This window comes from Haliotis cracherodii, unplaced genomic scaffold (assembly GCF_022045235.1).
Source record: "Haliotis cracherodii isolate W230 unplaced genomic scaffold, xgHalCrac1.p SCAF_17, whole genome shotgun sequence".
NCBI lineage: Eukaryota > Metazoa > Mollusca > Gastropoda > Lepetellida > Haliotidae > Haliotis > Haliotis cracherodii.
The window spans coordinates 14,928,462-15,072,640 of record NW_027266272.1 but is presented as its reverse complement, the minus strand read 5'-3'; the positions used below and the strand labels follow the sequence as shown (position 1 = coordinate 15,072,640).

At 41.0% G+C, this 144,179-nt stretch overlaps 1 protein-coding gene across 1 annotated transcript; it reads right to left on the bottom strand.

The window, feature by feature from the left end:
• Positions 1-28,019: 28,019 nt before the first annotated feature.
• On the bottom strand, positions 28,020-104,228 carry LOC139464634 (corticotropin-releasing factor receptor 1-like). The gene is made up of 13 exons (XM_071246159.1): positions 104,168-104,228; positions 101,142-101,192; positions 98,633-98,752; positions 64,476-64,573; positions 60,414-60,517; positions 57,409-57,529; positions 52,339-52,492; positions 51,766-51,826; positions 43,963-44,029; positions 42,275-42,360; positions 41,012-41,147; positions 34,164-34,205; positions 28,020-29,632 (listed from the first exon to the last, which is right to left on the bottom strand). The coding sequence occupies exons 1-13, from the start codon at positions 104,226-104,228 to the stop codon at positions 29,405-29,407; spliced, it is 1,329 nt and encodes a 442-aa protein (XP_071102260.1). The 3' UTR covers positions 28,020-29,404.
• Positions 104,229-144,179: the final 39,951 nt, after the last annotated feature.

Genomic DNA, 144,179 nt, shown 5'->3' with positions numbered 1-144,179 from the left:
CTTTTAAACTGTACAAAGAATGATATAATGATCAGAATACCTGTAACGGGTAGTATTTAAGAAAGAAATATTTGTCGAGAAGTCCCATTTTTCAGATATGCCCTTCAGTAGTATTATTGCATATCTCCAGAGAGAGGTTTACATTGTAGTTCTCATTATTTGTGGATAATTCAAAAAGCAACATAGAAAATATATATGCTACCATGACGTAAGAATACAGAGTATACATAACTCGCAATTCTATATATTCAGCAAACAGCCCAAAACCGAAACTCCACAACATATCCGATTACACTGATTAAGGCTGCCCCAGTTCTCCATGCGATACTGATGCCCGTTCGTCTCCCAGACCATGCAGAATAAATTTAAAAGGAATCCAGCTCAAGTCTAGAACGATTTGGCAAGCTTAGATTGCCTTAATTCTATCCATGAAAGTAAGCATTAATAAAAAAAAAATATTGTTCTTGTCTGCTTCAGATTATATTTTGTAGATACTTATTTTAACTAGGAAAATTGTACTGACACCGGCGCTGTCCCTATTGAAGCTATCCATAAGAATTTCGAATTGCCGTCCATTGTTCGATGTCAATACATCGATGACAAGTGAGGAAATCATAAAGTAATCGTTGATGCCGCGCTACACTTTGATAAAAATTATAATCAAGTTGACTGGTGTGTACATTACTACAGTGAACATGTACATGATCATGCCCTAATAATCAAATGCCGTAATGTCAAATACTAATGTATTATTGTGTGATGAATTTAACTGGATCAGTGGTAACATGTGATATTAATATTCCATCAATTTCTTTCCTGGTTGGTCCATCCATGTCTACAAAATGAAAATAATACAATTAAAATGGAGCATAGAATAATTCTTAATTTCAGGCTGGAGCTGTGGAAATCTAGACTTTCCCAACCATTATAGACTTGAGTTGGTCTCATGTTTTACATTATTCTCTTGGGTCAACGTCACAGCTCATACCATACACTAACAAGACCAGCTTGCCCCACGCCGGAGCGCCTGGATTTTGGTTATATCATCTAACATGGCAAACTCTGCTCTTAAGTAAACAAGAACCTAATCAGCGAGGGGTCCTTTGTCATCCCTATGTGGCTGCTTATAAAAATTTGATATCTTTTCCCAAAGACCTGGTTAATAATATATTTTCTGCTGAATATTCGAAACAAATAGAGTGAGTTGGTACTACATGTACATATGTATACGGTTCTATTTTAAATGACTGCAGCGCTCCATTATGAAAACAATTTGTTTTAACGCCGCTCTCAGCAGTATTCCAGTGATATATGACGGCGGTCTGTTGTATATGAAATATATGCAAATTGAATCTTGAATCTTGAAAGTTGTAACATGTCCGCAAATAGGTATCACATGCAGTATACAGTATATCAACTGCAATATACTGTATACATCAGTATACAGTGAGTCGCGAGCTCTGCGCTGGGCTGGAGCACACATTTCCTACACCTCTCCCTTCGGCAAACACATCACGAGGGTTGCAACGAGGTCACAGGTCAGGCGTGCACTCGTCAGTTGTCTAATACGGTCAAGAGTAAGATCTTCCGGAAGACCACTGCACTGGAGGTATGTGGATTATTGAGGAGGTACTACGTGTTTGGAACTGGGAGTTGAACACTAAGCACTTTTAGAGAAGAGCTCACAATAAAACGTTATGGACTCGCGGACGGACTTGTGTTTTCATTTCAAGACGTACATTTATCAGGTTGAACTTCCTAACTGTAACAATAACTGAACTTTACGCCTTTTATACACATTTGTGATGGGGCGACAATGCGACAACGAGACATATTTTGACCTTGAAAATGTCGCGTTACGGCATCGTCGCCCTTTTGTAAAATAAAGAAAAGGATTATCAAAGAGCGACAATGCGAACACGCGAAAATGCGACAAATGGCCAATTGTCGCGCTTTTGTTAATTTTGACACGTTTTGCTTGTTTTTGTAAAGGCGTCAATGCGGCAATGCGACAACGAGACAATGTCCCTTCCATAGTAATCCGTGCAAATAAAACTGAGTAATGAAATAGAAGTCTGACATGCCAGTTAAAAGATAGAGTGTTGCAGCTTCTGATTTCATAGATCCTCAAGAAGGGTTATCAATAATGGGATGGGTGATGAGTTCAACTGCATACGCTTTGATTAACAATAATGCTCCGAGTCAATACATTTTGTCAATGAACATATTGTTTATACTCGTCCATGTTTTTGACGGACAAAATAATTTACATGCTCGGTAAAACTGAGGACGGGCATCATTGTGTGTTTCCGTGCTTTGTTCAGGTGAACAATTGACTTGTCCTTGCATGTTTTGTGACGGGTGCCACTTGTGTGGCAGGATAATGCGATTACCGTAGTGTGTTACTGCAACTGTTCATATTTTGTGCAGTGATGTTATGTAATATGTAAAATAAAGCATATTCAATTATCCAACTGATTTGAATAGAATATACTTGCGTCAGTGTATTTTATTAACGCCCCAAATCGTAATTTAAACACATAAAATAACAGATCACGCATGGTGCCTTGACTTACTACTAGATTTAATGGGCCACCCCGGAATAAAATAGTTCCCCCCAAAGCGAGGAACATATGTTTTAGTAGGTTTACAAGAAATATATTCCAAACAATATCCTCATTAGATGAGAAGATCTTTTGCAGAATTACCTCAGTAAGTCAATTACAATGACAGAGCGTCGTAATACATTTACATCAAGTACAATACGTCAAAATGGCCGACACGATAAACTGGACGGGAGATATTTTCGAAGTTGTTAATTAACCTGTGGCTATTTCAAGCCTTTGGCATCACTGATCAATTGGCCGATCATTGAAAGGTGATTGTGAAGATGTGTCAAATAGATACTAAGGTAAATTCATAGATTTCTGTAAATTGTCACTGCGACAATTTGGATTTATTTTCGTGTTTTTTCTCTCTGGGATGGGTTGCAGCGAGGGTATCCTTAAATGGGCTTGCAACCACGCTTCTGTTTGAATTCGTACCAGGGAATTCCAAGGATTTTCCCCAGGAATGTGGAAGTAGTCAGTGTTTACGCCTTTTCAAGAATACAGTCACGTGAAGAACGTCATGTGACCGACCTCGCGCCCAAGTCGTATATCTTGTAAACTTCACATTAAAAAATTAGTTATTGTTATAACCAAATGAACCAAATGAACCCATTATCCGATAGGGGTAACTGTACATAGCCGTTACCACAATAAACTTAGTAACATTGTTTGGTTTGACTTCTTGGCGCGTGTCTGAATTCCATTAACATGTAACATATCCTAAAACTAGCTTATCAGCAAATCTCGCTGCACTGCGCGCGACAGATACTAGAGCAAGGCATGCCAGAAATACGAAACCTAAAGCTTCGGAAAGGAAGCCTTGGACATCACGTGCGTCGGGGGACCAGCGCCATCTGATTGGCCGTTAACAGTTGTACAAGGCGGAGCAAAAAGCATCGTTTTTCCGTCCATTTTACGCTTGAAAAACTCGACCCTTTTCTGGACACTTTCTAGACGCTGACCAATTAATCAATTTTAATGAATTTTTAGTCGTTTTTCCGTCCAATGACCATATACGGAAAAAAACGACGTTTTCGTGTTTGCAGTGTAAGCTCACTGACAATGTGATATGTTGTGCTACAAGTACTGGCGCTGTTTGTTCTTGGTCCAGTAAACGTGTATCTCAGCCAGCCTAATTTGACAGCGAGTGTCAGAATATGAAATCTAGAAAGTACTTATGTCTCAACAACTTCATAAATCGTAAGTGTGGATTGAACTTGCACAAATATATAAGTGCAAAATCAGAATTTAAAAAAGATTTTTGAACGTAAGAAAAAACTGTATGACATAAAACTGAGTGAAGAAATTAAGTTAGTAGCGCATTATGGATATTGTGAAACGTTTTGGAAAATACTTAAGACATTACATAAACAAATCACCAGACAGTTCTTAAACTCCTAATGTATGGCTTTTTCAGATGTTTTTATTCCGATGTGCCTGGCAGCAAAAAAATAATTTTATCTATCAATATCTGATTTTTAAATACTAATATGTGTGATAAATGCACTGAACTTCCATTCACGGAAGAATTGTAATCTGGTGAGATCACAGAACAAGAAGTGAGAGAAGCATTACATTTTTTTATATATTTGTTGCTTTTATTCAATAAAATCCTTGATGCAGGTAGGGCGGTCGGGTAGCCTAGTGGTTAAAGCGTTCGCTCGTCACGCCGAAGACCCGGGTTCGATTCCCGACATGGGTACAATGTGTGAAGCCCATTTCTGGTGTCCCTCGCCGTGATATTGCTGGAATATTGCTAAAAGCGGCGTAAAATCATACTCACTCACTCACTTGATGCCGGTGTGTTCCCTGATGCATGGACTATTGGAATGACAATGCCTTTATACAAATTACAGAAGTCTATCTGTTTTAAATGTCATGGGAAAACCGTTTGCATTCATTGTTGAAAAACGACTTAGAATATGGCTTGAAGTAAATGATATGATATCTGAATCTCAAGCAGGGTTTCGCTCTGAGTACCGTTGACAATTTGATGTCCGCAAAGCTTTTGGTTACGTTGATGGAAAAAAAAATACTGCTGTACCTATTGATCACTAAAGGATGTCGTTGAACTGAGTTGGGTAAAACTCCTTGTTTTACTACTTCCAGTGGTGTTTGTCGAGGTTGCATCTTAAGCCCCGTCAAAGAATGTCATCATGGTGTGTTTGTGACACAAGACATTGTAGATGTTATGCTGTTGGTGTTCGCAGATGATGGTTGTGTGTGTCCTACTATGTGGTAGGCTTCCAGAAACAGCTTAATGTATTGCAGTCCTTTTGTATTAAGGCTTTAGAAGTTTAGGAAACCAATGTTATTGTTTTTAGAAATGGTGGAATTGTATCGAAGCATGGAAATGGATATGTGGTGATAAACATTTAAAGATTGCTAGTTATTTTAAGTATTTAGGACTATTAATGTCCCCAAGACTATATTCGTCAGTCTTGAAAGACCTTAGAGCTTGATGTTTCCTGTTTATACATTATTCAAGGAAAACAAATATATCTCATTTTCCACAGCAAATTCGATATTTCATGGTTAAATTCTACCCATTCTGATATACGACTCGGAAATATGGGGTATTTAATGTTTGAATCCAATGAAAAAGTTCACACTCTTTATTTTAAGCAATTTTTATGCATTGGTAAATATGTTTCAAATAAGGCAGCACTTGGTGAAACTGGTCGCTGTAGGATATATGTTCTTAGCCATCTGTGTGTAGTTAATTATTGATTTTGTAAATTGTATATGTACTAACTGTACCGACCAGGAGATTGAAAACGAGTTTCATGTTCTGTTTGTGTATGTGTGAAAAATATAAAACGTTGAGTTCAAAACTTCTATCTAATTCAGATATTACACACAAAGACAGTCAATTAATGATCGATTTGTTGAATTCGACCAATGAAGATGTTATCAAATCTTTAGCAATGTATCTATAACACGTATTTTGGTTAATATATATTATGCTATGTTCAAGATCACGTTGATTTTCGTGTATCTGTTAAAATTGAACTGTACTATGGGCCATATGGCCTCACATACTGAATAAACTGTCTGTCTGTCTGTCCGTCTGTCTGTCCGTCTGAACGGTGTACGGTGAACGGTGTACGTCTATGGAAAGTGAACATAGCTGTAAGCCTTTATAAAGACAAGGGATGATGGTGTATCTCTATGGTACAGAGAAATAGACGTAACCCTGAATTGGACGAGGGCTGACGACGTATCTTTATGGTAAGTGAACATAGCTGTAAGTCTGTATTAGACGAGGGATGATGGCGTGTCTCTATGGTAAATGAAGTAGACCATAAAATATATCGGACAGATGTATGTGCATACCAGCACCTGCCGAGGAAGTGACTCCCTTATTGCGGAGTTTTTCGTTGATGCCAAAGAATCGGAATTTCTGTTGTGATGAAAACATCAAAACAAGGAAATTTGGCCAAAAAGTTAAAAAACCCGGTCAAATAGCTTATCCCTTCATTGATTTGCCCACGTGAACTAGAAATAAGAGAGACTAATGAAACCGCATCCTCTTTTTCAGATTCAGATCTGTGCATAACGATTAAGAGTGACAAAGACTGTATGACAAAAGGGGTGAATTTAGCTTTCCAATAGTCAGATTGTCCTTAATGTCGAGCAATATTCCAGCAGCTCAAGCCTTTGGTGTCACATTTCACAACGTTTGAGGTACAATCGAGCATGCTTTTTGTACGATGATTTCAAAGAGCATTATTCAATTCTTGCTCAGAAGTTGTTTGATCAAGGTTACACCATTCAGTGCCTCAGTGAAGCTTTCACAAAGTTTTATGGTAGACATGTGGAGGACATTTCCAAATTTGACGCATCAGTGACAAAAATGATGTCCGATGTAATACCCTATTTGACTAGTATCATAGGTTCCCGTTTTCTTTCAGGTGAACAATTAACTTGCCTTTGCATGTGTTTGCGTTGAGTGCCACCGATGGGACAGGATACACTCACCTTCTCTGGAACACCTTTTATCATCACAATTTGATGGTGATTTATAAACACATGCGAACGATAGAGTCGTAAACGCACAATGAAATTTGCTTTGGCAGAGAGTTTTGTGTGAGTATGGAAATGTTGTTTATTGCAAATATTTACAGAACAGCTTGAGTATACAGGAAGATGGATGCACATATTGACCATCAAACAAACACCGGCTAATGCGATGATGAAGCAAAGATGCCTCGCCTGTTCCACTCACTGTAGTGGGATTGATTATTTCTAGTGGACAATTTCCCCTACACAAGGGACTGTAAGTGGATTTCTTAACACCTCATGCTACAAGATTTAGTTTCATGGCCCCCTCTGCGTGTAGCCGGGTTTGATTTTTGTCTGGCCAAACTCCCCGAGGAGCTGACAGGTCATAAACCTCGGTGACTCTTTAAGCTGAGATCCAGGGAGGCCATTTGCTCATTTTGGATGGGCGATCAGCGCCGTGACTTGCATTCACAGCTGTAACAAAACCACAATCCGTTTCCTTCGTAAAAGAGTGGATTTTTATATTTCTCCATTAACTGACTCAATATGGCTGATTGTGCGTCTGAACTGTGAGACTTGGAGACGCGCACGGCGGAAGACTCAACCTCTGTTCCTGTCGCCGGTGTTTCTATCAAAGTTGTCAAAGTTGCTCTGGTTATAGTAGCCGCAGATACAGAGGTAATGTTGGCTTGGCTGTGCTATTGATATCAAGACCACGGCTCATTTCTCGACACTTGCAGTTCTGAAGCCCAGTTTTGTGTTTCTTGAAATAAGTAAAACAATTGTACAAATTTTCCAATGTAATTACTCATGAAATTGTTGGAGGTGACCCGTGAAGATCCCGGGGTAGAATAGGTCTTCAGCAACCCATGCCTGCCGTAAAAGGTGACTATGCTTGTCGTAAAAGGCGACTAATGGGATCGGGTGGTCAGGCTCGCCGACTTGGTTGATGCATGTCATCGATCCCACTTGCGATCGATGCTCATGATATTAATCACTGGATTGTCTGGTTCAGACTCGATTATTTTCAGACCGCCGTCATATAGCTGGAATATTGCTGAGTGCGGCGTTAAACAACAAACCAACCAACAACCAAAAAGTTGTTGGAGGTCGACTGCTCTCCCAATAATATGTCTTAGGTAGGTGTTAAGTGAGTTTTATATGTACATATGGACATCTATGTAAGGGCGACCAAATAGATCGCCGGGTTAGGCACGACGACTTGGTCGTGGTACCTGGACGAATTTGATCTTTGCTCACAATATCTGCTTGGTCTAGAATTGATTATTTACAGACCGCAGTGATATAGTTTTAATACTGCCATTGTGGCGTAAAACATAACTCACTCGCATTATACGTAGCCAAGTTATTCTACATTGATTATTAAAATAATACGATGCGTGTTATACAGGACATGAATTCTATAAAGCATGAAGCTCACTTTTTCACAGTCTAAATTCGTTCCACGAAGTGAGACTCACCAATCAATGAATACTATCATGACACTGTTTGTAAAAGTGTTTTCGCTTCTTGTGACTTTAGTTCTGATTACATTTCTATTTTTGATGGCATTGTGGTGTACACAACTTGACTTTTAGTAAGAAACATCCATGCCTTTCGAACACAAAAACCTTCCACATTTTCACGAACAAAACGACATGACAACCACTCGTTTCGTTTAGGTAAAGAAATCGTCATAATGGAAAAGAAATACAAAGCTAACTTAGAAGAAAATACAAAGGGTTGGTACAATTTGCATCAGGTAGTGGACAGTAATAGTCTCTTAGTGATTCAAGGGAAGCCTTGACACACACACACACACACATGCACGCAGTCATGCACTCACGCACGCAAGCAGGCACTCATCCCAGTACCTCATGCTTGTCGCCAGTTATGGCTAACTAAAAGTGACAAAATCCTTTCGATAACTATAAGCCATACAAGGTGTTCGCGAAAAGGTGAGTGTGAGTGAATGTGGTTTTACGCCGCTTTTAGCATTATTCCAGCAATATCACCAGAAAGGGGCTTCACACATTATGCCCATGTGGAGAGTTGGACCGGTGTCTTCAGCGTGACGACCATTAGGCTACCTCACCGCCCCTCGCGAAATGATGAGCGTACCCTGCACCAACGGTATCACCTGTCACAGACACACGCAAAGGCAAGTTAACTGGTAACCCGAAACGTAACGGGAACACATGGCGCAAGCCAAAACGAGATCACAATGATCGTATCAGTGTGTCCCGACGGCGTGGATCTTTGCTCATAATATCAGTCACTAGTTTGCGTGGTCCAGAATTGGTTATTTACACGACGCTGTGATATACTGAAATAATGCTGATGTCAAACAACATTCGGCGCAAAACAACATTCACTTATTTACTGTTATTTTGCCTTCTAAGCCTAACGGGGGGTCGGTCGGGTAGCCTAGTGGTTGAAGCGTTCGCTCGTCACGCCGAACACCCGGGTTCGATTCCCGACATGAGTACAATGTGTGAAGACCATTTCTGGTGTCCCCCTCCGTGATATTGCTGGAATATTGCTAAAAAGCGTCGTAAAACCATACTAACTCTACGCCTAATGGAATCTGTTTCCGCAGATCGACTCTGGTTATGTCCTGGCGTTGGCGTTTCATATTTTCTCACCCACTTCTGAAGTGCATGCACGAGCTTATATATTCATTTGATTGATTATTCACTGTAATCAGAAACAATGAATCACAACATGGCAAGGGAAACGTAGATTAGATGAAAATCGAGCAGTCTTTGCACAAGTATGTATTGAACGATGGCACTTTTCTTCAGCTCATAACATGCCCACTCATGACGTCTTTTTTTGTCGATCACATGTATGACGTGTTTCTACGCAATGTTTGTATCCGATGGCTGTAGTTTATTAATGCTCAGCCATTGCCCACCTAATCTGTCTGGATCAAGGCCTGTGTTATACACACGTTTCGAGACTCCGCCAATGGAATGTCTCTGCTGACAAACGATCGCTAAATGCATCAACGGCTGTGTGCTTGATGTGCCTCGAGTATCCAGTATACCAACACCGATGCATATATCGTCCATATCTATTACGTGGTGGGCATGTTGATGACCTCGAGGTCTCATCCTGGAAAGAATTGAGAGCTGATCCGGTTTATTGAGGTGACATACATACACAGGGAAGCGGCCGGATGGGCAGAGGTGATGTGGTCAGAGACTGCACGCCAGAGCTGAGAGACATCGATGTGACAGTCATGCAACACTATATCACTTTCTACTTTCATCAGCGGGTTACTAGAAAAGCCCCATCATTTTCATATAGTTTGATTGTCACTGTTGTGAACTCACGAATTGGTACTGACACAAGTAGTTCATGCTCAATGATTTGAAGAAATATCTTTTGATTAAGGAGAGGGATTCGTCAGTTTTAATCATATGAGGTAGAGAACTGAGAGGGGTCATATAATATACTGTGAAAGAAACAGTTACTTGCAAAGTATGTCAACTGAAAGCGAGAAAAATAATTAACTCTAGACGTTGGAGCTGCTTACATCGCTCCCCTATAGGATTGTTTTTCTGTGAAAGAGCTGGACATAATTGAAATCCATTTTAATATTTGTAATTAAGTTGGTTGGTGTATAATAGTGTGTTGTATTGATGGCTGGCAGCTGTGATAGTCATGTAACACTACAGCACTAATTTTGCCAGAGGGTTACAAGAAGAACCCCGTGATTTACATCGACTCTTGTGAAATCACATAGTGTGTACCCTTGGAGGTTCTGAGACAAGTAGGGACACGGGTGGCTCAGCGGTCTAAGGCGCCGCAAATCGCTTTGCAGAGTTGCTTCCCTTGGGCACGCCAAAACCTTATTATGATCGTTGGTTCGAATCCCGGTCCCCCCGATTATGTTTCTAGGTTTGTCAGCACCATACCTGCATCACTTGGGTCTTCCCCTCACATGAAGCTGACATGCCGCGATATAACTGGAATAAACTGATGTCAAGTAGTGCATTTGATGGATCATACCCCTACACCCGTGTCATACTGTATGGAGCAAATATCATACACCAGTGTTGTATGGTGTATCTGGAAGAGGCAGAGTGATTCATTCGGGTGCAGGGACATATGCTCACACACACACACACACACACACACACACACACACACACACACACACACACACACACACACACACACACTCCATGTAATGTGTCTTCATGATCTAGAAACTATATCCATTTGTCCATGTATTAAGGCCATTTACCTTGCTTCCTTTTTGATATTTTAAGTGCTAAAGTGTAATGTTACCAGTGCCAAATATCGGTATTGTGTGATGCCATCATATAATCACGATCAATCGATTTATTAAAGAAGTTTGAGATGTTTAACGTTTCTTCGAAATAGATTGTCATTGATAAACCTCTACCACAGTGTTAAAATTCACTTGTGCATTGTCGACCACAGGTATGTGCTACATATGCAAATGTTCTCTGAAAAGAAATAGGATTGTCAGAAATCTACAAATATGAACACAAGTGTAGAATTTCCTGTCAACCTCTTCCTATTTATATAATTTCATCAATTTGCCTTTGAGAAGATTGATTTGGTCCCTGGCAAAAGCAGGTAGTGTCTAAAAAATTGATCCCGTGTTCTACATTGTGAAATTGTGTAAACAAATGTTTAGTGGCTATTCGTTGTCCTGTCAGATAATAAATAGAATTGTCAGAAAAACGCACATGGTAACAAGTGTAAATGGATTCAATTATATCTAATAACAAATGAGTCCTGTTCAGTCTGTAAATATACGTGGCTCTCCGCTGGTTCACTCCCATGAGGTTTCATGAAGCGATGGCCAATTCCAGGGTCACTGGAATAGGACAGATTCATAGAATCTACACACACGAACCTTTGTAGAATTGATGGAGTCATACATGAGATGTGTTTTTCTGATCACATGAGTAGTAGTCACCAAACGTTCTCGCTCCTCTGACCTCACATTGTTCTCATGGGTTTGACAATGGGCGTCATCAGATGTTGAGGAGTCCTCTTTTCAGAGACATATCAAAGGCAACACTGCCCTCATTTGTGGGTACTTTGCTGAATCAATAATTACAATCTTTGTAAATAGCACTGTGGCATTAACATTCAAAGGCCTTAAAGTGTTTCTTCCAGCACAGATATGACCATATTCAGATACCGAAGGGGATCATGAAAAGTAATATCACCATCTAATATCCTGTGTGACATATAGATTACGATCAGTACTCATTAGCAAGCAGACAGGTCACTTTGTAAATGCATTAACGATATCAAGTCGATGAATGATACTAATGAATAGACTGATGAGTTGATAAGTAGAGCCGTAACACCAGCGATATAAAATTGTCACTTATAGATTTAAGTGCTTTAAGTGGATGGGTGATTTAAAATATAAAGTCACATAGGCAGTATTTCAGCCTTATAGTGACTAGAACAAGTTATACATTTATAATAGCACGTTAAATGTGTCAAGACGGACAGTATAGCAACGGGTGTAGCACAGTTTTGTTTTAAACCTAGTATAAGGGGACTGAAAATATATTGACTATGATAGGACAATACAATATTTAAAAAAACAGCATCGATCGCCAGCAACCAACGTTATACCACCACACAAGGGACCATGGGGACTTACGGTTCCTCTGCGCTTGCATGAGGCTGATAGTTGGCAAATTTAGCCGAATACTTTAAGAACATATACGAGGGCTGGTCAAAAAGTTCTTTGCCTAACAAACAAAACCAACAATTGTGAAAGTTTTATTTTTCAGCATTATCTCCCTGCTTTTCAAAACACGTCTCATATCGATAGTGACGCTTTTCAGTTCCAGTCAGAAAGATGTTTTCTGAAGCCAACCTGAAAAATCCATTCACGGTAGCTTTGAGGTCATCGTTGTTGTCATTGCGCTTTCAACGAAGTGTTCTTTGAGTTTAAGAAACACTTGGTGCCGGGTCTGGCGAGCGTGGAGGATGAGGAAGCACTTCGAACCATCATTGTCGCACAGCAGCCATCGCAAGTCGAGAGGTGTGAGAAGAGGCATTGTCATGAAGTAGTAGAACTCCAGCAGTCAGCATTCCGCGCCGCTTTTCTTTGATAGAATCTCTCAGGCGATGAAGCAAATCAGCATAGTAGGCACCGGTAAACGTCTTTTGACTTTCAATGTAAACAACAAGGATCCCACCCTTTGCATTCCATAATATAGTGGTCATAACTTGAAGTTCGTTGGTGCCGGAGAAGTGGAATGGTGCCTTGGTTGATACATGTTATCGTATCCCAATTGTGCACATCGATGCTCATGATGTCAATCACTGGACTATCTGGTCCAGACTCGATTATTTGCAGACCGCGGTCATATAGCTGGAATATTGCTGAGTGCGGCGTTAAACAACAAACAAACAAACAAACAAAGGGACAAGTATCTGCTCATTTGCGGGTTTTATTTGTTCGCCGACCAGTGGATACATCAACCATATTACAAAAATCAAAATGGATTTAAATCATTTCCAGTTCTTTCAAAGAAAAACAACCCAATAGGCGTGCGATGTCAACTGCTCCAGCGAGCCAATCAGACCATATACCAGTATAACGTCTGTAGTTAATTAGTTTTCAGTTAACATACAATGTAAGTAACTGTTTCTTTCACAATATATTGTCTGACCTCTCTGAATTGTATACCTCACATGATTAAAAGTGACGAGTCCCGTTCCTTTATCATTAGTATCATAGGCAAGATTTGCAGGACGGGCTCTGTATTAAGAAACATCAATCAGTGACATTACTCACACCCTCCCCCTTCGTCTCACCTTGAACTACCGGTGACATGGCTAGAACACGCATGTTAGCCACGGAGGGACGTCTAAATAAGGGGTGAGAGAAGTCAGGTGTATTCCTAGAACTCAGGGATATTCTTAGAATACAAGCCCAAAAAGAAGATATCCTGATGGTCACTAGGAAATAGTCATCCCCAAATTTTCTCAAATCTTGCCTATGATATACGGCCCCTCTATGTCCGCCGTAGAAGATTGTGTTCTAGGGGATACTTCTTCTTGTCTCCTTCGATATACGGCACAAGTCCGTCTGAGGGTCCACAACAACTTTATTGAGACACAGTTACAACTTGTAGCTCTGACTCTCAGTCTCAACTGCCCAGCTCGGCTGGTTCACAATCATATATATCTTTCCTCAACATATCTCACATTCCTGACAATGTTCCTAATAAGGTTATACCTCCTAGCACCTCGTCTGCAATCCCCCATGTTGTCAATGCAGTGACCATCAGGATACCTTCTTTTTGGGCTTGTATTCTAAGAATATCCCTGAGTTCTAGGAATACACCTGACTTCTCGAGGTCAAGGGGGAGACCAAGGGGGAGACGAAGGGGGAGGGTGTGAGTAATGTCACTGATTGATGTTTCTTAATACAGAGCCCGTCCTGCAAATCTTGCCTATGATATAAGATATCTCTTCAAATCATTGAGCATGGACTACTTGTGTCAGTACCTGCCAATGTGCACAGTGTATGAGTTCATCTCATATTATGAGTGATATCAAGCTCAGTAAAAATGATAGGGCGCTTATTGTAACCCGCTGATGAAAATAGAAAGTGTTATAATGTTACATGGCTGTCACATCGACGTCTAAGCTCTGGCGTGCCGTCAGTGATTGTACAACCTCTGCCCTCCGGCCGCTTCCATGTGTATGTATGTCACCTCCATCTACCAGATCAGACCTCAACTCTTTCCGGGATTAAACCTCAAGGTCATAATCATGACCCCAGAGTAATAGACATAGTGTTTGTATATTGAGTACCCTTGGCACATCATGCAGACCGTCGCTGACGTATCAAGCGATCGTATGTCAACAATGATATGACATTGACGGAGTCTTGAAACGTGTATCATGAAACCGACAAAAGCCTAACCATACGACATCGCGATTTGACATGTTATAAACCATTACCAGATAGTAATGACAGCAGGTGTTCGCGGAAAGTTGACCCTATCCCTCCTCAACCTAAGGCACCCGTCACATGCAAAGGCAATTAACTGTTCACCTGGACAAATACAGGAGAATATGGTAAAAGTCAAACAAAGGCATCGGACATAATTTTTTTCACTGATGCGTCAAATGTGGAATGCATATGTCTTCCATGTGTTTACCAACTGAGGCCTTGATATTGTAACCCTGATCGAACAACGTTTGAGTACGAGCCGTATGATACTCTTCGAAATTATCGTAGAAAAAACATGCTTGATTTTACCTCAAATGTTGTAAAAAGTAGACACCAAAGACTCCAGAATATTGCTCGACATATAGGGAACGTTGACTTTTGGAAAATGGAAGTCCTCCCGCTTGCCAAACAGTGTGGAGAGTTTATTTTGTCACATTGACTTTTATGCATAGATGTAAATATGAAACAGATAATACGGATTCACTAGTCACTTTTATTCCTAGTTCAGGTGGGTAAATCAGCGGAACGGAAAGGGCCATTTGATCTCTGTTCAAAGATATGAGATCATTGAAGCTGAAACATGAAGCTTAAGTTAACCTTCTTAGCCAAATTACCTTGTTTTGATTTAGTCAATCCGAGAAAAAATGAGCATAAATAAACCGACCAGCAAGAAAGGGAGCACAATCGGTGCCCATGGGGATGCCGGCTTCTTGCCTAAATGTCTTATACCCAGATTTCAATAAAGAAGTCCACCATTTGTCCCAGTAAACTTCAGATAAAAATTAATTGTTGCTTTCATTTTTGACAAATTGTCCTGAACCCCTGAAGATAAAGATGTAACGTCATCTGTGGGTCACCACGTTCAGCCAAAGCGCCCCATGAATCAAGGAATGAAGTCTTTCCTTCGTTTGTCGTGTGGGATATTGGTGTTTGAAAATCCAAGGTTTGGGCAGAATTGAATGGAAATCCAAACAAATTGTTTGAGTTTTGGTTTATGGTATTAAACCACTTGTCTTAAATTATTTTTGGCGAATATTAAGAAAGCTCTTCCTTGGTTGTATTAAGGATTATGGTTAAGGACAAGGATTTGGTGGTACATTTGCTGGACGCAGTCAGGTCAAAAGATGATAGTACTATTGCGTTGTTTGGGCAGATGTTTTTCTCAGTTAGCATACTGGCCTTTATCAGGTATAATTTGATATGCCACTTATACAAAGTTCTTTGATTTTTTTTGTTTAACGCCGCACTCAGCAATGTTCCAGCTATGTGACGGAGGTCTGTAAATAATCGAGTCTGGACCAGACAGTCAAGTGATTGATATCATGAGCATCGATCGACGCGATAACGGGATCGGGTGGTCAGGCTCGCTGACTTGGTTGATGCATGTCATCCTATCCTAATTGCATGGATCGAAGCTCATGATGTCAATCACTGGATTGCGTGGTCCAGACTTGATTATTTTCAGACTACCGTCATGTAGCTCGAATATTGCCGAATGCGGCGTTAAACAACAAACCAAACTGAAATCAATAAAATGACATGCGGTATCGGCGAGTCTCTCAACTGCTCCCCGTGTCGCTCGTGCATAACTAGCACGTGCAACACAAGAACCAGTGGTGTCATGTTATGCAGTTGGTGGTGATATGACATTTGACATTTGATTGACAGTGCTATGTGTTATGTGTCAGTATTTAATCTAAGTTTATTCTGTCAGCATTCATTGAGTCCAAAATGGCAAATGTTCTGTTTGCCTTTGGTGACACTTCCACGGCACGTGATTATAGCGCGATCTCCCATGTATTTGTCTACAGTCCGAATTCCCTCCCAGCACTTGATACCTTCGTTACCCTCCTGGTATAGAGAGCTCCGCTGTGAGGAGCTTCACTTGTTTACAGTTGTCGTCACTTCTGAAAAATGGCTACATTATTCTGGTCTATTCTCGGCGCTTCCAGGCAGTATCTTCTGGAAGGCTAGCTGTATCTGTAAGTGTAGAATGAAGGCGATTGGAAGCCCTCCGACGGCAAAACAACCATTGTAGCAGAAAAGCAATTGCTTACGCCTTAAAAAAAACCATAATTTTTTACACCTTACAAGAGCACAAATATTTTATAAGTAAACCTCAATTTACCATCTATGCAGTAAATTATTATTTCAAACTCTACACGGTTGAAAATGATAACTTGAAAATCGGAATCTATATTTTATGCACTAAAGGATTTTAGTGGTAGATTTATTTTGTTCTGTAAAACAAACGAGGCTCTCACAATTAATTTCATTATAATGATAGGTCAGCTCGCGTTAAAATATGAAAATCTAAATAACCATCACATACTACTAACATGTAGAAATACATAAAAGTAATATAATCGACTCCTTTTAATGTTCAAGTTTCATTTGTCTTTATCGATGTTTCTTGAATGAAAGTCGTAAATGTGGTGGTGAAAGAGCATCTAATTTTTTACAAATTCTGAGGGGACTTAAAATTAGTCTAGTTGCGCCCCTGGACGACGAAGTGACTTGCGTCTGTCTTTTTGCGCTGTGCGGACGGGATACCTACTGAAAAACACCGACATTTCTGCCTGTTTCGAACACTGCTTCCTGGATTCAAGAAAGGAGCACGTGCCTCATTCAACACATTCAACCGTGTCAAATAGTGGACAGTCGTGAGTGCACTGACTTATGTAAAAGGGCATATTATGTATTGTTGCAGCCACATATTTTGACCTATTGCATCACATATTTTGACCTATTGCATCACATATTTTGACCCATTGTATCACATATTTTGACCTATTGTATCACATATTTTGACCTATTGCATCACATATTTTGACCCATTGTATCACATATTTTGACCTATTGCATCACATATTTTGACCTATTGCATCACATATTTTGACCCATTGTATCACATATTTTGACCTATTGTATCACATATTTTGACCTATTGCATCACATATTTTGACCCATTGTATCACATATTTGGACTCATTGTATCACATATTTTGACCTATTGCATCACATTTTTTTACCTTTTGCATCACATGTTTTGACCTATTGCATCACATATTTTGACCCATTGTATCACATATTTTGACCTATTGTATTACCTTTTATGATTGTTTACCATATCGTGTGTATTTAAATACAATTTTTGGAATCGTGCTGCACGAAAGCTAGAAAGTTCAAGTGGCTACTAGTAGGCATTAATGGAGATCGTATGAGCGAGTTAACCTTCCTTCAGTCAGTCGTCACGCCAAGGACACTTGCTGCACCACCGGCACTCAATCCATACGTGAAGATCCGGGGTAGAATAGGTCTTCAGCAACCCATGCTTGCCGTAAAAGGCGACTATGCTTGTCGTAAAGGCGACGAACGGGATCGGGTGGTCAGGCTCGCTGACTTGGTTGATGCATGTCATCGTATCACTGGATTGTCTGGTTCAGACTCTATTATTTACAGATCGCCGTCATATAGATGGAATATTGCTGAGTGCGGTGTTAAACAACAAACCAACCAACCATCCATGTAGAGGGCGATTGGTTTGGGTAGCCTAGTGGTTAAAGCGATCGCTCGTCACCCCCGGCTTTGAATCCCCACATCGGTACAATGTGTAAAATCTCTATATGGTGTCCCCGCCGTGATATTGCTGAAATAGTGTTAAAAGCGGCGTGAAAGCGTACTCACTCACTCACTCACTCTTTCAATCAGTGTTTGATTGAGTACAAGACAGTACACCCCGCTTGTCTCGAATCGTAGGTTACTCACACTCAACTAGGATAACGAAGTGTCATTCCAAATGACCAGGGTATCATGTTTACCAATTTGTTATATGCATGTTTGTCCCAAAAGACATAGGCCACATCGTGCCATCGCTACATGTCGTATGAGTTTCGTTATCTCATATGTCAAATATAATTGTCATTTCGAATCTTTTATTGTTGAATATTCCGAGAACTATCTTTTTCTCTGAGGTAATATGTTTTGTCCCAAGCCACCTGCAAAGCTTGTGTCATGTTTTGTTCATTTTACAGATTAGAGAAGTATTCTCGGTTTTTAAACTCAGGGCTAAAAGAAAGTATGCCGAGTTTGTTTTTTATGTAATTGAAAAAGGTAAGAACTGTTGTTAAATTTAGAAAGTAGTTTGTGGCTTGGTAATTTTGTGTAAAACTAATATAATTTGGTACAATGAAGACTGGGCTAAAAAATGAATTTGACCCCTGCCATTTCTTAAAAGTAATTTTGTGCAGAAACAAGCAAAGTTATTGATTTTCAAAGATAAGATGTGAAAAAGTTTGTTTTCAATTTTTTTCAAGTTTTGTAAACGTTATTAGTAAAAGTTAAACTTATTGAAGTATGCTTTGAGTGCTGACTCAGCGCCAGTACGGTTCATATTTTGGATATAATATCGCTAACTTAAGATAATTTCAATTGCAAATCAAACGTATGATAAATTCAACTGAGAGGTACAGTTCCTATGCATAGTCTCCAGTAATTTAACAGCTGTGTATATGGAAGTGTCGGAGTCATTCAACCATTAATTTTGTATAGGAACATATTGGAAACTTATTGAATTATTCAACAAAGCATAGAAAAGTATCCAAGTGTTTGTAGTATTTCTAACTTATTCATCAATTTTGTATAGGGGTTTATTGCACTGCTTTGAGTCATTCAGCAATATTGCATGGTGACAGATGCCACACTGTTGAATTATTCAACACATTTCCGCAGGACAGGTGAGATTGTATAATTTAAAATCGTTCAATTTGCAATTTTTTTCGCGCAGCTTGAGACATGGAACACTTTTGTATGGGAAAACTGTTGAATTACTAGTATTCAACACATTTAATCAGGAGAGGTGGGATGAAATGGTGTTTAACGTCACGACCAAGATTATTGCACTTATATAGCGACGTGCATGATGTGTGTGTGTGTGTGTGTGTGTGTGTGTGTGTGTGTGTGTGTGTGTGTGTTTGTACTGGTCCAGACTAATGCCGATTTTATAGTGATAGCCCACTGAGATAGCATGCCACAGTTTAACATGAAATCCCATCTCAGAAACGGTATACTCCGGGTCGACCAGTCCTTGTTTTAGCCACAATTATTAAACGATTTTCAGTATGTATTTTTAAACCAATGTTAACTCATTCAACAATTTTGTTTTGGAACAATTTGGTATGTGCACAATGTTGCCTCAAGAAACAGTTTCCAAAGGGACAGAAAGCTGTACTTATCAAGAGAAATGTTTTGGAACATTTTGCACCATGTTGAGTCATCCAACAAATGTGTTGTGTGTTGAATTGTGAATGAGTGAGTGAGTGAGTGAGTATGGTTTTACGCCGCTTTTAGCAATATTCCAGCAATATCACGGCGGGGGACACCAGAAACGGGCTTCACACATTGTACCCATGTCGGGAATCGAACCCAGGTCTTCGGCGTGACGAGCGAACGCTTTAACCACTAGGCTACCCGACCGCCCCGAATTGTGAATGAGCTTTAGAGGTGACATATTACACCGTTTTGAGCTAACAAACAGTTTTTAAGGGGCGTACTGTACATTTGTACAGGGACATGTATACATATATATTGTCTATCTATATATTCTCTCTCTCTCTCTCTCTCTCTCTCTCTCTATATATATATATATATATATGTGTGTGTGTGTGTACTTTTAGCATTATTCCTTCTTGTACAGGGTTACATAGGTTCTAGATAACCATTCAATAGAAAACACATGATGAACTTGTGGAGTGATTCCAGTGCAAGTATCAATTTACGTAGATTGATGTCAAATGGAGTATTTGAAAAAGACGCTGTCTTAAAGCATGGCTGAATGTTGAAGAACTCTCAGATATAACCTAAGTTCCTTCTGTAAGAAGTACCCACATGATCAAAGGACGTCAAGGGAGAGTGTCAACTCACACTCAACAGGCCAACAAGGGACTAAGTAAAGAAAAGTGAAACGGGCTCTGTCTCTCAAGATTCCCTTTGTCGATCCAGGATGAATGACAGGAATAGTGAAGAACATGTATGTGATTATTATAATATTTAGTAACTTTTTTATTTATCATTTTTACGTGAATGAAACAGGAACATCAAACACCTTATATATGCCACATGTAACATATTAATATTAAAAGAGACAGAAGTAAAACACAACCATTTACATCCGAGGATTTCCCAATGGGAGAAATGTCTCCGGTGCTGATTGTTTATCCAGGCTGAAGAATAATTTTAAAAAAAGGATAGGGTCTTTGAGCTTGTAGATACTCTTGAACAACTCAAGAAGATGAATAAAAAAGACCATTCTGTAAGAATAAGAAAAAAACGCCAGTCGTCTCGTCCTTATGGAAATGAACAAAAAGGTACAAAGCATCGAGCTCACCTGGTCAGAGTATCTGATTAGTTACTTTGTGGGAAGGTCCACAGAATGAATCTTGTTAATATTCTGGTGGACACACCATCCACATGAGTGAGTGAGGGATTGAGTGAGTGAGTGAGTGATGTTTTACTCCGTTTTTAGCAAATTTCCAGCAATATCATAGCTTTTACCACCATGCTATCCAACCGCCCTCAACAAAACTACAGTTTACAATAGCCTACTAGTCAAAGAAACATTCCCCATTAACATGTAAAGATTGAGTGCCGGTAGTGTAGCAGGTGTTAGACCCGGGGTCGATTCCCCAATTGGGCCGATATGTAAAGCCCATTCTTAGTAATACTATATAGTTTATAACGAACACGCTTATAACGAACTTCCGGATATAACGAACTGTTTCTTGGTCCCGTCCATAATGTGTATATATGTTGTACATATGCTCATAACGAACTACGGTTAAAACGATTTAAAATTAGTGGTCCCTTTCAGTTCGTCATAACCGTAGTTGACTATATCTTGAAGTCAGTTATGATATGATTGAACATTGCCACACTCACTTACAACCTAACGCACTCAAGTGCTATAATGATGGCAATATTCGAAGATATGTTTTGTCTCTTGAAGGAATATTTATTGTTCACATTTGACAATACCCCAATCTCTAAATCTAAATAACAAACTTAACGCCGGAGATTTATAATCAGTCTGCCGAAATAGATTCATTTGGACGTAAAAGGCAAAATGGCGGTGAAATTCATTTGAATGGATCACTGTTAAAATCACTGAAAAGCACGAAATACAAGCAAACTGGCGATATATTTCTGAATAAAAGAAAGACATAAAGAAGTTTCTCACATTTTAACATGAAGAATAAGGTTTTGTAAACAGAAGTAATTCATATTCTGTCATTCGTGGTCAGTTGAAGAAGTTGCTTAGCAGATTTTAGATGAAGAAATAATTTACAACTGGCATGTTTTCGACAGTTTCATATCTCAATGTTTTTGTTAAATTGTAACTGACAATCTTCAAGATATGATTTATTACAATGTATTGCTTGCATTGCTTTATACATTTGAATCGTGAATCGTGAATCGTGACAGTGCCAACGACTGGGAATATATGGTTGGAATACACACTATGTACTATATTAAAGAAGTTAAAGAACACCCAATGTCTCTATATGAACATAGCCTTCCAATTGTTGGTGTTCCTTAATATTGAGGGGGCGGTCGGGTAGCCTAATGGTTAAAGCGTTCGTTCGTCACGCCGAAGACCCGGGTTCGATTTCCGACATGGGTACACTGTGTGAAGCCCATTTCTGGTGTCCCCCCGCCGTGATATTGCTGGAATATTGCTAAAAGCGGCGTAAAACCATACTCACTCACTTAATATTGCCCTCCCCCCCCTCTCTCTCTGTGTCTCTCGTGTCTGTCTCTCGTGTATTGGCATTCCTCTCTCTCTCGTGTGTGACTCTCGTGTACTGGCATTCAATGCAAATTAAAGGAAGAATTAAACAACTTTGCATTCAATCATTTTATTAGCAATTGCGAAGAAGCCAGCGAAAAGTTGATCGTATATCGGTGTTAACAAATCCGAATTGAAAAGAAGTAAAACTATAACAAATGTAATATATCCATCAACTAAAAGCTGAAAATAGTATTAATGTAATCAGTACATGTCTATGTTGACCATAATATAATGACAGACATTCTATTCTGATAACGACACTGTTTGTCTTTGTTTGTTTGTTGTTTAACGTCGCACTCAGCAATATTCCAGCTATATGACGGCGGTCTGTAAGCAATCGAGTCCAGACGAGGTATTGCATTCATGCCTGACAATGCAGACATCATGAGCATCGATTTACGCAATTGGGATACGATGACATGCACAAGCGTCAACGAGCCTGAGCACCCGATCCCTTTAGTCGCCTCTTACGACAAGCATGACTAAGTCCACCAAGGATTTGCACAGTGACACGGTTTGTAGTGACATAACGCACTGTGTATCAGTGAGCACGTAACCCTGCATTTCGCAAATTAGCCGGTATTATTGAAGATTTGAAACCTCGGAGACCATTTGAAACCAGTTGTTTAAATATCAAATATGTGAGGTACATACTATTCACACGGAGTGGTTAGGTTAGACCAGAAACATGCGTGAATGTGTTGAATATAACATGAAAGACTCAATGTCAGGTTCAACAAACAAATAGAAGTGTCAGCTCAACTCAGCTAGTAGTATTCAGATGTCACGTGAAAACCTTACAGAAGAACCGAGTGTGGGTTTCAAAACGTGATTGCTACACTATCAACAAATTGATTACTTGGGTGAACTTAAGAAAACTTTTGTCCAAAGTGCTAATAATATTTGAGAAGGCTATTTCACTTAAAGTTTTAATAGAAGTGACAAAAAACATTTCTATAATTATGATAAATCTCTACATCATGATACATGATAAATTTCACAGTTCATTGTACTATTCCGACCATACCATAAGCATGTGTTTATCAATCACTACTAAATAGTAAACATATCGGGTATTTGCGAAAAGGTGAGCGTCTCCTGTCTCATCGTTGGCACCATCACTAACACATGAAATAAGTAAAAATTATGTCTGTATGTTCTTATGTTTTGAGAAAACTTCTTCTCACCAAGAATAGGCTTTTAGGGTCATTTTGGCAAGATTTGCTATATGTGTTCCTTAACCATCACCTTGGTAGACATCCCATCAACTCACACACATAACGGGAGAGTTTCTGTCTTGATATGGTCATTTCAGCTTCAAACATCGATACAATCATTAGCAGGGTTCCAAGAAAGAGCAAATGGATATTGTTCGACGCTTCAGAGAGCAGTATTCCAGCAATAATACAGCGACCTGTGAATGAATGAGTCCAGACCAGAGAAACCGATGGATGAAGGTATGAGCAACGATTCACGCCATCGAAGCACGACGAGAAGCAATAAGCTAAATCACCGAACCTGACAACGAGAATCTCACTTTTCGGTCTCTACTTTCATCTGTGACGCTAATAAATTAAATCTATAGACGTGAATGTATGTTAATATTCAACACCTTCAATTTGTGAACAAACGGCTGCACATAGGAACGAATTGTTTGTTCTGATATTCGTAAACCAGACTTTGGGATTCATTTAAAGGAGATGTGCCTTATTTTTGTGATTAAGGTTGCGATTCCAACTGTTGTATGTTGATTTAAAGTTGACAATTTACATATTATTATAACTTGTTTATAGTACGTCAAAAGACGCCGCGTATTTGTACATGTATGTTCTTGGTCACTGTTGCAGTAGTTTATGCAACAACAAATATACAAAATATATATTACATTAAATTGAAAATAGATCGAAAGTAGAAATTCCAACTAAGCTACAACTTTTAACGAAATTTGGGTGCCATTGATTGTGCTTCTGATTATCAGGCTGTGATGTGATGACAAACTGGAGTTCACCCCTACGCACTCACTCTCTCACTCATTATATGCACATATTTTGACGTGATTAGTCTTGCTATTAAAGATAATTATTCAATGGAAATATTACATCAGGCCTAAAACTTTTTGCTCATTTTACAGATCCGCCGACCTTAAAAATCAAAACATTCAGAAAGGAAATTCAATCAGAATGGTAAGGGTTTTTTAATACCGCCGACGGTCAACATCAGGAATTTAAATAACTAAAATAAAACAATATCCAAAGGATTTATCACCTTACCGATCTGAATTAAACTGTAAGGTAATACAATCAAGTTCAGAGCATTTTATTATATATATTTTCTGACGTTCCGACCAAAGCGATCACTCTTAAACGCCGCTAAGCCAAAACAAATAAATGAAATGTCTGGCCTTAAAACACATTGTGATGCACTCTTTAAAAAAGAAATGTGTTCTCAGGGAATCATTTAAAATGATATGGAATATATTAATATGTCTTGCGATATAAAGCCACAAAAGACATATCAATTATCATAGGAAACCTATATTAAAAGCAGTCTGTGGTACGATATCTACCGGTTCATAAACATGTGTTTATGAATCACTTTTATTCGCGAAACGGTGAGCGTAACACATCATCAATAGTACATAGTATGTAACAGGTGAAAATGCTATATATGAAATTCAGCTAAAAGCAAGTTGTGCCCTTATTGACCAGAATGTTAAGGAGAACACATTATCGCAATTAAGAAACAACGAAACTGGTCTCTAACTCATCCCTACTTCCTCAAACGTAAAATACATCCCCTACATTTAGATCTAGATTTTCTTTTATGGAAAATATTTGAAAAATATACCAGAACTCTTTCTTTACTGCATGTCGTTTTTTACGTGATGCACGTGAAATATGTTCTCTGGGGTTGTTGTTCATCAAATTCAGTTGCTAGGTAAATGTTACAATGCACGGTACCATTCGTCACCACTCGCCCCTTTCCGTAACCTACAAGAAGCCGCTATTCGGCTTGTCCCGGAATAACACGAGTTGGTCACGAATGTGCAAGGTACAAGGCTCTTTTCGTGGGGTTCTTTACGGAGTATTTTATCGCTTGCACGTTTCGAAATCATATTGAAGGGGAGTGCAGGAAATATAGAGCCCTGAACAAGTATAAGTTTATCTGTGTCTTAGTTTATCATCAAAGATGTTTTAACAAAAAAACTTTAACAAAAACAGTTATAACATTATTCAAAAACATTTTCTAAGCTATCAAGAAATATACATTTATTTCAAAATAATGTTCAATTCACTCCTTTTGAACAAGAACAACGCGCACAATCGCGGCTAATTTTTTTTACGATCATCCTAAAATGTCAGGTAAAATATTTTCTTTCCAAGACATTTTCAGTTGGATTTAGTTCTGTCTAACCATTCGAACCCACGATCATAGGTTTCTGGCGTGCCCAAGGGACGCAACTCTGTACAGCGAATCATGCACACGAAAGAAAATTATCAGACGTATACTATAAACAAACATATACAATCAGGCCAATTTGACAGTGGCAGCGATGATTATATCGTTATAACTTTGGGAAGAATTCTAGATAACGGTTCAAAATAGCCATGGTAATGCTATAACAGAAATTCTGCTGCGTTAGCAAATGATGTCGCAGCAAACTGACTTTTTTCCTTTGCAGTCTTTTGTTTGAAAACTATAATGATAAGACCCGATTGTGTTCGGAAAAAGTTTGAAAACTGTGTGAGCAATGTACAGTTTGAAATATCTAGATGTCATTAACGTACACAGGACTGTTAGCACAGAGACCGGATTTCCGGAATCCCCCAGTTGGGTCGCGATCGACAACTGTTGGTTTCCTGGGCAAGTGCCTATTTGTATAACCGACAGTTTGTTTGGGATCGAACAGACATTGGTCAGTAATAAGGTTTGTTCTGTAGTTACGGTCAATCACCGACACAACGTCAAGTGAGTGAATGGTTGAGTGAGTTGGGTATAACGCCGCTTTGAACAGTATTGCAGTAATGTCACGGCGTGTCAGATTACTGTCAGTGGAAAGCCCGAAGTGATGCAGGTTTTAGACGTTTACAACTTTGTCGAAATCCACATGCATGGTAATGGTGCTGACAAACCCAGAAACATAACCGACATTCGAAACCAACAATTATAGATTTTTGGCGTGTCCAAGGGACCCAACTCTACACACTCTGAATTGCGGCGCCATTCGTTACCACTCGCCTCTTTCCGTAACCTGCAAGAACACTCGTCCCCCTATCGATGGCATTCGTCACCACTCGCCCCTTTCCGTAACCTGCAAGAAGACTCGTCCTCCTATCGATGAATGTTATGTGAGAAAATACGACAAACCAATTAGAATGCGCGCATGATTTCAAGTTCTTCGTCAAAGAATCCCTCACAATTATTTTTTGATTTTACATATGTCTTGCATCTAAAAATATACCAACGACACAGTTAAATGTGTTAAATCATACTGTATAATTCCGCACGTCCCAATGTGGATTAAATTGCATCTGAAATATATATAATATATGGGGAAATGTAAGTGAACCATTACGCAACGAGTTGACAATTGTTTTAGTATCCCCTTTTGCGCTAAGACGAAACCCGGTCGCAAAAATGGCCTTGAGCGGGGCACGAGTCGCTATTCGGCTTGTCCCGGAATAACACGAGTTGGTCACGAATGTTGCGGCGCCTTAGACGAATTGGCCACCCATTCCCCAAGAGCATTGTTATATTCTATTCCATTCGGTTAGACCTCTAACAAAACATCGTGAAAACATTAATTCCTATGCAGTGTAGAAATATCCGTATCCAACGCGTGTAAGATCGAATTGCAGGTCTGTGATTGGCTACTCCATGGGTGTGACCTGAGGTCAGATTATGACGGACTACTTTCTGTTTGTAAGTCATTGATTAGTGGCTCCTGCTATAGACGAATTCACGTCTGTGGTGGAACTTTGTGGTTTAAGAGATCGCATCTAGTGTGCATTAACATCATCGCTTGTTAGTCCACGTGTATGGTTGACACCTTTTGGGGGAGGGTCACAATAGGTTTGAGTTGCAAGCAGTAAGTTGGATAACTCATGACCATTGCATAATGTGTTAATGCACCACTACGACCATAAGAATAGAGAAAAATGCATCGATTCGACACTAAAATGGTGCGATTTCACAGTGTGTAAGAAATAGATTACTGAACGCGCGACTATCGCCACATATCTTACAGTCTTATCCTGATTGTTTTCTGCAAATTTCCCATTTCACGACCTACGTATCTACCAGACAGCTCGGGTTGTATTCTCCCCAGGGAGTTCGGAATATAATTGGACTGCTTACTGACCCACTGATCTTGGAAATACTTGTCATGCGGTTTCATCACATAAACTTCAAAATGTCAACAGTTTCAGGGCGACATTGTTTTATTTGATCAGGCAGAAAGAAATCGGGCGGTAATTGAGAAACACTAAGAACAAATAGCTCTCTAAACCCACGTAATTGACGTGACGGACAAAATGATAATGCATCCATGCTAACGTTCCCTTTAAAGTATTTTAAAGTATTAAAAATATACTGTTAGTAATATATTATTATAATTTTTTTTCGAAGTGATCGTTCTGATGATATTATGCAGAAAATGTCATTACATCGGTATTCGTGTCATGCCCTACTCAACCCACGGAAAATACAAGGGCACACATTTTCTTCGATTAACTACACTTAGACACGAAATGTATTGGAAATAAAAAAATTCATTCCAACTGAATCGATTGACACATTTTTTCTAAAATTTTTGTATGCAACAATGGAGTCTGAAATAGAAATTTCATCACAGTAAAAAACTCTTTCCAAAGATGTCTAGAATATGGAAAAACGCTCATTTCAAAGATTCTTTATGTGGATTGACCCCTCAATTTCCAACATATCGAATGACGTCCTTCAAAAGACGTTTTTCCAAATGTTCCTTTCGTTAGATTGAATTTGAATACCAGTATATAGACTTATATATAATCTGGGATAAGATATGATGTCTGTATATAAAAATGAACCGCCGGTATTGTTGTTGTGAAATACGTAATCCCAGTTTGAAATATGAAAGTTTTGGAATGAAAACGTGTATAGCTATAGTTTATGAATTAATAATGTCTATTTACACGTTCTATTTACATATGAATACATACATGTGTCGATACGTTTATATGGCACATTCAAGAAGCACATGAGTAATCTTCAAATAATTCAACATAAGCACGAATCTTATGGAATATATAATCTATGGAATGGTTATTTCTGATTTTATGTAAACTTGTGTCTCCTCTCATGGTGGAACTTACATAAATACTCTTTCAATGAATTATTCATCCCCGATAAGCAAGTGTATTAGATATATCTTTATTCTATTATATATCATAAACCCACTCACCACTGTACTTCGTTTTGAGCCGGATTCGAACGAAACGACAAGAAAAAAAGCACTCCAATCAAAGTACGCCATAAGCGAGAGACAGAGAGAGTTGGAATGATTGAGGCAATGACGTCACTTCCGAACCGAAGTTATAGTTGTGAGTGGGTCATAAAGCGAATAGAGATATAACGCACAAGGTTATTGAGGATGTGAATTGGTCGCATTCATACAGGTCAATTACATGTTTGAAGAATCTTTGCTAGACAACATTTAAAAATAAACAGCAATAAATCTCTTAAAATTTAACGTTGTCCTGAACCTCACACAGGAGTCGCCATAACAAAGTGCCCTTACAGCTATGGTAAGGGAACGGTATTACTCAATGGCACCTACACTTTACAATGACAATCTTTCTCTTAAAATAATCACTCAGCACAATTGTCTTTAAGTGATAGAATGATTTCTACCAATTACAACATTACCTCGTCAATGTTCAGTCTGACACGTGATGTTCTCTTTGACTTTAACTTTCCTGTGAGAAGTCACAACATGTTCTCGGCTTCCTCTTCCATTCCACGCGAACTCTCGCTGGGTCTCTTTCCACGGCAGCCATTTTGTTTTCCGCCATTACACGTGCTCATTTGAAGGCTCTGGTTATAGTTGCTGGTGGAGCGAGCTGGTGAACCCACAAACGACGTCTTCGTGTACCTCGTAACGATACTTCGACTCTCCTGGTAGTTGCTGAGCTTCTTACGAATGGCTGCTCGCACCTGCGTGGAAAAAGAGATTTATTTGACCAGTGTGGACTTGTTTGAGTGAGTGGGTGAATGACCTTTGGTTTACGAAGCAGTCAGCAATATTGCAGCTGTATCACTGCAGATTGTCACATACATTTGAACTATCAAATTCGCATATTCGACGGGTTCTGAGAGAAGCAGGTGATGCCAAGACCTATTTTGATCAGGGGGTATTTGCTAGAGAAACTGGAACACAATTGTACGTTTTCTAACCTCCCTCGTGGTGTAGTGAATGGAGTTTAAGTCCAGAGGGATGGAGGTCGGTAGTTGGATCACCTGACCGCGTCATACCAAGAGCATGTTAAAAGTTTCTTTGAGTCGGATCTTCTACACCAAATTGTATGGTTTATGGTGAATGTGGTAGATACCCATTATATATTAACTCTCAGATTAGATATTTAAAATACTGGTTTAAAATCCTTCATATGCATGAACAACCTCTCCCTAAATTAGCTTATAACATGCTTCTACATTTAAATAGTATGCGAAAGAATACTTGGACATCGCATGTAAGAAATCTTTTATTTTCGCATGGTTTTGGTTTTATATGGCTATTTCAGTCAGTTGGAAATGTAAATATGTTTTTATATGAATTTTATTTTGTGTCTGTTTGTCCATTTTACAATGATCTTCGAAGAAATATTTAAAAGATTATTTAATAGCAATGTCACCGATAAGGCCTTTGTAGTTATTCTGACGACAAAGAACGAATCTAATATATTAAATTTGTTTCTATATATTAAGCATTCATTAGCCAAAAGAAGTGAATTAATCAAAGAACGTGGATATCCAAATGTGTAACATTTATGACTGTATCTACATGCGTAATTCTCTCTTGTATATGGGCCGGAGGCCTTTTGTACAATAAACTTCTTTTGACGTTGACGTTAAAAAATTCCTGACTACTCCTCTGTCTGGCGCTCGGTCTAAAGGATATAAAACAAGGATTGGACTCGGATCGGAGGCAATACACTATGTCTGAGTGGGGTATCCATGTTGTATTTAGGTATGGTATCTCAGTGGACTAGCACTATTAAACAATCAGTACACTTGCATTCATGCCGCTTTATGAGTGACATCTGACCCCACCTCTAACAATTTCTCGATGAAACTTGGCATAATTTCTACAAACAATGACACCAAGGTGTTGCATAACATGTATAAAAAGTGTATAGATATTTCAAAGAAAAGATGCCCTCAAATATAAACAATAATCAGCTGTATTTGAAGGATGCCCAGTTAGCTGTGCTCCTTTTTCGTGCCATAAGTTTATGATCGTGGTTCACACATGTTATGATCCTTGGTTTGACTGCATGATACCCATGTTCGTAGCTTCCATCAACCCACTCACTTACCAAAGTGGTAAACGTGCAAAAACTACATCATCTCTGGATTGTCTGCCACATGACACGCCGTAATATAAATAAAATACCGTTGAACCAAACTTCGGCATTAAACCAAATTCATTTTGACAAAACGCTCTGTACAAGACTGTATTAAAAGAGAGATGACTTTAACTTTCCAAAAGCCAACTTTTCCTTTATGTCGAGTAATACTCCAGCATCTCCAACCTTGGTATCTACATTTGAGGTTCACTCGAACAGGAATTGACTTGCCTTTGCATGTGTTTCAAAAACGTTTATAATGGAAATGTGGAGGACATTTCCAAATTTGACGCATCGGTGACAGGGGTGACGTCCGATGCAGTTCCCTATTTTGACTTCTGTCGAGTGTTCCCGTGTTTTTTCACGTGAACAATTGACTTGCCTTTGCATGTGTTTGTGACGGGTGCCGCCGGTGGGGTAGGATACGATCACCTTTTCGCGAACACCTGGTATCATTACTGTTTGAAAGTGATTCATAAACACATGCTCATGATATAGTCGGAATCGTACAATCGACTCGGCTTTGTGCAGGGATTTCTATTGCATATAGATATGGAAAGGGGTTTGTCGCTTTATTTGTGTCGGGTGCCACTGGCGGGGCAGGATACCTTACAATTCGCAAAATCTAGTATCATTACTAGGTGATAGTGCTTCATAGAAACATGCTCACAATACAGTCGGAATCGTAAATTGACTCTTGTGATTTCTTGTGGCTAAGTATGTAGACATGAACTCATGTGGCATAAAGATTTTTTATTTAACTTATTTAACAATCACAGCGCTCGTTTAACCAATACAAGATTAAAAGGGCTTCAAACCAGTACACCGATGACGTCAATAAAGTTAAGATACCAAACTGTCTCAGACTGGCAAGACATACGGTACATACATCAATATAATTTTACCAATATCAATATACATCATTCCAGTGACGGTGGGTTGAATTGTGGTTAAAGCGTTCGTACGTTACGCCTAAGACCCGAGTTCGATTCCCCACATGGGTACAACGCGTGAAGCCAATTCTGGTGTCCCCGCCATGATATTTCTGAAATATAGCTAAAGGCAGCGTTAAACCATACTCACACACAACACCAGTCCACGACTTTACCATAACGACGCAATGTAATTCACAACGTCATTGTTTCTTAATCACGTGATCACGTTTCTTTTTACCACGATTCATCATCCAACGCGGTACAAGCTAAGCCATCATACATCTACAAGCGATGTATCTGAGGCATAAACAATAAGAAAAACAAGCTAGGCATTCCGTTCTCCATATCAATGTTAACGCCTTGCTGAACCTGGTCTTATAGATTTACATGTGATTATCTTGGGCGCCTAGCGGAGAAGTCCAGATGACTTTGAAAGCGTTTCCTATCACATTGAGCAAGCCTGTCTTTCAAAGAGACGATACCCAGACAGTTAGACTGAAACGCCTAATAAAAAGCAAATCATCTCCTACTGTACATGCTTCGGTGCGTAAGTGTTGACATGTTTAAAGCAACCAAGATGATTGAAGATATCTACCAGTGCAATAGGGGCCATCGTAGATTAAAGAGCCAAGCTAATTTATACTCTAGTCACTTTCTTCTAATCTCATCTCAACCGTCTGTCTGTCTTTCTGTTGAGCAATTTATTTGTAGGTGATGCCGCTATAAAAAGATACGCTTACGTGTTTCAAAAGAACCAATCGAAAGATCTAAACCGATCTCGTTCCATATACTCCGCCGTATTTGCAGCCTTCAAGGATATTTGGTTGAGGTGGCAGCCTAAAGACGTTATCAGTTGCAATGATGTAAAGAATTGCATTGAAACTCGCGACGTAAATTATATTTCTAGCCCCATTTCTGGGCATAATTTGAAAGAAGATTTTATAAGGTTGTTCATGTTAAGAGCGCTTCAGGACACCGCAATGATAAGACTCGTCAAATCGTGATGTGGAAATATCACGCATTTAAAACGTTCGTCGTGAAAGACGCCAATCATTTAAAAGACATTATTCAGACTTGGGTAAAAGTGAAAAAATAAATCAAATTTGCAAAAAGATCGATATCTAATAAAGTTTGCGTTTGGGGGAATTATTTGGGCTTTACGCAACCACGGGCAAACCCTGTGCTCCTACAGCTGCCTATATACTGACATGTCATTTCAAGAACTTGCCTTTGGGAATTGTGGCGGTCGTAGCGCCATATGTATTGCAAGTCTCTGTTACCCAGTAAAGGGGATGTGTCAGTCATGGTCTAGGATCGACCTGTGTAACAGTACATGTGTGTTCAGTGACGTGTTATTTTATTTAAATTGACAAAACAATTTCAATAATCATAAGAAATCGCTACCAAAAGCAGAGTCCATTGTACGATTATGATTAAACCTCAAGCAGTATTTATGAATCGCTGTGAAAGAGTGATGTTACCAGGTGTTCGCGAAAAGTTGAGCGCAGACCACTTGGTTAGTTTGTTAGTTTTAATGCACTGTCAGAGTCTGGATCAGGCAACCTGAGGAGGCAACCCCGTGATTAATATTAAATCACAATGACAAATCCTTTTTTCATAATCCCAAGAAATGTCTGGTAACAGCGGAACATATTGTACGATTCCGACCAGGTGAATAAGCATGTATTCATGATTAATCATAATCACTATCAATTAGTGATGACACCAGGTGTTCGCGATAAAGTGAGCGTATCCCGACCCACCAGTGGCATCCGTCGCAAACACCTGCAAAGGCAAGGCAGTTGCTCACCTGGGAAAAAAACCACGGGAACGATGGCCAGACTAGGGAATTGCATCGGCCATAATTTTTGTCAGTGATGAGTAGTCAAATTTGGAAATGTCCTCTACATCTAACATATTATTTCGTCATAGTGAGGTCATCCGCTCTACAACATTACAATAGGAATGCCGTTACAAATAGTGACGTCATATGTATGACGTCACCATAGCTGACGTCACAGCCTGTCATGTTTACAAAAGATTTTCTGCACGACTAACTAAACAGAAAAGACTACTTCTCAGAACAAGATTTTTCACATTCGTCTGCACATCATACTGATACTTTTTTTCTAAAAGGTTTGACACGCTCACTCATGTCGCAATCTGTTTCAATATGATACTTACCTCGCCATTTAAAAAGCAATAGAACACCGCCACGAAGAGACCCTGAAAACAGCAAAGATATTAATCACCATGGCAGTGCTAGTAGGTGAGTCATACACCTAGCATCGCATACAACACTGTTGTCAATATAAAGAAGCATGCCATGGTAATCTTTTCTTAAAAATTCTGAGATGTAATGTGATCCAAAGCCTACGCACATAATGACATAACAGAGGATTTCAAGTGCGGTTATTTATGTCAACTGCATTGTTGTTGGCACAAACAAACGAACAATAAAAACAACAACTAAAATTGCCAGTAGAAAACACATAAAACTGTCTTGAAATGATATACAAAAGTACAGATCACAATTAGCTTAGTTCTGCAGTGTCCGTGTCAAAGGATCTTATTAAATAGTGATGTTAAACACATGATTTCTTTATGTAAAGTTGGTCGATTGAAAGTCACTCGGAGCAACCGTCGTCTCGGGGGGTGGGGTGGGGGGGGTGGGGGTGGGGCTGGGGGTTGTTAGGGTGGGGTGGTGTTGATTATCCCTTCCCACTTTGCAATCTCCTATTGGCAGCGATAGCTACAAGACGCCGATTAGCTTTTCTGTCCAATCATGCGCGCAGTATGGAGGTGAAACCCGACATGATTTAGATCATTGATGAAACCCACAACCACAAACATGGTGCTGACAAATCAAAGACTGTGTAAATAGTCGGGAAATCGGGATTCGAACCCTTGATGTTGGGATTCTACCACACCAAAGAGACACATGACCTATTGCGACGCCTCACACGACCAAGCCAAGCCACATATGTTCGTACATTCACAGATTACACGTTGGAAAAATGTCAAAGCGGTGCCTGTGTTTTTTTAAAAAAAAATTTATATGAGGACCGTGATCAGAGTAAATATATCAAAGTGTGTTTTATTTGCTAACATTCAAAACAAAGAATTTCCGTTACGCATACATCAAGCTGTGTAAATCATCGATTGACATCATATGTAAGCTGACTAATCCAGGATGCCCTACATCACCTAGGTAGCATAGTATCCATGCCGGGTGGGACGTGTTGTTGAATAGTGACAAAATGCGCAACTTTCTCTTGATATCGATTTCGCTCAGAATGTAATCGTGTTTAACATTTTGTAAGAAAAATAAATATAGACACTGTCAGGCTATATCACGGAAAGTTTCGATATCTACAAAGTGGAAAACGACGTCACTTTAGGAAGAAATATGTTAAAGATAAAACCATTTTCGCGAAGCAAATGGAGATGATTCCTTCGAGCGTTGAAAAGGGTATCACAACGGCGGTAGACCAGGCCACTTAGTCGCGTCAGTAAATAAATTAGTATTTTAACAAGATGAAGACCGTATCTCCCAACCCGTGGTCGAGTGGTAAGCGTCCGCCCGGAGAGCGGAAGGCCCAGGATTCGATCCCCGGTCGCGTCATATCAAAAGACGTTAAAAGATGGCACTTGTTGTTACCCTGTCTGGCGCTGTACAAATGCGTGTCTCCACATATAATCTACGAGCTGTCGCTTAAAGGTTAACCATATTAATAATTAACAGCACTGAGCTGAAGGAGGATACAAAATCTATCCTAAACACCCGCCTTTACCATCACAATTAACAGTTCTGATAGTCTGAAGAACACAGTCAGATAGACAAATATATTCAGTTCCTCCATAATGCCGATTAGGACCATTTTGAGGATTGTGATGAAGAAGGAGGAAAGTTTAGCCACCTGAGTACACATTCCTCCAGATAATCACGTCCCTGGGTGGTATTAGCGATGGTTCATTGGGCACCGAAGCCATTTATCAGGCTTGGGCCACTCTGAGATTGGGATAAGAAGACGGGATGATATAGAATTAGGGGCACTTAGGTATTTAGGCTAACAGTTCACAATTATGGTTTACGATGGTGGCGGAATTGATATATAAAGCGGTCGTGGGCGTCGTTTGATGTCGTGAATGTTTTCACCGATGATTGCTGTGTGTATGTTGTTATTCGTGATGATACGTATCCTCTATAGTTCGAGGGGGCGGTCGGGTAGCCTTGTGGTTAAAGCGTTCGCTCGTCACGCCGAAGACCTGGGTTCGATTCTCGACATGGGTACAATGTGTGAAACCCATTTCTGGTATTCAACGCCGTGATATTGCTGGAATATTGCTGAAAGCGGCGTAAAACCATACTCACTCACTCTATAGTTCATGACAGCCTGCTCTATGATTGACTGAGCTTCCGCATTTTTCTTAGGGGTCGACCATTTGATTTTATCAAAAACAATATCCCCGAAAATACTTGAAAAACATAATTATGTTCAGAGTGTTGATAAAAAGAAATAATCTGACACACAAATTACATTAGTGTAATGTGTTTTTTCGAAAAAATATTTAGGCTTTATCCCAGACAACCCAAACAATATCATATGATCGGTCCCTCAGACGGATCAGTTTAGTGTTCACTCGTGTTGCGCAACAACAGGTTTAATTCAGCACCCCAGAATTATGTTTTAATGCCATTTTAGATATTTTTATGATATTGTTGGTACATAAAAGAACCATAAACTGTTCTCACTTACTCCAAATATTTGTTAGATCACATGACTGCACTTAATAATCAGGTCTACATTAACGCTGACAGAACAACATATATCCAGTTCCCCGTTCAGACTAAAAGTGAGGTGAGGTGAAATTGGGTTTAACGTCGCGTCCAAGATTATTGCACTTATATAGCAACGTGCATGTACGTGTGTGTGTTTGTGTGGCTGCTTGTACCAGTCCGGACTGATGCCGATTTATAGTGCCAGCTCACTGAGATACCATGCCGCAGTTTAACATGAAATCCCATCTCAGACACAGTTTACTGACTCCGAGCCGACCAGTCCTTGTTTTAGCCCCTTAATGCCGAGCGCCAGACATGGTAACAACAAGTACCATCTTTTAACGTCTTTTGGTATGACGCGGCCGGGGATCGAAACCCGGGCCTTCCGCTCTCCGGGCGGACGCTCTACCACTAGACCACGGAGGCGGTCTTCAGACTATAAAGGTGATTAGGTCGTGAAAATGTGGGACCAAACCAAACCAAATCATGCTGTCAACAACTGGATATCCTGGCATAATATCGATACATTTTCAGGTTGTCGTGATGCAGATGAAATATTGCTGACTGAGGGATAAAACAGCATCCACTAAGTCACTCCTTCTCTTATTTATGTCATCTAATCCCGTAGGACGTTGACACAATATCAATCAGTGGATTGTGTAGTGCAGACTATATCATTCACATGTGGCCGTCATGTAGCCAGGGTATTGCTGAATGCGGCGATACATACTTTACATACTAGAACAAAACGAGTTTAGCCGTAACAGTATAACCACAGCCACAGTATAACATACACAAACTGTCATAGAACGTCGGGTGGTTTGCTTACACCGCTCCAAACTAAAGGGCACATGGGAGGCCAAGTCGTCTGAGGCGCCACAATTCGCTGAGCAGAGTTGCGTCCCTTGGCCCCAGAAACCTATGGTCGTGGGTTCGAATCCCGGTTCGCCCCGATTGTTGCTAAGTTTCACGCTGCTGGGTGTCACTACATTGGTAAACGTCTAAGAACTGTATCACCTCGGTCTTTCCTCCTACATGAAGCTGACGCTGTGATATAACTGGAATACTGTTTTAATGCATTAAATCCATCTCACTCACTCACTTACTCACCCACCCACCCACTCACTCACTCACTCACTCACCCAACCACTCACTTACTCACTCACTTACATACCCACCCACCCACCCACCCACACACCCACCCACCCACTCACTCACTCACTCACTTCTAACTGTAAACCACTGTGTTCCAAACAGAGCAATGGCCGTAATTTGTTGTTCGCGCTCTGTGTGCCCCCAATTGATCATTGACAGTTCGTAATTGTGCTGCTGGATTGATAGATCATGACACTTGAGATACCAGACGAGTCAAGTGATATTTCGCCAGCCAGTCTGAAACATTGTGATGCAAGTTCACTTGAACCTAGCACTACTTAAAACAAGAGCGACCCACGGGGAGAGGTGATTTATACCATTAGGTGGATGTCAATAAAACAAAGTTGGAGGTGATATGAAGCTGTCACCCAGTCCCGATTCACCGCTATAATGTCAGTAAAGAAGTACAATCAGTAACCCAAGGGGAGCATTGCCATGATGACACTGTGACCAGCCGGGCCACAAAGTAGCTTAGTGGCACAGTGACAATGGTCATCATGGCGTTAGACAGGAGCCTGCTAGCGACCATGAAAGTGTAAGGAGTACCAACAGTATTCTACGGTGGCCCATAAGGGACATGGAGTCTGTTTTTCAATATTTTGATGTTTCACTTACTTTTATCGTAACCTTTTGCAAATTAACACAATTTGTCAAACAAATATGTGATAAATCATGTATAAAAACAACCGAAAACATGGAAAATGTACTTTCAAGTCGCTATTACGCGCTGAAATGTGAAGCGAAAATGTCAAAAACTAAAATGGAAATGTCAAAAACCAAAACGAAAATGTCAAAAACAAAAGCGAAAATGTCAAAAACTAAAATGACATTTTTGTTTTTGTTTTTTGGCATTTTCATTTTAGTTTTTGACATTTTCGTTTCACTTTTCAGCGATTCAGTATCTTCTTTACACATGATTTATCACATATTTGTAAGACAAATCGTGTTAATTTGCAAAAGGTAACGATAAAAGTAAGTGAACTATCACAATATGACCTACAGAAAATGGGCCAGTAGTATTCGTAGTATTCAGTACTGAAATGTGTGTCGGGGGAACTCATCATACTAAATCACGTTAATGTTTCTGAACGTCAGTGTTATGTGCCTATCCTATAGCGAACACCTGCTGGCATCACTGACATTCAGTGATCCATAAATATAAGTATCACCTCTATTTTGCCTTTTGGAGTCTTTTTCGGCGGATAATCGATACTGGTTGTTTTCTGGGGTTGACATTGTATACTCACATGAAGGTTTGATCATGCGGGGAATTTCGCACAATCTTTAATTCTCGTCCCCAAAATAGGCATCAAGAGGAAAAAAATGTTAAGCTGTTCCTCGTTAATTTCATTGGTATCAGCAGCACCGGTCATATAGTTCATTTTAAATATGTATTTGTATATGTTTGAAATTCTAGGATGCTAGGATAAATTATGTTATGTCACTTTTGTCAAGTTATCAGTATTGCCTGATGAGAAGTTAACTGACCTGAACATAAGCCTGCAGTAAGTTCTTTCATTACTTCTTCAATTCACATATGTGTGACCTACCCATGGTAGCGACTTTATTAACTTGGAACCATTTATCGTAGGTCATTAGTTGCGAGGAACTACTAGTATCCTCCGCACGTCATTAGTTGTGAGAAGGCATTGATTAGTTGAGAGGAACCATTGTCTGTAGGTCATTATTTGCGAGTAGGCATTGTCACTAGGTCATTAATTGTGAGGAACCATTGTCTGTAGGTAATTGGTTTTGGGACAGTATTGTCTGTAGGTCATTAGCTGCGAGGAACCATTGTCTGTAGGTAATTGGTTTTGGGACAGTATTGTCTGTAGGTCATTAGCTGCGAGGAACCATTGTCACTAGGTCATTAGTTGCGAGGAACCATTGTCTGTAGGTAATTGGTTTTGATAAAGTATTGTCTGTAGGTCATTAGTTGCCATTGTCTGTAGGTCATTAGTTGCGATAAACCATTGTCTGTAGGTCATTAGTTGAGAGAAGGCATTCTTTAGTTGCGAGGAACCATTGTCTGTAGGTCATTAGTTGCAAGGAACCATTGTCTGTAGGTAATTGATTTTGAGAAAGTATTGTCTGTAGGTCATTAGTTGCAAGGAATCATTGTCAGTAGGTCTTTAGTTGAGAGAAGGCATTCACTGTAGGTCATTTATTGTGAGGAACAATTGTCTGTAGGTAATTGGTTTTGGGAAAGTATTGTCTGTAGGTCATTAGTTGCGAGGAACCATTGTCCATAGGTCATTAGTTGCGATAAACCATTGTCTGTAGGTCATTAGTTGCGAGGAACCATTGTCTGTAGGTTTATTGGTTTGGGGGAAGTATTGCCTGTAGGTCATTAGTCGCGAGGAACCATTGTCTGTAGGTCATTAGTTGCAAGGAACCATTGCAGGTCATTAGTTGCAAGGAACCATTGTCTGTAGGTTATTAGTTGCGAGAAGGCATTCACTGTAGGTCATTAATTGCGAGGAACTGTTGTATGTAGATCATTAGTTGCGAGTTAGCATTGACAGGAATTCATTAGATGCAAGGAACCAATGTGTGTAGGTCAGTAGTTGCGAAGAGGCATTGTCTGTAGATCATTAGTTTTGAGGAACTATTGTATGTAGGTCATTAGTTGCGAGGAACCATTGTGTGTAGGTCATAGATTGCAAGATGGCATTGTCTGTAGGTCATGAATTGCGAAGAACCATTGTCTACAGGTCATTAGTTGCGTGGAATCATTGTCTACAGATCATTGGTTGCGTGGAGTCATTGTAGATAGTTAGTTACGACCCTGTGTCCGGGGGCGTATGTGTTCATATTGCACTACACAATCCCTGTGTGGTCGAATAGATCTTTACATGTCAGACAAGTTCGACAAATAACGGGGATTCTGTACATTAGTCATCACATGGCCATGTTTCTTATTTTGGAAAATATCTCAGAACATAAATGAAAACATATCAGCATAGTCACGGGCGTTTCCAGGAACAAAGAATAAGAACCGCGCTTTTCTTACAAAGAATACGAAAAGCGAATTTACATTTTCCGGTCGAACCCTCAATAGATTTCGCAGCGTTTTATACAGAAAGGGATTTACCTGGAATGACTGAAGAAAAGCATTGGCATACTGAAACACGGTCTGTACCACGTGGTCGTTGCTCGGCGGAATCAAGAAAAGCACGTAGGTGACCCCTAGCAGGGGAAAGAGGATAATGGTGGCCTTCACGGCCTTTCTGGAAAACGATAACCATAAAGCATGTATTGATTTCTCAGCACAGTAGAGTTCAATTTCAAAAAGACAATATCTATATGAGGCAAATTATAACATCGCCTCTTTAAGGCACATTATCTAAAACGCGTATATGGCATGAAACTCTGGGCACACATCGTAATCTGAGTGAGTGAGTGAGTGAGTGAGTGAGTGAGTGAGTGAGTGAGTGAGTGAGTGAGTGAGTGAGTGAGTGAGTGAGTGAGTGAGTGAGTATAGTTTGAAGCCGCTTTCTGCAATATTCCAGCAATATCACGGGTTTCACACATTGTACCCTTGTCGGCAATCAAACATGCCTTCAGCATGATCTACATCTGTGCAAGTAGATTTGCAGACACAAAAACATAAACGTCAGACACATAAACACACAAACTCATTAACACGCTCCCCAGCCGTGTCATACAAGAGACGTTAAAAGATGGTACTTGTTGTTACCCTGTCTGGCCCTCGGCATTAAGGGGCTAAAACAAGGACTGGTCGGCTCGGAGTCAGTATACTGTGTCTGAGTGGGGTATTCATGTTAAACTGCGGCATGGTATCTCAGTGGGCTAGCACTATAAATCGCCATCAGTCCGGACTAGCACAAGCAGCCACACACACACACACATACACGTGCACGCACGTCGCTATAAAAGTGCAATAATCTTGGACGCGACGTTAAACCCCATTTCACCTCACCTCATTAACACGCATAGGCATACCCACAAACGCACAGAGTGGTTATGTATATTTTTTTGTTTGTTTGTTGCCACACTCAGCAATATTCCAGCAACATGACGGCGGTCTGTAAATAATCGAGTCTGGACCAGACAATCACGATCACCGACCTACGTAATTGCAATGCGAAGACATGCAACCAAGTCAGCAAGCCTGACAACCCGTTCCAGTTAGTCGCCTCTTACAACAAGCATAGTCGCCTCTTACGGCAAGCATGGGTTGCTGAAGATCTATTCTACCCCGGATCTTCACGGGTCGGTCATGTTTAATTGATATGTCAGTGTGTATAATTAGAATATGTCAGTGTCTATAATTGATATGTCAGTGTCTTACATCGCGAAGTGCATCAAATATGTCAAATATGTCAGTGTGTACCTGTATTGTCGGGTTTCCAGATTGTGTGAGGCCTTCAGTTTTGTGATGAGAACCCAGATAATGGCGGACAGGAAGAGGATGTTGCTCTGTAAAAGACACACAAACAGATAAGACAACCTTGTAACAGCTTACATATCATCTTCCAAGAGGGTTAAGTGACTTTAAAAGTCCAGTTTCCACCCTTGCCGAACTTGCCTGGAATTCCTTGGCTCGATCGTAGCGCCAACAGTGGCTATAGCGAGTTATGTCACTTCTAAGCCTCTCCTATGGACCAATCAGATGCCACCTCTCGTATCACTTGCATTTGCTTAAAAAATGGCGGCGCCCAGTCAATACGATCTGATCGATAATCAATATCTATATCTATATCTACATCGCGAAGTGCATCAACTCACGTGGGCACCTCGATTAAAAACATGAAAGGATTTGGAAAATATCTGTTGACAACGAGGTGGCAGTGCACATGCTTTACAAATCTTGCAATCGACCGAAATCTGCACGACAGTTTACGAACCGGATTTCGATTCCGTTGTGCGATTTTGATTGGACAATGCATAAACTCGATAGTCCAGCCAAAATGTAACTCCATAATACCAGTCTAGTACGGCAACGGTGGAAATTAGACTTTTATAGCCAGTTAACTCTCTTGCCTCGGGAAGACGCTTACATACAAGCAATCATATTTTATTTCAAACTCCATCGGTATGTTTTCGTCTTTTAAATGGCATATTCCATATTCATATTTGAACAGATGCAAATGAAATGCCATTCATTTAATCTATTTTTACAAGTCTTCCCGACGTCATTAATGACGTCATGTTTACATGGGCAATAGATATTCCAGGGGCATGGGTAGCTGAGAAGTCTAAAGATGTCGAAGTTATCTATGTAGAATTGTCTGCCTCAGCAGTGACAAGATCCTATGATCGAGGGTTCGAATCCCAATTTCGCCTAGATTATGATCATCCATGTATCAACAGCATAGCCATGAACTTGGGTGTCATTAAAGCAGCAAACATCGAGCAAGTTCGTGAGTGAGTATGGCATTACGCCGTTTTTAGCAATATTCAAGCAATATTCATGCAATATCACGGCGAAGGACACCAAAAATGGGCTTCACACATTATACCCATGTGGGGAATCGAACTCGAGCCTTAGGCATGATAAGCGAACGCTTTAACCACTAGGCTACCCTACCGCCCCACAACGCCAGAGAATATTCGATTATCCAACGAAATAGATTCATTCCTTTAGGCGTAAAAGGCAAAAACGCGGTGAATATAACTAGATCACTGAAAAAAACAACACGTTTTGTTGTATCTACTCTTCTGCCATAAGGGAAAATGGGGTAGTCTAGTTGTTAAAGCGATCGATCGTCACGCCGAAGATCCGGGTTCGATTCCACAAGGGATCAATGTAAGAAGCCCATATCTGGTGTCTTCCGCGTTGATATTGCTGGAATATTGCTAAAAGTGTCATAAGACCATACTCACTCACTCTTCTGTCAGTTCTCCATAAACAGGTCATAGGAACATCAGGGCCCACTTGCACAAAGCGATCTTAGCGCTAAGATGATCGTAGCTCCCATTCTTTAACATAGGCTTAAGATAGTCTTAGCGCTAAGATTGCTTTGTGCAAGTGGGTCTTGTTCTTATTCTGACAGTACGAGCAATGCATAATACACTTACCACGAGGACCCAGAATATAGGGACATGGAGTATGTAGTCATAGTGTGTATCTGATGGCAGCCAGCACCTGCACAATGAGACAACATCGTCAGTAGAATCCTTGTCATTCAGACAGGCACACGGGTGATTTAGTGATCTGGACAACGTGGCTTGTCGAGTTACGTCCCTTAGCTGCCACATCAATTCAAACTTCGAAAACAGTTTTCTTCCATGAAAAACTCCTTTCATTTGGAGGAATTTTCCCTTAGCTGCCACGTTAGTTCTATATTTGACAATAGGTTTTTTTTGCATGAAACACCCGGCACAAATAAAAGGAAATAAGCACAAACAAGTTTTGTATGCATGCTGGTAAGATGAAAGGTTTTGAAAACATGTACGTTACTTTAACAAGCTTTGTGGAAATGACTGCTTAGTTTGTACATTAATGCTATTTGTTTGGTTGATTACATATGGGCGAACTTTCCCGTACTTGCCAGGTACTTGTTCTGTTTGTTTGTTTCTTGTTTAAGAATATTAACTCATTTATTTTCCAGCTATATGACAGAGGTCTGGGAATAATCGAGACCAGACAATCCGGTGATTGACATGCGCATCGATCTACGCAATTGGGATACGATGACATGCATCAACCAAGTCAGCGAGCTTGACCACCCGATCCCGTTAGTCGCCTCTTACAACAAGCATAGATGTAGTTCTGGCACTTTGTTGACTCCCACAGGGCACACTGGTGGCCAAGCCGTCTATCAAAGGTGTCGTAATTAGCTTGCAGAGTGACGTCCCTTAGACATGCCAGGATCCCTCGGTTCGAATTCCGATAGACATACTGTGAAAAACTGAAATACTGTTCACAGCGGCGTTAAACCAAAGTCACACACACTCACGTGACGCCTCATCTACTTTATTTACACAAACCCTTGGATGGACTTGATACTGGTAATGGACCTAAGGCCATTTTTAAGTTGCAATCAAATACAACCAGATTCGGTTTTATCTTGAAACCAACGGGCCGAACACCAATGAGAATTATCGGTCCCAGTTTGGTCATTTGACTATGAATCTTACCCGCACTTAATCCCTACAACACTTGAGCTAATTGAAGTTGTGATAGTTTCAATAAATAATCTGGTTGAAATTCAACACTGCTTCTTCAAAATTTCCCACCACGCTCGACGGCGCTTTTACGTTGAAACAGGTAGAAGGATTGAACCTCGTTTCTATGCAATTCACTGAACTCCATGAATAAAATGAATGCGCATTTTAGTATAGATCATATTCTGATATGTCCATTGATCAGATTGCGCAACGCGGACATATTAAGTTTATTTCGAAATGAAAATATCAATTGCATAGCCATTTTAAAAATATAAACGTGGAGTAGAAGTCTTTTTAACAAAAACCAATAATTGGGTTCGTGACACAGGACACTGGGGTCAATTTCAAGATAGAGAAACTTGACAGCGTGGATTCCGTTGCTTTGAGATATTTCCTCCAATTTACACATCATTACCATGAACTTGCGTGAAGCAGAGATATATAGCTTCCGGAACTATCTGAAATTCGATAATACTTGATCCATTTCCTGTCTGAAATGAAACTATGTTTTCGTCAAGAGATTGCAAAGTAATATGAATGTCCTTCAAATTATCATGTTTTTTACCTGAAGATTCAATCAGTATGAACATTACAACGGGAAATAGTTTTCAACATATTTTGCAATTCAGGATGTTATCTGATTGTGGACAGAAAAAAATGTTTACCGTAAAACCCACTAAACAGGCCCTATGTTTGGCACCGGATATACATGTATTTACAATTCTGTTTCTTGAGCGGGGGCCAGGAGCGTACACGAATTGCAACGATCGATGTGCTGTTATTACCACAAGACTAATATTTCATGTACTTCATAAACGTTATTTTAGTAAATGTATTCTTGGAACATGAAATCATGAATATAAATACGTCAGTGAAGATTAAATTCCTACTGAAGGGGCTCGCGATGTGAGACGCCAAGATTACTATACATTTGTGATTATTTGTGTCATTCCTGTACCAGCCGATTGGCGAATCGCACCTCTTCGTTGCTAATGACTGAGTTCCGTCTCAGCGCTAGCGGCCATAGCGACGAATATTTAGTCAGTTTGCGACCTTCCCACGCAATGTCACATGCATAGGTTCTTTTAACAAGCAATGGGACACACCGGTAATATGCGGTACGGTTCAATCTTGTAACTGTCAAGATACGGTAAACAGATAACAGGTACATGAAAAACATGGGATTTCAACGCGAGAGTGCTTGAGAGGGGACTGATTGGTTTGGAGGTTTATTCATTCAGCAATGGCGTGACAATTACGATGCTACCTTGACATATTAGAATCACGTGTTCATGTTTGTCCGTCACTGGCAAGTACGGATGAAACGTTTTGTAAAAGGAAATATTGGAATTAAATGAATACTCGAAATTTCGAAAACATGCCTTTGGTAGTCAGGTTGGTAGTCACTATGGAGGCCAGTTTGTGGTCATGTTGGTGGTCACGTTGGAGGTCACGTTGGAGGTCACGTTGGTGGTCACGTTGGTGGTCACTTTGGTGGTCAATATGATGGTCACTGTGATGGTCACGTGGGTGGTCACTTAGGTGGTCAGTATGATGGTCACGTTGGTAGTCATTTTGGTGGTCACTTTGGTGGTCACGGTAGAGGTCACTTTGGTGGTCACCATGGGAGTCACTTAGATGTCACTATGGTGGACACCATGATGGTCACTGTGGCTGTCGCTTTGATGTCACAATGGTGGTCACTACGGTGGTCACTTTGGTGGTCACTTTGGTGTTCACGCTGGTATTATTCAAAAGGTGTGGGATGGGGGAGAGGTTGTAGGGGGAGGGGGGGTGCACCTCAGTAGTCCCCTCTAGGTTCTCGTATTGATTGGTAGCCAACTCTGAAGTGCATTTGTCACCCCATTACTTGCGAATGAATGTCGAATGAATGTCGAACTTGCTAAGTTTGTAAATGGAGATTCACTTCCTTGTGCCTATCAATTATAGAATATTTCACCACATATCGATTAATGTAGAATAACCTCCACATGGTTATGGAGGTTCTCTTATGTACGAAGGTTGATATATTTGATATCAAAAGATGTGATTTCATCTGTTATCCAACATCAGTCAGTCATTAGGGAAGGAGACATCATATTGATGTGATGACCACGGTAGAGTTTGAGACCATATTAAATATAAAAAATGTGCAAAATCTAAAAAATGCACATATTTAATTCGACTGAAGGTTTTGCAGCCCAGCTATTAAATGTACTTTCACGACAACTGTACCAGACATTGTGTTTATGTCAGTTCATAAGTTCAACACTAATTGAACGATATGCATTTCTTTTATTCCTATGATAAATTGGTTAAGAGTTTATCCGTTTTGAATACCACCCGTCTGTGGAATAGCTCCCGTGTGACATCACAGTCGTAAAGTGACATCACACTGTAATGCCATTGTTATATATGACGTCACAGTTCAGGAACGTTTTGACTTTGCACAAAAGTACATCCTCTCAAATTAAAGTTCGGAAGACTGACTGTCGTCGGGACAGGAATTGAATGAAACGTGTTTTGAAGTAAAAGATAGTCCAAAATAAACTGATTTGTGTTTATATCTGGATCTTTAAACCCCCAACTAACGCTTAGATCAATGAACTAGTAGGTGATCAAGAATGCAATATCTCTTAGGATATATTGTTTGATCTCACAGAAGCGATATCTCCTGGGGAACCAGTATTGGATTTTAAACACAAATAGCTTCCAACTCTTATTACAACCCCGTGGTCATAATTTATCGTGGTAGTTATGGTAATAAAATGTTTGAGGAATCAAAAGAGACTCCAATTTGAGACCGCTCGATTTCTCGTTCAGTTGCAGATGGATAACACAAATTACATAGCTTGTAACCCTTTACACTTGAGTGAGTGAGTGAGTGAGTATGGTTTTATGGCTTTCAGCAATATTTAAAGAATTTAACGGCGGGGGACACCAGAAATGGGCTTCACGCATTTTACCCATGTGGGGAATCGAACCCGGGTCTTGACGAGCGAACGCTTTAACCACTAGGTTACCCCACCGCCCCCTTAGACTCAGAAACAGATCGTTCATTCTATGTACGTGTCGGTTCAAACGTACATCAACCATCGAAAAAGATTGCGACAGATCGTGGTTATTCTGATTAGAGTACAAACACACGAGAAGCTGGCATACGAGACCCCAAAATGTGACATTTGTAATAATTGTAATTGTATATCGTTGCCAGGAAGCTGCCAGCTATAGCTATCTGTTCAGTGACAATGCAGACGAGATATCTTTCTAATGTTGTTATACCCTGTCCAAATTTATCTTATAACTACTTCAGCGTTGTGTTACACACATACCACACATAATGGGAACCAGGAAGAAACTGTACAGACAACCTCTAAAATACAGTGTACATTTCGCTTATATAAACAGACATTCAACTAAGTGTATAATATTTATGATTTTGAACTTATGTTTATGAATCATATTCTATCACAATGTACGAAAATGCCAAAAGGAATATTGAAAAACTGAACTTCTAGACTTTTTATTAAAAGTTGGTGTGCGAATCCGTCGACTCCAAATATTTAAAAAAATCAAATCCGACAAGCACTTTTCTTTCGTAAATACTACCGACCAAAATTAAGTAAAATTTGATAAACAACAAAATCTTTTACCGTCGCTATCAAAATAAATACACTCCAGCTCCTATGCCACGCCACACCCCACCACCTGGCCCCACTCCACCATCCGCACAACACTCCACCCCCACCCCACTTCCTAATTAACGTTTTAAGGAAAACGATATTAGAAATTTGTTTTTTTGTTTGTTTTTTGTTATCTTCGTTCCGACCTTAAATCCGTAACACTCTCCAAACATAAATCTGGCCTTACCACTGTAGATTCTTCCAAAGACAAAAACAGTTATTGAAAAGTAAAAATATATTTCTGCACAAACAAATCCTTTACCAAAAAAAACAAGCGTATAGTTGACAAAGTCATCTATATCCCCCGCCCATTTTAACACGTTATGGTCCCAAACCAGGTAACTGACCCAACATTTCTCTTAGCCCATGTCAAAATAGCTGCAATGGAAATTCTAAAATAAACATTTCTAAAACTCCTTAATATCAAATGGCACTAGTTCAGTATGCGCTTTATATATAGACATGCAATGTTTGGCAAGGAAATATTTAACAGTTTATTTGTTATACTACTTAAGTAAACCAATCCTATATTAAAACTTAAATCCAACTTGTTGTCATGGAAACATAAACAATAAAAATTTATAAAAGTGCTTTATATCAAAAGGCACCAGTTCAGTATGTGCCTGGTAGACATGCAAAGTTTTGTAAGAAAGTATTTAACGGTTTTTGAGTTACACTCTGGAAACGAACACCACCCCTGTAGAACCTAAGCCCAACTTATTGCCATGGAAACGTGAAAAATTAAATTTTCTAAAATTCCTAAATAGCAGGAGGCACCAGTCCAGTATGTGTCTGGTAAACATGCACAGTTTTTGTTGGAAAGTATTGAATGGGTTAAGAGTTATGCTCCGGAAACGAACACCACCCTTATAGAACCTAAGTCCAACTTGTTGCCATGGAAACGTAAAAAATAAAAAATTATAAAACTCCTAAATAGCAAAAGGCACCAGTTCAGCATGAGTCTGATAGACATGCAAAGTTTCGTAGAGAAATATTTAACGGTTTCTGAGTTATGCTCCGGAAACGAGTTCGGGACGCACACACGCACACACACACGCACACACACACGCACACACACACACACACACACACACACACACACACACACACACACGCACGCACGCACGCACGCACGCACGCACGCACGCACGCACGCACGCACGCACGCACGCACGCACGCACGCACGCACACACACACACACGCACACACACGCACACACACACACACATTCGCAAAGCGCGCGCGCACGCGCGCGCGCACACACACACACACACACACACACACACACACACACACACACACACACACACACACACACACACACACACACACACACACACACACACACACACACACACACACACGGACGGAACCCATTTCTATATCCCCCGCCGCGGGGGATAATTATTTTAAAGACCGAAACCATATATACTTTCATTTTCGTTATCTCTCCTTTTATCAAATATCATGAAGAGCTACTAGACGAACTATGTAGATTACAACGTAATCACATCTGTGGAAAAGATCAATTTTCGGGCTAAAACAAGATCAATTTATTTTTAAATTTAGCTGATTTATCACGGTTTATATTTAGGAGTGTCATGCTGTTCCCTTAAAACAAGAACAGCGGGAGATCATTATCCGTTGCATTTGTTCATGGAATGTAATTAAAGTTTCAAAAGAGACTCTTGTTGAGGTCGCCCTGGATTGGTTGAACATTTTCAGTCCATACTTCAGCGCGTATTGAAACCTTGTACCATGACGAGTAAAGTCTGTTGAGGGAAACGTAGGAGTCACTGTTGGTTCCTATGTACGGAACGCCATGGCCGCAGGTGCAAGGTGGGGGGTTCTTCACCAGCAGACAGTATGTGTGTTCTGTGACTTACGTAGAATACGTCATCATTATAGACTTTGGCATAACATCCTTTTACAGAAAACATTTGTAAAATAAACAGAACTCTTTGTAGTCTGTATTTATGCCGTGTATAGTGGTGTGTAGTGGTGGGCGTGTAGTGGTGTGGTGTGGTGTGTAGTGGTGGGCGTATAGTGGTGTGGTGTGGTGTGGTGCGTAAAGGCGTTTAGTGGTGTTGTGTGTAGTGGTGTGTAGTAGTGTGGTGTGTATTGATGTGTAGTAGTGTGGTGTGGGGTGGGGTGTAGTGGTGTGGTGTGCAGTGGTGTGGTGTGGCGTGTAGTAGTGTGGTGTGTAGTGGTGTGGTGTGTAGTGGTGTGGTGTGTATTGGTGTGTAGTGGTGTGGGGTGGGGTGAGGTGGGGTGTAGTTGTGTGGTGTGCAGTGGTGTGGTGTGGCGGGTAGTGGTGTGGTGTGGTGTGGTGTGGTGTGGTGTGGTGTGGTGCGATGTGTAGTGGTGCGGTGTTTAGTGGGGTGTAGTGGTGTGGTGTGTAGTGGTTTGGTGTGTAGTGGTGTGGTGTGGTGTGGTGTGGTGTGGTGTGGTGTGGTGCGGGGTAGGGTGGGGTGTAGTGGTGTGGGGTGTAGTGGTGTGGTGTGGTGTGGCGTGTAGTGATGCGGTGTGTAGTGGTGTGAAGTGGTGTGGTGCGGGGTGGGGTGGGGTGTAGTGGTGTGTAGTGGTGTGGTGCTGGGTGGGGTGGGGTGTAGTGGTGTGTAGTGGTGTGGTGCTGGGTGGGGTGGGGTGGGGTGGGGTGTAGTGGTGTGGTGTGGGGTGGTGTGTAGTGGTGTGGTGTGGTATGGTGTGGTGTGGTGTGGTGTGGTGTGGTGTGGTGTGGCGTGTAGTGGCGTGGGGTGGGGTGGGGTGGTATGGTATAGTGTGGTGTGGTGTGGTGTGGTGTGGTGTGGGATGGTGTGTCAGAGTCAGGACCAGCAATGCTGTTATTGACATCATGAGCGTCAATCGTTTTATTTGGGATACAATGACATGCTTCAACCAAGTTCATCAACCCGATCCCGTAAGTCGCCTCTTACGACAAACATGAGGTTGCTGAAGACCTGGATCGTCACGAGGGGATGAGGATACCATAGCAATCTGATAACGCAACATGTAAACTGCACTTACTGGAAGTCATCTAGCGTCGATCTGACCACAGCCCATACGATCGTGTATATGAAAGGTATACCTACAAACAGAGAACACTGTTGTGAACATGATGAAGTGTCAGCCATTTTGAATTGCCGCGCATATAGAGTTAAGCTCTCAACATCTTCAACAGTCTCTTTGCAATTCTTTTTTGTCAATCTAACTCGATAAATAACGCCACCCCATATCCCGACTCACTCACTCACTCACTCACTCACTCACTCACTCACTCTCTCTCTCACTCACTCACTCACTCACACACTCACACACTTAATGCCAATGCCAATGTGTTTGACAAGCCCCTCCAATATGTATTGGGTCTTTTATATATTATAAAAGTCATTGTCAACACTTCGCAATTTTTTCATGTTTTGCTTGTTTCATGTTTCAAAAGGTCCAGACCGCGATATTTTGAAAAACGCCGATCATGGAGAACGCAATAACGTATGTCCCTTACAGTGCTCCATACTTCATCCGTATTCTCTCATACATTCCCTAATCCCCACTAACCTCTTTCATCCTGTAATCAACAGAGTTATGGCTGAGACGTACCCCATCCAACGATCATGTAGTGCCACAGCTTTATCTTGTCTGCAGAGTAGGCCCACACGATGATGGTAAACAGATATAACCCTTCCACAAACATCCAGAAGAAATTGGTTCCGTGGAAATAGTTGTACAGGGTCACTATGATCTTGCATATCCACTGCAAAGACACAACATAATAAAATCAATGTAGGTGGGTGTGCAACAAAACCTTGCTAATCTGGACAGTAGCGTTCCGAGGAAATCGTCCGGAATAACAAAGTTCCGGGTTGATAAATCATGAGTGAGTGAGTATGGTTTTACGCCGCTTTTAGCAATATCCCAGCAATATCACGGCGGGGGACACCAGAAATGGGCTTCACACAATGTACCCATGTCGGGAATCGAACCCGGGTCTTCGGCGTGACAAGCGAACGCTTTAACCACTAGGCTACCCGCCCCTGACAAATCATGAGTGTTCATGATGTTCCTTTGTCGATATAAATAGTGGGAGTGAAGAATAGTACTTAATTACCCTTTCAGGAATTTGATTCCGGATTAAATGGATTAAATTTCCAAAATTGACAATTCCCCATTTGTAGCATATATGTTGACGTGTTTTTGCAGGCGGACAATTGACTTGCTTTTGCATGTGTTTGTGACGGGTGTCACTGTTGGTCAAGATACGCTCACCTTTTCGCTAACTTTTGCTTAATGATATAGTCGGAATCGTACAATTTTAATTTTGTCGCTTTTATATGAATGCATTATATAAGAGTGAGTGAGTGAGTTTGGTTTTACGCCGCTTTTAGCAATATTCCAGCTATATCACGGCGGGGGACACCAGAAATGGGCTTCACACATTGTACCCATGTCGGGAATCGAACCCGGGTCTTCGGCGTGACGAGCGAACGCTTTAACCACTAGGCTACCCGACCGCCCCCATATATAAGAACTGATATCCAGCGATGATAATATATATCATGGAAATCACCTCTTCCTTTATATCTTCATATAAAATGGCAATTTGCAAAAATTGTATCCTGCATTTCTATTAGGGCGAAACATATGTGTTTTTGTTTACAAAGTGGCATTCTGGTTTTAGTGGTATCTACTTGTAGCCACTAACTGTGCTCGGAACGTTTATTGATGCTTTTAAAACTCTCGTAACGTCAATATGTCATCGTACTGGACGTTGCTGTTGTGATACAAGTTATTTCTGAACAGACTCCTTCGGAACATTGGGTAACGAAACCTTGTGATCCATGAGTGAGCGAGTGGCTGAGTTGGGTTTAACTTTGAAAATATGTCAGTTATATCACGGCGTGTCAGCTTCAAGTGGGAGGAAAACCCACGAACACGGGTATGGTGGTGACAAACGCATCATATTCACGGTTAATCTGGAATTCGAACTCAAGATCACAGGATCCTGGATACCTACGTGTAGGAACTCCCCATGGAGCTGAGATGATAATCGAGCGCACACCGATCCATTGACCGGGATAATAATGTGAGAGCTATGAGCATGCACTTTGTGTATGGAGACAAGCGAAATATAAGTACAGTAAAGTACGGTTATAACGAACACGCTTATAACGAACTGACGGATATAACGATCTTACTTTTTTGTCTTTAACATTTGCTGTAATTATGCTGTATATATGCTTATAACGAACTACGGTTATAACGAACTAAAATTAGTGGTCCCTTTGAGTTCGTTATAACCGTAGTTTACTGTACACAGACTTACCTATTACTAACCCGCTGTTAGTCGGGACGAGCAAACGCTTGCACCAATGGCCAAAGCCTACACCCCTCGATTTGAAGACGTCCCCGAAAACTAAACTCAAAGTGAAGATCGTATAACCTTGCTTTTCATGTGATCGGTAACGCGTCCTACTGCGAAACTTCAGAAGGATTACCCGTCCGTTACTCCCGTCTTACGCTATGTATGTGAATCAGGTAATCTGCACATCGCACATAATGAGAGTTTGATGTTCTGGAGCCTACTGTAGCAGACAGTAGACTTATAAGTCTTCCAATGTTTGGCAAGTATCCAATACTCTTCCTCTTCAGTTGTTCAGTAATTGGAATGGAACATTTGTCCTTGAAACACATATAATGCAGTCATAAAAAAACTGACGTGGAAATCTATATGCTATATTACAGTCGTCTCACGCGCCCCAAATCGCTTTGCAAAGTTCATCGATCCTCGCACTTGACACAATAATTATTATCCCGAGTTCGAATTTTACTGATTTTTATTATTGGTTCGTCGGCACCTAGCCCTGCTCCTGGGTTTCAACGAAGTGGTAAACGTCTAAGACCTTGATCACTTCGCCATTTCTCCCAGATCAACTGACACGCCGCGTTGCAATTTAAAAACATTTCAGAGTGGCGATAAACCATACTCACTCAAGCACTCACTCAAAAATACATCAACGGAGATGGTGGTCTAATGCAGATGGTATTCTGGAACGTGTTGATAAAATCTGTTTTCACGATCGTAATATTTTGTTTTAATTGAAGATCTTTTACCAGCAATACATATGTAAATGTTGTCCTTGGTCCTGATACATCAATAAACCTAAGAGAACACTCATTAAAAGAAGTTACAAATACATGTCATAAAACGTGACTGGCATGAGGCCAAATATGTTCAACACGTATAAAACAATATGGTAATGTATTTCAATGGTACATGGAACCGCGTCGATTTGGCGTGGGCATTAATAGCGAGATTGAATGTGTGCTTAAAAAATTCTCTCCCTCACCATTTTTTACAGGTTTTACGTGCCTATGCACAGGAGTGTGTTATATGTAAAATATTATAAAGTATCAAGGTGAGGTGAGGTGAAATGGGGTTTAACGTCGCGTCCAAGATTATTGCACTTATATAGCGACGTGCATGTACGTGTGTGTGTGTTTGTGTGGCTGCTTGTACTAGTCCGGACTGATGCCGATTTATAGTGCTAGCTCACTGAGATACCATGCCGCAGTTTAACATGAATACCCCACTCAGACACAGTATACTGACTCCGACCACTCCTTGTTTTAGTCCTTAATGCCGAGCGCCAGACAGGGTAACAACAAGTACCATCTTTTAACGTCTTTTGGTATGACGCGAACCTCGGACCTTCTCTCCGGGCGGACGCTCTACCACTAGACCACGGAGGCGGTCCTCCTCTTTTAGAAGACACAAGGGTGAGATTATATTCAAAATAATTTTTTGATTTGAAGTTTACACGATATACGGCTTTTCCATTGGACGAGAGGTCGGTCACATGACCGCGACATTGACGTTCATAAGTGTATGAATACGTACGTTCATACGTTTTTCACGAGGCCGTGTTCTTGAAATGACGTAAACACTGACGGACTACTTCCACATTCATGGGGAAACCCCTGGGAATTCCCTAGCACGAAAACATGCATAAGCGTTCTTTCTGATCATTTAGAATCGTTATTCTTGGTCTCAGGGTTTCAGTATACATTGAGAAATGTCAGAGAGCGTGACTGCATGATTGTTCACAAATATCCTCGCTGTGGCCTATCCTAATGAATAAACGAAGAAATGCACATCTAAACTATCGTAGTATCGACTCGATCCGTGCCCAGGCTGACATTGACCGTCTCCAGCAATCTATGAATTTACCTTAGTGTCTGTTTGACGCATCTTTATTCACCTTTCAATGATCGGCCAGTTGATCAATGATGACTAACACATGTAACCGCAAAAGGTTCATTAACAACTTCGGAAATCTCTCCCGTCACGTTTATCGTGTCGGCCATTTTGACGTCTTGTACTTGATGTAAATGTATTACGACGCGCTGTCATTGTGACTGACTTACTGAGGTAGTTCTTTACAGGCCTTTCTTATCTAATGAGGATATGATTTGAACACATGCGCTGCGTAAGATGTTTCTGAAGAGCAAGTTGTGCATCCATACGCTTCAAGTCAATTCTCTTTTTGAGGAACTATTTTACTCCGCGATATAGCTGGTTGTTGTATGGCTGTCAGTGTAAACATGAAGTCACACGTACTAAATAAAATTGTGTTTAGATCTTGACCTACATCCTTTGAGGTAAGATATTGTGATAAAAAATTATAAGAATTGACTTTCACTTTGTGTGAGTATGAACCTTCATAGAAAGAGGGCCAAACATTGTATGAACGTCGTCGCAAGCTCCGACGTTCATACAGTTTGACCCTCACTCTATGTAGGTTCATACTCCAATGAACTCACACAAAGTGAAGGTCAATTCTTAATTATTATCATATCTATCATCCAAAAGCATTCTTCCAACTTTTCAGTTTGTAAACAATAATACACAACTGAGTGTAAAAAGGCAAGAGAGTTAACTGACTATAAAAGTCCAGATTCCTCCCTTGCCGAACTAGGCTGGTATTATGGAGTTACATTTGGGCTGGACTAACGAGTCTGCATAGTCCAATCAAAATCTTGCAACGAAATCGAAATCCGGTTCGTAAACTGTCGCGCAGATTTCGGTCGATTGCAGGATTTACAAAGCACGTGCACCGCTAACTCGTTGTCAGCAAGGGTGGAAACTGGAATTTTAAAGTCAGTTTACTCTCTTGCCTCGGGAAGATGTATAGATATTGTCATTTGATTGTAACATTATGGTGACGAGTCTTGCGAAGCCAATTTTGGATGATAAATGAGTTTAATCGTAGCAGCTGCTCCACTGCAGATCCATACCCCCTTCGAATAGGTTCATGCATCCCCAGCCTTACGTACACAACGTTAAAGATAGTTACTAACATATAAGCTGTATCAACGAGGGGCACGGGTGGCCCAGTCATCTAATGCGCCGCGATTCGCTGAGCAGAGTTGCGTCCCTTGGGCACGCCAGAAACCTATGATTGTGGGTTCGAATCCCGGTTCGTCCCGATTATGTTTCTAGGTTTGTCAGCACCATACCCGTGCTCGGGGTTTCACCGAAGTGTTAAACGTCAGAGACCTGCATCACTTGGGGCTTTCCTCCCACATTAAGCTGACACGCCGTGATATAACTGGAATACTGTTAAAAGCGGCGTTAAACCCAACTCACTCACTCATTGTGTCAACGTATACCTCGTGTTTCGTCCTCCATAACTGCAACAGTGTGTTGTGCATCAACACCCACATGACATTCTGCAAGATGAACGTGACGATGAGATGACAGTGAATCTTGTTGCGTAAACATCGTAAACTCCTGCAACGAGAAATAAATAGATTTCAGTACAAATACATGACCTGATAAACATACAAAGGTCCATCTGTGCCACTTGAGATTGGTTAAACAGCTTGCAATGAACAGTATATTAATCATATCACGGTTTGTGAACTCCGTATTGGAAGAACGCCCGTCGAAATGTGTTTGCTTGTTGTTTTACGCCTCACTAGGCATTATTCCAGCTATTTGACTGCAGTTTGTTAATAAACAGTCTGAACAAGACAATCCGGTGATTGTCATCATGACTTACGTAAAGGTGATACGATGACATGCAACAACTGATCCTGTTTGTCGTCTCTAACGACAAGGATAGTAGCCTCTTACCACAAGAATGGGTTGCTGGAGACCTAATTTGCCGAAACCAACGAGCACAGGCAGGATCATATTCAGGTAATTGGACCAACTATGGAATTCGAACCTACGATTTGCGGATCCTGGCATGTTTAGGGGACGTAACTATTAACAGCGAATTGATCCACTTAACTGAAACCAACAAGCAAGATTCGAACGCACGATCACAAGATCATGTCACGCCCAAGGGACGCAACTCTGCATACCTTATTCCGTCTACCAATCAACAACATACCGAAATCTACATGGCACTCGAACAGCTGATCTACACATGTCCCTTGCTGAGGTCAGTAGTGCTGTGTTAACAATGCAGTCACAGATTGACAGACTCACGGCCTCCTACACTTCATTACTCTTATGCGAGAGGCAATTACTCTAGGATATCTACGGTAACACGGTTTAACGTGTGCGATGTAACTCCATGAATCCAGATGGGGGCGACCACTCTGGAATCGTTCGAACATCCCACAGACTTCTTTTTTATTCACTTACACAAAATATGTGGACAACCATATAGTGACATCGCAATGCAACTGAGTGGGTTCGAATCCTCACTCACTCACTCACTCATTCACTCTATGCAACCGAACCCCAGTACAAATAGTATACCGTTTGGCGTTTTCGGCTAATTGGAATAGAAACACCAAGCAAATTGCTTGGTTAACCAACCAAAGGGAATATATTTATAACCACCTGCATTTAATCAGTTGCTATGTTGATCCATGTTAAATATTAAAAGTTTCATTCTAATTATGCTATATTATTCTAGTATGTTTCGTCATATTCATAGATAGTCAATATTCATAGATGACACATCAAACAGACACAGATGCGTGATTTATCATGCTATATTAATGTAATACGGGCCGGTGGCCTGTTACTGAACAAATTGTCTGTCTGTCTGTCTGTCTGTCTGTCTGTCTGTCATTTTAAAAGCAAGTCTAAAGTCACAAGTTATATGTAAATAGATATAAACTGGGCGGCAAAAGAAAGCATAGATCGTGTCCCATGATCGATAAAAAAAATGAAATTGTGCAACCACAGGTAATGTAAGCTCAAGTTAAACAATGCTGGAGTAAGAAATTTCATTTTCAAAAGTTGTCTGAAATGTCACCACAAAATTGTCCGACACACAGATGTTAAACAGGATTCATATCGGGTGAGTGGGCTGGTTGAGAAAGTTCCAAGTCAGCCAAGTTCATTGTCGACACAGTTGCCTTCAGTAGCGTGTATGACCTCCAGCTGCCTCAATGCATGCTGTGATACGCCGCCTCATCGATGACGTCAGTCTTCTGATGACGTGGACTGGAATCCGTTGCCACTCGTCTCTCAGGGCCTGCTGCAATTTTTGTCTGTTGACGGGAGGCTGATGGCGTGCTCTAATCTGTCTGTCAAGATGCTCCCACAGATGTTAAATAGGATTCATATCGGGTGAGTGGGCAGGCCAGGGCAAAACGTCAACGTTATGCTGGTTGAGAAAGTTCCAAGTCAGTCTTGCAGTATGGGGCCTGGCATTGTCGTGTTGAAACAATGTCCCCTACTGTTGGTTTTGTAAGAACGGAAGCACAACTGGCTGCAACACTTGGTCTCTGTACTGCACAGCGTTCAGGTTTCCCTGTATAATCACCAAATCAGTCTTCTGATCTCCACAAATACCGCCCCACACCATGACACCTCCCCCGCCGAATGGATTGACACACGAACACACGACGGAGCCAAACGTTCCCCACTGCGTCGATAAACTCGTTTCAAACCGACTTTCATCAGTAAACAGCACTCGACGCCAATTTCTCACTTGCCAGCGTCGAACCTGCCTCGCCCATCGCAGTCTCAGGCTTCTATGTTGAGCAGTCAGTACCATTCCTCGGAAAGGACGATAAGCTCGGATTTCAGCAGCACGAAGTCGTCGTTGTACTGTACGTTGGCTAATGGGATGTCCCAACGCTGTTGCTGCCGTCGCCGTCGCCATTACGAATCTGTTTCGCAGGTGAATGAGCCGTATCCGACCGTCTTCCAGTGGTGTTGTCACTCGGGGTCGTCCGGTTCTAGGCCTGTCCTGTGTCCTCCCTGCCTGCCTGTACCGTTGAATCAGCCTGGCTACTGTCAATGGTGTACAACCATCCCTTTCTTGCAATTTGGACCTGTGTTGTCCCCATTTCGGCCATACCGATGGCTCTCTCTCTGTGCTCCTGTGACAGTCGTGGCATTTATTTTGTGTGCTTTCATCGCATACCCTGAAGACGAACGCATTTATACAGCTAACATGCACGTGCAGTTTATGCCATAATCGGGAAACCTGTTTCACCCCTTTTTTGTCACCGCACGAGCGCCGTCAAAGGTTGTGCGCTCGGGTGAGGTGTTTTTTGGTACCTGTTCCTGGGAAGTCATATTCCCAATACCCACTTTCCACTAGTTGTCGCTGTTTTTAGAAAAATTACAAATTGTAAACCTATACTTTCTTTTGCGCTTAGTTTATTTTACAAGATTAATTGTTCAGGCCGGGATGACTTACCTGAAGTACAGAAATATGACAAGAGCTACTACCAAGGCCACTGTCGTTACGGTGAATCCAACATTATAGATTACACGGACGCCTAGTTTATCCGGCGTCAGGCCCTGGAATGAGAAAGTTCATGTTATTCTTCAAGGCCACCGTCGTATGACGGAGTACTGATACATGGCGTTAAGTAACAAACAAACATTTGCTTTCTTACGCAAAAGTGCCGGGTACTACCGGCAGGAAATGGTTACCGTTTTCGCTCTGATGTCATCACTGATTTTCAGTGACACATTCATAATTTTCACCGTGGTTTTGCCATTCTCGTTTTGAATATGTTTTGACAGATAACCGAGACTAATTATTCTCTGACGTGGACGTTTTTCTGTTTATAAAATATTTCTTCGGGGGTCACCAGAAGTTGGTTCAAACTATGTATCCATATAAAAGAATCGAACCCGGGCTTTCAGCGTGACGCGTAAACACTTTAACCACATGGCTACCTCGCCGGCCTACTGGTAATAAATTTTCTTATTTGCGTCCCACGAATTCTACAATATCTCATCTTGAGCTTATTGTCAAACTTAAATTGGATTGGGGGAGAAAATATGGCCAAAGAGTGGGGATAATACCCAGACGGAAGACCATTTTATAACAAACTGACAGATGTAGAATGAAAGCTTTGAATATCGACCATATATATAATGTCAGTGACAATATACCGCCAATGGATCACACACCAGTGACTAACAACAGGAGAATCGGTGGAACTGAAAATTGAAATCAAAGGTAACAGCTGGACGTTTATATCAGCCATCACTGACTGTGCAAATATCGTATGTGCTCAATTGACCGCCTCCGTGGATAGAGAGTCATCCTCGGACTCGGAAGGTCGCTGGTCCGATCCCAGGCCATGTCTTACCAAAAGAGGTCGAAATTGGTACTTGTTATTACCCTGTCTGTTACTCAAGGCTGTGTGTTCATAATATCACTGGTTTCTCTGGTTTTCTCTGTCCCCATTCATTATTTATGATCAGTATATAACGGATATTTAACTTTTGAATTGTTTTTGGTTTAATTTGGTTTAGCGCCGCACTCTGCACTATTCCAGAAAATTGACGACCGACTGTAAATAATCTATAAAATCTGTGAGCAACAATCCACGCCGTAGGGGTACAATAACCCACAATCGATCACGACACCGAGCCTCACATCCGATCGCTTCTCGCGCAAGCAGAGAGGTTGCTTGGGGCGTATTCTCACCCAGAATCCCCGAGAATTTTTTGTATTATGACTCAATTAATCCTCCACACAGGTTGATCCGGAAATATGAAAAAAATATTTAAAAGACTTCAAGTTGTTGTTTGACGCATTATGGTATAGGTATCACACAGAGAATAGAAAGGAGTGAGTGAGTGAGTGAGTTAGCCTTAACGCTACTTTACAGTGTTTGAGTTACACCACAGAGTGTCTATAGGAGTGAGTGAGTGAGTTGGGTTTAACGCCGCTTTTAACAGTATTCCAGTTACATCACGGCGTGTCAGCTTAATGTAGGAGGAAAGCCCGAAGTGATGCAGGTCTCTGACGTTTACCACTTCGGTGAAACCCACGAGCACGGGTATGGTGCTGACAAACCTAGAAACAGAATCGGGGCGAACCGGGATTCGAACCCACAATCATGGGTTTCTGCCGTGCCCAAGAAGACGCAAATCTGCACAGCGAATCGCGGCGCCCTATTGGAGCAAAGTCCAAGGTCATTCTGGTCATGGACGTGACCCATGAAACTCATGTAAGCCTGGTATGGCGTAGAAACTCCAAGGAGCATACTAGTAATTAGGGTAAATACGGTATTCGATACCCGTGCACGGCTAATTTTCCACAGCAAATTGCGTGTGGGTCTTCATCCTGCCACGGGTGAACATGGAGGCTCAGCTGTTATAGGAATGGGACATTAAATAGACCCTGTCGTGTTGGAAAGTCATCACGTGTTTTGATTTGCCATTGCATGTGTTTGTGACGGGTGCCACCGGTGGTGCAGGATACAGTCACCTTTTTGCAAGCACCTGGTATCATTAACATTTGATAGTGATTAATAAACACATGCTCATGATGTAGTCGGAATCGTACAAACGATGTCTACGTAATATCGAAAGGGTTCTGCCGCCTTTATTTATTGATGAAAATTATGAGGGCGTAAATGAGAAACATTCCAAATCTTTTCAATCATTGACGTGAGCAGTTAAAATCGTTAAGGAATTTTTCAATAATTTAAACTTCAAAAGTCAAGCACCAGTAAAGCTATTTAGAAATTTAGTGAGAGTCAATTTATACGTCGACTTTCGAATGTCTTCGCTTGACATCCATTAGTTTACATCTTTTATGAAAAATCTGCAAGATAACGTTAATGGTGGCGTAAGAATCGACACACGTCACACACGATTTGAAGTAGACATCACCTGTTCTTTTCTCAAGTTTTGTCTCCAGGAACATATTGTGGGTGAACTAAGATTTGGTTGGTTGGTTGGTTTGTTGTTTAACGCCGCACTCGGCAATATTCCAGCTATATGACAGCGGTCTGTAAATAATCGAGTCTGGACCAGACAATCCAGTGACTGATATCATGAGCATCGATCCAAGCAATTGGGATCGATGACATGCATCAACCAAGTCAGAGAGCCTGACCACCCGATCCCGTAAGTCGCCTTTATACGACAAGCATAGTCGCCCTTTACGGCAAGCATGGGTTGCTGAAGACCTATTCTACCCCGGATCTTCACGAGTCTGGGTGGACTAAGAATGACTTAAGTTTCACGTCGCATCCGCACAGTTGGAGCTGTATAACGACGAGAAGAAGTAGTGTTACTGAAACATGGCGTGTGTTTTGTTTTTTGTTGTTGATTAACGCTACAATATTCAAGCTAAATGATGCGGTTTGTAAACATCCTAGTCTGGACCACCAAGTGATTGACATCATGCGCGTCGACCTTCGCGATGACATGCATCAACCAATTCAACGAGCCTGACCACCCGACCCCGTTGACTTTTATAACAAGCAGTGTTGTTGAAGACTAATTCTAACCCGGATCTTCAAGGACATAACGTTATATGTATTTAAAGCGCATAATCAAACATGTTTACAGTGTAATAAACAGCCCCAATCATGTTTCTGTTATGAATTTATGATAAAATCTTCAGTTGAAGATATAAGGTATTGTAACGAGTCATGTGATCAGTGTTATGTAGTAGTCTATCTGCAATAAGTTCCCCTGTCCTTTTAATTAAACTGAACTGTACATCAAAATTATATTTTACTTTCTATCTTTTGTGTTGTGTCCTTCGTCTTTCCGTTGTGTTAACCGAGAGGTAAAAGAATTGGCTCGTTAGGCCTAAGACCCGGGTTAGAGCTTCATGATATCAGTCATTGGTTTATCTGGTCCGGCGGCGGATGTTTGTAACACATCCAGTTACTACAGTAACAACTCATTCACTAGAGTGAGTGAGTGAGTGAGTGAGTATGTTTTTACGCCGCTTTTAACGCTTTAACCACTAGGCTACCCGACCGCCCCTCATTCATTAAAACATACAGAACATGTTGTCGATGTTGAGAGCAATCGATTTTGGGAGTTTGTTACAATGGTCTTCAATCCGGATTCTATCCATTCAGTAGCCATTTTGACCATCCAATCCCTTTTAAGCTTGCTGTACACTTAGCACAAGATGCGAGATTGCAGAATTCTCCGGACACAAATGTGCAATTTTATTACCAATTGAGACCATGTGATGGTCTTATAGTTCAACCGTTCGCTCGTCACGCCGAAGGCCCGGGTTTGATTCCCAATAAAATATTCTAAGTTCCTAACTGGTCTCCACCGTATAACATAGTTTTGCTGGACTATTGCTAAAAGCGGCTTAAAACTCTACTCACCAATCCTTGCATAGCTCGGTCTAATTTATTTACCGTTTTTTCTAGTTACAACAAGCAAGCTATATTTCTGTCTGATTGGGTTCATTGGGAAGAAAATGTGTACTTATTCTTAGCTTCAGCTTCAGGGATGGCAGACGTACGGATATACTTACATCAACATGGCGGTGTTCTTCGTACACTGTCAAACAGTCGTTGTAATTTGATTTGTTCGCCCAGATCCCACCTACGTCACACAGCCGTGAGGCGTTTTCTGAAATAGAAGGTTTTGTAAAAGATTAATGAAGTACACTTGTAAAGTTCAACGCAAGCAATAAAAAATGTAATTGTTTTTGTTCCGATTTTGTAAAAAAATATCCTTGAGGTGATTTTTTTTTCTCACAGATGATTCTAGTTACTGACCAGACGCAGTTGTAACCTTTTGACTCTATAGTTTCACAATCGCGTGCATAATATGTCTCATATCGTTGCTGAATACATGTGGTTGTTGTTTTACGCCGCACTCAACAATGCTTGCCGTAAAAGGTGACTATGCTTGTCGTAAAAGGCGACTAACGGGATCGGTTGTTCAGGCTCGCTGACTTGGTTGATGCATGTCATCGATCCCAATAGCGTGGATCGATGCTCATGATATCAATTACTGGATTGTCTGGTCCAGACTCGATTATTTACAGACCGCTGTCATATAATTGGAATATTGCTGAGTGCGGCGTTAAACAACAAAGCAACCACCCAACCAACCGCACTCACCAATAGTCCAGGTATTCGGATCCGCATGAGTCATGACCAGACAGTCGAGTGATTGATATTATGAACAATCAATCCATATATGGACTAAAGGTTGTTTGGCGTGCATATGAGCTACGAATGGGTTGTGTTGTTGTGTAATGTGTGTCTGGCGCTGTGGGTTGTTTAATGCGTGTTATGACCGGTGTCGCCAGTGGACTGGAAACGCTCATCTCTTCGCGAACACCTGGCATCATCGGTATCATTAACATTTGATAGTGATTCATAAACACATACTTATCATGTAATTTTAATTATAATATAATGGACTCTTTTGGCAATCAGTAAATGTGCTTGCGTTTTCTAGTCCATCACGTGATTGTCTGGTTGTTTACATGTCAGGAGTATTGCTCTGCGGTGTCAACAAACAAATAGTTTTTTATGCAAATTGCGTGAGTGGCAGGATTTACCGATAAGGCAGGACCATCTTCCCGTGGTAAGCGTGTCCACTAGCCAATATCAAAGCGTAGGTTCTACAAGACTTTGATAAAAAGGCCAGTGGACGCTCTTGCCTCGGGAAGATGCGGCAGGACGTCTGTACCCTTTTCGCAAATACCTGTACAGTTACGGTTGTACACACATCATTCCCTATTCAAAACCAATACAAATACCACCCAGCATTTTGTGTCTCCCTTTCACCAGGATGAAATGTCTGGTTCACATTACAGAGGAACAGCGACCGCCTCTGTGGTCTAGTGCTAAAGCGTCCGCCCTGAGACGTTAAAGGATGGTACTTGTTGTTACCCTGTCTGGCGCTCGGCATTAAGGGACTAATACATGAGTGGGTATTCATGTTAAACTGCAGCATGGTATATCAGTGAGCCAGCTCTATAAATCGGCATCAGTCCGAACTAACACACACACACACACACACACACACACTCACACACACACACACACACACACACACACACACACACACACACACACACACACACACACGCCACCCGGGCGCGAACATGCACGTCGCTATATAAGCGTAAGGATCTTGGACGCGACTTTAAACCTAATTTCACCTTCACCTCCATGACATTTTGAGCAACGCAAAATATTACACGTCTACGTAACGGCATTCGGCATCCTATAATTCTTTTGATTGGTTTGGTTTTCAAGGCTTCCACTGTCACACGTTGTTGTGATTATATGTAGTGAGGAGACTGGGACTCATGCTGTACGCAGTAACACGTAACAAGCATATTCATCGTGTAGAGTGGGGAATGTTTCGCTTGCTTGAGTTTTACATCCTTCATTCTTCATCATCGGTCTAATGTTATATCTGTACGGTGGCCCATACCCGCCACTGGTGAGATCATTTTCCCCTGTAAACTTCTATATTTGATCTCACCAGTGGAAGTATCCACTGTATCTAGCCGCCAGATAAAATATAGAGGCATACAGTGAAAAATGATCTCACCAGTGGCAGGTATGGGCCACCATACATCTGCCTATGCACTGATGTGACTCGTGAAGATCCGGGGTAGAATAGGTCTTCAACAACCCATGCTTGCCGCAAAAGGCGACTATGCTTGCTGTAATTGGCGACTTACGGGATCGGGTGGTCCTATTCAACCAATTTGTTCAGCAAATGTTGTGATATTATCAGCCTCAACATACACACAACATTATATGATTAATATGTCCCCGGGAAACAGACCTCAAACAGATAATTAATATAACTATGCAAATATGGGAAAACAAACAACGATTACCGATCGATACACCACGAGAACTTTTAGGAGCAATCAAATCATTCACATATCATATTCTAGGAGAAGCTAATTTCTAATCATGATTTAACTCTGGATGTTTCTGCAGGCATTCCTTAATGCCCGTTAAATCTTGATTGATACTTAGTAATAGTTAGGAATAAATGAAACCACGAGACGAGAATTCCGTTATTGCCTACCTCAGGTTAATGATTAGTTCTTTGATAAAGGAAATAACATAGAATTAATTATATTTTCTCATTACACACCCTTTTATAGAAATGCTAAACCGTGTTTGTTTGTTTGTTTGTCTTTACCCGTGGTTAATTTGGTGCTTCTTTAGCAATTTGCAACACAGTTGTTGGCCTACTACAGTGGATGTTTAGAGGGGGGACATAACCCTCTGTGGTTGACATCGTGCCGACATAATTAGCGGCAGAGAGAGAGAGAGAGAGAGAGAGAGAGAGAGAGAGAGAGCGAGAGAGATAGAGGAGGGGAGAGAGAGAAAGACAGAAAGAGAGAGAGCGAGGGAGAGAGCGAGAGAGCAACAGATAGAGAGAGGACGTATAGAGGTGGTACATGAACCCTCTGTGGTTAACATCGTGCCGACATTAGCCGCAGAGAGAGAGAGTGATAGAGAGAGGGGTAGAGAGAGAGCGAGCGACAGATCGAGAGAGAGAGATAGAGGGAGAAAGAGAGAGCGAGAGAGAAAGGGAGAGAAAGAGAAGGGGACGCCACACGTGAATAATGCACCATACACTTCACAATAAATCGTCTTGTTCTTATTATTCACAAAATTTAGGAGCATGGACGCCACACGCGCATCTGTTACATGCGTTGGACTCCTCCATCAATCAAGGCAAGTTATATAAACTGCTTATTACGTACGAAATGGCCCTAACAGTTCGTTCCATGCCAATAAGTTCCTCCAAGGGGACTTCTGATATACAAACACATCAACATATGCCGGCTGCCAAAGCAAAAGCAATTACACGTAATACACAAGGCCTCGTAGTACACAGATTTTCGAATACTCGGGAGATCTTCAAGCATCAGTTTGTAATCAATACCCCCAATTTCTCATGATTACAGAGTTCCGTGTCCTCCCTGCCTTTTAAACATGGAAGACAATGATAATAGACCTAGCGGGACCTGATTATCAGATGGTTATCTAGAATCACTGGAGTTATTGTTATGTTAGAGGCATGAGTAATGAGTAGTTATCTCACGCCTGAACGGGGAAGGGGGGACTCGGGGAGGGGTGGGGTGGTTTAGGGGGAGTTGTAGTCTTATTGATCCTGTCTTGGACACATCTGTGAGATGAAAAAACCTAATCATCCGTTTTAATTCTTGAAGGCTACAGACATCTTGAAACTATCTTCTTCCCTGACCTTTCCGGCAAATAATAAGGCATCGGGTAGGTTGATTGGTTTGGTCTGAAGGGGCCAGACACATACAATATGTATAACTTTACCAACACACTAACATAAGGAATTTACAAGTGAGGCAACACACAGCACGGTGCCTCTGGTCGTGGTTATTAACCCCAGAGCCCACTTCCACAAAGGGATCTTAGCGCTAAGATGATCGCCACTACCATACTTTAACATGGGCTTACGATGGTCGTAGCGCTAAGATCGCTTTGCGCAAGAGGGCCCAGGTTGGCCCTGATTATAACTTAGTTTTCATCCCTGTAGCCGTTCTTATGGGTTTCTCCAAAATGGTAAACGTCTCAAAATTGCATCACTACAGATTTTCCTCCCACGTCAAACTGATAAATATTGATATACAGTAAACTACGGTTAAAGCGAACACGCTTATAACGAACAGGCGGATATAACGAACTTACTTTTTGGTCCCGACTATTTGCTGTAGTTATGCTGTATATATGCTTATAGCGAACTACGGTTATAACGAACTAAAGTCAGTAGTCCCTTTGAGTTCGTTATAACCGTAGTTTACTGTACTAGTAACCGAAATACAGTTCAAAGAATTTCTCCCGTGACACTTCCCTACACTTGCAGATCGATTGGTGTTCTAGAGATAAGATGGGTTGTTTCGTACACGCTTTGTCTTTCCGTGACATGTATAGTGAAACCTCCAAAGTCCGGACCCCCATTAACCTGGAAACCCCTTCGTCAGGATGATTTCTTCTTGGAACGCTTTCAGATATCCACAGAGCCCGTACACCTTGACCACCATTCGTCATTCCGGGAACGGTCCGGAGTAACGGGGTTTCGTTTTGTGTGGCCTTCCTCACTCCTACATCCTGCTAGTGTAAGATTGGGCACGCCAGAAACCTGTGGTTGTGGGTTCGAATCCCGGTTCGCCCCGATTATGTTTCTTGGTTTGTCAGCACCATAACCCTGCTCGTGGATTTCACCGAGGTTTTTACATGAGAAGTAAAAAATACAACTCCTCGTTAATCAATCTTTATCTCCTCGAAAGATTCACACGAACCGCTTCACTGATTTTGTTAATCGTGCCCATGGCAGACTAATAAGCACTGAATCCTATGTGGTGAGCAGTACAAGGGGCCCGTTTCACACAAAGCGATAACAGCGATAACAGCTACCATGAACTAAACTGCCGGGTAAAAGAAAGTATACACTTGAAAATTTGATTTGACCAAAAAATTACAAACGTTATCAAAACGTTCCGGGGCTGGGAACAGTCACCGAAACACTGCAAACCTAAAATTCAGAGTGAGTGAGTGAGTGAGTAAGTTTGGTTTAACGCCTTTTTCAACAGTATTCCAGTTATATCACGGCGTGTCAGCTTAATGTGAGAGGAAAGCCCGAAGTGATGCAGGTCTCAGACGTTTACCACTTCGGTGAAACCCACGAGCACGGGTATGGTGCTGACAAACCTAGAAACATAATCGGGGTGAACCGGGATTCGTACCTACAATCATAGGTTTCTGGCGTGCCCAAGAGACGCAACTCTGCACAGCGAATCGCGGCGCCTAAGACGACTGACCCCCCACCCCCCCCCCCCCCCCCCCCCCCTCCCCAAAATTAAGAACACAACTGTGATCCCCGTATCAAACACATCGACATTGGATAGCCATTGTTTATTTGTTTTATTTTCTTAGCCACCATCAAACATGTGTGTATATTTTCTTTTGCCAGGTAGGTTACATGTTAAAGTATGAGAGTGAAATCAGTCGTATGGCTATGCTCGTAACGCGTACAATCTCTGTACACGAAACAACCTGCTTCATTTAGTTTCACCACACCACGAGCAAGGCAGCTATAGATAGCATTGAATTACATTAATGAATTAATTTGCATTTGCGCAATTTCAGAGGTTGCACGTTTGACTGACGTTAAAGAAACCCCTTTCATCATCGTCCTTTCGTTATGTCTCAGATTACCTATTCTTGCTCTGTAGTGGAACGAGATTCCATTGCATAGATGTGCAGTAATCTTTCAGATCTGTTTTCTTATTAAGTTAAGATGCTTTCATCAAATCATGAGGCGATATTTTCCGCAGCGTACTAGTAATGGATTACCTTCTTGTTATATTGCTGAGGGTTTTAATTCGATTTATTTTTTCTATCTTTACGGATATTGGGGAGTTGGGCTGAACTGACAACAATCAGCAGAGATGAGATTTCTTCACAGTTTTATTGCTTGGATTCATTCCAGAGATTGACTTGTTACATCTTTCATTATTGCCAAAACGATAGTGAATTAATCTCGTTTTCTCACACTCCGAATAGTTCTATTCAGAATTGTTATCATAGTCAAACATAGCACCAATACCATTCTACTATTAAATCGCTGAAAGAATATCCTTTCTTTATGACGAAGACTATTCATAAGCATTATTTAAATCTTGTTCAACGCCACACCACCTTGTCACAATGATATCCCACTATTATTTGCTTGACCGTCGACATGGTTTTTATGGTATAGTTGCCCGGTTTCGTTAAGTGAGTGAGTGAGTTGGGTTCAGCGCCACTTTTCGGTAAGTGCAGAGGTTCACAAACCACCGTGGTAAAGCATTCAAGCATCGATATGGCGCAGGTAACAAAGTGAAGTAATCTGGGACTTGAAATCACTATTAGCGGTTCCTGGTACACATAAGGGACATAACCCTGCATCGCACCTTACGCAATTGGGCCATTTGTACATATATAATCTTTTTATAAGTTTTATAAGATTTCAAGGACTAATACATTAGACACATACACCGACGCGAAACAGTCATTATATAGTCAGTCATGACAATGTTAGACCTTCCACTTCAGTGAATATATAGTCACACGTGTCAATCTTAGACCTCCCACTTGAATGAATATACAGTCACACATTTCAATCTTAGACCTCCCACTTGAATGAATATACAGTCACACGTGTCAATCTTAGACCTCCCATTTCTGTGAATATACAGTCACACATATCAATCTTAGACCTCCCACCTCTGTGAATATACAGTCACACGTGTCAATCTTAGACCGCCCACTTCTGTGAATATATAGTCACGCATGTCAATCTTAGACCTCCCACTTCAGTGAATATATAGTCACGCATGTCAATCTTAGACCGCCCACTTCTGTGAATATATAGTCACGCATGTCAATCTTACACCTCCTACCTCTGGGAATATGTAATCAAACATGTTTACCTTGACTTCACACTGTAACCGTAACTGCTCGCTTCAAATGAGTGAGTTAGCTAAACTTTAACGTCACATCGGTAATATTTCAGCCATATCGTAGCGTATCACTTCAAACCCTCTATCGGTCAGATATCTTAACCGAAACCTTCACCGTCTATACTGTCAGATATGATCAGAAACAGAATCCCTCCATATTCAGACAAATTCCAAGACGCCAGCTTGACTGCAGCAAGTCAACACACTTGACTACCAGTTGTGACAGTCGTGCCTTTCAAGATAGAATCCATTTGGTGCGATGTCGTGCCGTGTGTTACAAGTCCTTTGAAGCCAAATCATCTTGTACACAATTACCGCCAAGTCAGACATTTAACAGTGTTAGCTATTTTGGTCTTGTCACTCATTGTGATATCAATCAACTTCTGTTTTTTTGTGCAAGGGAAAATATGTATTACACAACCCTTTTCGTAATGTTTCCGACAGAAAATCGATTTGGATAACAAATTAAGGATACCAGTTCCAATACACAGGTAGTTTGGTGAACATGCAAATAAACAATCCCTTTGGAGAATACTTGCTGTGTATACGTACAAAGCGTATTTTGCAACGCGAGAATATTATTTAGAAATATTTAAATGCATATTAAGTGAATTAGCTGCCTCACTTCATGTTAGGTTCATTACAGTCATGTCTGCAACTGTAAAAACAGATTCATGTCTGTGTGAGGTTGTTTAAATTTCTAGTTTGGTGAGGTGAGGTGAGGTGAAATTTGGTTTAACGTCGCTTCCAAGATTATTGCGCTTATATAGCGACGTGTGTGTGTGTGTGTGTGTGTGTGTGTGTGTGTGTGTGTGTGTGTGTGTGTGTGTGTGTGTGTGTGTGTGTGTGTGTGTGGCTGCTTGTACTAGTCCGGACTGATGCCGATTTATAGTGCTAGCCCACTGAGATACCATGCCGCAGTTTAACATGAATACCCCACTCAGGCACAGTATAATGACTCCGAGCCGACCAGTCCTTGCTTTAGCCCCTTAATGTCGAGCGCCAGACAGGGTAACAACAAGTACCATCTTTTAACGTCTATTGGTATGACGCGGCCGGTGATCGAACCCCGGACCTTCCGCTCTCCGGGCGGACCCACTACCACTAGACCACGGAGGCGGTCAATTTCTACTTTGAACAGTATTCAATCGATGTCAGAATGTGTGGATCAGCTTAGTGGGGGACAAGTGATGTCGAGATTACCACACTGATGAAAATTGTCACTATATCATGAGCATATGTTAATGAAAAACTTTCAAGTAGGGATGATACAAGAGTTCGCGAAAACGTTAGCGTCTCCTGCTCATCGCTGCACCCGTTACAAACACACGCAAAGGCAAGTCCATTGTTCACCTAAAACAAAATGGGAACATATGGTACAAATTAAACAGGAACTTGCGTTGGAAATAATTTTTGTCAGCGATACGTGAAATTTGGAAACGTTCTCCACATGTCTACAATTAAACCCTTTGAAAGGTCTTGAATTCGAAATCACGAACAGTGAATACTATGGTGGCTAAAGTCGACAACCTTGCACAGTGAATTGCCCGCATTACACAACTGATTCAAACTTGCCCTTTCTATATATAATAATATATATTTATTTGTTTGTTGTTTTACACCGCACTCTGCAATATTCCAGCTATATGACGGAGTTCTGTAAATAATCGAGTCTGGAATAGACAATCCAATGATTGATATCATGAGCATCGATCCACGCAATTGGGTTAGAATGACATGCATCAACCAAATCAGCGAGCCTGGCCACCCGACCAGTTAGTCGCCTCTTACGACAAGCATGGGTTGCTGAAGACCAATTCTAGCCCGGACCTTCACGGGTCGATATAATAATAGGTTCTGGTGAATAGAAATAATAGGTTCTTTTGAATAGAACAGATGAATATGCAGGATTCAAGTGTGAAGGGCCATTGATGGACCTGACGGATAGTACACGTGTTTGAAGCTTATTTCAGTGATGTAGATAATTGATTAGCACAATTGACCGTAAGCACATTTTGAGTAACTGTTGCTTTCAGGGGGCAATTACGGGCAAAAATATTTCAATACTTTTCATTATCGCGAAGAAGCTTTGTCGTTAATACTCATCATTAACATGACGTCACACTACACATAGAGACACTGTCTAGATCTGAGCCTAATACACATTGAGACAGGGCACAGATCTGAGTCGTACACCGACTGCCCCCGTACACATAGCGACGGGGTATAGATCTGAGTCTTACACATAGAGACGGGGTATAGATCTGAGTCTTACACATAGAGACGGGGTATAGAGGCGAGTCTTACACATAGAGACGGGGTATAGATCTGAGTCTTACACATAGAGACGGGGTATAGATCTGAGTCTTACACATAGAGACGGGGTATAGAGGCGAGTCTTACACATAGAGACGGGGTATAGAGGCGAGTCTTATAATTACACATAGAGACGGGGTATAGATATGAGTCTTACACATAGAGACGGGGTATAGAGGCGAGTCTTATAATTACACATAGAGACGGGGTATAGATATGAGTTTTTTCACATGGAGACGGGGCACAGATCTGAGGCTTACACAAAGAGATGGGCTATAGATGCGAGTCTTACACATAGAGACGGGGTATAGATGCGAGTCTTACCAAAGAGACGGGGTATAGACGCGAGTCTTACACATAGACACGGGGTATAGATGCGAGTCTTACACATAGAGACGGGGTATAGATGCAAGTCTTATAATTACACATAGAGACGGGGTATAGATATGAGGCTTACACATAGAGACGGGATATAGATGCGAGTCTTACAAATAGAGACGGGATATAGATGCGAGTCTTACACATAGAGATGGGATATAGATGCGAGTCTTACACATAGAGATGGGCTATAGATGCAAGTCTTACACATAGAGACGGGATATAGATGCGAGTCTTACACATAGAGATGGGCTATAGATGCGAGTCTTACACATAGACACGGGGTATAGATGCGAGTCTTACACATAGACACTTGATATAGATGCGAGTCTTACACATAGAGACGGGGTATAGATGAGAGTCTTACACATAGAGACGGGGTATAGATGCGTGTCTTACACATAGAGACGGGGTATAGATGCGAGTCTTACACATAGAGACGGGCTATCGATGCGAGTCTTACACATAAAGACACGTTAAATATCCGAGTCTTAAACAAAAAGGGGGGCACAGATCTGTCCCTAACACGTAAGACACTTATCATGTGATCATAATAGTTGCAATTACTCTCAACAGTAATGGTACCCATGACAACGAAATATGTCACAGATCAATTTGAATGCCCGCCTCTTACATAAGAATACCAGTATAAAGAAAACCACACCATTACAAGACCACATGGTGTGTTCCCATGGCCGAGCAATAGATGGCAGATTATGTAACATTACAAGCATCATAAAATGGACGGAGGTGTCGACGCTGCAAAGAATTAATTTATTACAGTGTATACTGTAATAAGGATTACATGTTAGAATAGCTCTGTCTCATGCTTGCGGCTCTGAGAAGTGGTATTCGCGAATACAAACTTGATTACGGGGCACGTACAGTTACGTCCCTTGGGCGTGCCAGAATCCGGTGATCGCGGGTTCGATTCCCGGATTTTTTCCAGATGATTCTTATTGTATCCGCAACGTATACATGCTCAGCAAATAAGCAGAGCCGTAACCACTGAAGGCTTACTCCCTGCCCAATATTATGTCGTCATAACACTGTTGTAAGCAGCGTTAAACCCACTCACTCATCCAAGACCGACCCATCCACCCACCCACTCACTCACTCACTGTTAAAGCTGACACGCCGTTATATTACAGAGAAACGGATTAAAACAGACGCCGTCCACATGCTAGCGTTATTTAGGCACACGCAGTACAAATTAGTGTACTACCCTTAAAACTACCTTCCATTTAGTGTTGCGGAGGAACAATCAAATTAGACACGAGTCGGACGAAATCATTCGAAATGTGCGTAGTGTTGAATTAAAGACATTTATATTACACACACATGACTCCCTCGCTCCCTCCCTACCTTTCTCACTCACTCACTCATAAAGCTGACACGCCGTTATATTTCAGAAAAACGGAGTAAAATGCAATTCACACACTCACCTTCAGAAGACGCCTTCCAAATACGAGGCACACGTTGTAAAAATTAGTACCCTTAAAACTAGATTACGGTCCATTTAGTATTGCGGAGGAACAACCAAATTAGACACTAGTCGAACGAAATCATTCTATATTCGGCATAATTACTGTCAGTCAGGTGTAAATATGGGGCCAGTAATTACGGTTGTCGTGTCGGCTTTCCTGACCATACATTGATTAACTCCTGTCTATCGTACTTCACTCTGTCTCCCGTTGTACATTATCATGCTTATAAGAGGGGTAATTTGCCTCTAGGCGATGCTCCACGGTTGTACGTGTCAGTGTGATGTCTTGTTATACCTATCTCGTCACCGACACTGACATTGAAATGAAAATGTGATCCTCATCGTCTCTCTCACTCACTCACTCACTCACCCACCCAACCACCCACTCACTCACTCACTCACCCGATCACTCACTCACTCACACACACACACACACTCAGTGCCAATGCCAATGTGTTTGACTAGCCCCTCCAATATGTATTGGGTCTTATAAAGTTATTGTCTCCTTCTCGCCATTTTTCCATGTTTCTAGTGACCTATTAGCTGTGTACTGTTGTGCCCCTTATCCGTGTCAGGATCCAATACCAATGTGTTTGACCCGCCCCTCCATTATATATTGGGTCTTGTAAGGTTATTGTCAACTTCTCGCAAATTTTTCATGTTTCACTCGTGTCCAGACATCTATATTAACATGAACATCCAATCCCTAGTTAAGAAGTGTCTAGTCCACAAAAGAACATGTCTGGAAGCTAAATGTATATGTATTGACACAACATATTAACTGACTGTAACACTGAACGTTGAAGGAGGCAAGATTTGGTCGTACACAGCACGAAATAGACAAGTCATCATCTTGCCGCGGCCACAGCCAAGTGTCAATACACTTGACCCTTCATGTTTGAACACGGTTGCCGAGTCAGGGCAGTCTGTATGGAAATGAACGGCTCTATCGATGAGCTCATGCCGTGGGCACTTCGCAATTGCACCTACCCTCTTATCTAGCAACACCAAAAAGAGGACAGCAGTTGCCCCAGCACAAAAAGAGCCTAAATAGACTCCATCAGGGCACAATGTGTAGACAGCACAGTCCGTATCGAGGATTATCATCACTTCGGTCAGTAGATGTGATGATGATAAAGTCACACTAAGGAAATATGGATGATTTGACATTCCACACACTTGATTGGAACTGATAAAACCCGGGTATTAATATGATCAGAGCTTCTAGAAATGATATGCATCCTAATGTGAAGATATAAACAAATAATATCTGAAGATTGTTTCTTTTATTATCGTCCTCGGAAGAGGCATGATAAGTATTATTATTATTCTTTATTTTCCCAAAATATCTTAATCTGACAGGCACATTCCCAACCTAGTATGACGTCAAATACATTGCACATGACGTCATGTTTTGTCATTATTTCGGTTAATATGTTGGTAGCTACTTACTCCTGATGTGCCTTATGACAAATACCTTATGCTTCGATGTATCATATATTCATTATTATTATTATCAGATTAAAATAAAAAAAGGGTTTGGGTGATCCTGGCACAACCAGGCTGGTTAGGATCATCATCAGCTCAGGGCCCTTGTCACCTCTACATGCGGCCCAGACAGCGAATGGGACTTCTCCCAGGAAGCGCTGCCTAGTCAAACCCACCCATAACTTTTCGGAGAATGTGAAGACTCCCCAACACTGCAGCCTTCTGCATTACCCAGATTGTCAGATTGTCTCTCCCAATGTCAGTCAACAGATTGGGAGGTACTAAACCTAAGGCACCGAGAACAATGGGGAGTCGGTCAACTTGGTACTTGGGATGCAAGCGTGACATTTCGAAAGCGAGGTCCGCATGTTTGCAATGTTATTTCTCAATCACGTTAGTGCCAAAAGGGACAGAAAAGTCAATAATGATTTCATTGGATTTATCAAAACGGACGTGATCAGGTTTGTTGGCCTGGACAACGTCTGAGGCGTCTGTAAACGGGACTATTTCAAAGAATTTTTTGTATTGATCATTTTCCATGACCTGCTCTACATATTCTGGTTCATACCATGGATGGACCTCTGTGTCAAAACAACAAGCATTGCGAAGACGGTAATTAAATGATCGAACCACTCCATCATGTCGCTTAAGATACTGTGTATGTGCCAAAAAATGGGCTGGTGATTCCACCATTTTCATTTCCCCGATTGTGTTTCCCCGATTTCACCAAAGCGGTGAACATCTGCATCACTTATGGCTTTCCCCCCACATTAAGCGGGGGACGTTAAACCCAACTCACTTACTCACTCCATTGTTTTCACCACATACATATCATATGATCGCTTTGCCACAAAGACAGTTACATATGTGTTGTACAGAATGTCACATACACACGTTTTTATTAATCAATTTAGTTTTTGATTTCCAAGTTTATAATTATAATTTTGAGTTTAGGAGAGACCGAATATGACCTGATATAAAACATGTCTAGCTTACCTGTTATGAAATATGTCGATCTATGTAAAATGACTCAGGGCTCCGGATGTGTATCTAGTTTTCTGAATTTCCACATATACGATTCTACTTTTAAGGAATCAATTGATGACGAAATCTAGACAATCTAGTCAATGATGTTGTCGGAATCGTACAATGCTCTCTGCTTTTAACACATATTTATTTTGATAACAGAGATGGTTCTGTTTTTAGTTTCTTCGATAGATTCTGCCACGGGAACCTTCTAATCATCCAACCAACGTCATTGCCACATTCTCGATACGAGCCCGTGAAAAGATCAGAGCTGCATACTGATTTCTATACATCGTAAACGTATCTAAACGGGCAGTTCCGGATGGAGATATTAATGGCTACGCTATCATATCGTTGTGGATATTTTATACACCCTGTTGTTTCTGAGCGCCATGGAAACTAAACCCAAACGGGAGTACCATCGAATTTACATTTGTGTTCCGTGTGGGTTTTAATTTGTTATTTAAACCTTAATTGGTGATAATATGTGAAGCCGAATAGATTTAGCAAGCTGACATCTGATTGGGTCAAGATCGCCACGCAGCCTTAATCCTTTAAAATTCGTTAATGTTCGCCAGACCGGACAACCTGTGGCGAGCTTATAAAATCTTGAGACAGAGAGGTATCGGATCTGAGTAAAAGATTTAATTGAAACTAGATTAATTCTAGTTATCTCGGTATGGGGAGTGTACAGTATTTACAAATTGTAATCACGTCGTGGGTATATCACAACCTGACACATGACACAAACCTATGTGACGGTAACAATAGTTGTCAGATAATGAGCGAATGAGGGTAAACGCTGCGTTTGGCAGAGTTTTGGATAAATCACGGTAAATCAGCTGTGTGAGGAAAGCACGCTGCAGCTCAAGTTATTGACGTATACCACAATTGTGAAACTCAAGAGACCAAGATTCAAAAGCTGATATTCGAAAAGCACACCCTACCGTCGAGGAACGCAAATCTGCAATCCTTAGTCTTCAGCTGTTTAAAGCGGCAATTTACACAGGTTGCATATGTTTTGTCTGCGAGTAATTCCCTCTTTCGTTATACCCAAGGTTCATGTAGCGATGCTGATTCTGTTAATGTAAACTGTATCATGTGCAGGAAACATAACACTGCACCTTATCATTAGACCAATGGTTAATTCATGATTAATTCGACCCGTGAAGATCAGGGTTGGAAATGGTCTTCAGCAACCCATGCTTGCCGCAAAAGGCGACTATGATTGTCGTAAGAGTCCTAGGCTCGCAGTCATGGTTGATGCATGCCATCGTACCCAAATTGCGTGGATCGATGCTCATGGTATCAAACACTGGCTTGTCTGGTCCGGACTCGATTATTTACAGACCGCTGTCATATAGCTGGAATATTTCTGAATGCGGCGTTAAACAAACAAACAAACAAACAAACAAACAAACAAGAATGATTAATTCAATTCCATGCCAGTATGCCAAAAGTTGAAGTTCACACGTTATCTGAAATAAAGTGGTACGTTCCATATCGTGACATCACTCATTCGTGTGTTATCTCCTTAGTGACGTCACACCGATGTCACGATTTAAAGTGACGTATTGGACACTTGCTATGACATGGTTATTTCTAACCAGAGCAGTGGAATTGATTTTCCAGGTAAAATAGAAAATAAACTAAGCAGCAAAAGAAAGAATTGGTTGGCAATTTGTAATTTTCCTAAAAACAGCGATCACTCCTGGAAAGTGGGTATTGGGAATATGACTTCCCAGGAACAGGTACCAAAAAACACCTCGCCCGAACGCGCCACCTTTGACGGCGCTCGTGCTGGTGACAAAAAAATGGTGAAATAGGTTTCCCGCCAATGGCATAAACTGCACGTGCATGTTAGCTGTATAAATGCGTTCGTCTGCAGGGTATAACCACGCGTGATGAAAGCACACAAAATAAATGCCACGACTGTCACAGGAGCACAGAGAGAGAGCCATCGGTATGGCCGAAATGGGGGCAACACAGGTCCAAATTGCCAGAAGGTTTGGTTGTACACTACTGACAGTAGCCAAGCTGATTCAACGGTATGGGCAGAGAGGGAGGACACAGGACAGGCCTAGAACCTGTGACAACACCACTGGAAGACGGTCAGATACGGCTCATTCACCTGCGAAACAGATTCGTAACGGCGACGGCGACGGCGGCGGTAGCAACAGCCTTGGGACATCCCATTAGCCAACGTACAGTACTACGACGACTTCGTGCTGCTGGAATCCGAGCGTATCGTCCTTTCCGAGGAATGGTACTGACTGCTCATCATCGACGCCTGAGACTGCGATGGGCGAGGCGCGCAGGTTCGACGCTGGCAAGTCGGCGTCGAGTGCTGTTTACTGATGAAAGTCGGTTTAGCTTGTTTCGAAATGACGGTAGAGAACGAGTTTATCGATGCAGAGGGGAACGTTTGGTTCCGGCGTGTATTCGAGAGGTCCATCCATTCGGCGGGAGAGGTGTCATGATGTGGGGTGGTATTTGTGGAGATCAGAAGACTGATTTGGTGATTATACAGGGAAACCTGAACGCTGTGCAGTACAGAGACCAAGTGTTGCAGTCAGTTGTGCTTCCGTTCTTACAAAACCAACAGCAAGGGACATTGTTTCAACACGACAATGCCAGGCCCCATACTGCAAGACTGACTTGGAACTTTCTAAACCAGCAGAACGTTGACGTTTTTCCCTGGCCTGCCCACTCACCCGATATGAATCCTATTGAACATCTGTGGGACCATCTTGACAGACAGATTAAAGCACGCCATCAGCTTCCCGTCAACAGACAAGAATTGCAGCAGGCCCTGAGAGACGAGTGGCAACGGATTCCAGTCCACGTCATCAGAAGACTGACGTCATCGATGAGGCGGCGTATCACAGCATGCATTGAGGCAGCTGGACGTCATACATGCTATTGAAGGCAACTGTGTCGACAATGAACTTGTAGTGTGTCTGACAATTTTTGGTGGCTTTTCAGACAACCTTTGAAAATGAAATTTCTTACCCACCATTGTTTACCTTAAGCTGACATTACCCTTGATTGCACAATTTCATTCAAACTGTGGTTGATCAATCATTTGTTACCCCTCCCTAGATTATATTATAATTCACAACAAAAATTCTTCTTGTTATTTTTTTATCGATCATGGAACTCGACCTATACTTTCTTTTGACGCCCAGTTTATATATAGGAGAAATATACTTATTTCAAATCGACATTCTGAAAACAGTAGAAGTATGATTTACGAAACAATATATGTCCAAGTGTTATTAGGAACTATATTCCCTGAAGAATGGTATCATATAAAAAGAAATACATACGGGAAAACATTCCAGTCCTGCGTGTACGATTGTCGTTATTTGTGTTGGTTCCAGATGACATTGAGTGGTTAGTACACGAGTAAACGTTTATATTGTACATTCAGAGTTAGTTTTATGTTCGACAGATAAATTATGATTACACCTTATTTTAAATCGATTTTTCTTTCTCAATATTTATCGTAAAGCAGAAGTAGTCTCCGAAAGAAGACAAGACCCCTATACCGGACCCTCGTGTTCATGGAATGCTGCTAATCAGTGGTCGTGTTACATACGGAGAAAAAGTCGGTACCGTGGGGTTGGGTAGTCAAGTGATTAAAGCGTTCGCTCGTTACGTTGAAGTCCCGAGTTCGATTCCCACATGGATGCAATGTGTGAAGCCCATTTCTGATGTCCCCCGCCGTCATGTTACTGGAGTATTGCTAAAAGCGGCGTAAAACATTCTACGACTACTACAACTACTACTACTACTACTACTACCACCGCTACCACCACCCCACCACTACCACTACTACTACTACTACCACTATTACTACTACTACTACTACTACTACTACTACTACTACTACTACTACTGCTTTATCAAACATAAAAAACTATTTAAAAAATGTAACTAGCTTGCAATTCTGAACCGCTGCATTAATGAACCTCAAAGAGTGAAACTGGTTTTGCTCTCACATTCAGATCACAATTTGAGAGGATTTAGTTTGTAACGTATTTGTCCTGCCGCACATCGTCTCACACAAATGGAGAACAAAGGCATGGATGCACTTCATGATACAGGAGTTAAGCGAACTCAGGTGGAAAACACAAGAATCGACCCTCTGACAAGTACACCCGCTGTGATAAGAATGGTAGAGTCACCCAAATAAAATGCACCATGTACTTGATGCCTTCACAGATAAAAAAAAAAGGAAACTGTGACACATTTAAAAGAAAACACGTTTCACATTTGTTTTCCTTCACCGTAGATCTATTTACAACTAACACAATTACCCACTTGTCAAGGATAACGTATTTGCGCCTCATTTATCCAGTGATAACGCTGCAAGGGTAGAGATAGAGCGAGTTCATTACTAACCTGTGATAAACGTGATGTGAAGAGTACACATACTGCATAATAATAAGATGAGACTTGTGTATAAAAATGTATATCTTCTCTGTCTGTTGATCTTAAATGTCATCTCTATTTTTTTATATTATGTCCTGAACGAGATCTGCATCTATAACGTCGTTTAGTAATGACCTTTTGTGGATGAACGTACACGTTGGCATAAATATGTATAACCCTGACTTCATTGACGTAATTTCATAGCTGTGGATGTGGCAGAAACACAAGCTATAAGACGAATATTCGATAACGGTGGCGCTCAAATGGGAAAGAGCAAAGACCTGCATCACTGTCCTCCACATTAAGATGACACGTCGTGCGAAAATTCCAATACTTTTCGTGCCGGTCGGGTAGCCTAGAGGTTAAAGCGTTCGCTCGTCACGCCGAAAACCCGGGTTCGATTCCCGACATGGGTACAATGTGTGAAGCCCATTTCAATATTCCCGCAATATCACAGCGGGGTACACCAGATATGGGCTCCACTCACTGACCCATGTAGGGAATCGAACCCGGGTCTGCGGCGAGACGAGCGAACGCTTAACCATTGATTATTGCTAAAAGCGGCATAAAACCATACTCCCTCACTCACCCAAGTGGTAAACGTCTGAGTTTGGTTTTCCCCCCGAATCAAGCGGATACACTGTCATATAAGTGATAGAACTCTTCTTACTCAACTTTTCATTTACAGTTTATCTATACAAAAACTGATTGAACGAACACCTGAATGAATTCCTACTGACCGTTTATCTGAACTAAATCTGATTGATACTTTATCTGACGCCGATTAGCAGTTTATCTGAAAGAAATTTATTGACAGTTTAACTAAAACAGACAAAATACCTGGACGAAATCTTACTGACCGTTTTTCTCGAAACACTACTGACTGACGGTTTATCAGAAATAGAAATAGTTGTCAGTTTAACTGAAAGAAATCTTATTGACACTTTATCTGAACTAACGCCGATTTAAAGTTTATCTGAAATAAATTTATTGAGAGTTTTACTAAAACTGACAAAAAAAACTAAACGAAATCTTACTGACAGTTTATCTGAACTGAACCTGATTGACACTTTATCTGAGCTAACGGCGATTAACTGTTTTGTGTTAACAGTTTTTTTCAGTGCCAGCACACTGCAGTTTAACATGTACACCCCGCTCAGACACAGTATACTGACTTCGATCCGACCTTTCCTTGTTTTAGCTTCTTAATGACGAGCGCCAGGCAGGGTAACAACAAGTATAATCATTTTACGTCTTTGGTATGACGCGGCCGGGGATCGAACACACGGCCTTCCGCTATCCAGGCGGACGCTGTACCACTAGACCACGGAGGCGGTCTAGGGCAAAGGGATATGGTATTAACACACGTTTCATTTAATACATGTTCAAAGTGGCGTTAATAATTCTCACTCACACTCATTTAGCATATTACCGGCACTAAACAGTATCACGTTGACGGAACATAATCGATTACTCCGTGGTCGTATTGCTTGACTCTTCAACTCAATTTCCTTTTGGCATTTGTTCAACTACGCGATATCCATCTCCAGCAGAAATGTTACAAACTTCCTTCGTAACGATATCGTCTATCAATGCCGTTCTTATTCCATTAAAAGACTTGAGGGAATGTCGAAATCATTATTGGTTTTTCTGTTCAAAATCTGAATTCACAGCTTCCATCAACTCACATACATGCATGGATATGCCATGCGTGGCCAAACATCGAAATAATTACACGACATAGTGATTATATGAAAGTCATTAATTAACGTTTTATCAAGGGTAGTAGCAAAGTCTGAGTCAAAGTCAACAGTATCTGGTATGATAATACGTACATACATATTGGCAATGGATAACAGCAGAGTTAAAAAAGCTATTTCCTTTATAAAAGTGATAAAATCTGTTTCCATAATCTAATAATGAGAGCAGAGTCAGCTGTGTCCATTCCAACTATATCATAAACATTTGTTTATAAATCACAATGAAAAAGGGACGATACCGGGTGTTGGCAAAACGTAGGGCGTGTTCGCAAAACCCATGCAAAGGCAAGGCAAGTATTCACCTGAACAACACGGGAACATCAAGGATTTGCATCATTTTGGTCAATGATACATCAAATTTGGAAATCTCCTCCACATGTATTGAAAGCTTCACTAAAGCCTTAAACTCTGTAAGCATATACCACAATTAACAAGTTCTTTCATTTGTTAAATTCGAAGAAAACTTGTATGAAAAAAACTGTGTGAATCTTGTGGTTGGTTGGTTGGTTTGTTGTTTAACGCCGCACTCAGCAATATTCCAGCTATGTGACGGCGGTCTGTAAATAATCGAGTCTGAAACAGATAATCCAGTGATCAATATCATGAGCATCGCTCTACGCAATTGGGATCGATGACATACATCAACCAAGTCAGCGAGCCTGACCACCCGATCCCGTTAGTCGCCTTTTACGACAAGCATAGTCACCTTTTACGGCAAGCAGGGGTTGCTGAAGACCTATTCTACCCCGGAATATTCACGGGTCGAATCTTGTGGTAACATCAATGACTGGTCTATCTGGTCTAGTCGCGTTTTTCAGGACGTTGATATAGTGTGAGTATGCTGCTGAGTTCGTCGTTAAATAACACAGAAACAAATAACATAATTATGAGTGAGTGAGTGAATATTGTTTTACGTCGCTTTTAGTAACATTCCAGTTATATCTCGGCGGGGAACACATAAAGTACATCAATTATGCCAAGGAAATAGGATGGCACACAGTCGGCAACATGTTCATATCGACCTCTGAAGCATTTGCTGGAACCGCATAAAAAATAATTTCGCATTTAGGTCGAGCCAAGCCGAAGACCCGGGTTCGATTCCCCACATGGGTACAATGTCCATTCCTGGTGCCCCCTACCGTGATATTAATTGAAGACTGCTAAAAGCTCATTCACTCTAATTTGAAAATGCAGGTCAGATAATTCTAAATGGTTATTTAAGCAAACCTCAAATAAGAGGTGAAATGGGGTTTAACGTCGCGTCCAAGATTATTGCACTTTAGCGACTGGCATGCACGTGTGTGTGTGTGTGTGTGTGTGTGTGTGTGTGTGTGTGTGTAGCTGCTTGTACTAGTCCGGACTGATGCCGATTGATAGTGGACTGATGCCGATTGATAGTGCTAGACCACTGGGATACCATGCCAGTTTAACATGAATACCCAGCTCAGTCACAGTAAACCCCAAGCCGACCATTCTTTGTTTGAGCCCCTTAATGCCGAGCGCCAGGCAGGGTAACAACAAGTAGCATTTTTTAACGTCTTTTGGTATGACGCGGCCGGGAATCGAAGCCCGGACCTCTCCGGGCCGACGCTCTACCACGAGACCACGACGGCGGTCTAATGAAAAAGGACATTGTATTAACACGCGTTTCATTTATACAAGTGACGTTAATAATTCACACTCATTTAGCATACTACTGACACTTAACAGTGTCATGTTGACGGAAACATAATCGATTGCTATGCAGTCATATTGTCTGACTCTTCAACGCAATTCTCTTTGGTATTTGTCAACAAATAAGAATGACTTACACTAAATGCTATGTTTTGGGTATTTGTCAAACAGCGACGACTGTCTAAAACCTGTTCATTATCCCATGTAAAAAGAATCTACGTCTCTAATGCACCAAAAAGTAGGCGCCTACATTTGGAATAATATGGAATCAGGTTCCCATTGCCTCTACTTATCATTCCTAACCTAATCAGACACCTGTCACATATTCTGGTCATTGTGACATAAACATTGTCTACGAATCTGGATGCTTCATCGAAATCATGTGCCCTGTGGTTTCTGTTTGGTTGGTTGGTTGGTTGGTTGTTTAACGCCGCACTCGGCAGTATTCCAACTATATGACGGCGGTCTGTAAATAATCGAGTCTGAAACAGACAATCCAGTGATTAATATCATGAACATCGATCCACGCAATTTTGATCGATGACATGCATCAACCAAGTCAGCGAGCCTGACCACCCGATCCCGTTAGTCGCCTCTTACAAGCATAGTCGCCTTTTACGGCAAGCATGGGTTGCTGAAGACCTATTCTACCCCGGATCTTCACGGGTCGGTTTCTGTTGGGCTAATATATAATTACACATGCTAAATGTACTAGTAGACCCTTGAAGATCCGTGATAGAAAATGTCTTCAGCAACCAATGCTTGATTGATGCATGTCATCGTATCCCAATTGCGTGGATCGATGCTTATGATTTCAATCAGTGGATTGTCTGGTCCTGGTGTGGCGTTAAACAAACAAACAAACAAACTAGTAAATAGCGGGGTCACGGGTGGCCCAGTCGTCGAAGGCGCCGCTATTCGTTGGGAGATTTCAGAAACGTATGATCGTGGCCCATGGTTCAAATCCCGGTACGCCCCGATCGTTTTTAGATTTGTCTGCACCATACCCTCCGGGATTTCCTTCCACTCACTGGTATATAAAAACGTACATTCAGGCACCAATACGGAATCCAGAAACCGACAGCCTCGTCCTTGACAGTCGATGTCTTAAAGAACAGGAAATTTGACCCCAGCCATAAAGACATGTTATTGTGGTCAACAGCAAACAGCTGATACATGAGGAGAACCGTTTTAAATACTCAAGCACACACCATACCTTCACGAATCAATCGATATATCTGCATGTCTTACATGTAGAGTACGGATCTGATCGTTGATCAATTGATTATTCTTGAAAGCGTCTGAAAGTTGATAGTGTATCCCCCGAGTACTGTAATACTTGAGACTGAATGTTGGATGCCTGTCGGAAACCAACCGCATTTTCTACTTCAATAAAACGCTTCTTCCCCTAAGACTAACAGATCATGAAACGCTGATAGAATCACTGAAATGTATCTACAATGAGTGTAGACTGTTAAATTCAAAGGAGCGTTAACTCTTCTTGATGGTTATCAACATCGAAAGTAGATGAAATTGACGTGAATTTCGAGATTTTAGAATACATTACATTATACATTATTTCCCATTTTATAATGGAAACCTCGTCAACTAGAAACATTATTAACACCATATACCGTTTATATCGATGTTGAATAATGGTCAGATATTGGCGCTTCGGTTGTCTCGAACTACGCATAAATCGATATGTTCTCGATGGTCCGGGGGGCTTCGAGTTTGTTTCTGTCTTAATCCCGTTTAAATGTTTTCTGAAATCAACCAGGAACAGTTGAGTAGTCTCATGGTTCTAGCGTTGGTTAGTTACGCAGATGGTTCGGTTCGATTTCCACATGGTTACAATGACATTTCCATCTAGATTCTATTATAAATTAATATATGAAGCCCTTCCTTGGTGACCCACCCGTAGAATGGCAGGTATATAGCTCCAAATGGTGTAACACCGAAATCATGATCACAACCGCATTAAATCAGACACATCCTTATTAAATAGCCAGGGGGAAAATGTACGTAAGTCGAAATGTACAACTGTTGATTAAGTTCTGATCCTAACACACGAGTAATATAAATTCACACTGTCCGCATTCCATCTAACAAAATTGTATAACTGATCCGAAGAATGAAACTGCATATTTTCCAGCTAACGGTTGTTCGAAATGGAACTGACGCATGATAGACATTAGTAACACAGCTTCAGATAAATAATAGAGCACACACATTGTAATCGACATTGTCAGTTTCATAAAGAGCTGACATGTGTTGCAATGTACATATCGCATCAATTGAAATAATTATTGAACTGGAATAATATGATGGCAACAGGTGGTCAGATTTTTTGTATCATCCACAACGTGAATACTGTTTGATTTAAAAAACCCACATTGTTACTCATTTCAGTGCCCCGTATCATATCTAGGAGTCAATCTCTTTAATCCTTCTACACATAAACATATTTCTCTTATATGTAGGTGTCATCTTGTATGTACGTGTCCTCTACATGTAAGTGTTCTTTTCATATATTTGTGTCTCTTATATGTAGAGGGGGCACGGGTGGCCCAGACGCTGTGCAGAGTTGAGTCCCTTGGGCACGCAAGAAACCTATGATTGTTGGTTCGAATCCCGGTTCGCCCCGATTATGTTTCTAGGTTTGTCAGCACCATACCCGTGCTCGTGGGTTTCACCGAAGTGGTAAATGTCTGAGACCTGCATCACTTCGGGCTTTCCTCCCACACTAAGCTGATACGCCGCGAACTGGAGTATTGTTAAAAGCTGCGTTAAACCCAACTCACTCACTCACTCTTATATGTAGAGTACTCATATTATAGATGCCTTGATCATCGATACAGATGGCCTTGTCTTATAAAGAAGTTGTTAACTTTTCGAATGGTGTCGCGAGCATCCTGACCACATATCCGAGATACTTGGTCACAATACCATTTCAGGTCTGACACGGATCATGGATTTTATCGGAAAAAGATTGTTCAAGAAAATGCTTAAAAAATAATAAAAAATAATTTTGCTTCAGACGGTTGTAAATAATGAAGAAATTGTCTGTTAAAAATATATATTGTTGCTTGGTGTTTTCAGTTTCTTTTATTACTGTTCATAATTGTAATTTAAATAAACACCTGGTTTTGCAGCTGTAGATGAATAGATAAGTTATCTCCCAGTCCCGACTGAAGCAGTTACCGTTCATTATGACTAGTGAGAAACATTTACCGTTCATTATGACTACTTGGAAACAGTTACCGTTCATTGTGACTAGTGGGAAACAGTCACCGTTCATTGTGACAAGTGGGAAACAGTTACCGTTCATTATGACTAGTGAGAAACAGTTACCGGTCATTATGACTCGTGAAAAACAGTTACCGTTCATTATGACTACTGGGAAACAGTTACCGTTCATTATGACTACTGGGAAACAGTTACCGTTCATTATGACTAGTGGGAAACAGTTACCGTTCATTGTGACAAGTGGGAAACAGTTACCGTTCATTATGACCAGTGAGAAACAGTTACCGTTCATTGTGACAAGTGAGAAACAGTTACCGTTCATTATGACCAGTGAGAAACAGTTAACGTTCATTGTGACTAGTGGGAAAAGGTTACCGGTCATTATGACTAGTGAGAAACAGTTACCGTTCATTAAGTCTAATAAGAAAGAGTTACCAATCATCATGATTGGTGAGAAATAGTTACTGCTTATTATTAGTGGGAGGAAAGCCCGAAGTGATGCAGGTCTCAGACGTTTTCCACTTCGGTGAAACCCACGAGCACGGGTATGGTGCTGACAAACCTAGAAACATAATCGGGGCGAACCGGGATTCAAACCCACAATCATAGGTTTCTGGCGTGCCCAAGGGACGCAAATCTGCACAGCGAATCGCGACACCTTAGACGACTGGGCCACCCGTGCCCCCGACTAACCCGGAATACCCTTGGAGTGGTAATATCGCAAATAATACCTGATACAAATAAATAAACTTGATTTGCGCCTAGTGTTTTCATAAAGAACTTGCATCGGTAAATGGTGTGCTGTATCGAGTAGGAAACCCTTATGACGGACGCAGAATTGCAGACATTTCGTTGACTTTGCGCATTTTATCAATCAATACATGAATTTTCATTCTTTCCAAGCTTTTCCATCGAATCGTGCACTCGAAAGATGCCAAATATTTGACAAGCGATTCAAGTAAACAAAATATGAATGGTACACAAAAAGGATTTGAAATCAATAATTCTCACTCTTAAACGTTCTTGTGGTAAAAGGGGCGGTCGGGTAGCCCAGTGGTTAAAGCGTTCGCTCGTCACGCCGAAGACCCGGGTTCGATTCCCGACATGGGTAAAATCAGTGAAGCCCATTTCTGGTGTCCCCCGCCCAGATATTGCTGAATTATTACTAAAAGCGGCGTAAAAACCATACTCTCTCACTCACACTCTTGTGGTAAAATGAAAAAAAGTATCATGTATACATCTAACCATAAAAACATCGATGACACTAAGCATATTTATTTGCATAACTTTGAGCAAAAGGCCACTATGCACATTGAATTGCTCTCACCCGTGCCTACCCGTGCCTACCCGTGCCCACCCGTGCCTACCCGTGCCCCCGCTTAACAACAGAGATGGATACGACTGTGGAGGCATGTCAAGGTTTTGCGGGCATCGTAAAAAGTCAGTGCGTTTTCTGTCATCTGTTTACTCAGGCCTCGGAGCCCAACTCCGAAACAGGTCGAAACTCAAAATATTGGCTTATGTTCAACTCGCAATAAATGGGTGGCGGGTACGATGAAATGGTAAATTGAAATTCAGATCTTGAAAGGCGATTGATATTCGGCTGAGCCATAGGAACTAAGATTTATATTGAAATTGAATGCACCATAGTCCGGGGTATTTGAATAAATCGAGATCGCCACTCACCTGTGGGCTAGGGGGTACACGCCCACACAGGGGGCACATGAGGCCATCAAACCGTATTCCCCTCGTGATAAGTCCACAACTTTGTCCATAATTTGTCACGTGATGTAATTCATTGGTGGAATAACATCAAAATATATACTCTTCGTAAAAAGAAACTTGACACTGACTTTCAAAATGTAATACAATCCGATTGTTTCAAAATAGGACACAGAAACCATAATTGAAACACTGTTTGAAGATCAATGTACACAATGTTCAAAAAATTAATCGTGTCACCTAGACAGACATACGTACACGATACAGTTAATGTCACAGGGGTACAGAAAATGTCAGTATCGGTTGTGCCCACCACGTGCATCAATCACCGCTTGACACCGACGACCCATAGATGCAATCAAATTGTCAATAACACGCTGCTGGATGTGCTGCCATTCATGCTGAAGTGCATTAAGAAGCGCCGGAAGTGTTTGGGGCGGTGGATCCTGCAGAACGCGTCGATCCACAGATGCTCAATCGGGGACAAATCTGGTGACCGGGCTGACCAAGGTAATGTCTAGATGTTGTTGTGCTGTAAGAAGTCCTGACAAACACGTGCAATATGCGGTCGAGCGTTGTTCTGCTGGAACTGTCCGCCATGAACGCTGACGTGAGGAAGAACGTAAGGCTGTAGGATCAAGTCTCTGTAACGCACACCTGTCAATGCACCTGCCACATGCACGAGAGGCGTCCTACCACCGTGATGAATTCCGGCCCATACCATGACACTCCCGCCGCCAAATGGGACAACCTGCTGCACACAGTTGGGGGCGTAACGTTCACCCCGACGTCTGTAGACACGTGCGCGCCCATCAGCACGTGTGAGTAGGAAACGGGACTCGTCAGTAAACAGTTCATTTCTCCACCTTGCACGTGCCCATCTAACCCACTGTTGGCACCAAAGCAGACGGTCCGCCAGATGACGTGGTGTCAATACATGACGTCTAACAGGTCTTCGTGCAAAAATTCCAGCCTCCCTCAGTCTGTTGCGTACCATTTGATCTGATATTCTGCGTAACCTAGGGATCTGTGTGGTTGTAGACGTGGCTGTGGTAGTGCGGTCACCCTTGATCTTCCTGACCTTGGTTTGTCGTCAACTCTGTTGGTGTTGTTGTATCGGGTCCACAGTGTGGCGATTGTCTGTCTGGATACGCCAAAGTGCCTGGCCACTTCTTGCTGAGTTGCTCCAGCTTGTAATCTCCCAATGGTGTTGTTCCGTTGGGCTGCATTCAGTCTTGGCATTCTGTCACCGCCTCTACTGCCGTTATAAGGACTGTATGAACAGCCGTTGATGTGGATTTTTATACCCATTCAGCAGGGGGGCCTGCATGCCTAAATGCAGGATCCTGTGCTCCATTCTTTTTACAGGCGGTTTCGTTTGGTTGAAGCTGTAAAATTGATCCCCAAACGCTACGTTTATGTGCTTTGCATGTGTTTTCGCGAATTATAGACACATCATCTTTCTGTTTGACTTATTTGGTTCTCATTTAATGCAATTATTTTAGATATTTCGCAAAAAGTGGTTTTACATCTATGTCAAGTTTCTTTTTTTGAAGAGTATATAACCCGAAATTATTTAAGTAGGTTTTCATTACCTTTATGTTTAGTTTCTTGAAATAGATTTGCATATTGTTAGCTCCACTGAATTCACATATGTTTGATCAGCTTCTTAAGACACAACGTACATCTACAGATGAGTTAGTGACTGTTAGACGTCATACAAAGGTAATATTACTGCAATACAACCACAGAAGGCGAGTGTGACTAAGTATTGTTGTACGCCGTGTTAAACAATAACCCAGCCTCCGCAGGAGATGACATGAAATAGGCAGTAAATATTGTATCCACACGTATGTTGAAAATGGAACTCTTCAAAGCGGCGGTGAAAGTAACCACACGCCTTTATTTGTGTAACGCCCAACAGCGGTATCATTAAACATAAAACGTCATCAGACGCCATCAAGGATTCGCAGTTGGGATCCTGATCATGGGGAGGAGAGTACAGGCCTCTGGTAGCCTATTACGTGAAAGTTGCGTAACGAAGATCGGGTGGTAAGGGGCGTTAACTTTCGTGCCCCGAAACTGTTGAGGTTCTACTACACCAAATCAGAACCAGCCTTCAGTGCAGATCGAGAGATATCTACAGGCTGTGATTGGAGGATATTATGTAAGACTTTTATGTCTCTCAAATGTACATCCATCCAGTTATTAAAACTGACCATGTTTTTCTATATTTAGTACTGTCTTTTTCAACATGATGAATGTAACCAGAGCTATTTTCCAGTAGGTGACATTTGGTGCGAAACTGGGGGTGGTGTGTTTAGCTTCCTGTACTCGGAAAAGGAGCTGGCTAAGCTAGTCATTTTTTATTTTTTTATTGCTGCTCTAAGGCCAAACTGTGCACACACGTAGAGGTAATAGCTGTTGAATGCTTAGTTATTTAAAAAAATATATAACGTTACTATAGAAGGCTATGGGAAAACATTTGGTTGTATGTAACCTTGATCGTTGTTCATGCTTAAAATCACTGGTTTGAATGGTAAAGACTGGATTGCCTACAATCTGCCGTGATATAGCTGGACTATTGCGAGTGGTTCACAGTATGGGCACAGAATAAAACGCATGCTATAATCGGAGTATACCAAGATTTCTTTCTTCCAAAACACTGAAGAGAGCTTGAAGTTGATTGGTCTAAATATGATTAAAATCAGGAATCTATTTTCATTCGATAACTCAAAATTAGCACGAACTTTCACACGAAAACGTTGCGTATAAAAACATAGAGCTGTCGATAGCCTACGCATCGATGCGTACAACAAAGGATGTTGATAAACCATTAGAATGTTATAACTATGATATCAGAATAATATCTCATCAAACATGATGAAATCTATTTCAGAACACACACACACTTAAGGAAAGCAAACACTAATCGCTGTGTCAGCGTCACACAATCATCGCTCAACGTTCTCGTGTCGTACATATATACAATGCCGACTTGTTTGCAGCTAAAAACGGTGGTATTCAGACACATTTCAGGGTGGTCCCGTTGGCAATGAGGTAGTGCTGGCAGGTTCAAGTCCACCTGTAAATCATCACGTTAATGGGCAACGAGGTTGTCCTCGGGGTTCATGCAATTTGTGAGTAGCACTGTCGCTGTGAACAAACTATTTTGGCAGCTGTAGACAGTGAAGATTGTGAAGAAGGTCAAATTGAGCCATGTCGAAGTTCGGGGTGGAGAGAATCATTCTGAATATGTATTACTGTTCCTGGGGAGCTCTTTCAAACCAACAGGTACAAATTGTTTGATAGGCATTACTTAGAAGTTGACGGATAACAAGATAGACACAATTTTTATGGATAACAACTTCTTTAATACTGGGAAAAGCGACGTTTCGGTATAGATCCTTATACCGTTGTCATGCGTGTTGTGACAACATCATCCCTTTGTTGTCAGCACCTGTCCCTCATTCAAGTGGCAGAAACTCAAACTCCAGGCCAAACACAGTCAACAATATTCTATACGAATATACAAAACTATCGGACCAAGGGCAACAGGTGGAGCTGTGTTGGATCCCCTCTCACATAGATATTCATGGAAATGAAAAAGCAGACTCACTGGCGAAGCTAGCTCTAGACAAAGCGGATATACAGCGTATTCCCTTTAGTAAACTAGAGATAAAAATCAAAATCAAAGCCTCCATAGCAGAAAGATGGCAAGCCGAATGGGACGCAAGTAAGATCGGCAGATGGCTATACAAAATTCAACCCAAGGTCCAACAAAACCCAAACTAATACTCAAATGAAAGGAAAATTGAAATTGCTATCTCACGCCTCAGACTTGGTCACATAAAGCACTATGACAAGGTTTGTTCATCTTGCAATCAGGCTGAAACCATTGACCACCTGTTACTAGAATGTCAAGACCATGCCCCAGCCCGGGCTAGGTTAAAACAAGAATTGCAGTTAGATCCGCTATCTGTCATAGATCTCCTAAAGCCAAGAGATGCAATAGCGAAGGCCAACCTAACTCTATTTCTGAGAGATGGACAGCTGCTCGAACGTATATAAACAGAGCAGCCAAGGATAAAAATGAAATCATATCAATATAAGAAAATAGAAATCATATCAATGCAAAAACAGAAAATATGTGAACACCGAACTCACAATAGATATGTGAACCCTTCTCACACACAGGAGTCCCAAAGAGGGACAGGTCAGCCGAAATTGCCTAGGCAGAAGGCAACCTCTTAAACACCTAATGCAACAACAACAACAACCTCATTCAGTCTTGCTTGACAACGGTATAAGGATCTACAGGTACAGTACAACTTTATAATAATTAAAAAAACCCATTGATTTAAAAAGTTAGTCAGAAATCAAATAGTTCAGCGTTTATTTCCATAACCTGTCAAACCTAAAATGGAACAAGAAATGTCGATGACATCACAAATAACAATGCAATATAATGCAACAGGTTGTGATGGCATTAAATGTTTAGCTATGGACGGTTGTTTCATTAATTCTAAAAAAACTGAGTATTTTGTAACTATTGTTTTTAATAAGTCAAGAATATAAGTAATAAATCTTGAACTTGAGAAATACAATAATGTATATTGTATGTTTGTCACTACCTGTGACCTCTTTTCGGCACGTTCTAAAATAGCTGGCCTATTTGCCCCGGTGTCATATGCGTTCCAAGAGAGCACGATTCTCAAATCACTCTTGTTGTCATGGTAGACTGCATATAAACCTACTGTGTTTTTACATTTGACGTTGTCTAACTGTAGATGACATACCTCTTATTTTGACATTGGAAACTCCGCACCAAAATACTCCAATATTCAATATATATGAAGTTCTAATTATAATAAGAGGTATCTGCTGTTATACTATCTCAAGTTTCAAAACACAGGTTTGTCTCCTGAGGGACAGACCAAAGCCACATGGGAGAGTCTTAAACAAGCAAAGAAAAAGTAGAATACACATCGGCTTGGGCGTTCTTTTGGGCCAACCTCCTCCAGCGATCCAGGCGAGAATGTATATTCTGCACTACACGCTACGTTAAGTAAATAAAAATACTGTGATAGAGATGTATTTTAATTGATTAGCCCCGATGTCTATATAAGAATAATACTAAAATTGAATTTTAGATGTGTTAAACACGCCATCTGTCTACACTTCAGTTGAATTAAACTAACAGTGATCAATGCACAATTCATATATGCCCATTGCCCCAGTTTCTATCCAGCTGTCACACTACCTGCAGTAAGTGGGTACCTAGATGGTCCTATTAATATAATAATATCTATTAAGCGTGTTCACATGTGACAGTATTTTCCTGGCAAAATATCAAAATTGGAAATTACGTTTGTGTGATTCCTGTATTGATAATGTTTATGGCTGGTTCTGGATGAACATTTTGATGATATATCTATCAGGCCGTGTATGTACGACTTCATTTAGATATATGAACATGTATGTTACAGTCAGTGTGTATATCAATATATATGCAAACTGACTGAAATTTTCACTTAGACAATTTACAAAACGCCTACATATTTCAGTTAGTTTTCAAATTGACTGAAAATTAAGTCTATTTATTTTATTACAACAGCGAATTTCAAATAATTAGATGTTTCATCACCCTGTGGATGAAAATGATAGGATTAAAAGAACACGAAAGTCATTGTATATGTCTTATACAGTTGGAAAGGAGGAATGGGTCACGATGGCCCTTTTCGAGAGTGGTATACACAAACAGAAATAGATGAATACATACATGTTGTGTTGCCATTAATCTATGTAATTTGTAATGTGATAACGGACCTACTTATACAGATGGGCGATACATATTTCATTATGCATATTTCATGATCTACATTGATTTTGATACTGAATATTGAGATCAAGAGTCCAAGCTCGTTACATACTTTCGTTGAGCAGTATGGGCCCATCTTGGCCACCTCGTTTTATCTGATGAAACAATATTGGTTTCTTATCTTTTATTGTGTTAATGTCTTTAATAGAGTTGACCTATATTTACCTTTTCTGTTGCAAGACATACATTTGTATATCTTCAGCGTCGTAATACAGGTAGATAGAAAACCGTATTGGTGACCATTACACTTTAAGCAGGATGCATGGAGTCAAGGTGATATAATTGACGGTGTGGGTGTTTATGTGGGTGTTGGTGATTTTGTTTGTGTTTATGTGGGTGTGGGTGGGTGTTTGGTGTGGGTGAGGATTTGGATATGTGTGTGTCGGTGTGAGTATTGGTGTTTGTGTTTATGTGGGTTTGGGTGTTTGTGTTTATGTTTATGTGGGTGTTGGCGTGGGTGTTGGTGTGGTTGTTGGTGTGGTTGTTGGTGTGGGTATGTGTTTGGGTGTTGGTGTGGGTATGTGTTTGGGTGTTGGTGTGGGTATGTGTTTGGGTGTTGGTGTGGGTATGTGTTTGGGTGTTGGTGTGGGTGCTGGTGTTTGTGTGTATGTGGGTGTGGGTGTGGATGTTTGTGTGTATGTGGGTGTGGGTGTGGGTTTGGGTGAGGATATGGATATGTGTGTGTCGGTGTGAGTATTGGTGTTTGTGTTTATGTGGGTGTGGGTGGGGGTGAGGATTTGAATATGAGTGTGTCAATGTGGCTGTTGGAGTGGGTGTGGATATATGTGTGGGTGTGGATGGGAATGTGTGTGTGTATGGGTGTGGATATGGATGTATGTGTGGGTTGGTATGGGTGTGGATTTGCATGAATATGGGTGTGTGTTTGGGGGTGGAGTTGAGTGTATGGGTGTGGATGTGGATATGATGTGGGTATGGATTTTCTATCTGTGGGGATATTTGTGTGGTTGTGGTAGATGTGAGTGCGGTTGTGGATGTGGATACAGATGTTGATTCGGGAGTTAAGGTGCGGGTGCAGGATGGGTGAGGGAGTGGGAGAGGGAGATGGAGAGGGAGAGGGCGAAGGTGTGGGTGCTGGTGCTGGTTCGTGGTGGATGATGTGTGAGTGGGTGTGGAGGTGTGAATGGGTGTAGGTGTGGGTGTGGGTGTGGGTGTGATAGTTGGTGTGGCAATAGGGATGGGTTGGTGACTGTGTTTGGGTAGATGTGGGAGTGTATATGGGTGTGAGCGTGTAAGTGAGAATGGACGTGATAATACACATGTGCATTCTTTGATGACATAATGAACTACGCCCCAGCTTGTCTACCTTATCCTGGGTACGGTCGTTGTGTTGTCAGAATGCACAAAGTGTGAAGTAATTATACCAGACCAGGCATCTAGTTAATGGAAACTATTGTTGTCTGTACGTTCGCACCCTCATTAATAACAAGTCCATTCTTCAAACCCCGTGAACAGATCAGCCACGTCTCAAGTTAAGTCAATATTATGGAAAAACTCGCGTTGAAGCAATTTCAATACTAATAGACGGCCGCAAATGTGCTTGTTGTGTATTCTATAATCTGCAGCAATCTCCATTAATAAGTGTTGCATGGCATCAAAGGATACCATCGATCTTAAGCAAGGAAACAAGACTCAGGAATGTTGCATACACGAGACAGAAGGGGAAAACATTTCTTCCACCGAGAATATATGAAACTGAGTAAATATTAAAACATCTACTTACTTGTGGGATCAACCCCAATCAGCCCCTGGGGGCAGGGGATGGAGGCAAGAATTCCCTCTGGAGTGGGAGGCCAACACGAGACAGTGTCGAAGGTAGAGTTACAATATACCACTCCTGGATCTGAAAGAGTGAAATGTTCATTAAGCATACGTCTGAAGCACGCCTCCTCCTCCATAGCCAACAGCACACTAATCGCGTCGTCCGTCACCATCGTTAATCCGTTAATCCACGCAGCGTTAATCCAAAATGTTTGTGTGTTTATATCCTATATTCATAGTCTCTAACATTGGGATTTGCTGGCGAAAGCCATTGATCACTGATTGATGTTAAGTCATGTGTCACGTTGTCTTCATCAACCTTGTTCGTCTCTTCTAGAAGCCTTCCGCCAATTCCAAACCGGACGTTGTTGTCCCCCGCTATCCGATTATCCCCACATTCTTTACGTTGGATTAGCTAATACATAAATACAGATTAAGAAGTAAGCAATTATTCTTCCAAGAAGTCACTTCTTCAGCTCAAATATTAGTTCAATAGCAAGTGGTCACTGAGTAATGTCGACGTTACACAACACCATTGGGTAAGAGATTAGTGAAAGTACGCTTGACACATAGTTCAAATGTACCCAATACATTCACGTTTGAACCAGTCACTATGATACGGATCACGGGACCGAGCAGTCTCCTTCAAAAAAACTTCCTACCGATATCGTTATTCAACATACACAAAAAGTTAACCCCGTGAATAATAACTCGTTATGCGTGAATATGTTCAATGGTAACGTCAGCGAATAGAAATCCCCACTGACAGCACCGACGAGGTCCTTCACAACACATCCCTGTCATCAGGAGAAGTACTATGGAGCATATCACCGATGTACCCTGTATCTGGACAGTTCTAGGCGCTCAAGGGTGTTCCAGAAATCAATGAATCCTTTGTCAAAAGACTCCCTATGCATTGCTGAGTTGAATTCAGTAACTGACAGGCGCTTCAGTGACTCACAGGTGATGTGTACCTCAGCTGGTATATGTATACAGATGTTCTCGACAGTTGCTGTGACTATCGATCGTTTTTGCGTGACGTGAAAAGTAACCACCCAGTCACATCACACATGAAATATTCACATGAAAGGCCTTCAGTGAAGATCCTTATATATATTTGTCTGTCGCAAACTGACACAGGTACATCATCCTCTCACACAGGTAAAACCGTATAACAATGTCACGAATCCATACCAAATTACCCTAATGGGGTTTTAAAATCTTCACGAGAATTCCGTAATATATGACATAAGGTTCTTATAACCAGTGAGTTTTGTATTGTGAGTATTCAATCAAACACGTGGTGAAGCCATGCCCATACTGCATGTAAGCTCTTGGTGGGCGTCTTGCTTGAATACTCCTGGGATGATTATAATACATACATCTACTTAAAGATTATTTTGCAAATTGTTATGAAAGGTTTGGCGTTCAACAATAACCTTTCCGTCAGTAAGAAATCTCAAAGTAAGTAAATCCAGGGGCATCTTTGTTCCTTGAAAAGAAGTACCTTCTCTTGACATTTGTGTCAGGGGACGTGATCTAGAATACCTCTTCTACTTTACACAATAATGAGATGTTAGCTACCGAAGCCATCACTGACTTCTCTCCTCCGTGGAAGAAATACAAAGTTGTCCGTAGCGGTTTTGTCAGTAAGTTAATGGCAATTCACAAGGGATCAATACTTCCTTGGATGGGCTTGATAGTAGCATGTGCATCTCCGCCACCTTGTTAATAGCACATTGCGTTTACAAAACACCGACTTGGGCTGTCACAGTTCTTACTAAAGGAATTCAAAACTCAATCGCTAAAAAGCAAAACAAGCTCAATCAGATTGGCAAACCAGAGACACTTCATTAAGCATCCATCCATGTTCACTGCGGGAGAAAACCGGTGTTAACACTGACAGTGAGTGGCAATTCTCTTTGCTTATCCACATAAAAAGCTATTGCATGAGCAGATCTCGCTGATACTCTCCTCTGATAACTAAGCAGTTCAACCCAGGTGTGATCGGAATCTACGCTTTCTAAACCAATTGACATCGAAAGTGAAATCACATCAGCTTCGTGGTCATCAATGTTAACTCACTTTGTCATAACCGGCTCAGGATTGAAAACACATTTCCCACATTGATTTATCACACAAGATGTCACTAGAACTAACTTTCTCCATTCCATGCATGCAAGTCAGTAAGAAAACGTGTCCTCCTTCAATTGCGTTAGGAACAAGTGACAAGCAACTACCTCCGTTTAACGACACAGTGATTGGAGCTGTTTCCAATACGTATTGCCTCCTGTCTTTAAAAGTGACATCAATATTGATGTCACACATACATATGATCCAAAAGATCCACGACGTAAAACCACGGAATATCAATACGACGAAAATAGAGGCAACACGTCCTCCCAAAACAGTAATCTTCACATTGTCAATTGATGCCAATTGGTTGTCGAGATTATTGAAGTGTTGTATACCTTCCTTGCAGATATGTGCTTCGTCAAAAATGCAGTTATCAATCCCACAGCCTTACATTCAACGTCAAGTCTGTGCAGCGCTTCAGACCAGTCTGGGTTAAGGCAGCTGCATCAGCCGCCTTGCCAGCTTCATGTTCACCTGGAATATGATATTCGCTCTCCGTAACTGATATACTGATATATGATGTATTGTATTTTCCCCGGAACATTAAATAAAATATTATTGGAATTGCAAAACCCTAAGCTGGCATACGCTAAAAAGACATGGTAATAGTCACGTGGGACAACTGTGGACTTTCAGGAATTTCTTCAACATTACCGTAAAATTATAACAATTATGAAACACTATGATTTTCAGTCAAGGAGCTAGCTCCATAATAGTCTCCAAAGTTAATAGTCAAATATCTCAGTACAATAGTTACAATTTATATTGAAATAAGTATTTTGTTGGATTAACCCCCCCGGTAAATGTTTACCACTTCAGAAGTGAATGGGAGTATTAATCTTTGCTAATTTGCCATAATGTTAGCAGTAAATAAGCCGCTTATGAGGCCACACTTAAACAAAATTAAAGGTGTAATCGGAGCTGGCTGAATATACCTTTACCATATTAGTGTTATTGATCCATATACAATGGACAAAGTACTCCTCTACTGAAAGAAACGTGACTCCATAATCAGCCTTTAGATATCCAGTTAATGCTAGTATTACATTAGGAGCGGAGTTGATATTCCTTGAAGGAATATTCTTGCCTGGATAAGTATATTCGCTTGTTCATTTTAAATTCCTGACATGTTCTGTAAAATGGTAAATCTTGAATTATTCAGCTCAGAACGGTAGAACAGGAGCTTGTATAATTATAACTGGCTGCACAATTCAGGAATCGTTCACAGTGGCCATATCCGTCATTTTACTCAGATCTTCACGTTCTGAACAAACAGTTTGCACTGGTCTGGTCGTTGTTTGTGTATTCCAACTGTTGTTCATCATACGTGTCATTCACGCATAAGTTCACACACAAACAATGCTGTCATTCTTCCAGTGATATATGAATATATAGCTGACACACTGTGTCAGTGTCCCCTTTTATCCGGTTGTAATCTACATCTGAAGAACCTGGAATGGTAGTCTTCATTCCCCGGTCCAGTCAATGAGGCAGACTTCTGATCGATGAGGGCACGCGTATGCATTAATGATGAGAATGTCCTTCATAGAACGCTGATCTATACTCCTCCCTCTTTACTTGTATGTTTTATCCAATGCCCGCTAGAAGCGGAAAATTCATGGTCGCTGATAGGCAGTTGTGCCTACGTTTTTGTCTTTTTGTGACGTTTCCCGCTGAAATAAATGTTAAAGCTCTGGATGTTCTGATAGACGATCGATCACGTTAAGTCTCAAACAACACGTCAGTTTAAGATTTTAACACTCCGACAACATTACTGTCTGCACGGGATCTACCGACTCGACGAGATTCCAGCGAAACTACTGAGCATGCCGCGGAAACAAATGTGAAATAAATGTGAAACAAATGTGAAACATGCGAAACAAATGTAAAACAAATGTGAAACAAAACAATGAAAAGGCGTGTGGGTTTGTGATGTTTCAGAAGGATTATGATTACATGAGATATGGAACTAATACGACATATGAATGTGTTTGAACTGTTATTGGACGAAAACCTGTTTACCAATATTTGATCTTGCCGTTGACTAATCGCATTACCTGTTCTAAACGCGCACTGTGTACGTCCTTCAAAGAAACTGGCAAAAAGTAGAAAGGACAGGGAAGCTGCGAAATGACCCTGACGCATATTATACATATTGTAAAAGGAATGAAACTCGATGAGGTATATTCTTTCTAAAGGCTATTTCAGTGACTGGTTTCATTTTTACAAACTAACTATCGTCTCGTAACTTCAAAACGTCAACGCCAGAGAATAATCATTTGCTACGAGGATGGTATATTGATATATGTATCTTAAGAGAGCATCTTGGCGCAGTGGGCAGCACCTCAAATCAGAGTGAAGATTTGCGTCCCTTGAGTTATCAGGATCAACGAATCCAAAATTCGCCCCAGATTACCCTTTGTCTTTCAACCCCAAACCCGTGCTAAGGGTTTTCATTAATGGTTAACTCCACGGCTTGCGTCACTTTCCTCTCATATTCAGCGTACTGTAACTGTCATACAATTCCAAGTTGAAGATCAGGGGTAGAATAGGTCTCCAGCAACCCATGTCTGCCGTAAAAGGTGACTGTCTCCGTCTTTAGAGGCGACTAACGGGATCACAGGGTCAGGCTCGCTGACGTTGTTGATATATGTCATCGTATCCCAATTGTGGGGATCGATGCTCATGATGTCAATCTCCGGATTGTGTGGTCTCGATTATTTACTGACCGCCGTCATATATCTTGAATAAATTAACCCACCCACTTATATTTGTCATACGAAGTAAATCACGAACTACTGTCAATGAACATTCCCTCTTTCAAAGAATATATATATATCCTGCAAACATATGACCCAGTCTACCAGATCCAATTACGCTTCTATTGCTCGGGCCTTGTACTAGGCAGGTGCTTGTCATTGCCCCCAGCCGCCAATATATTCACAAGCCGAGATGAAAGAAACTCTAGCCTCTTATACATATTGCCTTCATCATGTCGATGGCCGATGTGAACTTATTTCCGACGTGAATTACACGCCCCCCTCGTTACAGTCCCAAGGCAGTAAGTGTTAAGGTGCCCAATGAACTCCGACACGTCAAACTGTGATATGGAGGGTCCAGTTCCAGGCGACTGTAACCGAATTCAAAATCAAAATCAAACAGCACGATTCCTATATTGTTTTTTCACCTCACACCTATTGGTGGAGTCAAAATGGTTCAAATCAGATGGCACATCTTGTTCCTTAGCTTGATAGGTTTCCGATGACTTTCAAACATCCCTTCAGTGTACGCGATGCGGCATGACAACGCATGTCAGTTGTGGAGTGCTAAAGCTTAAACACCCGCATCACCAGGACCTTACATTGGGCGCTTGATGCCACAGATGCTGTAGGGAAATGTTCCCTGATCAAGTCCAAGTCCATGATGCTGTCCACGTACCATTGGGGGAAGCTTTTTAATCCCAAAAGAGCTCCTAAGACACCAGTAGCTGGCCATGGTTAATTACAATACTCTACTGTATCAGAAACTCATTCCTTCACCTGCGTCTCAACCACCTCGTCAGAGTCCTCTGTCCTGGAATGTGGTATAGTGATTTACTGCCACAGTTCTCACAGATCGTGGCTGCATTAAAACACCGTTATTCACACCCACAAGTCCTCATCTCGATAATTAGGAACTATACACCTATAGTACCCTTATAAACCACAGTCAATGTCAAAATGCCTTCCTCTTTTAAGATGCAATCTTTTCCCATGTGACTTTATCACATTATTTCAAAGTTCAAATCTTATTGAAACGATGAAGAATGAGTTGGTATCCCCTGCCGTTTGACGTCGCGTTAAAGAGGATAAATAATTTCTTCGTTGGTCACTTTGTGGACCCTGAACTCTCAACCAGTCTCAATTCATCAAGTTACTATCCAGTGTAACACATTTAGTAGATAGGAAAAGCTTCAGGAGTGTGGCAATTCGTCTCCAGTGCTTGAGCCAAATCAAGCAATATCGGCGTTAATAACACAGATGCCGTAGGCTTTCATCGACATTGATAGTGGCGCTCCACAGTAAAGGAAAACCTCTATAGAGGGCGTCTTCTTAAAATACCCTTCATCGTGAACAAGAAGACATGTTTTTGTCGTCTTAAGATAGCGAATGAAATGACTTTTTATATAATATTTGCACCAGCCATATCTGAACCGGTTTTAGCTCTAAGGTGCAATATGTCAAAGATAATGTTCCAGAATAGACCTTAAAGTGTTGCTGCCTGTCCTGATTTATTATTGATATTTATCACACCCAGTTTGAACACGAGAACGTACAAATCTAGTGTCATTGTTTGAAGTGTGATTGCAGACAGATACCAAGGTTAAGCGGGACGCAAGATATCAAGACTTTTATAGAGTTAACCAGTTTTTGTACGTTCGCGATAGCAATAACACAGTTTATGTGGGATTTATCCAACTTTCTGTCTAATCAGAATACTACATCAAATCTTTATTCTCTTCCTGACTCAAGACTGAAGTTATAGCCAAGATGACATAAATGCAAGCCACAGATTTGTATGGAAAATTCATAAAACTTGACGTTTCATCCAACAAATACCATCCTATCAATTCTCGAGCTTTATTTACAAACCGAATTCCGTATCATCAATAACAGATCTAGATCAAAATGGTTATTCATTCAAATGATAAAATCATGAATAGTTGACAGGCTGTAAATTGCACACATAGCATTGGGATATTATTCCCCGATTTCTACATAAACGTCTTGACATCGCACTGTCTCCTCCACAAATCTAACACACACAGCATGATCCCATCAACAAAGGGCGTGAATGTGTTGCCCACTGGTACAAACTATGGCTCCCGTTTGGATTGCATGGAAAGAAGGAGCGAAGACTTGGTATCAAGATCATCCTCTATTTGATAAGAAATGCTTTAATTTTCTTCCGGCGTGCCGACTAGAGAATTAATTGATAACTATGCAAATCACTGAATGCGTGCATGTTAAAGATCTTACAATCCTGACACGCGATCAGTCACACTTCAGCTCCATCCTCAATGAGGTGATCTTAATTACTTTTATATTATGATCTTCCTTTATCAATTTCGTTCACTTTGAATCTCCTCTCGTTTATCGACAGTAAAATGGGTTCATCTCGCCTGTCGTTCCTTCGTTATATAAACACCGATTTCAGTCATACTTGCAACACTATTTTCGTGAAATCCCTTGTCTAGTAATTGCACATGATAACTACTGTTAATTTTTTGTTTGTTTTATTTCTTTCTTTTTCAAAATTATTAATATACCTGTTTCATTGTGTATTGTATTACATGATATTCATTGCTGTTTCAAGAAAATATATATTTTGGGGGGCAATGTGTCTTTGGATTGGGGTACGAGCCAGGATCTTGAGGCACCAGGTTCTTCACGCACCAAGTTCTTCAGGAGTATCGTCCCTTTGGAGTGGACCCTGTCTCCGACCGAGGGCACTCAAGGGCCAACCATTTGGTATTCTGGTGGTGGTGGTAGAGAGAGAGAAAGAAAGAGGGAGATATAGAGAAGAGAGAGAGCGAGAGAGAGAGAAAGAGAGAGAAGGGGAGATAGAGAGAGAGCGAGAGAGATGGAGAGGGAGAAAGAGAGAGATAGAGAGAGAAAGAGAGATAGAGAGAGAAAGTAAGAGAGATAGAAAGAGAGAGAGAGGAGGGGAAAGGAGGAGAGTAGGAGGAGAGAGAAAGAAAGAGAGAGATAGAGAGAGAGTGAAAGAAAGAGAGAGAAGGGGAGATAGAGATAAAGAGAGAAAGAGAGAGAGAAAGAGAGAGGAGGGAGAGAGAGATGAGGGAGAGAGAGAGAGAAAGAGAGAGAGAGGAGCATGGACGCCACACACGTACATACATCTGTTCCGCGCGCGAGAGAGGATACGCAAGAGAGTTTGCGCGAAGGGAGACAGATAGAAATAGAAAAAAAGGTTAGATTGAGAGTTCAATAGAAGTGGGAAGTGGGAAGGAGGTGGAGATACACTGTTGAGATCTAGAGAGGGCGAAAAAACTGTTAAATGTAAATACATGCAGCAGTAAAGTCCCTACATGACTTTCATATTAACCTAATAACGACAGGGAGTGTTTACCTTCTCTCGGGGTGGCATGTATCCATTTCAATTTGAGTAATACCTATAGAAAACGTGTACAAGTAATATCATCTTTTCTAGGAATTACCCAAAGGTTCCATAAATGTTTAAAACATTTTTCTAATGGATCCTATTTTACGTCAGCTACACGGGGGATTTAAGTCCAAAATAGAAAATCGGGACATTGCCCAAATGCCAAGACAAATAAAAGGCTCACCACGCGTCTTGTATGCTGACACACCGACTAATAGTATTGTAATGGATCCTTTAAGCATACATTACAAATCTATTAGCCGCATAATTATGTAATCTCAGGATAACGAACGTTACAGACACAAAACTAATTAAATTTGTTTTCAGCGTAGACTAAACACTGATGCTTAACTTCACCAACAAGAGAATCCTATCAAACGCCTTTGTCGACGGAAATGTTCCCAGCACGCGGAATCAGACGACAAAGCATGCGGCACGTATCGATAGGCAGTATGTTGTCCGAGGCATAGATCGATTTTCCAAGTATGTTACTTTGTGGTTATGGTTGTGCTGAAATAGCCAACATACATGTCAAATGCTTTGAGTCGGTGTGTGCTGAATGTTCAGTCGAATCCGTCCAAGCAGGTCTCGCGGAGCTTCATGTATGATCAATCGGAACATACCGAGCTCCTTTTGTAACGATATACTCTTGGGAGAATCAGGGACTATGATGGGAATATCGGAAGCACGCAAGAGATGCCATGGCAGCGGAAACGCGATCAAATTGGACATTCTTTTAGATTTCAAATTCTGCATGCCCGTGTTTACTTAGGACCCCTATCTTTCAACCTCTAGTTGTCAGCTTACACCGTTTCCGGCCGTTCCTATAGCTTGAATGTAACCTCAGCAGAGATGGAGCTTTAGTGTGCTGGGGTTAACGTTGGTTTAACAGTATTGCAGTTAGAGCATGGCTTTGGTTTGGTTTGATGTGATTTGTTGTTTAACGCCGCACTCAGCAATATTCCAGCTATATGACGGCGGTCTGTAAATAATCGGGTCTGGACCAGACAATCCAGTGATTAATATCATGAGCATCGATCCGATTGGGATCGATGACATGCATCAACCAAGTCAGCGAGCCTGACCACCTGATCCCGTTAGTCGCCTCTTACGACAAGCATTGTTACCTTTTACGGCAAGCATGGGTTGCTGAAGACCTATTCCTTCTACCCCGGATCTTCACGGGTCAGTAAGTTCGTGGCGTGTTAGTTTAGTGTATGAAGAAAGTAAAGCCCAAGGCGAAGGCATTTACAATGTTACACGACATGAACTACCTTTCGTGAAATACTGTAAACCAAAGGGTAATTCCACAAATGTACTATGGTTATTCCGCAAACACAGTGTGATAATTCCGCTACCGTACTGACAATGATTTATCAATCACCGCGGATTTAGGATCCAAACTCACAAACAGATCCTGATACGTATAAGGGGCGTAACTCTGAACAGCGATATGCGTAGCGTTTAAATAGCAAATTTCGGCATTCCTTGAGACAATACACAAAATTTCTCACATGCAACCTTTCCCTTCATTGTACTGGGCACTTTCATGACTTGTTCGGGGGCACGGGTGGCCCAGTCGTCTAAGGCGCCGCGATTCGCTGTGCAGAGTTGCGTCCCTTGGGTACGACAGAAACCTATGGTTGTGGGTTCGAATCCCGGTTTGCCCCAATTATGTTTCTCGGTTTGTCAGCACCATACCCGTGCTCGTTGGTTTCACTGAAGTGGTAAACGTCTGAGACCTGCATCACTTCGGGCTTTCCTCCCACATTAAGCTGACACGCCGTGATATAACTGGAACTCTATTAAAAGCGGCGTTAAACCCAAGTCACTCATTCACTCATGACTTGTTTGATCACAGGACCTGCTCGGCAAGAACGGTCAGCTTTGGTCAATATTTGTGGGAGTTCGGACAAAAATGAATGAACCTCCAGTCTGACTCCCCGTCAAACTGCCATTGCCCTTGTTATTTTCTTGGATAATCAAATGGACTGTAGACTGTGCACACGGAATCAGGCCAAAGTCAGACAGCCAGACACACAGCAAGATAGACAGTGTATTCAGTATTATTGACCAGTATGACAACGAACAGAATTCAAGGAAACATCGATTTGTAATGCGCTTTCCTGTTGAAGTAGAAAGTCCCCTCTTAACCTAAATACCTAGCAAGGAAACATGCTCAATTCTGAAGCAGTAATGTGCATATTATGGATAGTCATAAGATTGGCTGTTAGCTTGGTAAAGAAAGAAGGAGATACTTACTACAAATGAATAAATATTGAATATTTACATAAATCCTTTTTAGGTTCATTCTCTTTATATATAACAAATTCATATTTAAAATATAGCTTTTTTGTTTCGTTTTTAATGGTTCTCTGGACATGTGCTGATATCAAAAATGTGTCGTGAACGGGATGCTTCTATGTTCAGAGATTAACATGCGTGCCCTGATCATAAAGCAACGAATGAAACAACACTCCATTTTTAAATAAATATCAACATTATCAACCGATGTGCAAAATCAAATAACACAGGTTCGTTTCGTTTTGATAGGAAATACTCGAGGGACATCTCGGCATGAAAACGTTCTTAACTTGATATTTGAGCGTAATCAGGGGTGTCCCCCTTAACTCCATAACAACTTTCAAATCAGTCTGCTGAACCTTGGACATTGCTGACATGTTGGATTTGGCATTAATTGGAATACTGTTTGGACATGGTAGGCAGGAACAAGAAAGTATCGGGCTATCACCGCTGTATCACAGTGGTCTTAGTGAAGCTTTCAAAAACACAGATGTGACAAAAATGTCCTATGCAATTCCTTACTTTCACTTGTACTGTGAGTCCATGTGTCTGTTCAGGTGAACAGTTAACATGCCCTTGCGTGTGTTTGTGCTTAATGTGGGAGGAGAGCCCGAAGTGATGCAAGTCTCTTGCGTTTACCACTTCGTTGAAACCCACGAGCACGGGTATGGTGCTGACAAACCTAGAAATTCGAACCCACAATCATAGGTTTCTGGCGTACCCAAGGGACGCAACTCTGCACAGCAAATCACGACGCCTTCAACGACTGGGCCACCCGTGCCCCCTCACCACAGCCGAGTTTATATATAACCTATTTCAGATGTGCGTGTTAAACTTACATATAATGCGTACTGTCATGAATATAATAGAGAAAGAGAAGAATTCTTCAACATTTGGTGTTAATGAATTTGTTCGTGTGTGATAGTTTTAGATTTTTGATTTTAGATTTTAGACCAAATGAATGTTTGGTTTCATGTGCGTACCTTTTATATATGGCACGTGATCAATATTTGATCATGACCCTAATTGTAGTTTAAATTCAAATTTGAATATTCAAATGATAATAGAATGACACATATATCGATTGATGCCATTCTGTTATCAATAATTTTTTAATGTTCAAACAATGATGAGTCATTTATACTTATATACTTGCATGCATCTAGCAGAATAGGTTATCGGGTGCAATTTCTTGTGGTACGATTCACATTGATTTGCGCAAATGATATTAATATTTATTATATGCTATTATATAATATATCATATATATACCGAACTTATTCAGGTACTAGTATCTGTTCAAATGCAATCTATTTGTTCCCCAAAAAGTTGATCCGTATGCATTCCAGTTGTCATTCTCAACTCTCTGGGGAGTATGCAAGCTGCCTACGGGCGTTTACACCAGCCTCCCATATGGCACGCATTCCCTGCTGGCTGATTAGAGGCACATTTGAACCACCTCACTTGCCCAGGGTGACAACACACGTTTTAACACTGTGTCTGAACGTATTCGCGTTTCCACCATCTAATCATCTGCCATCGCATGAGTGGGTTCTTTGAGTGCAAAGAGTGAATCTACTGTACATTAGGGATAGTGAATGCACAGGCTAAATAACAACCTGGTCACTATAATATACGTGGTTACCTGTTATCGCATCCGGAATGGAACAACGTTGCTTATTCTTTTGACAGCATCATGACTCAATTCTTTCCCTGATGAAGCTACAATGTAACGGAGATGTAAATCAACATTTACACGTTCTCAGCCGAACTGTACTTATTCAGGACATGCTTATTCTTACCCTGCCCGGTGTCAAAACTGATGTTTAACGCCGCACTCAGCAATATTCCAGCTATATGACGGCGGGCTGTAAATAATTGAGACCAGACAATCCAGTGATTGACATCATGAACATCGATCCACGCAATTGGGATACGATAACATGCATCACCAAGTAAGCGATCCTAACCACCCGATCCCGTTAGTAGCCTTTTAAGACAAGCATAGTCACCTTTTTACGTAAGCCTGGGCTGCTGAAGACCTATTCTACCCCGGATCTTCACGGGTCAAGTTTCAATGGTCCATTGTTTAGTTTGCGAATCTAATGCCATGGAATACCTGGCAATATATGTTTACAGTAATAACTAAGTAAGAAATACATCGACTAATGCTCAGGTTATTAATGCGGCTTGTATAATATCCAAATATATCTCCTTCATCACAGACCATCAAAGACAAGAATTCGCTCCATTTGATATGGTTCCAGGCAACATGGTGAATTTGTTCTGATGGACCAATAATATAAATGTCATGACACCAGTGAACAGAGAACACATCAATAATTAATCCTGATGTCAACGTAGCAACACTTAAAAAATCACTGAACCAATATCCGGATCTGAATGATTATGACGCCAAGGAAGCCCCCTTGGGGCAATAATTGCTGTAGTAGTCTCAATTCTTCATGCTTAAATTGAAACGAACACAAGTTCAGATAGTGTCAGTTTTGCTCTATGAAAGATTTGTTCTCAAATCTCAATCAACTGCTTCATCAACATCGATATGGCATTCAGACACGGAGACATTTCTCCTGCAGAAGACGACTATCGGAAAGGCCAATCTACTTTATGAGTGGTGGCGATGAGTTCTTGGATAATTCAGGATTGCATTAATTGAGTATGAATGTGTGGGAGTGTCGAGCGTGGTTATCCATATCAAGTATGTTCACTGTGGTTTAAGAAATAAAACCTGCAATGAGACACCAGAACGAACTACTTGGCGCATCGATCCGTATGGATCATTGTCTACAAAATTGTATTCAATATTATTTCAAGAAACATTATCTTGAAAACACTTTGCAACAATATCATGTATGTTGCGGCATTGCAGATCGGTTGTTGGTGTCTATCCACAGTACATAATTGCCAATTATTAAAATGTGCTTAAACAGCAAACACATTCTGTCCAGAGTGAGTGAGTAAGTGAGGCTTTACGCCGCCTTTAGCAATATTTCAGCAATACCATGGCAGGGGACACCAGAAATGGGCTTCACACATTGTACCCATGTCGGGAATCGAACCCGGGTCTTCGGCGTGACGAGCGAACGCTTTGACCACTAGGCTACCCGACCGCCCCCATTCTGTCCAGAGCATTTACTAGTGTCAGTATCGTTATGTAGGCATTTTTACACTGCAGGTGACACCGTTCCTCCGCCATTTTGTCGACACAATTTTAAGATTCCAGATGCAAACGCAGGTATAAACGCTTTCACGTGGAACATTTCCAAATCCACTTAAATTCAAAATCGTTCTTAAAGCTAAACATAGAAATATTCTTGGAAAGGATAGCAGATTATTTTACCTACAAATCAGCCCCTTAAAAAAGATTACATTGGAGGTCGCTTCAAGGTACGTTGTTTCTCTGTTCGCATTAATTTCATTTGAGACATACACTCTTCAAAAAAAAGAAACGCACAGGTAGTATGTAGTTCATTGAACCTGACTACACAAAAATCCGGTATATAAATTGGATATATGTTATTGGAAAATGTTGGTGGCCTGATATTCGACAAACGGTGCGTCAAAACGCAACCATTGTCGATTTGCAATCATTTTGTCTTAAATGGCATTGTTTTCACACTTGTTCAAAAATGAGGAAAACAGTAAAGCAAAATGCACGCGCAAGGTATGACATTCGTAACTTGTGATAGTGAATATAAAAAGGCAAGCATAAGCCAATAATTTGTCATTCAATTGTCAAGTTTGTCATTCAAGTTCGAAAATGTCGAGACTCAGCGCTGCCGATCGGAACAACGCCATAGGACGTATCCAAAGTGGGGAATGGCATCCTTCTGTTGCACGCCACTTCAACGTCCACCACAGCACCATTGCCGCCTATATCGTCTGACCAATACACACAGTTCAATTCAACTGCAGACCGTCCGAGAACCGGCCGACCAAGAGTTACCACCCCTGCACAGGATCACTACATTCGACTGTTCCACCAACGTCATCGCAATGCCACAGCTACGAAGACTGCAGGACGCATCCCTGGTTTGAGGAGGATATAGGACCAAACAGTCAGGAACCATCTTCGCGAGGTTCGAATCCGACCCAGAAGACCAGTTATATGTTAAGAAAGTAAACATACATATTATAATACCTTTGAAATGATTTGGCATATAGAATATCACAGTGAATGAGTGAGTATGGTTTTATGCCACTTTTACCAATATTCAAGCAATATCACGGCGAGGGACACCAGAAATGGGCTTCACACATTGTACCCATGTGGGGAATAGAACCCGGGTCTTCGGCGTGGCGAGCGAACGCTTTAATCACCAGGCTACCCGACCGCTAAGGCGCCGCGATTCGCTGTGCAGAGTTGCGTCCCTTGGGCACGCCAGAAACCTATGATTGTGGGTTCGAATCCCGGTTCGACCCAATTATGTTTCTAGGTTTGTCAGCACCGTACCGTGCTCGTGGGTTTCACCGAAGTGGTAAACGTCTGAGACCTGCATCACTTCGGGCTTTCCTCCCACATTAAGCTGACACGCCGCGATATGACTGGAATAATGTTGAAAGCGGCGTTAAACCCAAGTCACTCACTCACTCACTACATATGTATGACACTACACTATGGCTGGTGCTACCAGGAGGATATACATACCCTTTTCACGGCCACCCGGTGTCATCACCCCTACTCAGTGATTCTTTTATATAATCTTTTTTTTAACCACTAATTGTCGCCTTTTATGCCCAAAGGAATCTGTTTCTGCAGATAATCGAAACAGATTATTCTTTCTGATTATTTGGTGGACAAGCTGATGGATGTTATTAGTGCTTATTCGTTAAATGGACCATGATTACAGACTAGATATCCATAACAATAAAGCGACAAAATCCTTTCCATTGTCACAAGAATTTCTGCTAAAAGTCGACTTACGATTCCGACTGTATCATGAGCAAGTGTTCGTGAATCACTATGAAATAGTAATGATACCAGGTGTTCTCGAAAAGGTGAGCGTATCTTATCCCACCGGTGACATATGCAAAGGCATGTCAATTGTTCAGTTGTGCAATTGATAAGCACTGTTCCCGACATCGTTTAAATAGATGGTTGAATTATTAACTAATAATAACTAACTAACCTTTTAGACAGTGAATGAGCTGGGTAAAAAGCCACTTTGAACAGAATTTGAATTATATCAAAGCGGACCCGTGACGATCCGGGTAGAGAATAGGTCTTCAGCAAACCATGCTTGTAGGAGGCGACTTACGGGATCTGGTGAAGCTCGCTGACTTTATTGAGGCATGTCATCGTATCCCAACTGCGTAGATCGTTGCTCATGCTGGACTGTCTGGTCCAGACTCGATTATTTACAGACCACAGTCATATAGCTGGAATATTGCTGAGCGCGGCGTTAAACAACAAACAAACAAACACAAAAATATCACGGCGTGTCAGCTTGATGTTGGAGGAAAGCCCGAAGTGGGAAAGGTCCCAGATGTTTACCGCTTTGGTGAAACCTTTTTTGTCTATGATTCTCGGGTCGTCGCTTAACATCCCATACATATATTTTTTTTTTTACATATATGTGTGAAGTTAAGCGACGACCCGAATATCACAAAGTACATAATTATGGTGTTCAATGAATTATGTTTTGTTTTGACACGCAAGTAAATGATTTTAAATTGTGTCTGAAAACATGTGTTGCCAGCGGGCCTCGAACCCGCATCGTTTGATTTTAACCTCGGCTACGTAGACACGTTACAGAATAATGTTAAATTAACGATCACATGATTTATCTTTAAATATTTTCAGTAATCCTTAAAATCTTTGAATGGTTAATGTTCAGTGTTGTGTGACATGATGAATACATGCTTACCCTTTTTGTGAACATTTGATGTCATCACTGATTTTCAGTAGTCCATTCACATAATACAGAGTTATTTTGCCCTTTAATGGAACCTGTTTAGGCGGATAATCTAGACTGGTTATATTCTTGCATTGATGTTTTATATTTACATGTGACGATCTACATGTCAGAAATTAGACAAACCACAAGGAACATATTCGACGTTTATCGATTAAAGTCGACTGACCAAGCATACATACAGATTATAAAGGGTTGTGGAATATTTATGCAAAATAATGGTTTGTCGAGACCACTATCTATCAACAGGAATAAGGGGGCGCGGGTGACCCAGTCGTCTAAGGCGCCGCGATTCGCTGAGCAGAGTTGCGTCCCTTGCGCCAGAAACCTATGATTGTGGGTTCGAATCCAGGTTCGCCCCGATTATGTTTCCAGGTTTGTCAGCACCATACCCGTGCTCGTGGTTTTCACCGAAGAGGTAGACGTCTGAGACCTGCATCACTTCGGTCTTTCCTCCCACATTAAGCTGACACGCCGCGATATAACTGGAATACTGTTAAAAGCGGCGTTAAACCCAACTCACTCTCTCAACAGGAATAAAAAATTAAAAAGCTGTAAACGTATCGTGATAAGAACATGATCGTTTAAGTTATAATATTGAGTTAATACAGTTATATCTTTATTTCACGTACTGAAGAGGCCACAGGCCTATAGTACAATTTGAAGAATATACAATTTTATACAATTTATGTACATATCTCACCAAATCAGCTCATGTCCTTCCGCATCGCATCTCAACACAGTCACATAATTTCACACATACAGTACAATACCATACCCTCTCATTTCATAATTTCTATTTTACCATATCACAACTTGTTATATCATACAACATATTCTATAACATCATATCATATTGTATCATTATTATAAGATCATACTATATAGTATTATTTCATATACCATTTTCATATCATAACATACCATACATACCATCGTACCATATATCACACCTATATTATATGACATTTCAACATGACCTATCACACAGCACATAAGCAATTTCATTTTCATAACATTGAGTTATATTTAAACCCCGTTTCTCTAGACCCCCTGTATTGTAGTAAGCTGGACGTTCCACTGGGGACGGTACTGTTTAGTTAAATAGGGTTTCACTGAACAGAGAAGCTCGGTGGTACTTGCTCATGACAGCCATAATTTGGACATCAATAAATCTAATTTCTGACAATACAGAAAGCTTTGACTCGGCTTCGTTCTCAGACAAGGCGACCCAGCATTTTGATTTTATTAGGCTTGGTGCGACGTTGAAGAGTCTTTGTTGTTTATGTTGGTCGTTTCTAGTTAATGAAATCCTGTTTGTGACATTATAGTTCGCCATACATCACGTATTTACTCAGGAACCAGTAACCATGGCGACACCTTTATCAGAAAAGGTTGCAAACTTGTTGCCCTTCATTAAAGACCACCAGAAATAGGGGCAATAATAAGCAATAGCTCTGTCCAATTTTATGATTGACGGCTGAGAGGACCGGGCACCTGGCTTCAGGTCATCTGCGAGGTCAAAGATGCGGCCATACTGCGGATTACACCCGTGCTTGACTTTAACATCATTCCATCTTTCTTACTTCCGACACAATAGTCAATCACTGGAAGTATCTAAGGAGTAGAATGTTGTTCCACTCAGTTAACTTTTGTGTTAAAGGCACCGTAATTATATCAAGGACGAGTTCAGTTCGTACTTAACAACAATGTATGAAAAATGTCTGCGCTTGAAGTTAAACGCCGTTTTTAGCAGTATTGGAGTTCCCAGCTTAATTTGGGAGGAAGATTCAGGTTGTAGATGTTTGACACTTTGTTGATAATTAAACCACTTGAACGTTTGTGCATCTTTAGAAAACCTTTCAAAATCATGTGGCGGCAAACACAACAGTTCCGAAAGTTATATATTGAAAATATACCCTGTAGGGTTCATTGTATACGTAATACATGAACACTAAAAGATCATGTTTGGAGTAAGGATGAACAACTTCTTTATTACAATTAAGAGCGACGTTTCGGTGTAGGTTCTAACACCGTTATCAAGCAAGTATATTTAATTGCAATAAAGAAGTTGTTCATCCATAAATCATTTCCTTACTTTGTTCTCCAACTCCAAATGCCTATGAAAGAAGTTATCCTGCTTGGAGTATGTGTATGCATGTGAGAAATAGTCACCTACTTTCTCCTATTTTGTACTTTGGAGATGATGACATATTTATGTCAAATACGGTAAACTGTTATTAAAATTTTAATTCTATTCTATTTCCATGAAGACATGAAACAGACTCTTTATTGTTCAAACTTGGTAATTCTATTCTAGGGTTCCTCGGGTAATGACGGGCAAAAAATGATCAAACATAAAATTGATTTATATTTATTAATAGAAAAATAAGTTCTTTCAACTCCCAAATGCCAATCAAGGATTTTAGTTTCATTGTACATATAAGGATCTACGAACGTGCACTTTATTCTTTACTTTCTACTAATGAAAAAGAGAATACTATTTACTGCGCAGTTACGAATGGGAAACGGTTTGCAGAACCAATTTGACAAAAACAAGTTTTAAAAACCGTCGTTTGTTATTAAATCATATAGCAGACAAGCAAGTAGTGTTCGTTCCCTAAGGTGACTATCCTAGATGTTTGGCACATCAGTGATTGGTATTGGAAACTGCTTGATTAAGCTCATGATTTTGGTGGCTTTAACATGATATGTCACAGACAGAGGTTTATCAAAGTCTCATCGTTGTCAGCACTTGCACATGTATGTCTGTATTGTGTCAAGACAAAGCCCCATATTTGTTACCATCTTCTCTTGAGTCTTTGTTGATAGAAGAGAATGTCCTATGTTTGTCAATCTTGTGTCTTTGTTGATAGAAGATAATTTCCTATGTTTGTCAATCTTGTGTCTTTGTTGATAGAAGAGAATGTCCTACGTTTGTCAATCTTGTGTCTTTGTTGATAGAAGAGAATTTCCTATGTTTGTCAATCTTGTGTCTTTGTTGATAGAAGAGAATTTCCTACGTTTGTCAATCTTGTGTCTTTGTTGATAGAAGAGAATGTCCTACGTTTGTCAATCTTGTGTCTTTGTTGATAGAAGAGAATTTCCTACGTTTGTCAATCTTGTGTCTTTGTTGATAGAAGAGAATGTCCTACGTTTGTCAATCTTGTGTCTTTGTTGATAGAAGAGAATTTCCTACGTTTGTCAATCGTGTGTCTTTGTTGATAGAAGAGAATATCCTACGTTTGTCAATCTTGTGTCTTTGTTGAGAGAAGAGAATGTCCTACGTTTGCCAACACTTACACAGATGTATGTATTGGTAGAAGGACATTTCCCATCTTTGTCAACACCTACATGTACACCGATGTCTACACTGGTGGAAGACAAAGACCCATATTTGTTAACGCCTACACAGATTTCTGCTTTGGTAGAAAACAAATTACCATCTTTGTAAACACCTATCTTGATCTATCTATCTATTTATCTGTCTATCTGTCTGTCTGTCTGTATTAGTAGACGAGAGACGAACAGGATTACATTTATTTTATTTCAGCTTCTCTGTGGTACTGCCCCGAAATACTCTGTCGGTGACGAGATAGGTATAACAAAACATCACACTGACACGTACAACCGTGGAGCATCGCCTAGAGGCAAATTACCGCTCTTATAAGCATGATAATGTACAACGGGAGACAGAGTGAAGTACGATAGACAGGAGTTAATCAATGTATGGTCAGGAAAGCCGACACGACAACCGTAATTACTGGCCCCATATTTACACCTGACTCTGACAGTATAATGCTGAACATGGAATGATTTCGTTTAACTCGTGTCTAATTTGGTTGTTCCTCCGCAATACTAAATGGACCGTAATCTAGTTTTAAGGGTACTAATTTGTACAACGTGTGCCTTGTATCTGGAAGGCGTCTTCTGAAGGTGAGTGAGTGAATTGCGTTTTACTATTTTTACGTTTTTCTATAATATAATGTTAGCTTTATGAGTGAGTGAGTGAAACCGCGAGCACAGGTGGAATGTTGACAAACCAAAAGTCCTAATCAGGGACAATCACAGATTCGAACCTACGATAATTGAAACTTTGCACACCTAACTGTAGCGCCTGAGATTTCTGGATTTCCCTTGCCCGGGTACATGGATTATATCTAATGTGACGTTTACCATCCGACACTACAAGTGAGTCACAAACCACAAACCTGCTTTCGCTCATCACATACTTTCTACTGAAATCAATTGCAAGCTACAAAATTAGCCAAACTATCATCAAACATGAGGGGACGGGTTATCTGTTACCCCAAAGCACACCAAGTTGTTGATTCTGATTAACAGTGACGCTGAACGAGACGTTGCAGATCATCTTGAAAACACCCCAGTCTTCCTTGCGGGCAAATACCTCAATATATGTGTTATACAAATGTCTTAATTTCATTACTACGCACATATCGACCATGCTTGTTGATATACTAAATCGAACAGAATATGTTTAATGCAAAATACAATTGAAAGTATAGTAAAATATGATAATTGAGACATTTCTTTCTTACGTCAAAGTTACTGAATGAATGTTGTTTAACGCCCTGAGCAATATTCCAGCGATATCAGCCTCTATACAATGGAATCTGGAGCAGTTAAACAAGAAACTAGAAGCATCATCAACGAGCAACATCGTCGGCGTACAATGACACGGTGGTAACCGTCGATACTGTTTTTCCAATCCTAATTTTATTCGGCTTTTGCGACATGTTTAAAATCTTCCTACCGTTGTGTGATAAGGAGCAAGGCTGGATGTACATATCCCGTGTGTGTGTGTGTGTGTGTGTGTGTGTGTGTGTGTGTGTGTGTGTGTGTGTGTGTGTGTGTGTGTGTGTGTGTGTGTGTGTGTGTGTGTGTGTGTGTGTGTGTGTGTGAGTGAAACCTCATCAAGCGCCTGCCCCGATCCTCCACTGTGAATGTGGGCGGTCGGGTAGCCTAGTGGTTAAAGCCTTCGCTCGTCACACCGAAGACCCGCATTCGATTCCCGACATGGGTTGTGTCTGGTGTCCCCCGCCGTGATATTGCTGGAATATTGCTAAAGGCGGCGTAAAACCATACTCGCTCACTCACACACTGTGAATGTTTCATATTTGTATGGCTTATCTCATCTGTGCGTGACTGACCAAGTAATCGATTCTAGGTAATGTTTAGTGTGTATCATGAGAAGTCTCATGTTGTTCGAGGAGCAGTGGGGTAGTCTGGTGGTTAAAGCCTTGGTTCGTCAAATCGAAAGGCACGGGTTCGATTCCTGACCAGGCTACATGTGTGTTTGGTGTTCACTGCCGTGATATTACAGGAATATTGTTGCTAAAAAACAACTCGCACGATGTTTGAAGACTCAAATTGTCTTCACACAGTTGCTCGCGTATACCCCGTATATCAACTAGCGCCATATGCTATATTTGCAAAGCAAGCTTCGCGAAAAATCCTAGAGAAAGGTCGTAAATATGACAGCTGCATAGTCAGTACGAAAGTCAGTATGGACGCCGTTAACATGGGCCCATTCCTAACTACAAAATATATAGATATTATGTGACTGAACATCCTAATTAGTCGAACCTGACACAAGCACCGACACATCAACATCGGCTATACAGTATAATGGTACAGTAAACTACGTTTATAACGAACATGAACATAACGAACTGACGGATATAAGGAAGGTATTTTTAGTCCCGGCAATTTGCTATATATATATATGCTTATAACAAATTACGGTTATAACGAACTAAAATTTGTGTTCCCTTTGAGTTCGTTATTACCGTAGTTTATTGTACTTGTAATCGAGGATCAGTTGAGAGTTAATACGCGTACGTTTATTTACAAACATAGGGTCTGCTCTAACCATCACCAAAGGCACAAAACCAAGGACTCTTGTTACTGGGTAAAATTTCATGTTCTATTGATGCATGGCATTGACCAATGGTCAACAATTGCTGCCATGTAGTGACCAGTGATTGGACTTGTCAAGTACTCTGGTGATTGCTTTCATATCCTGACCACCGGTCGCGAAATTAGAGGAATAATTGAATTACTGTCAATTCCAGGGAACTACTGTACATGTTGACCATAGCGTTTGGTAGAGAGGCACTAAATAACGACTGCGGTTAGTGTGCCGTGCACGGAGTCAGCAGACATATGTTCCCAGTCGACATATTGAACCAAATGTCATGGCCAAATGTTTAACTACGTTAGACCATTGATTAATCAGTAGCTGTATTTTATAGCGCTGTTTCAAGAGAGGTTGACAGACACTAGCATGCATGCCAGGCTTGCTCGACGTGTTGTAACTCTAAAGAAAGGTTTTGTCGCGTTCTTTACACCCACATCATGACATTGTTCATTTTCATTATAGGGACGGTCGGGTAGCCTAGTGGTTAAAGCGTTCGCTCGTCACACCGAGGACCCGGGTTCGATTCCCGACATGGGTACAATGTGTGAGGCCCATTTCTGGTGTCCCCCGTATATATGATTTTGTTAGGGATAATTGTTGACATGGAGTCATATTTGAAAACCATTTTACACCCACCAAGATCAATAGACTGCACGCAGGGAGCACGGCGTCTATTTGAAGACGCAGTGTGAACAAACAACAAATACGACACGACTGCCAAGTAGGGTTGAGCTAATAGACAACTGATCATATAGCTGGACGAAGTAAAGTATCCCCTTGTTCATCTTCCAAAAGGAGCGGTGGGGTATCCTAGTGGTTAAAGCCTTCGTTAGTCACGCCGAGGACCCGGGTTCGATTCCCGACATGGGTACAATGTGTGAGGCCCATTTCTGGTGTCCCCCGCCGTGATATTGCTGGAATATTGCTAAAAGCGACGAAAAAACAAACTCACTCACTCATTCTCATTATAAGCATTTGTGCAACCGTTGGAGTTGACCTTTTACAACTTAAATTGGTATTGTAATAAAGCATGGTAATGTAATAGGCACAACTATTGCAACAGTGTACATAACAGGCTTCTCCACTCCAGCATAACTACATCTGACATCTACACTACTGTAGAAACACTGCCTCCTACCTCTATATATACTTGTTAACCATACTCTGTACATCACTTGCTTGATAACGATGTTAGAACTACACCGAAACGTCGCTTTTAATTGTAATAAAGAAGTTGTTCATCCATAATTGTTATCCTTACTTGATTATTGTAAAAGCATTGCGATAGGGTATACACATCCCAACCATCTTACAGCCTAGTCTAGCATAACTTCACATAATGACAAAATCTAATACATAACCGAAGTTCTCGAATCAGCTGATAGTGGAAGTTGTCAGAGCGATCAGAGAGCACATATCATAATTTTCTGATGTACACAAAAACGTTGGACGTCTTTGGATAGGGTTGTAACATTTCTTTTCAAGCAATGTGTTAAGAATTAACTTAAAGATTTACAGTATTTATTTCATTCTAATATGCCTATGGATACCACCAATATTGTAGCGATATTGTTGATATCTCAGGGTCATGGACAATTGCGATACATTGAAGGTTTGATCAGTCGTTTCAACCCTGGTCAGGTGTTACTAACTTTTCTATTACTACTGCGATAAGTGAATGTTATATGTTAAGACGTTTTGAACAATGGGAGAAAAGCTGTAATATCATTGACGATTACCACTTTGATGAAACCTGCAAGGGCGCGTATGAAGTTGATTCAAACGTTGAACAAAGAAGTGCTCGGATTATTTGGAACATCATGCCCGTAACCTTCATTTTGGTTGTTCAATGTTAATAAAAGCGACAAAAAGCTTCCCATAACCGTAAGAAAACTCAGTTAGGAACATATGGCACAAGAAAGTATTGGTGTATCCTGCCGCCCTGTGGCACGCAGACACATGCACAGGCAAGTCAAGTACCTGGCAGTATGGAAGAAGTCAAAAAGGGAAATTTGGTCACGCAGGCGTCCTCCACATCTCAATCATTAAACCTTTTGAAATCTTTCCTAGGACATGAAGGTTATAACCCTGATCAAACATCTTTTCAGCAAGAGTCATATGACGTTTTTTGAAAACGTCGTAGATTGTGCCTTACCCCGTGAAATGTTAACACTATCGGCTGGAGTTTTCAAGAATATAACTGGACATAAAGGGAATATTGACTATTGGAAATTTAAAGTCATCTTTCTTATCATACAGTCTTTGTCATTCCTTATGCAGATCTAAATCTGAAACATATGAGGCGGGATTTTGTTCAGGTTGGTTAATCATCTATACAACGTCAGCACGTCAAATTTAAAACCCCTATTCGACCTCTTACATTGGTACAATGCTTATGGGTAGACTATTGCCTAAGGCTGCGTAAAACCAATATCACTCACTAACTTAGTCCAGTCATGCTGAAGCCAAAATAAAATGAAACCATGCTCCAACGTAATCAAGCGGACGCTTGGTATTATTTTTTCCTAAAATACTGTGGCATTAGGCGTGGCGTAACAGTAAGTAACGCACGTTGCAAGTCATGGTCATTTTTGAACGTCAACGAAATGACAGCCGCGAGGCACAATGTTATCCATTACATCAGCGGTAAAATATCGACAGAGACAACATGCACGGCATTGAACCCCAAAGATTCGATTTACAAACTGACAATGTTTAACATAGACGTTAAAATATACAGAGGTATGTAGTGATTCTTAATAAGCGTCAACCTCAATGATTGTACATTAGGAGGAGGGCTATTGTCAGTACAAAACATGGGATGTGATAATTCATTTAAATCAGAAATATCACTTGATATGAATGGAAATAGCTCAATAACTACAACTGCAAACGAAATTATCATTAACTTCTTTTTCTTATAAAACACATAATGGATGTGTGAGGCCCCTTCCATCACACGGCCCGTCTCATTTCTCATATCATTATATTTTGCCCATTCACCAAGACGTCGCCACAACTTTCCTAATTAGGTATACAGCTCAGCTTTCATTTCCGAGTCCTACTTTATCAAAAAAGATGTTGAAGAACTTTTCCTAACGCCACACAAACGTAATACTTCTGTCTATTACCAGGGAGGACTGAGTTACGTACTGGTTGCCTTGCTGAAGCAAATGAGAGTCGATGGTTGGAGAGAATACAAGCAACCCTGCCCTTACGCTCAGATTCGTCTTAACACGCTGATTCTGCAATTGCTTGTGGTAAGGGCATGAGGTTCTTAATGTCGTTGGAGACGTGAGATCCAGTACCTTGTTGGTCATGTTGAAATTATGTGTAACATACATCTCGGCGCTGGGATCAATATATCTTCAACAACACTTCTCGTGTTTTCTCATTATTTTTTACGCCTACATAATGGGAAGACCGTGTAGAAGGCTTCTATCATTACTATCATCTCAGAGTTGGTTGACAGGATAACTCCTTCAAGGCCAGCGTTATGTGTGTGGGTATGAAATTTTCAAATTTACTTTTTATTGCTTTGATTTTTATCTTAATGCAGGTTCATATGAACCAAAACGTGATGCACATACTTGTAAATATGAATTATCAACGCATGACCATTCTAGATACTCATCGAAAAAGGGCAAAATGTCTATATGAATGGACCACCGATAATTAGTGATAGCACCAGATGTTCGCGAAAAGGGTTCACAAAATTTGCATAAAAAGTAAAACAGGCCTTTGTAAATAAATCATGCATATACCCTGCTCCTAAACATCATCTAACGGGAACTCAACTACACTCTATTCACCCACACGTAAATCATCAAAACGTTTTGCGTCCTCATATCTGCGTCTAAACGTCATGCATCTACACGATATTCGCATTATCATCATGAAGCGATACGTCATGCAACATCACGATCCTCAAAGTAACATCATAGAGCGATACGTAATGCAACTTCGCGATGCTTTAATTAACATCATGGAGCGACACGTTGTGCAATTTCACTATGCTTTAATTAACATCATGGTCTGAAACGTCATGCAACATCACGATCCTCAAATTAACATCATGGAGGTATACGTCACGCAACTTCACGATACTCAAAGTAACACCATGGAAGTATACGTCATGCATCTACACGACATTTAATTAACATCATGGAGCAATACGTCATGCAACTTCACGATGCTCAAAGTACCACCATGGAGGTATACGTCATGCATCCACCGGACATTCAAATTAACATCATGGAGCTAAACATCTTGCAGCTGAACGGCACACATTCACACATGTTAGGCCTTAACATTACAACTAAACGTCATTCAAGTACCTCACCCACATGTTTCCTTCCACAATACGCGTAAAAGTCATGCATCTCGTATTACCCTCAACGTCATGATCATGCATGTCCAGGACCCACGAACACTAAGGGATCTCAGCACTAAGACTATCGGAAGCCTATGTTAAAGTATGGGAGTTACGATCATCTTAGCGCTAAGATCGGTTTGTGCAAGTGGGCCCTGGTCTTATATTTACACGTCAAGCGCCCTCAAACGCCATGCACTTTTAATGCACTTCAAAGAAAATGCTTCTACCCGTCATGCAAAAACTATCTAGCGATATGTATTAAGCTTTTGCCTCACAACAAAAACTGAAGGCAATTATTATTGCAGGTGTGTTTTTATCCACGACACTTGTACACCATCCCTATCGTTTAATTTCATTTGCGCCACTTTCTCACTTCATCGGTAGCATTCTTCGGAGTTTCTTGTGGTACAGTGCTTGGATTGTTTAGTATTTATAGATCTGCTTTGTATAAAGGTGAGGTTGTGTTTTGCAATGTAACACCACCGCTCCAGTGTAAACTGATAAAATATCAATAGAGATTCGACACAATACAAAAATACTTTGCACTTATATTTCTTAATGGATCACGCGAATATATCGATAAGATACCACATACTGAAATAGGAAAGCATGTTTGTCATTTCTAGAATGTTTCTCGTTTAGATATTCGTTATCATGCGTTCACACATTCATGAGCAGAAAATCAATGGGTAATTTCTGACATATATCGATCGCAATTGAGCATCCTGTGGTATGGGCTTAGAAACATGACGTGTCTGGGCAAGCGTTCGCAGAACAATGCAACCACAAAGCAGGTGCGAGTTGGCAAACCTCTGGTCGGCCTCCTCAAAACAATTTGCTTTCAAGGGACACCTTATTATTCTGAGTCTTCGGGGCCAGGGAACGGGGTGAGACTGGACCTTTGTTAGAGACAAGCTAGACGTTTCTCCTGTCACTGTTTGACAAAATCATTTATTTTTTCCCAAAATGAGCCGAATAATATTTGCGAAACATTTTGTTCAGGACAAGCCCTAAGACAAAATTAATATTTTCCAGTATTTTTGGAGCATTTTGTTATTTTACAAAACAAAGTTTATTGGTTCAAATAAAGTACTGACGCGAGGCTCTCATCTGTCACATCTAAAAACTCGAGTTCAGGGTAGTTCCGAGTATGGTAACAACACGTGTTATTTGTCTGTTTGTTGTTTAACACCGCACTCATCATATTCCATCAAAATGACAGCGGTCTGTAATCAATCGAACCTGGACCAGACAATCCAGTGATTGACATCACGAGCATCGGTCTACGTATAATTGGGATACGACAACATGCTCAGCGAGCCTGACCACCGATCTCGTTAGTCACTTCTTCCAACAAACATGAGTTGCTGAAGATCCAGTGTAACCCGGATGTTCACGGGATATCGCAACATCTGCATGGAAGTAAACACGACAAAATCCTTTCCATATTAATCGGAAATCTCTGCCATGCGCAATGGACACAAAACACCTGTGAAATGTCAATGGACCACAATCAGTGATGTCACAAGGTCTTCGCGTAAAGGACAAGCATGTCCTAAAACACGCTTAGCATTTATTGAATGTAATACAGCCTTCAGAACATACTTCATCCCGACAACATTCTTTTTTCTAAATAAACTACATCATATTTTCGAATTATCATATGACCGCCTCCGTGGTCTAGATCTACAGGTAGAGCGTCCGCCCGGAGAGCGGAAGGTCCGGGGTTCGATCCCCGACCGCGTCATACCTAAAGACGTTTAGAGATAGTATTTGTTGTAACCCTGTCTGGCGCTCGGCATTAAGGGGCTAAAACAAGGACTGGTCGGCTCGGAGTCAGTATACTGTGTCTGAGTGGGGTATTCATGTTAAACTGCGGCATGGTAGCTCAGTGAGCTAGCACTATAAATCGGCGTCAGTCCGGAGTAGGAAAAGCAGCCACATAAACACACACACGTACATGCACGTCGCTTTATAAATGCAATAATCTTGGACGCGACGTTAAACCCCATTTCACCTCAACTCATATTTTCTTAGACCACTGAAATGGTCACTCATCGCTCTTACACTGAAGCTATTCAGCGAATGTTGCCTTTTTCTCTATTGATGGAAAATGGTCAAAACGTGTTGCCTTAATGACTGACGGTGCGTCACAGTGTCAAAACGTCGACATGGGGCTGCGGCGGTTCTGTTCCTAGAAGTACTGTCTCAAAGACAACCGTCTATGGTGCTGTCACAAGCAATGTGGCCGGAAATTAACGATTTTGTCCCTTGAGATGTAGGCTTTACTGTTATTACAATGACTGCTCTGTGTGCACTGGTGGTCATTATTTTGTCAGGGTCACCAGTGTTAGATGTACCTAGTAATTGCTTGTACCAGCAGTGTTGTATGAGTGTTAACATTATCACTCACCTCGTCTTAATAGTATAATGGATTCAGTATGGATAGAATGGCACACAGTGGAAGGGTAACGCAGGGTTAAAAGGTGAGGTCAGGGAAGTACTAGAGGAAAGTACGTTATCTGGATTATTACAAATTTAAAGGCAATGGTTAACTCAGTAATCGCTGACAGAACTCAATTATGACATCAATAGATGACCACTCAAGATCAATGAATAATCAATAAATAATATTTAAACACACGTTTTCATGTTTACAATCACAACGGGCAATACAATTGGTCAAATGAGTGGCAATATTTATAAGTTAGTATGTCGTTTTTGTATGTGCCGAAGTGGAATACGTCCACATCGTGCGTCACTTGATAAAACTGGAGTGGCCATTGAAATGTCTACCCTTCATTCATTTTGGTCAATTAAGCAGTCAAAACACATGTTTACTTTGTGTGACATTCTCGAACATAAAAATATGCATGAAGCATTAATTGTTCAGGTATTGTATTACTATTTCTGTCCACCTTTCTTCCACTCTCTAAAATTATATGTGCTTGTCGGTCTCGTGGTAGAGCGTCCGCCCGGAGAGCGGAAGGTCCGGAATTCGATCCCTCGGCCGTGTCATACCACAAAGACGATAAAAGGTGTATCGAGATTAGGTATTGTCCAGCTACATACACATAACCATATATTTTATTTAATTAGAACTAAGAGCCTGAAAAAAAATATGTGACCGTATCCTGCCTCACCGGTCCCCCCCATCACAAACACATGCAAAGGAAAGTTAAGACGGTACTTGTTGTTACCCTGTCTGGCGTCGACACTAAGGGGCTAATACAAGGACTGGTCGGTTCGGAGTCAGCATTCTGTGTCTGAGTGAAGTATTCATGTTAAACTGCGGCATGGTATCTCTGTGTGCTAGCATTATTAATCAGCATCAGTCCGGACTAGTACAAGAACACGTGCATGCACGTCGCGATATAAGTGCAATCATTTTGGACGCGACGTTAAACCCCATTTCACCAAACCTCGTTGGAAAGGCATGCTCGATTGTACCTCAAAAACTATGAAATGCAGACACCAAAGATTGGATCTGCTGGAATATTGGTCGACATAAAGGAAATGGTGACTAATGGAAAGTTGAAGTCATCCCTCATGTTACACTGCCTAGTGTAGAGTTCTTTGTCACGCTGAATTTTTATGCATACATCTAGACCAGAAGCAGGTAAGGCTGATTCACTAGTCTCCTCTATTTGAAGGGGGCAATCAGTAAAATGGACTAACCTATTTGAGTGAGTGAGTATGGTTTTACGCCGCTTTTAGCAATATTCCAGCAATATCACGGTGGGGGACACCAGAAATGGGCTCCACACATTGTACCCTTGTTGGGAATCGAACCCGGGTCTTCGGCGTGACGAGCGAAGGCTTTAACCACTTGGCTCCCCCCACCGCCCCTAACCCATTTGACCATTATTTACCAAACTACAGTCTTAGTGCTAACACCCTAATGCAAGAAGGCCCGGTGTTCAAGATTGCTATGCTGTTCACGCCAACTAACTGCACATAATCTAATAAATACTCGAAAGATAAGTTACAAACAGATGTGGCTGATTTGACATTATGAAGAATACCCTTTTCCAGGGATTACAATTATGACGCCATCTTTAAGCCTTTATACCAGACGTCAGGACCGATAACCTATTACTCTGAAACAAGTAATAATGTACGATGAGGTGGGTCTTACACGTATCAAAGGTTTAATTCTGTTTAGCTCATCACCTTGAGAGAAGACCACACGAGACTGACACATATTAAGAGGACAGTTCCTTTAGAGTCTGGAACCACCGGTCAGGACATAATCACCACCTTCCTCTAATGTGCCAATCAATCTATATTTGGGGAAGACAGACTACCCTGGACGAGCTCATCAACAGATTAGCCGTAGCAGAAACAGATTTATCTTTAAATTTCATGTACCGCCTCCGTGGTCTATTGGTAGAGCGTCCGTCCGGAAAGCGGAAGATCCGGGGTTCGATCCCCGGTCGCGTCATACCAAAAGACGTTTAAAAGATGGTATTTGTTGTTACCCTGACTGGCGCTCGTCATTAAGGGGCTAAAACAAGGACTGGTCGGCTCGGAGTCAGTATACTGTGTCTGAGTGGAGTATTCATGTTAAACTGCGGCATGGTATCTCAGTGGGCTAGCACTATAAATCGGCATCGGTTGAGCCACACAAACACACATACATACATGCACGTCGCTCTATAAGCGCAATAATCTTGGACGCGACGTTAAACCCAATTTCACCTCACCTTAAAGTTGCATGTCTTCACAACACGACCACTGAGGGTTGGTTGGTTGGTTGTTTAACGCCGCACTTGGCAATATCGGTCTGTAAATAATCGAGTCTGGACCAGACAATCCTGTGATTAATATCATGAGCATCGATCCGCGCAACTGGGATCGATGACATGCATCAACCAAGTCAGCGAGCCTGACCACCCGTTCCCGTTAGTCGCCTCTTACGACAAGCATAGTCGCCTCTCACGTCATGCTCTTACGACAAGCATAGTCGCCTCTCACGTCATGCATGGGTTGCTGGAGACCTATTCTAGCCCGGATCTTCACGGGTCGTTAATGCCATGAGGAAAGAAACATGCATTGGTGATATGATAAATGATAACTGTGTCTGTGCGGGGCCAGATCCTGTTCAAGATGAGACTCCGTGAATATTGGATCAACAAGAAGCGTGACATGTTACGTGTGTTTCTGCAGGGTCAGATCCTGTTCAAAATGAGACTCCGTGAATATTGGATCAAAAAGGAACGTCATCTGGTACCTGTGTCTCTGTGGAATCAGGTCCTGGTCAAGATTAAATTTTAACATTGTAGTCAGAGAAAATTGGTATAGAAAGGTATAGTACAAACGTTGTTGGTATATAATTCTGGGGTATGGGTTTATTGGTGTGAGGACATAAGAAAATCAGAAAAAGACAGATGGATGACAATAACATTTGAGTGAGTATTGCTTTACGCCGCTTTTAGCAATATTCCAGCAATATCCCGTCGAAGGATACCCAAAATTGGCTTCACACATTGTACCCATGTGGGGAATCGAACTCGGGTCTTGGGCGTGACGAGCGAACGCTTTATCCACTAGGCTACCCCATCGCCCCTGATACTATTTGAACACATTGTACACGCATATACGCAGCGTAAACTACATTCAGGATTATCTAAACTAGTTATAGAATATATTCCCTGACAGCTAAAACCGCTGAGGTTATTATTCTTGAGGAAGCAGGACAGATGATGCTTGATTAAAATTTAGTTTTTTCCGTTTCAAGTCGCTAAGACAGCCCGAACGGTATCGCCGACTGAACGTCCCCGGAGGATTGGTAATGACATAATTACATTCTTCGACTTTTTATCACTTTATCGGATTGTCCCTGATTAGAGGCATCCAGTCGATGTGATATCTCCACACGCAGCCATGTAAAGCCGGAACTACAAGTCTGTATCTCTTGGCGAGAGAGAGAGAGAGAGAGAGAGAGAGAGAGAGAGAGAGAGAGAGAGAGAGAGAGAGAGAGAGAGAGAGAGCATGGACGCCACACGTACATTCATCTATTCCGAGTATTAATTATTAATACAGACTTTTGAAGAACAACTCTGTATGATAGCATCATGTGTAATATATACACACAGCAAGAGTATATAGATGGAATCGCAATGGTAAAACCGTTTGAGTAATTTATAGAGATCTTTGGAATTGTGTCTTCTGTAGCAAAGATAAAATTCATTTAGAGTAGGTTGCTGTTCGGACTATTATGTTGTACACGTAGATGCTGATGATTACTCCACCCAAACGAAAATTCCGATCGCATCTCCGTGTAATCATTAATCGTTCCATTTCGATTCGTGCGTTCTTCAGATACACGATATTCTTATCGATGTCTATCTCAACGTTCAATGTTTGTGAAATTGTAAAATGGGCGTAATCTTGAAATTCAAGTCTTCCAATGTGTCATTGAGCCGACATTAATCACTCTTAGGGGCAAACACACAGGGCCACTTGACAGTTAGTATTCTAATTCTGTATAAGACTTTCTGACTGAGATTGAGGGCTTGTTGAATATTCCTGGTTTACACGAGATCAGCTGGCTGTAGTGCAAAGTGTTACGTCATTGTCTATACCCCTTCATCTGGTCGTCGTGACTACGGGTGCGACCACTGCTAACAACCCACGGGATTGTTAACATCGATTAGATAACCGTATTGCGATGTTAACATGGTTGTTGCTGTTGCTGACGCTGTGTGTGATAGTGTCGCACGTAACGGACACAAGGGATTGTGTATTCAGGTAAACCCCACGTAACACGACACTGGACTCCAGGAAGATTTCATTTTAAAGTAGGGAGTATTGATTATAACTACTACTACTACTACTACTACTACTACTACTACTACTACTACTACTACTACTGCTGACCCGTTAAAGATCCAGTCTTCAGCAACCCATTCTTTCTTACATACATACATACATACATACATACATACATACATACATACATACATACATGATACATACATACATACATACATACATACATACATACATACATACATGATACATACATACATACATACATACATACATACATACATACATACATACATACATGATACATACATACATACATACATACATACATACATACATACATACATACATACATACATACATACATGATACATAAATACATGATACATACATACATACATACATACATACATACATACATACATGATACATACATACATACATACATACATACATACATACATACACTGCGTGGATCTTAGTACTAGTATCGAGTACTAGATTGTCAAGTCCATTCTAGATTATTTACAGGCGGTCGTCACGCAGCTGAAATAGTGCGGCGTTAAACAACAAACTATTGCTATTAGAACTGCTTCTACTAGAATGACTTTGGTTTGTTTAAAAAACAGTTTTAATATTATTTCGTTTATATCAGGACCTGTCATCTTAATAATATATAACAATAATATATTGATCCGTATCCACGTTTGAGACTTACAAAGGAATAACAATTGAAACCGACTTAGTAAAAATAATACGTCGATCTTTTATGCGCCAGATTCAGTTCACCGAGTGAAATAGTATTGCCCCGGTCTTTGAATCAGCGTGAACAAAACGTTTAACAGTCAGCTCCCTTGGGTGTATACAAACATTTAAAACCAGACCGGTTCCTTATTGTGCATCACACACGTACACTGGCCGGCATTAATAACCATATTAGGAAACAGCAATTCATTCCGATACCGTTTATTGTCTGTTTATTTGTGTCGAGTGATGAAGTTTAACAACTCATCCTACAGTGCCCTTGAAGACGATCACCTTGACACCACACTACAAAGCATGACTAAGTCTTTGCATGTTTATAATGCGATTTACAATTATGGGAGAAGTGGTAAAGAGTTAAAGTGCAATTTAATGATCATTATGATAAATTCATGTCATACAGTATTCATGGAGAAGTTTAAAGGAACAATGGAAACAGCTTGATTGCCGCTTTAGTGGATTATTCATTTAATTTGTTTTTCGGATGATGTTTATTTAATGTTGAGTAAAGTTCACCATGTCGGTGTAGTTAAAGGCATTGATTCTTTGATGGACTTCTCTGGTGTGGCGTCAAGCAAAACCAAAAGACGTTTCATCAATTTTCACGATTATTTACATCATCATTAAAACATTATTGCTAATCGACATTAATACAATTTATCCCCAGATTGCAAGATGAAATGCAAATAAAAACAGAACATGATTAGATAAGATTGGTAGCGGTGACAGATAGCGGCTGTCGAAACATTAACGTCCATTTACTTCCACAACTTAACTTTAGAAATAATGAATAATTTCTGGTTTCAAAGAAAATTACGTTTTTCGTTTAAACATGTTTACAACAAAAGTCAATTCTCGAGAATGCTTTTAATTATTAAAATGTTTTATTGTTATGGCGTCATGGCTTACAATGGATGAAGTCAATGACATATTACGTCATAGTTCAACAAGAAGAGGGAGCACGGATGGCCCAGTCGTCTAAGGCGCCGCGATTGGCTGTGCAGAGTGGCGTCCCTTGGGAACGCCAGAAACCTATGATTGTGGGTTCGAATCCCGGTTCGCCCCGATTATGTTTCCAGGTTTGTCAGCACCATACCCGTGCTCTTGGGTTTCACCGAAGTGGTAAACGTCTTAGACCTGCATCACTTCGGGCTTTCCTCTCACATTAAGCTGACACGCCGCGATATAACTGGAATATTGTTAAAAGCGGCGTTAAACCCAACTCACTCACTCACAAGAAGAAATTGATTTGTCATTGTCATTTGTCAGAGCGTTTGGGGATAAGACAAGGACTGGTCGGCTCGGAGTCAGTATACTGTGTCTGAGTTGGATATCCATATTAAAGTGCGGCATGATATCACAGTGGGCTGGCACTATGAAACCGGCATAAGTCTGGGATAGTGCGAGCTGCCACACACGCCAACGCCACGTTAACGTTGAACGCGACGTTAAAACCCATTTCACTTCACCTCACCACACTTTACTCTGGAACCGGATCAGGTGGTTACCATGTTTGATCTTGTAGAATAACGCACGCCATCGTCAACCGGCCCGATCGCTTGTTTGTCTGTTTCAGAATTGGTGACTTACAGATCGCAATGAGACAGCTGCACAATGTGCCGCCTACAGTGTTAAACTACAGTCGTTCAATCACTCCAAGTGTGAAGGAACGTTGTTAAATCATCTGCCCCCGTCAACCTCTACTCTCATTTGGCTTCACTGGTCGAGAAGGGACGGTAACTTTCCTGCGCTTTAAGCGTTCGCTCGTCACTCCACATGGATAAATATCGGTGCCTTTTTTTGGTATCCCAGCCTTGATATGGCTGGGTCAATTTTGGAATGGCATTAAACAATGATAACTTACTTCACAGGCTGAATTTCAGACCAACACATACACTCGGAAGCAGGAATTCCCAAGCGTCAAAACAGATAAAGGGGTTGACTTGATTGATAAGGAACATTACAGCACCAACACCATATGAAACAAATACACGTGTTTGAAACATGTTCAGCTCAATAATATAATATTGGTTATCTCGATACGCCCAGTGTTTCTACTGTCGCAAATGCACTTGACGTCAAGGTAGGGTCGTATGCCAACTTTGACGTGAACGTTAACTACAAGTTATCACAGCTAATAATCAACATACAGTGGCCAGTGAGGCTCCTATTTGCACTATCACGTGTGAAAGAAAGTGTTAGTTTTTAAGTTCTCAATACCAATTCGGCATCTTAAGTTAACGAAAGGGCAGTGTATGAAAAACCTTGTCCATATCCACGCTCTGACCGCAAGAACGTGACTCCAGGCTTCAACTCGGTTTTTAAAGCCGAATTCTAACCACAAATTCCATGATACATCTCGTTTGTCAGGATTAATAGCATGTCACGATGACATACGTGCTGCTCTAATGGCATTCGGAAGTCATGCCTTCCTGACTTGTGTAGTTTTTAAGCATAATCTTTTCAGCTTAAAAAAAGGCTCCCATAGTGAAAACTGACGGATTCGTGGGAAGTATTCCTCAACGTGGGGGTATTTCTAGAAATTAAAATATAATTGGATGTGGCCGGTGTCAAATGTGTAGGATAATGGGCGTATATATTAAGATAGTATCCAATCCAAGTTACACAGCAAACACTCTTGGCATTGAGTTTTTTTTCAATTCTTAGCTTATTTGGGTCAAATCAGATAGAAGAATATTTGGCTCGGTTGAATCACTTTTTTTATCACTGAGCGTACTAAACATCACTGAAAGCCTTGAGAACCTTCTATTAAACCTACACTTCCCACTTCTGTTGATTGACTGCAGGTGGGGATTTGGGAAGGGGGGCATATCATATATTTCCTACAGTACAAATTCTTCTGGTACAGCTTTGCAAATAACCAAAGGATGCTTCAGGTTTTAATCTGAGGAGAGGGTCGGGCAGTTTTTCGGGATCTACTTTGTCCTAACGTCAGAGGGGGCACGGGTGGCCTAGTCGTCTAAGGCGTCGCTATTCGCTGTGCAGAGTTGCGTCCCTTGGGCACGCAAGAAACCTATGATTGTGGATTCGAATCCCGGTTCGCCCCGATTATGTTTCTAGGTTTGTCAGCACCATACCCGTGCTCGTGGGTTTCACCGAAGTGGTAAACGTCTGAGACCTAGATCACTTCGGGCTTTCCTCCCACATTAAGCTGACACGCCGCGATATGACTGGAATACTGTTACAAGCGGCAACTGGATTTAAGAATGTAAATAATCTGCCACTCTCTGAATTCTCTCAGGACCAGGACCATGCCATTCTTAGAAATAGAACTAAAAGGAATCGGTTGGTCAGGCTGGCTGACTTGGTTGATACATGTCATCGATCCCAATTGCATGGATCGATGCTCATGATGTCAATCACTGGATTGTCTGGTCCAGACTCGATTAATATACATACCGCCGTCATATAGCTGGAATATTGCTGAGTGCGGCGTTAAACACCAAACAAACAAATAAATCTTAGAAATAGTTACGAAAGTACGTTCTGGTTTGTGATACTAAACACGTTTGAGCTCTTGTCCATAAAAGTAAACGCTGAACCTTATATAAGTATCTATAGAATGAGACTGTTTCAATAACTTCTCATCATCCTTAAAATACCATTTCCAATAAGAGTGGACCCCGTGTCTTATCATAAATACAACGATTGTTTTCAGACATACCTTCATATCTCACGGGCATGTACACTTTTCTGTATTAAAATGCAAACAAATTATCAAAGACAGGTGCGATCAATACTCTATTGTCTGGCCGCCCTCACTTTCCATGAGAGTACATACTAATCCCAAGGAATCTCTGCTAAGAGCAGAGTACATTGTACTCAATTCCGACTATATCATAAGCGTGTGTTTATGAATCATGATGATACTAGGAGTTTGCGAAAGGGCGGGTGAGCGTATCATGCTCATCGGTGGCAACAAACACATGCAAAGGAATGTCAATAAAAAAAACAAAAAAACAACAACGCGACAACAAAATAGGAATAAGGAATTGCATCATACAGATGTATATCAGTTTTGTCACTGATGTGTCTAATGTCGACATGGTTCCCACATCTCCATCATAAAAAAACCTTATTGGACCCGTGAAGATTCCGGGGTAGAATAGGTCGTCAGCAACCCATGCTTGCCGTAAAAGGCGACTGTGCTTGTCGTGAAAGGCGACTAACGGGATCGGGTGGTCAGGCTCGCTGACTTGGTTGATACATGTCATCGATCCCGATTGCGTGGATCGATGCTCATGATGTCAATCACTGGATTGTCTTGTCCAAAGTCGATTATTTTACAGACCGCCGTCAATGTGTGAAGCCCATTTCTGGTGTCCCCCGCCGTGATATTGCTGGAATATTGCTAAAAGCGGCGCAAAACCTCACTCACTCACTCACTCATACACTTGTTGAAAGTCAGATGTCACTCTGAAGTTTTATGTATGTATCTGAATATGAAACAGTTTCTGTTTCCTAGCTCAGGTGGGTAAATCATTGGAAGGTAATTGGCTGTTATTGAAGGATATCATATCTTCCGGATCAGCGAGGTGAGATGCACAATTGATGTCCAGGAGGATGCCTGATGTTTGCCTAAATATCCCAGGCATAAATGTCACTTCAATGTTGGAACATCAGATGACATTTGCTTTCATTTTTTGCAAATTATACTGGTTCTTTGAAAATAGAAATAGAGAACTATGGTGACGGCGTTTAGTGACATATGCCCCATGGATCAAGGAATGACCTTTTCCCGTAAGCTTCCTGTGTGTGATTGTGGTGTACAAAGTTGAAAAATCAAATGTTTTGACATAATTGGATTTGTTTCTTTCCTCAGATTGCAAAAATAAGCAAATCCTGTAAGTGTTTTAGAATCCACAGGTTTATATGTAAATAGTTCTTCTTAGACAATGGTTAGTCTTTGTGACAGTGATTTGATTATATTTGTACGGATCTGTATGGAGTTTTCACATTCATTACAAGGAATGGACCGGTGTTCGGGTTTAGAGTCAAGCCAAAGGTTGATAGTACGGATACCTTTTTCTTTAAAACTTAAGCATACAGTCTTTATGTATGGCTTTATTAGACATGTCACTTACTCCAAATTCTTTGATCATTTCTTTCTTTATTCCAGCTAACTGACGGCGGTCTGTGAATAATCGAGGCTGGGCCGGACAATCCAGTGATTGACATCATGAGCATCGATCCACGCAATTGGAATACGATGGCATGCATCAACCAAGTCAGCGAGCCTGACCACCCGATCCCGTTAGTCGCCTCTCACGATAAGCACAGTCGCCTTTTACGGCAAGCATGGGTTTGCTGAATACCTATTCTACCCCGGATCTTCACGGGTCGGTGATGCGTACATGTAACTGTCGTTGCATTTAAGGCCTTTCCAACAGCGACAATGTTTTCTTGTCGGGGAGCCACACGTTGGATGACTGCTGGTAAGTGAGTGACAAAAATAACAATTATTTGGGGAATAAAAGACATAACAGTTACAGACATTACATGAAAATATCTTTTGACAGGCTTGTTTAAATTTCTGACACCACACGTGCCTAATGAATGTCAGATATTGTTGTGATAATAGGTTAACACTTTCGAAGTTTTTGAAAAGCATTTATGAAGACATCGTGTCAAAAGCCTCAGACGATAAATCGATAAAACGTCTTGGGTATAACTGCAAAGATTTCGTTTACAAAGGAAGCTGGTTCTGTATGCGATGAAACGTGAAACGTGACCTTTTGTACAAACGAGCCAGGTCATATTAAGTAGGCTATACATATTTTACCAGGATACAAAACTCCATAAGCTTCTATGTGACACGATCTATCATACGATTAGCTGAATGTCTGTATTAATAACCATATTAACCTAAGAAAACGATATATCTGACCCACAGTTAACGCTGCCTTGTATTGTTTATCCAGACGCCATCGGTCTTCAAGCCATGGGGACCATATATAGGCATAGACACTGAGTGCGTGTGCGACTTCGAGTTTTTTTGTTATTACTTTTAGCAATTTATCAGCAACATCACGGCTGGGGACACAGCACAGACATTAAAGAAACACCCGGTGCTATACATGAGTAGCTTGCAGTACAGTCTTGGGGCGTATAAACCAGAATCTTCACAATCAGATTTGGTTGGTTGGTTTGTTGTTTAACGCCGCACTGAGCAATATTCCAGCTATATGACGACGGTCTGTAAATAATCGAGTCTGGACCAGACAACTCAGTGATTGATATCATGAGCATCGATCCGCGCAATTGGGATCGATGACATACATCAACCAAGTCAGCGAGCCTGACCACCCGATCCCGTTAGTCGCCTCTTACGACAAGCATAGTCGCCTTTTACGGCAAGCATTGGTTGCTGGAGGACTATTCTAATCGGAATCTACAATCAACTGTATAAATTTACATGCAGTTATTTAAGATGCAGAGAACCGTAATAATAATATGGTGTCAGATTCTGTTAAAGAATGATTATTTCGAGACAGTGGGATGCATTGTAAATCTGAAAACAATTGTATTTCCTGAAAATGTTATGTCAGCACTCGTTTTCAATGCCATCACTTTATGACGAAAGACATTAATGGTAGAAAATATCATATAATAATTCAACACGCAGGAATGGATCTAGTGTTCTACAAAACCTACTAATTATTGAGATACCATTCTGACATTCGTGTTTGTGCCTCACAAACAATGGGCTCACCATGAACCTATTTTAATTGAGTTTTATCCATGCATCACAGATAGCAAGAGACTATTATCCAACGCTTGCATTGATTCATGGACCTGCTAATAATATATATCAAGGCAATCCTTCATTTTCAGTTTTCAATTTGAATTGGAAATCGCTGATTGAGCTCGCATGAAGAGTCAACCTGCGCAACCTTGTTCAAGACTCTAAGAATTAATGTGTGATATGTACATGTATAAAACGATTTTCATGATGCTGACACATCTCATTTCCTGAGGTCCGTCGCAAAGAGATACTACCAGAATGTCCTTCAGCCACTACCAATACTCCGGGGATGTTCACGTATCGATATCAGTGGGGTCGTCTTAGTAACTTGAAACAGACTGTGTTTTAATGCATCATCTGTCCTTCCTCAAGAATAGTAACCTTAGCAGTTTGAATTGTGATGAAGATGGTTAGCCCTATGACGAATGTGTTTCCTTTGTGTACAACGTCGTACAGTACAGTAAACTACGGTTATAACGAACTCAAAGGGACTACTAATTTTAGTTCGTTATAACCGTAGTTTGTTATAAGTACATATACAGCATGACTACAGCAAGTAGTCGGGACCAAAAAGTAAGTTCGTTATATCCGTCAGTTCGTTATACCAGGCAGTTCGTTATAAGCGTGTTCGTTATAACCGTAGTTTACCGTATGTATGTATGTATGTATGTATGTATGTATGTATGTATGTATGTATGTATGTATGTAAGAAAGAATTGGTTGCTGAAGACCCCGGATCTTTCACGGGTCAGCAGCAGCAGCAGCAGCAGTAGTAGCAGTAGTAGTAGTAGTAGTAGTAGTAGTAGTAGTAGTAGTAGTAGTAGTAGTTATAATCAATACTCCCTACTTTAAAATGAAATCTTCCTGGAGTCCAGTGTCGTGTTACGTGGGGTTTACCTGAATACACAATCCCATGTGTCCGTTACGTGCGACACTATCACACACAGCGTGTTCGTTATAACCGTAGTTTAATGTATGTATGTATGTATGTATGTATGTATGTATGTATGTATGTATGTATGTATGTATGTATGTCCTCATATCCACAGACCAACAAACCCTTCCACCCCGTGTACCCACAATCAAAATGTCCACACCATGACCAACAACTTTGGCCCATTGATGAAACGCTTCAGTGTCTCATGCTTACCACAAGCACATTGACAGTAACATGTCGGGAAATCGGTGATGGTAAGTCCCGTAGCTTGTTTTTGTGTTGCCTTACGTCGCACTCAGCAGTATCCCAGCTATATGACGGCGGTCTGTAAATAATCTGGACCAGACAATCCAGTGATTGACTTCATGAGCGTTGATCCACGCAATCGGGATACGATGACATGCATCAACCAAGTCAGCGAGCCTGGCCACCACATCCCGTGAATCGCCTCTTACGACAAGCATAGTCTCCTTATACGACAAATATGGGTTGATGAAGATACATTCTAACCCGGATCTGCACGGGTTCGGAAGTCTTGTAATATACACATTGGCCTATATACAGACCGCCGTCATATAGCTGGAATATTGCTGAACGCGGCGTTAAACAACAAACAAACAAATAATTGCATTCGATGAGGAATCGAGGTAAACATCAAGTCAATGACATGCTGCTTACTTAAATAATATCCTTATTAACAACACAAGCAGCTTCAGAAGCTCAAATATATTTTGTTTTACTTTAATCACAAATATAATCATTGAAATGTTTCAATCGAAATGTAAATCCTGAAATAATACGTATTTCCATGTTGCTCTTCAATTAATACCTGCTTCGTTTTGCATCGAGACTCACTTATTTTCAGGTAATGAGCATTCTGGGAAAAACATGATCTAGCAACGACGATAGTGTGTACGTATTTATTCTTGCCACAGCAATCGTGGAATGATATTGACTTTGCTCTGTACAATTCGTTCGAGCAAACTTCAATTTGGTGAGAGAACGACGCCATCAGGCACCTGGTGGCTGGCACAATGTGTTGACGTGCTTGGAGCCTTTTAGGACTACACGAGTATTTCCGGATCCTTTCGGCTAATTTCCGTGATGATACTTTCAGTTTGATTCCAATTAAACACAACATTATCTTTGTTGTCTTAAAGACATTTAGGCGTCAAATGATAGTTGCGAGACGTCTGTGTCGATTGAGATCCTCAGAGTATCTCATGTTCTTTGTAATACAGTCAGTGCATAAGCAGTCGAGGTCATGTGATTATATTGGTATATTTTGTGTTATTTTCCTGTAATAAATTGGATGTATATGCCTTGAATACAAGCTTGTGAAACGGCCTATTTTCCACATTTGCACACAAAATCTAAGACCGCTCTTTGCTCTGACCAACAAATTAGATTTCGATTTCGTCCCAAACGTATAGCAAGAAAGCATGGGTCTTGTTTGCAGTGCACCTCAGACATTGTCTGAATTTATTAAGTGCGGGTATTCCGCTGGATTAATGTTTAGTTTCAGTCAACTTATCACCACAACGACCGCAAAAGGAGAAATGTCCTTATAGACAATGCCTCGGTAAATGTATTGTGCAAATCTTAACCGAAATATTTCAACAATTCTGGGACTTCGGGTGTGCTGATTCCCACTTCGCCACCACACACACACGCACGCACGCATGCACGCACACACATGCACGCACACACACGCACTCCTTAGCCTCTCCCCACCCCCACCCCCACCCAACCACACCCTTGACATAAAGACATCCGAAACCATTGTTCCACAACATATTTTAATTTTGTAATAATGTTTCAATACAGTATATGTGCTACACGACTATTACACCAATACAGATAAGTGTTATAACTTCCAAACACAATACTACTCATTAACTTGAAATAAACGCAATATCTGTGACAGAGATACACTAAAAAAGATCCGTATGAAACCAAGACTACTCGGCTTGTTTAGAATTCAAATACACTGATGCAGCAATTTCTTTTAACAAAGTTTACTCGGGGATATCAAATTATTTTCTCAGCAAACGAAATAACACAGACATTCTCAAGTTACACATGAACGTCCCAATTAACAAGCTGTTGAAAAGGATTTTAATTTCTTTCTACTGCCTTTAGATCATTTTTTTATTAGGTTCGGGATTGTTTTCGCACTGTGGCTGGCGGTCGAATTTAATTAAAAACACGCCCTTAAATTAATATTTTGTAAGGTTGGAAGGATGAGTAAAAAATCTAATTGTTCAGTTTTAAGTTGGCATTTTTGTAAAATGTGACAGGATAGATTAATGTGTTAAAGCATTATGTGAACACAGCGCCAAAAGGCATCGAATACAAATTTAGCTGGGACAAGTATTTTCAGGTCATTCAACTTGTCTCACGTGTCTGGGTTAGAAAAGAATAAATGAAATATATTTATTTCACATATGTAATTTTCAGGCTCAACGGCAATAAGAAAAGCTTTAAACTGCAGGTTTTACTTCACATTCCTGCTTTTTCATAAAGTCGGCGGATCCGCAAACAAAGTAATATAAAATAATATACCTTTAGGTGAGGGCGACCGTACAGTGTGATAACGGCCTAGAGTTCAGACAGCCAACCACCAAACAACACTAGTGGTACTTTTTCTGTAAGACTTGTATTGATGAGCCGGCTAACACAAGGGCGCCGAACCAACTTTTATCACTGCCTGTGAACAATCCATGGACCATAAGCCGCTATCAATACTTATTTGCAGTGAGCATCATTGGAAGGATCGACACTTCATCTTAGTTTAATGTGTCGCCGGTCAGTCGGCTGAAGATTGAAGAGGACTCTGTGATGAACAAATGGTGTTGAATGTCAATTATTGTCCCCAAGCGCACTTATCACGAACGGTAATTTCGGGGTAATTTAATATCTGCTGATATTTTTCACCTTACGTAATCTCTTCTGTTGAATAAACAGGGTACCGATTTTGCAATGGCGATAGATTCTGTGATTAGGCCTGGCAAGCGAATTCCATGGTTGACAACTACCAAATATTTAAAATGAGTTCTTACCTGCCTGGATCAAAGAAAATCATTGATGACACCAGCTGTTCGTCAAAAGGGTAAGCATGTCCTGCTTTACTGGTTCGCTGGTTTACTGGTTATTAAACACCATCCTCAATAAAACGTTCTTCTCTATTGCTAATTGATTTAACCAAGAATATCTTCACGCCGAGACATATCCTAAGATGATAATCTTATGGATGGGTATTTGACCCTATGAGATAATTAATACCTATGAGATTGGTTTTCTGTTGTTTCTAAGCGCACCATGTCTGTACTTGTTGAGTCTTTTCGGTGAAAATAATTGACATTGGGCATCTCAAAATGATTAAAAAAAATACAATTCTAGATCTTTGTTGGCCACGA

Excerpts from the sequence above, each read along its gene's own strand:
- LOC139464634 (XM_071246159.1), bottom strand. The coding sequence starts at position 104,228 with ATGGACTTGGACTTGATCAGGGAACATTTCCCTACAGCATCTGTGGCA. Across the intron at positions 41,148-42,274 it reads CTGGAAACCCGACAATACAG|AAAGGCCGTGAAGGCCACCA; the intron begins GTACACACTGAC and ends ATCGTTTTCCAG. Across the intron at positions 29,633-34,163 it reads ATTGCTTTTTAAATGGCGAG|GTGCGAGCAGCCATTCGTAA; the intron begins GTAAGTATCATA and ends TTTTCCACGCAG.